Genomic DNA, 138,224 nt, shown 5'->3' on the forward strand with positions numbered 1-138,224 from the left:
CCCTCGGCTGAGGGGCAGGGGTGGGGTGCAGAGGGCAGGCGCGGGTGACGGGTGCGGGGTCGTAGACCAAGGCTGTGAGGCAGGAAAGTCATGGCTCACCCTGGGGACAGGGAGGAATTTGGCCAGAGAGGAGGGTTGTGCAGAAAACATGCTGAAGCCGCCCTGGCCTGTGTGGCTCCGTGTGTTGGGCGCCATCCCACAAGGCAAAGGGCCGCCGGTTCGACTCCCGGTCAGGGCACGTGCCCGGGCTGCGGGTTCCGCCCAGGTCAGGGTGCATGCAAGAGGCAATTGATTGATATTTCTCTCTTACATCAATGTTTCTCTCCTTCCTCCTTCCGCTCTCTCTAAAAAAATAAGTAAACAAAATCTTAAAGAAAAAAATACTGAGGCTGAAGATCAAGGCCTTGAAGACCAGGCCAAGGAGCAGGCAGTGACCTCTCAGACAGAGGCAAAGGGTGGATGTGGTCTTTGGGGCGTTGGGGCGCAGGAGGCCAGGGCAAGATGAGAGAGCCACACGGAACTGGGCCAGCCACGCTCTCCGCTCTCAGACGGCTGGGGTGCCGGCCCCTGCTTCCGGCTGCCCGCCTGTGCCACCTCCTGGCCTGCGGAAAGCACGGGTCCCCCGCTCACCCGCCGCAGGGCTGCTCCCTGCGGGCACTGGGCGGGGGGCTTCACCCCAGAGCTCTGCGCCATCCGCCCTCGGGGTGCGCTCTGCCAGGGGACCCTGGGCGGTGGCGAGGAAGGGACTGAGCACTAAGGAGCATCGAGTCTCATGGTGGGAAGTTTGTTCCCTTTTCAATTATCCGTCAATCCTGAACGAGCTGAGATCCAGTCTAATGCATTGTCTTCTTTCAAACAAGAGCAGCCCTCCGGTTCAGGGCCTCGAAGGGCAGCGGAATGTAGCAATAGTTTCAGAGTATTACTTTTTCACTGCATTCATTGCTACTGTCATCTCCTACTCAGTCCAAGGGACACTGTGTTTCAGTTCATATTAGGTTGGTGATAAGCATCTGAAATGCCCAAATCACAGTGGCTTCTATGAGAAATTATTTCTTTCACCCAAATGCCGTCCTGAGGTAAGCCTTCCAAGGGCTGCTAGAGGATCCACGATCTAGGCTCCTTCTAGCTTGTTGCTGTATCCCGCATGGTCCAATAGGCTGCCAGTGCTCTGGCTATCATGCTTGCATTCCAGTTGAAAGGAAGGAAGGAGATGCTGAAGAGCACATTGCCCTCCCTTTAAGAAAACCTCTAGGAAGTTCCAAGTGGCCCTTCGACTCACAGGCAGAACGTCTTCGAATGGCCACCCCAGGCTGCAAGGGAGGTTGGGAATCAGCTGAGCGATGGAGGCAGGGTCCCTGGAGGAAGCTTATTGCAGGAGAGTGACAGAAAGGGTCTGAGCCCGGCGGGGGGGCTGGGAGGACGACGTGCCGGGGTGAGGTGAAAGCAGGTGGGCCACCTGCCTGTCGAGAAGGACCCAGGGACAGGGACGGGACGGGTCCCCGGAAAGCTCGCCAGGCCCGGTGAGGAGGGTCCTGCCGCTTCTGTTTGCTTTGGGGCAGCAGTGGGTGGGGGGCGGCGGTGGTGCTGCCATGGGGTTTAAGAATCAGAAAGACTTGGAACACAGGTGGTGAAGTTCAGGCGGGAGAGGTCAGAGGTCACGAGGTCAGAGGCCGCTGAGAAGAACCAAGAGGGGAGCTAAGCCCAGCCCGCAGGGGACCCTGAACTGAGCATGTGGACGAAGCCCCGACCAGGGCACGGGGTGAGGGCTCACGAGCCCGGCGCTCGCGCCGTCCGGGCTGTCTGACCGCATCCTCACACCGCCGCAAACCCGCCGCCCGCCTGTCCCCGCCGGACAGCCAGTGGAAGCTGCTCCCCGTGGTCTCGGGCTCGTGGACAGAAGAGCAGACGCACACAGGGTCCACGGCCACCCGCGCTGCGCCTGGCACCCAGCACAGCGCCTGGCCCAGGAAGGGCGGTCCTGAAGGATGAGCAATGGGTGAGTGAATGAGCGAATGAATGGATGGAAGGGCCATCGTCTCCGTCGCCAACGCCCTCCAGCAAGAGCCCCGAGGCCCCGGCCACCCCTTCCTCCGCAGGCAGCTCCTGGTGGGGAGCGGTTGATTTTCCCAAAATAAAAGGGTGTGGGGACCGGAAGCGTGGCTCCGGGCCCCGCCCTGGCGACTCTGGGCAGGAAGCCAGCAGGCGGGCTCATTTCCAGCGTGGCCACGCTCCCAGCAGAGTATTTCTGGAGCACCATGACCCTTATTGTAGCGGGCGGGGTCGCGCTGCGCGGGGCAGAGACGCCTGGCCATTTGTGGGGCTGACTGCCTGCCCGGCAAGGGATGGGGCGGCCTTCCTGGGAGCCCCTGAGGGTCAGGATGCCGGCTGGCATGGGCTTCTCCCTGCACCCCAAGCTGGGCCACTTTCTGGGCCTGCCGGGCCTGTCCGAGAGCTAGAAGGTCCCGCAGGGCAGGCCGGCTCTGCAGCCTGAAAGCTTCGCCCTCCCGCCTCCTGCTGCGAGGCGCCCCCCAATCCCCAACCTCCGCTGCACCTCTCCCTCCTCACCTGTCAAAAGGGGGAAACTACCTCTTTTAACTGCAGTTCCAGATTCCCCTGAGGCTAAGATGGGAGGCGAGCCCTCAGAGCGCTTAAAAAAACTGCAACCTTTAAAGACACAACACGTTTCCCTTGTATCTCAGTCTGAAAGTTCAAATACAACTCTCAGGGATCTAGCTGTTGTTTTGTTTTCTCATTTTCCCATGCACAAGCGCCAGCGCTAGATCTCTAATAAAATGAGCCGCACATTTAGTCATGTCCTTGGCCTGCTTCACATCTGCTGCCGACCCCTTTGTCTAGAAGATAAAATCCAGGCCTCCCCTCTACCTCCAGGCGGCAAGTGCTTGCGGGGACCCACCTGGACCCGCCCCGCTCTTCTGCTTCCTGCCCCCGCAGCAAGCCCTGCGCTTCCGCGCCTCTTGGCCTCGGCGCCTGCTGTTTTCCGTGCTTGAACCGCTTGCCTTCTGGCGAACTCCTACTTATCCTATGAAACCCGACTCCAAAGGCCCTTCTCTGCACTTCTCTGAAGCGCAGTCAGGTGCCCCGATACAGCATGGGCCTTGCAGTTGGAGGCTCATTTCCTGCCCGGCAAGGGATGGGGCGGCCTTCCTGGGAGCCCCTGAGGGTCAGGATGCCGGCTGGCATGGGCTTCCCGTCCTCGCCCCACCTGGTGATCTGATACATGACTTCGGCTCCCAGGACTCCAGTTTCTTCACCTGTCGTTACCTGGAGCTCCTGAATGTCAGGTACCACAAGGTGTTCCTCCCAAGTCCCCTCCTTCCTCCCCATGCCCAAGGCAGTTACTGTCCCCTGAAAGTAACACATCAGCAACTAACTTCCTGGTGCTTCAAGTTCTGCACTTTGTCCCAGGGCAGCCCGGGGAGAGGGCGGGGCTCCCCCCTTTACTCACAGGAAACGCAGGGGTGGGGGCCCCACACCAGCGGGCCGGGCCCATTCCTCCTGTGGGACCCTGCACTGGGCGCAGCACAAGGGCCCAGCTGCGGGGACTCGGTGGGTGTCAGAGGCAGCCGAGGTCACCCTCCTCAGGAGGCTGCGAGCGCCCGCCCCCGCCTTCTCCCCAAGCCAGCGGGGGCCGGGGCTGGGAGAAAGGGAGGGGAATCACGCTCCCGTTTGTTTTACAAATTGGATGACAGAACCTCTCAGATTAACCAGAAAACAAAACAAAACCCAAAAACCCAAATCTGTCACTCACGTCATTCCCAGCCTGGGGGAGGGCCGGCCTGAAAGGCAGGGCTCAGCCCTGGGCGCCCAGCTGGGCCGCCAAAGCCACCGCGGCCTCCCAGCCTGCCCGGGACACACGCCCGCAGGCTCCCCCCGGAGCTTTGAGGTCCGCCGGCTCTCTGGGCCAGAACCCCACGGGACCACCAGGAGACTCAGGCCGTTGACCCGCTCCGGTCCGTGGCCTGGGCTCCCAGTCCAGGTCGCTCAGCCGGTCCGGAGCAGGCCAGGTCAGAGCCGGGCAGGCGTGCCCTTCCCGGCCGGCGCGGGAACAGCCAGCCTGTGCTGGCGGCGGCGGGGCGCTCCCAGGGCTCCACCCAGAACTGTCTGGGGTGGGCCTCGGGCTTCTGCGCTTTGAGCGCATTTGCAGAAGGGCCTACACTGGGGGCAGGTGCCCCTGCCCTCCGCTCCCTGGCCAGCTTGCACTCCAGCCCCGCGGGCACCCCTCTGTGCCCGCTGGACCCCCCCACTCAGTGCCATCAGAGCCGAGCGTCCCTGTGTGGGCTGCCCCCGCCCACAGCAACCCCTGGGGCCCCTTCCCAGGACGCCCTCCCCCTCCCTGAACCTCCCCGCACCCGGCCCCTCGCTCTCGCCCTGTTACGCATGCCTGGCCCCCCACGTCCTGCGGTCCGCCCCTGCCCCTCCCTCCGCCCCTGCGCGCTGTCCCACGCATCCCGCGCCCCCTCCCGCGCCCCCACCTGCCCGTTCCAGTAGCCCCGAGCCCAGCCGGCTCCTCGTCCGCTTTCCGGTTCCCACTGGCACCCCTCCGGCCCCTCTGAAGCCAGAGTGGCACCTGGAAGCTGCAAATCTGATCACCCTGCCCCGCAGCTGCACCCTGCGGGGTCTCCCCCTCGCTCGTGGGACAAAATCAAACTCACAGCAGGTTCTACCTACAAAACACCAACCAAACGCAAAGCAGAGCAAAGGTCGGAGTGGTTGACGACGCAGCAAAGCAGGTGGTTAAGGGACAGTGGACCACTCACGGGCTCCGGGAGGGCAAGTGCCTCAAGACTCTGCAGAGCTGCTCCAGGGAACCTCGCAGCCGGTCCTGCCCCCTAGTGCCCACCGGCCCGGGGAAGTGGGGTGGCCCGAGCACTGGGCAGGGTGGGCGCCTCTGCCCTGCGTGGCGAGGGCTCTAGGCAGGAATGTCTCAGGCGTGTGTCACATGAGCACGGGACAGGGAGCCCGCAGGCAGAGCGAGCTGGTGCGGTCACTCGGTGATGTGGGTCTCTGGGCTCTGCTGTCAGCTACACAAATGTCACTGTGATGGTGGGATAGCCCCAGGGACGAAAGAGGCTGATGCGTCCTCACTTGCGTGCTCACCCTCTGCTTGTGAGCGACTCGCAGAGTCCTCATGGCGTCCTGGGAGGGCGGCGTGAGGACAGTCCGTTTTGTAGATAAGCTCATTTGCCTGCCATCGCAGAGCTGCTAAGTGGCTGGGCTGGGCTTCGAACCTAGGCGGTTTGCTCCGGAGCTAGCCATGCCGCGGGGCTGCGGTTCACGGGGTCTCTAGCAGACCTGCCTTGTTCATTGTTGCCCCTGCCTCCACAGGGTCCCCCCGCCCCGCCCCCATCTCGCTGGCTACTTCAGGTTTGGTCCCCGCCTTGCCAATCCCTGCGCATGGATCTCTTCCTCCCCGCGGCCTTTGGCGGATGGTCCGGGCTGCAGACACCGTCAGTGGGGCCAGGGGACAGAGGAGTCTCCTTACATCAAAAACTTGGCCAAGGCCTGCTGGCCAGGCCTGGAGCGCGTGCCCCTCAGGGCGACCCTCGGGGCTGGCTCCTCAGGGCCTCCGCGGAGCCTCCGAAGGTCTCCGGGAACGAACACGTGGGAGCTCACACCCGGCGAGCTGCACGGAGTGTAGGCGGGCCCTGTGAAGGAGGCTGCCGCTCAGGAATAATTCAAATGACCACATTCAGTGACCTTTACCACGGACCAGCCGCTCACCAGGCCTCGCCTCAGCAACCCGGGGCGAGGGGGGCTCCTGTCAGGCGAGAAAGGGGGCCGGGGAGGTGGGGCTCCACTGTGGGGTCACCCAGCTCGAGGGAGGCGAAGCGGGCGGCCCCAGGCTGGGCCCTTTGCTAGCAACCTACTGGATGAATGTATGCGCGGGTGCCTGGGTGGGTGGATGTAGGATGGACGTGCATGGGCGGTTGGTGGGGTGGATGGATGGGCGGATGGATGGATGGCGGAGGAGCGGAGCACACAGCTCAGACCCCCCAGAGTAAAGAGGTGTGTGTTCGTGGGTTTGCGGCGCCCACCTGGCCTGGGAAAGGGCCCTCCCCTGGATCCCTGACTGGACCGCTGGGACCACAAGGTGGGAAGAGCCAATTCTGGGTCTCGGTCACCATGGGGAGCGCCGGCTCCCTGGGGCACTGGGCACTGGTCGGCGGGGGCCTGCCTGCGCCCACCCCGGTGGGAGCTCTCACAGCCCGACCACCCCAAGGCCGACAAAAGCAAAGCGCGCTGGGGAACCCGAACCCCCCGGATGATGCTTCTTGCCTGCCCCCAACACCCTGGACAACTGGGCCTGGCCCTTTACTGCTGCTTGTTTATTCATCTGCTCAGCAGATGCAGTTAAATCTTTACCTGCAGACCTGCCGGACAGCGCCCGCAGCAGCAGCGGAGAGGAAGCGGTAGGCGGCGGGGCCCCGGGACCTGGGCCTGGCCGGGCAGGACCAGGGCAGGAGGGGGCCTGAGGGTGGCAGTGGGGGTCCGGCAGAGCCGCCGCCGGACCGTGGGTGGGAGGGGAGGAAACAGCGTGGGGGGAAGGCTGGGCACCCGTCCTGGGAATCGTGCTGCTGCAGCCCAGGGTTGACCCCGAGGCCAGGGTGCCCTTGCAGACAGGTTCCTCCCACGGGAAACCCCTTTGGACTTTGATAAACATAAGGCCAGACAGAGGCTTATGCTTTTAACCCCAATAAATTACAAACCATCAATAAAATTACCAATTAGAGAGATGCCTAAAAAAGGAATGCAATTTATTCTTTTAAAAGATTTTATTTCTTATTAGAAAGAGAAGGGAGGCAGAGAGGGAGAGAGTATCAATGTGTGATTGACTCTCATGTGCCCCTAACTGGGGACCTGGCCTGCAATCCAGGCCTGTGTCCTGACTGGGAATCGAACCAGAGAATCCATGAGGCAATACCACTAGGGCAAAATGAACACAATTTAGACTAATAATGCAATTAAGTGGTTAATTTAGTGTGGGGTGATTTCTTAATTGTTGTAAAATATACATATGGGTTGGCCAAAAAGTCCATTTAATTTGTCTGTATAGTAAATGACACATTTCTAATTTTCACCAATAATGTCACTGATTTGGATATTTTATGTTGGCTTTATCCTGTGTGGGAGAACGTTGATTGTTCTCTATTAATGTCTTGATCTCCCCAACTGTGGAACATTGTCTAGCGAGAAATCTCCAGCACGAAACTGTGCAAATCACTTAGGAAAAAGATTTACTTTTAGAGTGGGAGGGAGGAAGAAACATCAATGTCTGAGAGATGATAGGTTGTCTTGCCCCCAACTGGGGACCTGGCCTGCCACTCAGGAATGCGCCCTGACCGGGAACTGAACTAGTAGCCTCTCTGGTCACAGGCCAGGGCTCAGCCCACTGAGCCGCACCAGGCAGTGTGTGTGACTTGTGCCAGTGTCTTCACTTAGACTTAAAAACCGAGGGCTTCTTTGATTAAAACAGATTTCAACGGCAAATTCTGCCTGTGTAAGTTCTGCCTCTGTATCTGCACCCAGAGGGATACCAGGCATTTTCTCGGGAGTGTATGTGGCTCCGGCATGCCCGCCTGCCCAGTTCCAGACACAAGGCACAGAGCAAGGCTGTGTTACACGCAGTCAGCATGACTCACAATAGTCATCAGGGAAATAAAAGCCTGAAACGGAAAGCTGTATGGAGAGCCCGTGGCTCTAGGAGTCTAGTGAGGGGTCTGCACAGGTAGGGACCGGAGGGCAGGTGGGAAGGGTGGGAGGGGCAGGGAAGAACAGGGCCCTGAGTTGCCGAGAGGGGGTGAGGCTTACGGGGGCGGACGGGGGAGCAGGGGCAGGGCGGTGTTAGACAGGGCGGGCAGATGCTACTGAGGTAGTTTTATCCAGAGGAGCTGCACCTTTGTATACAGGACAGTTAGCGCCAGGCAAGAGGCGGCCCAGGGCTGCACCTTGTGTGAGAAAGTAGGCAGTGGTCCCAGGGGTGGGCCGGGCGGGGGGCAGGGGTGTGTGTATGTGTGCGCACACATCCTGTAGGTTTGCGGCAGGCACAGTAGCGGTCCCCACAGTGCCACGTCCTAGCCCCCAGCACCTGTGTGCTTCAGGAAAGAGGTGGGCAGAGCCAGGGGGCTGCTTCCTTAGGTGCCCAGAGAGGAGGGCTCTGGGTGCTCGGAGGGTGTGCATGGGAGTGGCTAAGGGGGGCAGACCGGAGCGTTTGTGCAGAATGGCCGGAAGCGCCCCACGCCCCGGGCTGAGCGCGGCCACAGAGGTGCACCGTGGGTGTGGCGAGCTGGGCCTCAGCGAGGGCCAGGAGGGCCATCTGCAGGTGAGGGGCGTGGGGAGAAAATGGAACAGACGAGGGCTCCCACGAGGGGTTAGGGCCCCGCAGGCAGGGCGATGGGCAGAGCCTGCCTGCGTCTGGACGGCAGGGCGGCTGTGGCGGGGGCGGCCGTGACGCCGGGGCACCTGGGAGCAGGTGGGCAGAAGTGGAGGCAGCCGGGCCTTTGCGCCAGGAGACGCCTGACCAAATCCCTCTCCGCTGGCCTGAAGTCTGCCAAACTTCTCTCTGCAGGCTTCTCTCTTAGAGGAAAAAGGTTAAGAGCAAATGTGGTTCTTGACTCGTTTCAAGTAAACCTTTCAGCTCGCGGGCCCCTTCAGCAGGCTCCGTCCGGCCTCCCAGTGAGCTGCCGTGGCTTGTTTAAGGCACCTGAGAAGAGAGTTGCTCCAGACTTGGGGAAGCGCTTAGTATTTCTGGAAGCCGCTGCGCATGGACACGCACCGTGCGGCCCTGGGTCAGACCAGGAAGCCCGCCCGCTCTCCAGGACACGCCGGCCGACAGTCCAGGGCAGCAGAGATGCCGTGGCATGTGGGAAACACAGACCAGCAACCCCGTCCTCAAGAAACAGTCATCTTAGGTGTGCACTGCATTCCTATCTACTTCTGCTGTCTATTTGTGCTTTTTCTACAGTGTTTTCGCGAGCGTTTCCTGGTTTTACAAAGCTGGGGACACGCTGTCCCCCCAGCCCCCCGCTCAGCTGGGCCTCCCAGCCTGGCCCAGCGGCAGTCACAGGGAAGCCCCCCAACCACGGGAGGGGGCCGGCCGAACAGGCACAGGTTTCTCTCTGGCTCCCGTGTTTGGGGGACAGTTTCTTGGGCCAGCTCACCCCGCCCGACGGCTCTGACTCGGTGGCCCGCAGCAGCCTGGGCTGGTCCCCGGCCCCTCGAGGCCCCATGGCACAGGCGGAAGGCACGTTCTGACCCATCGCCTTTCCTGGATCTTGCAGTTCAAGATCCCAGCTTTGTCCAGGTGGGATTAGGTCACATGGTGGGTGATGGGCAGCTGCTCCAGAGCTTGGACGCCATCTCCCGCATGCCAGGGACAGGCACTGCACCCAGGGAGTCCTGGGGTGGCGGTGCCGGCTGATGGACCGCCAGAGCAAGCCGGCGGCAGAGCTGGGGACCGAGCCCTGGGCAGGAACCACGTGTCACCACAGCCTCTGTTGGAGCGCCTGGTGCCCCAGCTCACCTCTAGGTCTTTGCAGCACCAGCTCACGGAAGGCACCTGGTCAACACCGGGGAAGGAACCGGGCCTGGACTGTGCAGAGGCCTCAGTCCCTGGAGAAGAGCAGCGGGGTCAGGAGGAGGCAGTCGAGGCCGGCGTGTCCGAGTCCCACGCCATGAGGGACACAGTGCCACTGCTGCTCTCGTTCTGGTGCCGGAGGCTGCGGGCCTGCTGATCCTCCTCGATGAGATCTGCCACCAGGTTCAGGCGGCAGGCCCGGAGCGCCTGCACCAGGTGGGACACCGCCGCGTGCTCCGGCGCCATGTTCTTCCAGACTCTGAGCAACTCCCGCACCTGCTCCGTCAGGTTCCGGGGATACTTCACCTCGATGGCATCAATCTTGGAGTCGGACACTTTAAGCTGGCGTGCCAGTCTTCTCCAGTCCTTCCCCACGTGATCACATATGATGTCGAATGCTGCATAGAAGTCTAGGGGAAGAAAGGACAAAGTGTTTCGCCTGGGGTTTGGGGGGCCTCTCAGGAGACAGGTGACCCAAGAGCTGGCTCACAAGAGGTCCTCTTGCAAAGGCTGAAGCCACCCAGGAACAGAAGGGCTGGGTGGTAAGAGAAGGCCCAACAGTGGCCTCTAATTTTACCCTAGCCAACCCCACCCCAAAGCACTACCCAAGAGGTGTGACCTGCTGACACCTTGAGGGCTGGGGTGGGCTGCAGTGGCGCCACCTGTTTAGAACGGGGGAAACTGAGGGAGGGGCTGGGACTTGCCAGGAAGGGAACGGGGTTGCTCCTCTATCCTGAACAATGGCCCCGAAAAGGATACGTCCACATCAGATCCCTGGAACCACGAGTGTTATTTAGAAAAAGAACTTTGCAGATGTAAACAAGCTGAGGATCTCGAGAAGAGAGCACCCTGGGTCACACAGGTGGGCCCTAAACCCAGTGATGAGTGTCCTGATAGGACAGAGGTCACATGACCACGGAGGCAGAGACTGAAGGGATGCGGCCACAGCCCTGGACACCTGGAGCCCTAGAAGCTGGACGAGGCCAGAAGGACACCACCCCCAGAGCCTTTGGCAGGAATGTAGCCCCGTGACCCTCGATTTCTGACTTTGGCTCCCGACCAGTCATGAGAGAGTCCGTTTCTGTGGCTTTAGGCCACCAAGTGTGCGGTGGTTTGCATGGCAGCCCTGGAAACCTGACCTGCGCCCCAATTCTCATTTGGGAAGCTCCCCTGACGGACTGCCAGTCTTCAGTCCCTGCTACTCCGCCCTCACCTGCTGAGGCCACTGCTGAGCTCAGCGAGCTGGGAACTACAGACCCTCACAGGCTGGAACGGGGAGAGAGGCGAGCGGAAGGGCAGAAAGGGTGCTTGGACAGCTCCCGCCTACCCACGTCTCCAGCTATGGGCCACCGAGACGCTACTGGCCGGGGGGCTGTGCCCAGCCTTGAGCCCTGGCGGCCCTGGGAGGTGGTCATTTGTGTTGCTACGACTGTTTGTACAGATGGGGAAACAGCACAGAGAAGGTCAGTGGTTTTCCTGAGGTCACACAGCCAGATGATGGCGGAGCCAGGGTGCAAAACCCCGGCAGTCCCGTGCCCCAGCCTACTCTTAATCGACCATTCTGCTAATCGCCTCCTGTGAGAGCAACACAGAACCGCCCGGTATCACCCCCTATCCCTGCTCTTAACCTTCCCGTGCGCTTCCCTCCAACGCACAGTCACTGCGTAAACAAAAACCAGACACACGCGTACCTCTAAACTGGCACCGGTATCATGCAGACTCCCTTCCAGCGTGTCAGGTAAGCACTCCCCAATGGAACAGCCTTGAAAATGTAATGTCCTACGTTCCCTTTGGCTCGTGTGCTTTCAGGCAGAGCTGCGCTCTCAGCCTGCTGCCAATCAGCACCAGTTCTCATGCAGTGACACCATGGTGTCACATTTACATCCTTTTTGAGCTTGGTGACCAAATGACCAATTCCAGGCCGCAGCCTGTAGCCTGTGAGGGTTGCCCCCAAAGCACCCCCTCCTCCAGGTTCTGAGAACATGGCTAGTGACCGAGAAACCCTGCTGAACTCGGGTCGCACTTTTACTCCTGGAAGCTGCTGCAAGCCGCAGGTGCAGGCGGCAGAGGGGGTGCGTGACGGCTGTCAGTGCAGGAAGCGACCACAGGACGTCCCTGCTCAGAGGGGCGGTCTCCTGCCTAACACCGCCCACCCGGACGCCACAGTGCCCCGCTGCAACCCTAGCTGCAACCCTAGCTCCGTTAGTGATTGGTTATGCAAGTCACTAAACATCCCTTTGAGTCAGTCCTCTCGTTTCTAAAAGAGGAAAAATGACAAAAGATAGTATTTAATGAATGCGGTTATTGCGAAAACTACATTTGTACCGTGCTTAGAACAGTAACAGCAGGCCATAAACCCGCGGTATCGTCGTCGTTCACCGTTATCGTTACTTCCCGTGGCGGCGGCAAAGGGCGCCAGGTGGGCGCTCCGAGGCAGCAGGCAGGTGCCGGCAGCAGCACAGGGTCACGCCACTCTTGCCCACCCAGAGGTTAGCAACGCCTTTCTTTTCCGTGTACTTTCTAATTTACTTAGACGGAGTGGCGTGGCGGAGAAACGCCGGGTCTGTAACCTGGCCTGAGCTCACTGTTCCAGGTTTGGTTCTCCCACGGGTCATCGGTCTCCCAGGGTTGTTGAAAACAAACACGAACTCAAAGTTGGCAACAGTTCGGTGCCTGGCAGACTCCCAACCAGGACTGCTGGGCAAACTGGCTCCCCCTCCCCCGGCCCGACCCGTGTTCCCCTGCCACTCTCGTCCCCCCCGTCCCGGTCCCAGTCCCCCGTCCCCCGTCCCGCGCCCACCTTGCTCTTCAGGCCCCGCCCTGTCCACCGCGCCCGCCTGAAAGTCGTCCAGGAGCCGCAACAGGTCCTGGCGCCGCAGGGAGGAGAGCAGCTCGCGCAGGAGCTCGGGGTGCTCGCGGTCCAGCTCGTTCTGCTCGAGCAGCAAGGAGAAGAGGTCGACGCCGCTCTCCACGCGCTCCAGCTTCCTCTTGCCCAGGCGGCCCTGGCAAAGGAACTTGAGGTCGGCCAGCTCGCTGCTCGACAGGCCGGTGGACACCGAGTGCAGCAGCACCAGAAACGGGTCCATGGCGGCGGGCGACGGCGGCCAGCGGGCGGGCGCAGCGCGAACCCGGCCCTCCTCGCGCTCCACGGCCCCAGGCCGCCAGCCCAGCCCAGCTGGCTTCAACCCGTCGCCCGCTCCCAGCCCTGCGCCCCAAAGACTGCCCGGGTTCCCTCTTCACAAGCCCTTCCTGCCCACCACCGGAAGTCCACCACGAGCCTGCGCATCCGGAGCCTCGCGAGAACTCCGGGACCCACGCATGCGCTCGGAGCCTGACCGCAGCCATTTCCGCCTGGAAGGCGCGGAGCCGCCGCTAGGGGGCGCCCCAGACAGGGTACGGGCGCGGAGTTGGGACGGCCTCTGCGGCTGCGCCTTTCGGATCCTCTCTCCCTGCGGCTGGGAATGTGGAGGCCGGGAGAACGCCGGCGCGGGCTGGCTGGCTGGGCGGGACAAAGTTTTCCGGGAAGTGCGGCAGCAAGAGTGCTGATAATAAATGCATTCATTTATGAACATTTGTGACGATTCCTGTCCTTTAGTGCCCCTGGACACGTGGTCGGAAAAGATTACTCAGGTTTATTTAGGCGTTCAAGTTTAATTGATCATTGATTTTTAAAGTCGTAATTGATTTTCAAAGTGTAGCTTTGAATCCTTTTTAGCGTTGACTGAGCGCTTAGTGAGTGCCAGGCAGTAGGTACTGGGGACAAATTCGGGAAGTCCCCGCCTACCAGAGTTTGGTGTAGTCATCAGTACACCAGCTTCCGAAAGAGATACGGTGCAGGGTGCCCAGGGTGCCCGAAAATCAGCCCAGCCGGGGCCCAGAGGGGCGGGGCGGGGCGGGGGCGGGGGCAGGGGCAGGGGCTGAGGGGCTCGTTGGACAGGTGTGAGGGGGAGCCTGTGTGCTGGGCAGGGCACAGCGAGAGCAGGGCAAAGGCACAGAGGGCCGAGTTTCCAGAAGCAGCAGGGGGCCCAGTGGGTCTTCAGGTAGGGACGCTGGGGCGGGGGCGGGGGCGGGGGTGGGGGTGGGGGTGGGGGGTAGGGGGGTGGGAGGAGGGGGCCAGATTAGGAGGTGCTCTCACAGGCCAGGGTGGAGCCCCTGCGGAGGAAGAGCAAAGGCATCTGAGGTACCTTAAAATATACGTATATATTTAACTGAGAGCTAACTCATACCCTATATAACTCACCCTTTTAAAATGCATAATGCACTGGTTTTTAGTATCTTCATAGAGTTGTCCAACCTTGCCATTAACTAATTTTAGAACACTTTTGTTACCCCAAGTAGGAACCTGGTACCCATTAGCAGTCACTTCCTTCCTCCTCCTTCCCCAGCCCCTGGCAACTGCTAACTCACTTCCTGCCTCTTTGAATTCGACTGTCCTGGACATTTCACAGAACTGGAACCATACACCCTGCGGCCGCTGAGCTGGTTTCCTTCATTGAGCAGAAGGCCTCCGAGGTCCACCCGCAACGTGTCAGGTGGCAGGTGGCAGGGCTGTGTTCCCGTTCATGGGCCGACAGTCCCCCCTCGTCCGGATGCACCACATTTGCTCACGGGTCAGCAGCCGATGGACATGTCGGTTGTTCCCATGTGTTGGTCGTTAAACATAGCGCTGCTGTGCACTCTTGAGTAACACGGTGCAGGACTCGCTGCGCCTGGGGAGAGAACCCGCAGGACCTCACGCTAGTCCTGGTGAGGGAGGAGGGCGCCTGGACCGAGCGCAGCCGCGGGGACGAGGAAGGTGCAGTGTCCCTCTGCCCGGGGTGGGCACAGACGAGAGGAACGGGGGTGCTGGTGAGGTTTGAGGGATGGAGCGCGCCCGGGCTGACCTGGGGAAGGTGCGGGCGGGTGGGTTTGGGGGAGGACCTGTTCGGGATGCTGACCGGATGTGGGGAGGCACAGGATGAGGGTTTGGCGCAGAGATCTGGGTGGAGATGTGCACTGGGGAGCACCCTGCAGACAGATGGCGTGTGTGATGGATCATTTCGGGTCAACCTGACGGAGTGAAGGGCTGGCCTGAGAGCTGGTAAGACATATCTCTGGGTGTGTCTGAGAGGGTGTTTGGGGAAGAGATTGGCATTTGACCCGGTAGACTGAGCCAAGCCGACGCCCACCCCGCAGTGTGGGCGGGCATCATCCTACCTGTTGAGGGTCCCAGGAGAACAGGCTGCGGCGGCAGCAGGGCGCACGCGCTCTCTGGGCTCGGGCTGCCGTCGGCCAATGGCGGTCCTGGCTCTTGGAATTCGGACTCACTGCTCCCCCCCTAATTTCCACACCTTCAGGCGCAGACCAGAAGATACCCCTGGCTTTCCTGGGTCCCCAGCTTGCCGACGGCAGGTGGGGGACTGCCTGGCTCCCAAAGCCGCACAAGCCAATTCCTGTAACAGATCTCCCCGGTCAGGTCTCATATAGCCCATTGGCTCTGTTTTTTGGAGCTCCTGGACGAATGTAGCATTTAGTGTCACGAGGGAGGGAGAGCAGGAAGAAAACAGGACCAGGGACTGAGCCCTGGGGGGGGGGGGGCCCTCCTATGATTTGTCTGCAGAAATGTATGTTCAAGTCCTCTGCCGCCCCCGCCCCGCTCTTTTAAGGTTTTATTTATTTATTTTTAGAGAGGGGGGCAGGGAGGAGAAAGAGAGGGAGAGAAACATCGATGTGCGAGACAAACTTCCATTGGTTTGCCTCCCCCTCTGCCCTGGCTGGGGGCTGAACTGCAACCCAGGCACGGGCCCTGACCGGGAATCGAACCGCGACCTTTTGTTTGCGGGATGACACTTCGACCAGCTGAACCGCGCTGGCCAGGGCCCTCTGCCCATTTTTAACTGGGTTGCTTGTCTTTTTGTTGTTGAGTTGAAGGGGTCCTTTGTTCCGGATATGAGCCCCGTATCAGATACATGACGTGTGAAAATCTCCTCCCATTGTGTGAATGGCCATCTCATGCTGTTGGTTGTGTCCTTTGATGCACGAAAGCTTTACATTTTAAGGCAGTCCAGCATCGGTAATTTTCTTTCATTTCGCATGTGTCTTTACAAAAAGGCAGGAAAGCCACGTTGAGCAGGTTTGGTGGATGCAAACTGGTCTTATTTGGGCAGCTGATCACGGTTTATTTTCCTTTCTTTTTCTCTTTGTATTGTCCCCGTGGCCCCTCCCTCTGTTTTCCTTTTTCCGGTTGTTCCTTTTCCGTTTGTTTTGGTCTCTCTCCCTCAGGACGACTGTGGGCTTTGCTCGGGGGTAGTTTTTCTAAAGGGGAAGTCCCCCCGCTGGGGCCCGGGGGTATATGGTGGCCGGGATAATACCCCTGCCCCCGCAACCGTGTCCGCATCCACATCCCCAGTCCTGGGAAGCGGCTCGTTTCCACGGCAGAAGTGGCTTTGCAGGTGTGATGAAGATGAAGGGTTTCGAGGTGGGGGACTATCCTGGCTTATTCCCGGGTGTGGGAAGGGCTCCCCACCCTTGCCGGCTGGAAGACTGCGGGAGGGGTCTAGCCCTGCCGGCACCTTGATTCCAGGCCAGCGAGGCCTGTGTCAGGCGTCTCACCCACGGAACTAGAAGTTAACAAATGCGTGTTCTTTTAAGTCACTACATTTGTGGTAACTGGCCACGTCAGCAAACAGAAAACCAGGCTGGCCCTCAGGCCGGCCGGGGTTTTTCCGGGTGTTTTCCTCCCCACGTGCAGCTCCCGTGCACAGCCAGCAGAGGGCAGCAGCCACCCACAGGCCATAACAGGGACTGGCCTTGCGGTGGCTGGTGGTCAGCATCATGACAGCGGGTGGGGACCCCGGTTACAGTTGGGGGAAGAGGGGTGACCAGAAGGGAACACCAACGGAGGGTCCCGAGGTGCCACAACATGCTGCTTCTGAGTCCTGGCGACAGAGCGGTGTTTTTTTGTTTTTTTGGTGGAAGTTGACTGTACACTTAAGGCATGTGCAGTTTCCTGTGTGTTACTTCCATAAAAATGGGGGGAGGAGGGTGGATAGGACAAAGGGGAGAGAAAGAACGGGGTGCAGAGAGTAAATAACAGCAGAGCGGAGGAAGCCAGGCCTCAGTCCGACAGGCTGCCTTCCCCCAGGGTCATCCTGGCCGGACCCTGCCATCCGGGAGCCAGGCCGCGATGCCCACGCCGGGCCAGGCCCGGGCCTCAGGGGAAGCTCCTCTGCCCAGCGCTGCGGCGTGCGCAGGGCAGGCTGCTTGCTGTGGGGGCATCTGGGTCAGCGCCGCCCGTGCGCCCCTGACCTCCTGCCCCAACAGCCTGCCAGCTTGACTCCAGGGTCTGCTCAGCCCAAAGGCAGGACGGCTGGGCTGTCCGTCTGCTGCCTGTGGTCCGTGCGCTCATTCACCGATCTAGCCACCCGTCCACTCGTCCAGCCAGGGATCGATCGGACCCCCACCTTTCGGTGTTTGCAACGATGCTCCAACTAACCGAGCCACCTGGCCACCTGGCCGTGTGCGTAAATGACTATCTACGGAGGCTGGGTGCTGCCTCTAGAGTCTTGGCGTGTGCGCTAAGCAGCCTTGTGATGTTGGGCAAGTCAGCTCCCAGGCTCGGACCCTGTCTCCCCATCTTATCAAATGGGGTGGAGGGTCCCCCTGCGAGCCCGCAGGCTTCGGGGAGGGCCCGGGGGACGCGGGGAGAGGGCTCCTGCAGTGCTGGCCCGCTGCCCGCGGTGCCGGACGGACGAAGTGCTTTCTCCGCTGTGGGTGAGCGGCGCGCGGGGAGCTGGCGGTTTCCTGAAGTTTCCTTGGCGTGTGAGCACGAGGGGGCGCCCGAGGCTTGCCGCTGGCCCGCGAGACTCTGGAGGAGGGGCAGCCTGCGCCCCGCCCCCACCCACGCCCCCGCTGAGGCCCGTGTCCCCAGCTGAGCGGGCTGTGCTGCCCGCTGATGTCTGGTGTTCCCACCATCCCTTCTTTCACGAAATGATGTTGATTCGAGGTGGTGGTTTATTTTTTTAAAAGATTTTAATTTTTTAGAGGTGAAGGGAGGGAGAGAAGGGAGAGAAACATCAGCATGTGGTTGTCTCTGGTGTGCTCCTCAACTGGGGACCTGGCCCACCCCCCAGGCCTGTGCCCTGACCGGGAATCGAACCGGTGACCCTTTGGTTTGCAGGCTGGAGCTCGATCCACGGACCCACACCAGCCGGAGCTCTAGGTGGTGGTTTAAAAACGGGTGTCCCCACTTACCCAAGTGAAAACACTGGGAACTCTAGGTTGGCTCGCCAAAGTTTTGGGGGAAGGGTTCGCTCCATGAAATCTCAAGTACTCCTCTGTTGGGTGTGCAGGATCAAGGGTCAGGGTTGGGCTCAAGGAAGAGGCGGCTGAGAAGGTGTGACAACTCCCATCCAACACATGCGTACACACATGCATCGATGTGCAGTCATGGGCAGACACGCATGCGCGCACACAGTGTCAGGAACATGTGGAGTACTTCATGCATCACCCAAGGAAACGGATGCCTGCAGGTCCCTCCTGAATTTGCAGCTCAGCCACGGGGCTTGGGCACAGCGGGGACAGTGGGGACAGCCTCGGGAGCTTCCTAGGGCAAATGCTGGAGTGTTCAGGGAGGAAAATGTCGGGTGTCCGGATTTATCCAGGGGACCTCTAGCCATGCCCCCCGGGTTTGTGCACATTCACTTAAAAAAATAGCTTCCATAAAAGGATTTTTTTGGTAATCACCTAATTTTTAATACAATATTCACATACAAAAACCCCATTTCAAATGGCTTCCTGTACAAGAGAACACAGAAGCAGCAGGTCGCACGGTTGTGGCAGACACCAGAAGACGCCTGTGGGCTTGGAGCAGAGCTGTCTGCTCACAGGCACGCCAGCGTCACGCCAACCACGGGTTCTAGACAAACAGGGCCTGCCTCCTTCCCGCCCTGCGCTGGGCCGTCTTTCTACAGGGCGCCCGAGAAGCTTCGGAGCGGTATTTCAGGCTAGTCTAACAGCCGCCGATTTCGATCGCCCATCTCACCCACAAGACCTGTTTGCACAAGCTTTTAAAATCATAATTGTCCAACAGTGACATTCCTGGAAGTAAAAATATAGAGAAGTGTTACCAAAATAGAAGCCTTTATTAATAAAAATCTTTGGTAGTAACAGGATTTTAAATTCCTCGCAATATTTGGTTAACTAAAAAAAAAAAAAAAAAAAAAAATTCCTTCCACCTTTGAGCTACAGAAAAAAAAAACAAAAAAAAAAAAACAAAAAAAACCCACCCCTCAAATCCACCATAGGATGGAAAAAAAAAAAAGGACTCAATAAATATCCTAGAGCTGTGAATGCGCCCCTGGGGGCCCAAGGCTCCCCGAAACCCTCGTCATCCCCAGCAGTGCCCCCGAGGGACCGCTGCCTGCTGTCCTGTCAGCCTGGCTCTGCCCCACAAGGAAGCCGAACAATAGGGGGGCCAGCTCCCTGGGGTAGGGGGCCAGCGTGGCTGATGGTGGGGACCCCAAACGCGCCGCTCCCACGCCCTCTGATGGCCAAGCCAGGCCGCCTTTCTGACCAGAGGGCCTGACTGACTCCGAGCCTGCAGAGAGGAGGATGGAAGTGGGCTCACATGTCCGACCCGGAGGCAGGCGGGGGCTCTGGGAACCGCCCTCAACTGGCGCGTGCCTCGCCTGCCTCCCGGGCCCCCTCAGCGTCGCGCCGGCGCGCGCCCAGGGCCTCGGAACGCCCCCAGCGCCTGTCGGGCACCAGCCAGGTTCAGCAGGGTGGCTGCCAGACCCTCTGCTCACCTGCCTCCGCAGAGGAGACCCCCGGTTCCCCAGAGCGGCTTCTGCAGAGTGCATCCCTGGCCGCCCGTTCCCGCCCCGTCCCCAGCAATCATCCCGATTAGCCTTGAAACGATAAAAAAATTCCCTGCATAATGGTTTTGTGCAAAAACAAGGGGGGAAAAAATAGAAAAGAAAAAAAAGTTGTCCTATCAGAAGGTGGTCTTCAAGGTTTGCTGCAAACACAGGAAACACAGGAGCCACCGGGCCGGGTGGGGGCGGGCGCCGCCTGCCCGGAGAGGTGTCCGCCGGCCGGGGCGCCGGCCGCTACAGGGCGCCTGCGCGGTACTCGGGGCTGTCCAGGCTGGCTTTGGGGCTGTGGTTGTTGAACGACTCGTCCTTCTCGGGGTCCCTCTCCATCCACGTGTCCAGGAGCTGCTGCTTGCCCTGCTCCTCCCTCATGAACAGCTCCACCATGAGCACCTTCTCCTTGTGGATCTGCTGGCTGATGTCCTTGGGGATGTCCGGGATGACCCAGTCCACGAAGTCGCTCATGAACATGACCAGGTTCTGCGAGGAGAGGCGGGCGTGGCGGTGGGGCGGCGGGCCCAGGGTGTGCTGCAGGCACCGGCCCTCCCGGCCACGGGGCGCGCTGCCCCTCCCCCGCCCCCCAGGGCCCTGGAAGTACCTGGAAGACAATGACGAAGGCCAGCCGCGCTGCCAGGACAGCCCAGAAGTCCTTGGAGATGTCGTACTTGTGCTCTGACCATGGGGGCTCACGGTAATCTTTGTACCTGCAAAAGCCAGTGGGAGCTGGGGTCTCTGAGAGGACCTTGGCGTCCTGCCTGGCGTGCGAGGCTCCTGGGCACCAGGAGGGCCTCAGCCGGGCAGCCAACACCCGGGGAACGGGGAGTCTCTCTCCACGTCGGCGGTGGGGGGGGAGGGGCAGCCAGGAATCCCGTGGGCTGGGCAGGGCCCAAGGGGCCCTATGGGAAAGTGAGGACCCCTGAAGTGTCCTGCAGACGTGGGCTCTGAAAACCCCCAGTGGGTCACACAGAGCAAGCGAGGCCTCCAAGGCTGAAGTGGGGTGGGGTGGGGCTCCCTGGCCCAGCTCCCTGAATCCCAACCCAATGGCCGCTGTCCACACAACTGCAGGTGCGTCCCCCGCAGCCTGGTCTGAAAACCGCCTGTCCAGTTTCTCCCCTCTCTGTGCAGAAACTACTGGAAAAAGCCAGACGTTTTCTCAGCGTGGCCAGTGGAAGCAGTGACTGGCACCCCCCAAATTTCAGGTCTCTCTGTCCCCTCCTTCCTGCATGGAGGACCACAGAGGCCTGGGATGAGAGCCCAAAGTCCTGTCCCCACCTACGCCTGCCCAACTGCTCCCTGAATTCAAGGGGATGCTTGGGTTTAATAGGGCTGACACCTCTCCGCACTGGAAAAGCCACGTGAACCAACCCGTTCGCAGCAGGTGTGCGCTGCAGGGCCCCTCCCCCCCGGGGCTTCCTGAGAAGCTGTGGAGGTGGGGAGACCAGGAAAGGTGGCGCCCAGCTCTGTGGGCACAGCTGCCCTGGCCTGGACCCAGGACCGGCCACCGCCTTGCTCTGTGTCCCCTCGTGCCATTGCCCAGCCTCTCTGGGCCTCTGTTGGCACCTCTTCCCTAACTCACATCATGGGCACTTACTGAGCAGCTACCACATGCTGGGCCCCACCCAGGGTGGGCCCAGCAGGGGACACACAGCCCGGCCCCTCGCCCACGGAGCTTTGCGCCTGGAGTGAGCTGGATGGGAGGCCGAGCTGCCAACTGCAGAGACGGGCCTGGGCTGGGAACACAGGCCCCGGTGCCAGCTGCCAGTGACAAGCAAGTTGCACAAGCTGAGCTCGATGGGAACAGGCAGCCCGTGTTCTCCCAGCGCCAGGAGCACACGCCTCTGCTCTCCCTCCTGCTCCTGGGCTCAGGGCCTGGCGTCAGGAGGCCCCAACGTCTCCGGCTTGCCAGGCAGACTCCTATGCATCCCTCAAAGCCCACTCACGGGCCTGGAGGCCGCCGCCTGTGCTGACCTGTCACGGGCAAGCTGTTGTTCCCCTTGCCTGGCTCTCCTTGGCCGTCTGCCGGCTCCCCCGGGGAGGAGGGGTGGCTGTGGGCGCCCCCGGAGGCCAGGCCTGCTTCAGCACCGGGACAAACGGTGGCCCAGGCAGCAGCCAGCTCTCAGCTCCGCCGCCCCAGACCGCTGGGCGCTGCTCTGCTGGCCGCCAGCTCCTCCAGGAGGGGGTTGACGGTGGGGCGGGGGGTCCCCGCTGGAGCGGTGGTGCTTACACGTCTGCAGCCCGTGAACACGGCCAGAGGACAGGGGCTGGGGGGGCCCTGGCTAAAGGTGGGCTCCTGGGAGCGGGGCGGTCTGGCCCATGGTCCTCCACCTCCATGGCAGTGAAAGCAACAAGATCCTTAAAGCAACGGGGCCTTCGCCCTGTCTCCCTGGCCTCTCCCTGTGTGGCCAGCACACCCCAACCGACGCGGGGGGCGGGGAGCCGCTTCCCTAACCGAGGCCTGCGACCCAGCACCTGACCTTGCAGCCCAAGGCTCACCCTAGAACCGTCAGCACGGCCCCTTCTGAGGGGACTGCTGACTAAAGGACCCTGCACCCCCCGCCTTCTTTATCATGCTTCCTCTGAAACCCACGTTTAGTTAACTGGGGCCAAGCCGGGTGTGTTCTCGGGGCCACCGTTCCCACGACGCAAAGGTGGGGTCCTGACGAGCGGCAGGCTGGGGCTTGGCACTGGGGACACGTGCCTGCGGTGGGACCTCGGAAAGGGACCGCTGGCCCTGTCCCTGGCCCCCGGCTCCCAGGGCTGTGTCCTCCCCCAGGAGACCGGACGGAGAGCAGGAGCGGACCCTCCTGCCATCCCCTGGTCTATGTGCCCGCCTATGTGTACGTTCAACGACGGGGCCCTCCCTGACACGGCACGTGGGCCACCATGACACTGTTCTCTGGGAGCATCTGCCGTTGCCATGAAATCAGCAGCGCCTGCGGAGCCCAGCAGACTCAGTCCTGGGACTTTTGCTGATGACGGGGAAAGAGACATTTTTGCCACTGGGACTGCTGGGCAGAGAAGTGCTGGGGGCCCTTTGTGGGCCCCCCCCCCAAAAAACGGTGCCAGTATGCAGGAAGCCAAACTGGGAGGCAGCACCTGCATGGCGCCTGGATCCAGCCAGGCCTGAAGCTATCACAGGCTTCTTAGTTACAGGGACGGAGAGAGCAGCTCCTACCACCGTACCAGGGATCTTCTGCGGGGCGGGTGGGGGGAGATGGTGCTATTCGGTGACCTCCCCTGAGCGGCGGGGGCCGGAACCCGGTTCTCCCGGCAAGCCAGGGCGCATGGCTCTCCGCCCAGGGCGGCCTTACCTGCAGATGTGCACCTCGTAGCCAAGGTCCAGGGGGTCGTTGGGCGCCGTGCCCTCCTGGAAGTCGCTGACATTGAAAGAGGAGAGGGTGTGGTTGACGAAGCCGTCCATGGTGCCGTTCTTGCTGTACATGTACAGGTACACCAGGCGGGGGATGAAGTCGGACGTGAAGGAGATCACGAATGCCTGGATGGGGACGGTGGGGGACGGTGGGTGAACGCCGTGCGCCCCTCTGCCTGGGGTGGCCACGGGCCGGGCGCCCAGCGAGCGCGTGAACGGTGCGGGCGCTCCTGCCAGCGCCTGCGGCAGCCGTCCTGGCTGTGTGGCCCTGGGCCCGTCTCCCAGCCCCCTGTGCCTCCATCTTCTTGTCCCTCGGGGCTAATAATGATGCCACTGCACGGCCCTCGGGCCTGGCTTTCCCTGCTCGTGGGAGAGGGATGGGGGTGGGGGGCTTTGTCGCTGGAGTTAGGACCCAGCTCCTCCCAGCCCAGGGCCGGCCCTGGGGGCGGCCGGTGTGGGGCATTGTGTGCGCAGGGGCCTGGGGCCCCGGGTGCCGTCTCGCTCTGCCTGTTCGTGGGCAAGCCCCGGGCCTCCCTGCGCCTCGGCTGCCTCACCCGCAACAGCGCCCTGCCCCCGAACGCGGCCTGCGCACTGGCGGGCGGGCGCACTGAAGGGGCTTCGGAGGGCCTGCAACGTTCTGGATGCTCAATAAATGGGAGTGGGCACCAACCCCTGTGGCCGGGCTCGAGGGTCCCCGAGGGTCCCCGCTCCTGGGCCGAGCGTCACATCCTGTGCACCGGGGACCTAGTCCCAGGCCTTCGCTGTGACCCTGATGGCCCAGGAGCCGCCGCCCGCCTGCGTGCGAAGTGTTGGCTCCTGGGGGCCCGGCTCAGCCCATGGGCGGAGGGGGCGTCCCAGAGCATCCTCTGGGCACGCCACAGCTGCCTGGGGGAGTTGAAGCACCTGGCAGGGGCCCGCCAGGCAGAGCAGGGCCCAGGCCCTGGCAGTCGGGGGGACCTCGACAGGAGGCCACAGGGGAGACCGAGGTCCAGTCTCCCGTGACGGAGGGCTGGGACACTCCTGACCTGCAGGTCAGAGGTAGGAGAGGCGGGAGGGGTGGGGGCAGCCATGTTCCCAGCGAGCTAGGTGTGTGGGGGCGGGGGACCGGGGGAGGCAGGCTCCTCCCTTCCCCCTCTGTTTCAGCATTTCCCAAAGTGGAAATTAACTTCTTAAAAAAGAGCGGAATAATTGCCCACGAGGGATCTCTCCATGGCCCGTCTGTCCCTGTCCCTATCTCTTGTTTATTCTCAGGACTCTGGGGAGGGAGGGGGCAGAGGGGGCAAGGCGGGCGTGGTGGAGATGTTGCTCAAGGTGGTAGAAGAAGGCTGAGGGGAATGTTATTCCCACCCAGAGCGCCTCACAGCGTCTCGATACAACCAAGGGACACTTCTAAAGAGGAGACGCTCCTGCTGGCCCGCGGCCGCTCGCAGGCTGGAGGCAGGGGCCTGCCCAGCGCCCTGCAAGGGGGACCCGCCGCCCGGCCGCCGAGCCGGCGCTCCGTCGGCCCGAAGCCACTTACGTTGATGATGACGGCGAGCTTCCCGACGCCTCTGAGGATGTTGTACCAGATGCCTGGGGGGACAGAGACACAGCGTCGAAGGCCTTCCCACCCTGCTCTCCAGAGCGCGGTGGGCAGGGCAGACACCCGGCCGGCGGCAGAGCCCGAGGGCTCGTGCGCGTTCATCAGCTGCTTATAAGCAAATCGCAGCTCCTACAAGAGGTGCTTAAGAACAGCTGGTCCCTAAGTGGCCCCGAACGGCCTCTCGTGAGCCTGTTTATGTACTAATTGGCTTAGTGGACGCCTTTTTTCTAGAAAGACAAAGATTCAATTTGGAGGCAGCGCCTGCTCCAAAGAGCCCACGTGATGGCGATGGAGCCCAGGCTCAGGGCGTTTGGTGTCGAGAACTGGTCCACAGCTCTTTCCCTGCCCCTGTATTTGGGGACAGGCCAGAAGTAGTGCCAGCGTCAAAAAGCCAAGCCGGGGCCCCTGGCGGGTGAGGCCGGGCCATGTCCTGGGTGTCCCGACTTGCCAGTGCGGGGTGTAAGCCATTTCCCGGAGCACCTGAGCCCAGGTGAGCTCCTGGAGAGCCACGCGTCCCTCCACGGGCCACCCCAGCAGCTGGGCCCAGACTCTGCTTGTCAGGGCCTCGAGGCTGCGGGAGCCACTCCCGGGAAGGGCCCCACGCCCCGCCTGACCCCACCGCACCCTAACCCTAACCGAGCCCCGTAAGTCCTAGCAGGCTTGTTGCTGAACCAGATCTGGGCGGGACAGCCCGCTGTCTCAGGAAGGGCGGGAGACACCGAGGCCCGTTAACGTGTTACTGTTGCTACAAAGAACGAGGCGGGTGCGGTGTCCCTGCCCAGGGTGGAGGCTGCTTCAGGCCAGGAGAGCGGCGAGCCCCGGGGCACCGCCCAGGCCCTGTTCTGGGGGTGCACGCTGCTGGTCTGCAAAGCCTCGAGATCAGGCCCATGTGGCTCAGAAGCTTGAAACCACGGGCAGCAGCTGAGGTCGGTGTGAAAGGTGCTGGGCTCTCACTGCCCAGCCCTGGCCGGCGATGGGGCCGGACAGCAGTGCCCACTGCAGACCCGCTGCTGGCGGCCACGCCCTGCCTCGGGCAGGCAGCCCTGTGCTGTGTGAGCTCTGATGGAGCCCAAGAGGACCAGGTCTCTGAGGTGGCCCCTGGTGGGAGCGATCACGTGGCTCGTGGCTGAGAGCGCGCCCCGCACTCACGCGGCCCACCTGTGGGGCCCGGGTCGGAGACCTGCGAGCGAGGGTGCCGGGGCACAGGTGCGCAGGACACCCGCAGGAGGCAGCGCCTGAGCTCCGCGTGAGGAGGCCGGTCTGGGGTTGGGCGGGGGGGCTGGCCCAACGAGCCGAGGAAGCGATGCGAGACTCAGATGTTGGAAAAATTTTAGTTTCCGGTAGCAGCCAATAAGCTTAGTAATCAATGCATGTAAAAAGCTATTGTTTCAGGAACTGAAGGTATGACCTGCCCTGACTCCAGGAGACCACAAGCAGTTCCGCCTGTGGGCCCCAGGAGGCCCGAGAGCGGTGACGATGGCACCTGAGCCGCTGTGCTCTAGGGCGAGACACCCACTGCCCAGGACAAAGACCAAGACCACCGCCCAGGGCACGGATGAAAGGGTGCTGCAGCTTTCGTCGGATTAACTTTTCCCTGAATTCCAACCCCCTTAGCTACCTTTCTCTTCCCCTCATAGAAAGGGTGTTTAAAATGGAACTTAAGACGAGGTCTGTTAGGGTACAAACTGGCCCTTCTCAGATCACTGGCCTTCTGCGTAGAGGGCCCAGAAAGATCCCATCCCTGTCTCCGTTTATTGGGTCTGGTAGGTGGGCGGCCGCACCAACGCCGGCTTTGCTGGTTTCCGAAGGGCACAGCGGGGAACGGGGAGGGCCTGGGAGGGCAGGCGCTCAGCCTGTCCCGAGCTGCCAGGTGCTGCCGTGTCTTCCCAGGAGGGCCGATGGTCCTCTCTGACCCCTCTCCCCCACCAGGACCATGGGGTCATGCTTCAAAAACTCAGAACCGGGGCTCCGGAGCAGCCTCTCCCCCCGCCACTGGCAGGCCGCACACTCCACGGGGGACCACTGCCCCGAGGGCCTCCGGAAACTGGGGTGGGGCCGCGGGGGGTGCTCATGCGGGGAACCTCTCAGGGGAGCTGCCTCCTTCAAGGCGCCGCCACCATCCCAGGGACGCTGAGCCCCGTTTCCAAGAACACGAGGGAGAGGCCCAGCGGCCGAGCGCGGGCAGAGGCCCGTCTCCCAGGGGGGCTGCAGACAAGAGGCGGAGAGAAGGAAGCAGGCTCATCCCGCGTCAGAGGTCAGCGCTGGGCCCAAGGCAGTACCCACGCACGGACTGCAGGGCCGGGCCCCCTGCAGGGACTCGCCACACGCCTCTCTCTGTGCCCAGGCGGGGCCACTGGACCTCGGTGGCAGAGCTTCCCCCTGCCGCCCCGCCCTGCGGGTGCAGGTCGTGGGGGGCCACCGGGTCCCCTCGGGGCCCCACACGGATCACAGGAGGAATACAAAAGCCTCCTCTAGAAAAGGTTACAGAGAAGGAGCCATAAACAAACCTGTGAAAGAGGGCAGATTACACCGTCAGCCAGCTGTACAGGAACCAGGAAGTGAGCCGCCAGGCCTGGGGAGCAGCTGCCGCCGGGAGCGGGACCCCCGAGGACGTGCACGCCAGCCTGGCTCATGGCGGAAGCACGGCCACCGCAGGCCGCGGAGGCCGCGGGCCGCCCCCGGCTTGGCTCACTCCGTGGGTCGGCAAGCTCTCGGGTGTGGCCGCAGGGGACAGCGAGGGCTCTGCCAAGCGCAGGGCGCCAAAGCAAACGCAGGTTCGCCCGCCACGGGCTCGCCTGGGGCCTCCGGCCGAGAATCGGGCCTTTGTGAGGAAGGAGCGACGGGACGGCGCGCTCCTGCCGTTCCTGCCCAGGGCGCGGAGCTCCGGGTCTCCCGGGGCGATCCAGGGTGCGCCCGGCCGGCCACCAGCTGCCCCTTTCGAGGCCTCTGGTGCAGTGACCCTCTCCTCTCCAGTGTGTGGCCGGGCAGGCGGGGTCCCAGCTCGGCTCTGGCCATCCCCGGCCTCGGCCTTCCCGTCGGGAAAGGGGGACCCAGGATCTGCCCAACCTTCCTCACGAGGCTCCTTCGCGGGCCGACAGCTGAGCACCAGGAGAAGCAGCTCGATGCCAGGCCTGGCTCCGTCCCTGGAGCAGGCGCGACGTGCTCACGGGCCGCCCGCCGCCCTGTCAGCTTGGTCCCCAGAGAGGACCTGCAGACACAGCCTGTGTGTGGGTGGCCCGCAAGCGAAGACTGGCTTCTTACGTTTTAAGGGGCGAGACGAAAACACGCGAGACCTGGCTGCTCGGACACGAGGACGTGGCCTCTCGGTCCACGGAGACCAAGGCTCCCGGGGCTTCAGACATGCGCGCTGAGCTCTGACCCACGAGAGGGGGCCGGGCCGGGGGTCTGGGGCCCGGAGGGCTCAGAGGGCCGGCTCAACAGCCGTTTAAAATCATACACACGTCGTTACAGGGAAGCCCGGCAGGGAAGGAGGCTAGAGCACCCCAACACGGGTGAAGGGCGCGGTCCTTGAGTCGCGGCCCCGGCGCCACGCCCTAAGGCAGGCCGGACCCTCCCGTCTCAACCCAGGCCCTGAGCTCAGACGTGGGGCTGCGTGTGAACCAGCCGAGCTTGCCGACGCGGGCCCATGTTTGAGCTGTGGCGACGGTGCTTTCATACCGTTCAACCGAACCGACCACACTCCCGATGGAAGCTGGAGGCCACGGCCTCTCGGAGGGGGGCGGTGGAGGTCGGGGCTTGGACACCGTTGGGGGGCCAGGGCAGTCGGCCAGCAGAGGCCAAGGCGAGGACCAAGGAGCCTCCCACCCACGACGCGAGAGGGATGGGGTGGCCTGAGGGGCCTTTCCAAAGAGGCTGCCCCAACACCCAGGGCTGGGGGAGCCCCCACGTGTTATGAGACGGCATCGGGCCACGGCAGCCGCATCGGAAGGAGTCCTAACGTACCGCTGTCCCGTCCTCGTTTTGGTAAAATGACACATAACCTCTCTAACGTGTGATTCAATGTTTGTTCATCCCAAGAATTTCCCTACCATTCTGCTAACTAGGAGATACGATGATTATATTTCAGTAATTCTGTGTATCATTTCAAGATAAAATCCTAATACTTTTTTTCACCCTGAAAACTGGGTCCCTATTTAAGTGGCTTGACTTTAAGACGGGCAGGGTGCTCGTTGGTGCGGGCCGGCCCTGAGCCCTGTGCCTCGCTGCCCCCACCTCCCTTACCACCCCCGGACGGACGGGCACCCACATCTGTTTACATGCCGCCGGTGACAGGGAGCTCACCACTCCACAGGGATGTCTGCTTCCCTGTTGGCATCCCTGGCCACTGGAAAGTCCTTCCCTGTGCTGACATGCCACATGCTCTCCCCTGGGGCCCGGCCCCTCGTGCTCGGCTGAGGGACCCTTTAACGGCCTGGGGATAGAAAGCCCGGTGCCGCTCGACCTGGGCCCCTGCGGGCACGGCTCTTCCTTCATCAGCGGGCAGGGCTGTCTCCCTTCCTTTGCTTTCTTTCTGGTGAACATTCAACGGCTTCGGCGCCCTGTGTGGAAGGCTGTTGTTGAGCAGCTAATAAATAGAAGCCTCCCCACTGGTGTAGCTCTGTGCTTGGGTGGGGGGGAATGTGGAGGCTCGTGGACCTCCTGGGGCACTGGACTGTGAGGCAGATATCAGGACCCTTGCCAAATATTCTTGTGGCTGATACATCTCAGGGGTTAGGAGGTCTGGGTGGGGGCGAAGGAGCCTGGGGGTGTTGCGTCACCCCGCCCGAGCCCCCAGGCCCCCGAGTCTCCGTCCAGGAGCGGGCAGCGGGGAGCCCCGGGAACCCCGTGCCCGGCCCCTCTGCCGGCTCTGGCTCTCGCTGCCGCCGGGCCGGGTCCTCTCCGCGAACCCAGCGCGTGCTCAGGACCTGCCCCGCAGGCCACTCACCTATGTCTTTGGCTCTGACAGCCACCGGCCTGCGCAGCTCAGTGACGAACTTTTTGGCGTCCAGGCGAATCTCAATGATGTTATTCAGCAGCGCAAACAGCGGGGCCAGGGGGAAGGACGCCACGAACAAGGTGACGAAGCCAAACTGGATGACTGCGGGGAGAGGCGGCGGCGTCAGCAGGGCCCGCCCCGCCCCCGCCCCCACCCCGCCCCCCGCCACAGCCGAGCCGAGCCCCGTGGCGGCCCGACCCTGGGCCTGGCTGCCGTCCTGCCTCCGTGGGCTCCCTGCTGGGGCCTGGGTGAGGACCGCATTTGTCTGGATCTCGCTGTGACTCTTGAACAATGGGCACGAACTCGCTCATCACACCTCTTACCTTAAAATATAATACAAACTAATGTGGACCATAAACTGCAATTGAAAAATAACCGAACATCGATAATGGGAAAAAGGCCCCGTGAACACAGGCCCGGCCTCTGCCGCGGTGCCCAGGCCGGGTAGCGCCTCGCACGGGGCCGCAGGGTTCCCGTCAGCCAGAGGGTCCGGGGCTGGGGGCGCCTGCCAGGGTCTCCACGAGCCCCTGTGTCCCCTTCCGTTGGGCTTCGGGGAGCCACTGTCCCGGAGAAGGGCACCCTCGCCTCCCCCTGCTCCTCTCCGCGTCCCCATCCCAGGCAGGACGCCTCCGCGGCTCCTTCGCCTTGGATGGGCGGCCGGCCCAGGGCGGGCGGCCAGGCTGGGACAGGAAAAGGCTGCCGGGCAGGACCGAATGGAACGGCTGGTTCAGGAAGTGCCCGACAGGACCCGTGCAAGGCGCTCCGTGCCAGGCGGTAAACAAGGAAGTGACAGAATGTCACCGTGTGCCGGGTCAGCTGAGTGCGACCATTGTTAGCACAACGGGTGGGGGGCTCCGTGTGGCCTCTGGCCTGTGGGGGGCATCAGTGGACGCTGGTCCCGCCTGGAGGCTCTGGGGGTGACGGGTCCGCGGCCCAGCTCGGCACGCAGGCTCGGTAGGGGGCTGGGGTTGCGGGGGCCCAGGCTGTGGGTCCCCCACTTTTCCTGCACTGAGAGGCCACGAATGGGGGCGGCGGGGAGCTGAAGCCTCAGTGGGGCTGGGGTTGCGGGGGACACTCCCGGCTGGGCCTTTTCTTCCCGTGTGTGCGCCCCTGTGCGCGCCGCGTGCCCAGCCGGGTCGGCCTCGAGGGGAAGACGCGCGGCGGGGGTGGCAGGGTGGACGCCATCAGGCGCCGAGTGCACCCTGGGTGCACGGATGAGGCGGGGAGGCCTGGAGGCCTCAAACAGGGTCTCCCAGAGCAGATGCCCCCCAGCTGCCATGGACGGCTCATTCTAAATGCTGGCTCCCTGGCGCATCCCCGGTCTGTGCGGGGTGGGACCCGGGACTCTGCATTTTAAAACAACACTCCGCCCCCCATCCCCGGCAAACGCAGCCAAGCTCTGCTGGGCTGTGGGGAGGCGGTGGGTGGGGGAAAGGGTGACCTCGCCTGGGAGGCTTCCGTTTCATTCTGGGCTTCCCCTGACTCCCCTGGGCCCAGATGGTCCGTGGACGTCGCTCCCAGCTGCCCGGTGTGGCAGGGGGCACGGGTGGGTGGCTCCCTGGGCAGGCAAGGGGTCTGTCCCAGGGTATGATTTCATCAGATGCAGAGGGACAGGGGACTCGGCCGCCAGCCGTCACAGGCTGCGTCTCTCCTCCCCCAAGACCCCACACTGAGCCAGACAGCCCACTGGCCCCGTGTCAGCCTGGATTTTATTCCAGGAGAAACAAGAGAGAACGCCATCCAAGTTTGATGCCGCGTCCTTTTTTCAAAACCTCAGGATTCTTTTCCTTCTGAGTCTGTGCGAAGGTGCTCACCTGGGAAGCTGGGAGCGACTTCCACGGACCAGCGGGCCCACAGAGCCAGGAGAGGCTCACGATGAAGCAAAAACTCCCACCGGGGTCGCCCGGCCCCCCACCCACCGCCTCCCCACGGCCCAGCAGTACCTGGCATCACTGGCCCAGGGCTTTGTCACAAAGGCCGAATCCCAAGTCTTGCCCCACACAGACTGGGGACGGGCCAGGGAACCAGCATTTTAAATAAGCTGCCCATGGCGGCCAGCGGGCACTGCACCCTGGGACCCCCTTTCCCGTATCTGTTCACTCAGCAAACACGCACTGAGCGCCCACTGTACACCTGGGCCTGTTCTGGGTGTGGGGGGACGCTAGAAAGGAAACGGGGTGGGCCCTGGCCGGTGTGGCTCAGTGGGTTGAGTGCAGGCCTGCAAACTCAAGGGTCACAGGCTCAGTTCCCAGTCAGGGCACAGGCCTGGGCTGAGGGCCTGGTCCCCAGCAGGGGGGCGCACGAGAGGCAGCCACACACTGATGTTTCTCTCCCTCTCTTTCTCCTTCCCTTCCCCTCTCTCTAAAAATAAATAAAAATAAAATCTTAAAAAAAAAAACCACGAGGTGAGCAGACGATGTCCGAGGGCCATAGGGACACAAAGCAGGGAGGGCGGAGGGCAGCGGCTGTGCGGGGGTGGGGGGGCCTGCCCTGCAGCACTGTGGCCAGGAAGACCCCCTGCGGCGGACATTCAGAGCAGAGCCCTGGGGAAGGGAGAGGGGGGGTCGGGCAGGTGTGGGGGGAGCATTCCGGCACAGCCGGTGTGAGGGCGGTGGCCACCGGCATCTGGGTGGCGCGTGCGGGGTTGTGGGGGAGCGGGATAGAGTCAGGGCAGCTCCAGGTGGCTGCCACAGGGCCAGGCCTCTTCCTGGCTGTCCCTTGCTCCGCCCCCTGCGCGGAGGGCCCCGCCCTCACTCACTCATCTCCATGTACTCCGGGGTGAGGCCGGCGAAGGGCTCCAGCGTGAAGTCCACCTCGTACCGCTGCTTCCTCTTCACGTGCTCGTCGTGGTCGGAGGGGCTCTGGCGCTTCAGCCTCAGGGAGCGGATGAACTTCTTCATCTTCCTGAAAGAAACGCCGCGGCCCTCAGGCAGGCTGCCCCGGGGTGGGTTTTGGGGTGGGGGGCACGCCGGGCCGCCGGCTCTCTGAGCCCCCCCGACTCCCGCCCCAGCCCTGGCGCCGGCCACGGCCGCTGTGGCCGCCAGCCCCTTCGCCCTCGCCCCAGGGCGGGGGTCCGGGGGGCGTCGCTTGCCATAAGGAAACAGGCACAGGGAGGGCAGTGGCCACCTAGCATCGCAGGGAGGCCCAGCGGCGCTGGGTCGGGCTGTGCCCAACAGGCTCTGGGAGGGCGGGAGGGGAAAGTGGGCCAGGGAAAATTGCTGAAAACCTCCCTGACCCCCAGGGCTCGCTGCGTGGATGAGGGAAGGGACCGCGATCCCCAAAGGGCGCCAGGCAAGGATGCCCCTGCCCCCACCAGCCACGGGAGGCGGCAGGTGGGCGTGGAGTGCCCATCGACACTGCCTCCTCGGCCGGTCGGGAGCAGCGTCGCCGGCCTCCTCCCCCCAGTGATGGGGTGGCTACCACCCCGGCCTCCCTCTGTCCTCACCCCCTCCCTGTGTCTGGGCCCCCACCCCGGGGCAGGCCCGCATCGCCTGCCCCCAGCACCGCAGGGCCCATCCCCCCGCCCCAGGGGCCTGGCGGCTACTCACGGGACGCCGATCTCGAACAGGTTGTTCTGGATGAGCTGCTTGCCCAGCATGATGATGCTGAGCTGGATGCAGAGCTCCATCAGGCAGCCCCCGGGGGCGCACTGCGGGGGGGGACAGGTGCGTGAGCCGGGCCGGGGGTGGGGGCACGGCCACAGCCCCTGGGGAGGGCAGCTGAGCCCTCACGGGGTGGGCTGGAACGTGTCCTAACAAAGATGGGTCTGCATCCTCATCCCGGAACCTCACAGTGGGGCCTTGTTTGGAAACAGGGTCTTTGTAGATGTGACCAAGTTACGATGAGATCATCCTGGGGCAGAGTGGGCTCGGCCCCAAGGACCGGTGTCCTTACAGAATAGAAATGGGCCCCCAGAGGGGAAGGCTGGAGTGACGCGTCTGTGTGCGAAGGAGGGAGCACCCGGCGCTGCCGGGGCCACAGGAGCCGGGGCGCGGCCCGGCAGAGCCCTGCCCCGCTACCCCGAGGGAGCGCAACCCTGCCGACTCCTTGACTTTGGACGTCAGGCCTCCAGGTCCGCGAGAGAATCAGTATCTGTGGTTTTGAGGCGCCTGGTCTGTGGGATGCTGTGGCGGCGCCCCAGGAAGCCGATGCACCCAGCCGACAGGGGCGGTACCCGGCTCGGAGAGGGCCGTGTGCCACCGGCGTGGGTAGCGCTGGGGCTGGATCTCGGGGCTTCTCCTCCACCCCCAAGCCCGTGCCCTGTCTCTTGTACTGGGCTGCCTGTCCATGGACCCTGCGCGGGCACAGCAGGCCGGGGCCCATGAGGTCGGGGGCCCATGTGGTCAGACAGCCGGCCACCTCCTCAAACCTAATGCCCTTATCTTGGGGGGCTTGTGTGGCCCTAGGCTTGGGGCCAGGTGGCTATGATGGGTGAGAAGCTTACCTCGTCTGAGCAGCTAGAACTCAGGGGACACGAGGTGACGCCCTCAGTACAGATGGCCCCCTCTGAGTCCCTAGCAAATCTTTCCATGCTGCTGCCCGGAAGTTTATCTTAGAGGGCCATTATTTTGTGAGGAAGATGACAATGTCCTTCGCTTTCCTCTATTCTGCAAAGGCATGTCCCCCACGTCTTTGAACGGGCACCGAGCTCGGCAGGGCGCCATCTACGTAAAGGGCGCGTCACAATGAGACAGCGCGAGCTGGGCTTTTTGTGACACTGTGGATGAGGCCCGTGTCCTGGGAGGGGCAGAGTCTGGCACTCAGGCCGAACCTCTCAGCCGCGCCCGGCAGCCTGGCCACCTGTCTGTGCATCATGTCCACCTGGTCCTCTCTAGCTGGACTCGCAGGGTCTCTACCGGGAAGACCCGCCCCCTTCTCTTCCGACGAGCGGAATTATTCTGGGAGCTGGAAGTGCCCGCCGGTTCTCCTGAGACCAGAACCGCTGGCAGGCGCTGCAGCCCTGGCTTGGTCTGGGGGCCGGGACTCGGGGGCGGAGGGCGGCAGGCACATTGGCCAGACCCCGCTGGCTGGAGCACCGGGTAGGAGCCCGAGGTCACCGGCACAGTGTTGGGGGGAACAGAAGTGAGCATTTCAATGTTAAAGTGAAAAAAAAGGTAGCTGAGTTTGGTTTTTTCCTTATCTTAACCAAAGAGAAAACACTCACGGGCTAACAGAAAAAGGAGGTAAAAAGAGCCCGTGTCACCGTTTCAGTTCAGACTAGGAAGAGCCCCTCGCCTTTCGGGGGGAGCCGGTGGGGCCACGCCTGACACCCTGCGAGCCTGGGCCACCGCCCGGGGGGGGCATTCCCACGGGGAAGAAGGGGACGGCCGCCCAACAAGGAGTCAGTCGCCTGCCCGCGGGTGGACAGGACAGGGACCCGGTGCGGGGCCGTGGGAAGCCTTGCCTCTTCCATGCGGAAAGATCGGAAAATGTAGACGTAGTCGCCTGGGCGTCCCACGAACCTGCGACGGTGGGGAAGCAGCGGTTAGAGAGCAGAGGCTCAACGCAGGACCCCAGGGTGGGGGGCGCCGGGGGGGCCCCGAGGCTGGGGCCTCGAGTGTGTGTATAGGCTTCTCCCCGCCTGTTTCCCTGGACGAACATCAACCACGGGTTTTCTGTTGGTCGAGTGTTCACATGATTCCCAAACCCACACAGAGTAAGAAATATAAGAGAAAACCAAGGCGCTGAGTGGGTGGGGACAGAAGGAGGGAGCCCAGGAGGGGACTAAGGCCAACCCGCCGGAGGGCAGACCACGCTGCCCACCCGGGGAGGGCCGCAGAACCCCGGGGACCTGTGGCAGGCTGGGGTGGGGAGGTCCTGCGGCTGCCTCCCTGCTTCCTGCGGGATGTGTGGCCCGGGGCCCCTCCGAGGGCCTTCCGTTGTCACGGACGCTCTCAGGGGCTTGGACCCTTGGCCGGGCTCTGAGACCCTGGGGTGGGAGGGCAGGTGCGGGTCTTATATGTTACGTGATGCTGAGCAAGGAGAGCCCGTGGTCAGGGTTCTAGATCAGAGCTGCCAGCGCCGGCAGGAGGGGTGGTAGGGAGCCTTCGTGGGTGGGCCATAGGCCCCTCCCAGCCCGGGATGACTGCCGAGGGCCCAGGCAACAGGGTTCGGCCTGTCGCCCGCCTGGAACAGCAAGCTGGTCAGCAGCCGCACTCCTTAGGCCTTCTCCCACGGCCCGCACCCTCTCGAGTCATCCTGGCCTGTGTGGAAGCACCTGGTGCTCCCTGCCTGGGGTCCCCGTGCCCAGGGTCCATGTTCTTAGGGTCCCTGCTGCCTGGGGTCCTTCATGTCCAGGGTCCCTGTGCCTGGGGTCTCCAGTGTCCAGCATCCCTGCTGTCTGGGGTCCCTGCTGCCTAGCGCCCCTACAGAAACCAGGACCCCCGCAGAGCTTGGGGGCCATGAGAGCCACACCAAGGTCTCTGTCCTGGGCCAGGGAGCCCCACCTGTGGGACCCAGGGCGGGGAGCCTCCCCCAGGCGGGCGGAGTGGGGGGTGCTGTGAGATTCAGCAGCACAGCGGCCCCTACCGGCCTTTGAAGAACGCCACGTAGAAGATGGGGGTGTAGGAGTTGACGAACTTCAGCAGGAAGGCCTTGAAGATTAGCCTCTCCTCGAAGCTCTTCTCGGTCTTGGGGACCTCTGGAAGGACCAAGACACACGCTGTTGAGGCCCGGCCGGCCGCTCCACTCGGCCACCACCGGGGCGGGACCGGGGGGGCGGCGGAGTGACCCGCCGGCGGGGGGCGGCGACAGGGGCTGCCCCGCTCCAGGGCTCAGCCGGGGCCGGGGCGCTCACCGATCTTGGTGAGCCACCGGGCTATGCAGCCATACACCTCGTCCAGAAGGATGATGACCACCAGGTTGATGATGACCGCGGTGGCCGTGACCGTGACCCGGATGTTGGACCGCACGGACGGGGAGGAGTTCATGGCTAAGGCGGCGGCCGTGGAGATTCTGTAGATGATGACGCCAAGGACGATGGCGAAGGTCACCGCTATCTGCAGGGGGGACGCCGTGGCAGGCCACCTGGGTCTCACCGGGCCATCCTCTTGGCTCCCCCAGCCCAGCTCTCCACCCACCCTTCCGCTTCCAAGTGGAGATGGCCATTTGTGGTCACCCACCACCCGCCAGGGGCTCGGTGGCATTGAGGCCCTAGAGACGGACGAGGGACTGCTTTCTGTGTCACAGAAGCAGCTGAGGATCAGAGGGGCCGGGTTGCCAGGCGGGGTCGCCCAGCCCACACACGGGGGCCGGCCCGCTCCGTGCGCCGGCAGCAGGGCCCAGGGCGGGGGCTTCTCCCCCAGCCGGGGACGGGGTGGTGACCGTCTCAGGTGGGGCGCTGATCAAAGGAGGCGCGTGGGGGCAGGGGTCCGATCCTGGGTGGCAGTACCACAGGTCTGCCTGGGACAGGCGGGCGGGGTCCCTTCTCTCAGCCCCCCGGGAGTCACCACCAGCCTTCTGGCCTGTTCCCAGGAACGAGCCCCTCACCTTGCCGCACCCACCGATGGGCCGTAGCGCTCCAACCAGTCGGCCTGGGCTCCTTTCCCTTTTCCCCTCGCCCAGCCGGAAGGAGGCGGTCCTCGCCCTGCCCTGGCCTGGGAGCGAGGCCCCCAACCCCAAGGACATGCCGCAGGGTGCAGGCTGCTCCCCCTTCCCGCTGCCTCCAGGGTGTCCCGTGCCCTCGCACGTCTGCTCCCATTATGGGTGCAGAGTCCCACCCATAACGCCTGTCCCCGCTTGGGGGTCCCACGGGTTTCTGGGACAGTCCTGGAGAGGCACAGGAACGTGCCGTGTGTCCCTGCAGCTCGGAAAGGCTGCGAGTGGCTCGCCCCAAAGGGATTCTGCAGCCACCAGACACTTCCTAGGAAAGCCCTCGTTTTGAACTTCGGGCCAGTAGCTCTGCTCTGCCTGGTGACTAAAGGGTGACCACACCCTGCCCAAGAAAATGGCGGCAGCCACGCCACACCCTGATGACGGGGCGGCCCGTTCTGAGGTGTGGGCACCGTCCCCTGCCAGCTCTGGGAACGAGGGCTTTCCTCGGAAACCCTTGGCTCCTGCCAGAAGGCCCCTCCCAGGGGAGGCGCCGCCTTGGCCCCGGAGATGGCGGTGCAGCGGGGGCGGCTGCCTGCAGGGTGACTCGGCCAGGCCCCCCCTTGCCCGGCCGGAGGGCTGGCGCGCGCCCACGGCAGGCCAGCCCTCTGCAGTCCCTGCTCCTGGGTACGATTCCCCTGCAGAAGGGGGGGCCGCCAGGGCCAGGGTCTGGCTGGTGTATCCGCCCCAGCGTCTAGACACTGAGCACACAGTAGGTGCTCGGCCAAGGCTCGTTCTGTGAGACGAGCTCCTGAGCGCGGGACAAGCTCACTGGCTCATCTGCTGGGGTCACCAGCACTTCAAGGGCCGGCTTGTTCCCTGCCCACTCTCTGCTTTTGCTGGGAGGGACCATGTGCCCACGTCCCAGCTTCCCCGGAGTTAGGGTGGCCACAGGACAGGGTGTGGCCAATACGATGCAAGCAGAGGTGTGGGCAGGCCTTCTGGAGCACCTTCGGAGAGGGGCTGCCTCCGCTGGCATCGTCTCCTTCCCCTTGGACCTGCGCCTTCCTCCGGCCTGGGAAGTGGAGGTGATGCTGGAGGCAGAGCAGCCATGTTGTGACCAAGAGGAGGCATGGGGTGGGTGGGGAGAAGGTCACAGAAGCCGGGGTCCGTTGGTCCTGCGGAGCTGCCAGCCCTGCCTGCCTCCTCCCATTTCATTACATGAGGAACTAAAACTCCTGGAAAGTCCGTTTGTTCAAGGAAGTGACATGCCGCCCGGGGACTCACGTCACTTCCTTGAAGTGGTGCAGAAGGGCCCAGCCAGCACCCCCACCTCCTGCCATCCCCTCACTGGTCCTTCCGCAAGGGCGGGGCTGCTTCTCTGCCAGGCGCCCGAGTCTCCCGTTTCCCACACCGCGTCCCCTGCGACGGGAGCCCCGGGGAGCCCCGGGTAGGGACCGCGTCTGCCCGGAGGGAACACTCATGGGCGTGTGGGCCGTGGGCTCCAGGGCCCTCGAGACGAGGCTGGGCCCCCCCGGAGGCACCCGATGGCACAACAGGCGCCCACCGAGTTGGCTCCCTGGTCTTGGGTCCCCACCATGGGTTTCTTTACATGAACCGAGGTCCTCCTCTTACTGTGCGCAAGAGCATTAGGGGGAAGCTGAGTCTTTACCCCGTTTCTAATTACTCGGATTAGGGGGCCCTGCACTCACCCTGCCCTGGAAAACCTAGACGAGCCCCTGGTTCCCCATCTCCAAGTTTGAACGGAGCAGTGGACTCCGGACAGACGGCCCTGCTGGCACCTGGCCCCACCACTGGCTGCCTGGTGGCCTCGGGGGAGGCGAGGCCTTCGGGCCTGGTCCCTCCTCAGCCACAGGCGGCGGCATCGGGACAGGCGGGTCTGAGGACGCGCCGGGCGCTTCCTGTGAGGCCCGGGGGTCGCTGGGCTCCTGCCGAGCCCTGGGCCCGCAGCGGCCTGGCGCGGCCCCGGAGCCCAGCCACAGGGCTACGGCCGTGCGAGGCTCTAACGCAAAGCTGCCGGCTGGACACAGGGACAGCCATCTCTTTGGTGACCACAGGTGGCTCTGGCCTCTCGGGGCAGGATGAAAGCACAGCTGGCCAGGGGCAGAGGCCTCCCAGGCTAGACTAAACCCCATCCACATCGGACTAAAACCCCGCAGAGAGCGGGGGGGTGGTCGGTGCCGCCCGATCAGGCGCCTGGAGTCACAGCCCGCTGCCACCTGGGCCGCATCGTCCTGACTTTTGCCCTGCCTGTGCATTATTTATTAGTACTTCGTCGCTCTCTTTAAAGCCGCCTCAGTTTTGTCTTAAACGCTACCTGTGAAACCTGGGCTTGAACGACGCATCACTTAAACGCGTCATGAAAGGTGGGCACCAGGGACCCCGCGATGTCGCCTCACGGTCCCCAGGGCATGCGGAGCCCCCTGGCGAGTCCCTGGGGACCCCGGCGCCCTCCCACGCTCTGGCGCCGTCCCCCATGAACACACCTGCCGCCGCGGCGGCTGTCCCCGGGCCGGCAGCGGGCCCCCTGGCGCCCTCCCACTCGGCCTCTGGGACTTACCATGAAGATGATGGACACCAGGTTGGTGAAGTAGGCTGGGATGCGGTCCCTCCAGGTCAGCTTCACCTTGTCCGTCTACGGCAGGGGACAACGCGGCGTCAGGCGCGGGGGCCCCCACGGTGGGGAGGAATGTGTGCACGTGCGTGTGGGCATGAACTTGGACAACTGAAATACTGAGAAACACCTTAAAAAATCTGCAGGTGACGAGAGAATGCAAACGTCTAGTGTTCAAACAGCGGGACTCTCGTCACCTAGGAAATGATGTCATGTGATAATAGCAGTAACAGCGTTTTACAAACGGGGTCCCTCTGACCCTGGCTGGTGTGGCTCAGTGGACTGAGCGCCGGCCTGCGAACCAAAGGGCCACCGGTTTGATTGCCGGTCCAGGTCCCCAGTAGGGGGGTGTGAGAGGCAACCACACGTCGATCTTTCTCTCCCTCTCTCTCCCTCCCTTCCCCTCTCTAAAAAAATAAATAAAATCTTTAAACAAAAATACAAATGGGACTCCTCTGTGTTATAATAATAAGAATGCCAAACACACACGTTCCCAAATTAGATAATCAGACCCACGCCGGGAGAAGCCTGATCTGGAACTGACATCTTTGGCAGAAAGTTGCACTTCTAAGGCGAGAAGATCTCAGGTGCTTTGCCCTCCGCCACCCAGACCAGAATAGCTATTTTCTCTTTGCAGAGCGAGTTGAAACAAGCAACCAGCACAAGCTCGGGCGCGGGCTGCTGCGTGGCAGGGCGGACCGTGCCGCCACGTAGTCTGCAGCTCGCCTGGTCTGGGGGAACCTCAGGAGGATGCTTGTCCCTGACCCGGGATGTTTCAAGCATCGGGCAGGTTTTTAAGTGAGAAAATGCAAGTATTTGGTCAAAGAATGCTGCCGAGGGCACGACATGGGGGCCACTCGTCCCAGGGGCGGGCGGCATGCGTGCTAATGAGGTGACCGAGACCTGCCGGCAGGCAGCAGTGACAAGCACGGTTCACAAGCTCCCCCCGCCCCGCGACCCCACCGCCATGCAGTGACATCGCCACACGCGTCGCAGCTCGTCCGGTGCGGCAGGAAGGCAAGGAAGCATGGTCGTGATTGATAAAAAACAAACAAACAAACAACCAATACAACAGTCAGAGTTTGTTGAGAATGCAACGGACTTTGGCCGTCGCAAACAGTCAAGAGCAGCATTGCCCCGAAACAGGAAAGTACCAATTTCACCCCCGCCATGGCTGTCTTAACCCTCTGCTTCCATTTGTTTGTTGACTCTTCTGGAATATTCCGGTGCTTCTGGCGGGTGGGGGGAGGGAACAAGAGAGCACCGTGGGGTGAGGTGTGACCGCGCCCCAGGCCACCGTCACCCCCTTCCTCGGTGTGTCTGCTGCCACAGCTGACCCAGGTTCTGGGCGACTTAAGCCAGGGCTGGCCGAGGCCCCGCGGGGCTCCGTCTGGCCCGCGCGCGAGCCGGCCGCCGCTGGACTCACACGGTCCGTTTATGCACAGAGGCTGGGCGCGCTGAGCCTCTGATGCCAAGACGGAGGAAGCCACAGCCAGGGCCCTACGTCAGTACAGGGGCGGGTCGTTGTTTCCAGAGGAATGCGTGCCCCAGCTGGGGGAGGTGGAAACCTTCGCTCCAGCAAAACACCGAGAAGAGAAAGGGTGTGGCCGCCAGAGGGGGCGTGGCCGGGGCGGCACAGCCTGCAGAGACCACCCCCACCTGGTTGCTCTCACCTGGGCAAACCCCGAGGCGGAGCGGCTGGGGGCCTGAGGGGCCCTCCTGGCACAGCCACCCAGGCCGCCATTGGGGCCTCATTAAGTCCCTCGCCTTCAGTGGAAGGACATGTGCCACCAAGACCTCTTTTGCCCTTGGGAAGGAAGGCAATACCCTTCCACACTCACAGTAGCAGGTGCCACTGTGAAGCCACGGGGTGCACTGTCCTGGAGCCACATGTCTCGACACACGTGTGGGGCTGAGGACGTGAACGGAGCACACAGTGGGGCTCCAAGGGGGCATCGGTAGCCACGTCTCCTCTCGGGAGAGGAAACACGGCCCGGGAGGGGTCACGGAGCCGGTCAAGGCCACACGGTGGCGGCTCAGAGGCAGCGTGCACTGGGGTGCGTGCATCTTCTGATCTGTCACATCAAAAAGACATCCCCTGATGTGGGGTGATGACGGATTTGGGGTGACGACTCATGCTTTTGTGGCTATTTTCTTTGCACCCCTGGGTCCTGCTCGGACTCGAAGTGTATTCGGAGGCGTGCGCCCTATTTCCGCCCGCGGGAGGACTAAGCTAGAGCCTGGGAGGGGCCTTCTGGTGTGCCCACCTTACCCCCAGATGTTGGCAACTATGACGCCCAGCCACTCTGAACCAGCAAACTCTGTCCATGGGACACAGCGACGAGGTAAGGCATCGTCCTGGGCATCGCAAACCCAGGGCATCGTCCTGACCAGCGGCAGAGGCCGAGGGCAGAGGGCACCATGAACGCTGGCGCTCGGACAGGCACCCTCCGCGGCCCCACCTTCCAGCACCGAGGCGGACTCCCCCGGCCACCTTGGACACCGGCGAGGGCCCGTGGGCTCTGTACGGGTCCCTGGTCACGCACCAACACCTCCGTTAAAAGACTGACAACACCTCTAGAGGCTTGTGAGAATTCAGGCTGCTCACAGAAGACCGCCAACTGGAAGGATGGGTTTGGGGAGAAAGAGAGGCGTTTGCCCTCAAAAGCTGCTGGCCCCAAGAGTATCACACAAACGGCACCTCCCTCCCTCACTCTTCCTGTCTGCGAGTGAAACAAGGAACCGGCCGCGGGCTCAGGGACCCTGCCTGGGCACACCCCTCCTCGCCATCCTTCCACATGGGGCGCGGCGGGCGGACACGGCGAATGTCACGTGCACTGCGAAACGGCCACAGAGCTGCCTGGTTCTCGACGCTACAACATCGGCTGAAGGCAGAGGTCCCACTCAGGACGCAGCAAGAAGGCAGAGCCGCAGTAGCTTTGACAGATCACGGTCTACGGCCACATTGGGCCTCCTTCTTGGTTTTATAAATAAAGTTCTATGGGAACACGGCCGGCCCCTTTGGTGACCTGTTGCCTAGGGAAGCTCTCGAGCCACAGCCGCAGCACTGAGCAGCTGGGACAGAGGCCTGCGGGGGCTGAGTATTTCCTGTCTGAGCGCTGCCTGGAGGCCGGAGGCTGGCGTCCAGTCCGCGCGGGGGGCGAACACCCAGTGCTCTCTGAACCCCGGCCCAATCAGGGGACGAACACCCAGTGTCTCGCCGCTGGGGACGCCACCAGCAGTGGCCACCGTACCTCTTTGCTCTTGGATTCCTTCCTCATCGACTTCTGCAGAACTCGCGCTTCGTACTCGGCTCTGGGGTGGCCCTGTGAAGGAAGCCGAGTGGGCTTGTGAGTGGCGAGTCTGGGGCACTCGCCATGGGCACGGGCGGCCAACCCAGTCCACACGTTCGCCCAGGGCGCCCTTTGAGGCCAGTTCACAGCTGGGCGTTCGTACCACTTTCAGTCCAGAGCTCGCTGTACGCGGTCTGGCCAGGAGTCTCCCCCTTGTTCGGAACCCCGGCCCCACGGGAGGGCCAGAGAAGCTGGCCCTGGGAGCCGGGGGCAGGTAAGCCGGTGCCCTGAGGCCCCCTCTCTCACTGTGAACACCCAGCTGTGAACCGGCCCCAAGAATGTTCTATCAGGAGCCGTGGGGGTCGGAAGAGACGGCAGTAAGTGTCAGCAAGCGCGGGCAGACCAGAGGCGCCAGGCCTTGGGGGAGCTCAGAGCAGGTCAGCGAGAGGCGCTGGAACGGAAGAACAGGGTTAAGAGAGACCCGAGGGCGGGAGAAGCGGAGACCCCGGCCGGTGGAGGAGCTGCGGGGAGCTGGACCGCAGAGAGAGACGGGCGCAGAGTGAGAAGGTCCCTCTCCCAGGGAGACAGGCTACAGGAAGACAGAGGAGTGACAAAAAGTTCCAAACCTTCACCGCCTCCTTCAGGGAACCAGAAACGTAAAAACAAAAACAGAAAGACCGCGTTACTTGCGTTGTTTGTTAAGAAACAGGCTACACCCTCTAAAGGGACTGTCTCCTGACCCAGGATGGAGCTGCCTGACTGAGGCGGACAGGGAGCCCCTCATGGGCAGGCCTTGCTACCTCGGTGGGACTGTGTGGTCACTTTTGTAGTCCAGGGGACTTTGGAAATGCCCAGGCGATTTCTGGACTGAGACGACCAGACGGAGTGCCCCCGTCTCAGCCAGGGACACAGGCCAGGGGACTCGGGCGCCCTCTGTTCCCAGGGCCGACGCGCGGGCTCGGGCTTCGCGGGCAGGCTGTCTTTCTGCCCCAGGGGATCCGCTCCCCAAGGGGTCCCCGGTCAGGCACAGCAGGGTGGCGGGGAGACTCGCCCAGGGGCCTCACTCAGTCCCCTTGAGCCTCCTGCCCAAGGATGCCAATAGCCACCCCGAAGTCCAGCGCCCAGGGGCAGGGTGCAGAGCTCACGGGATGGGTCCTCCACGGGTGAGCAAACGGGACCGGCACCCTCCCCCCAGCTTTCCCCAGCCACGGGGACAACACGAAAAGGACGTTCTAATGCTTCTAAAAAAGACGACGCTGCTTTTGGTGGGATCGGAATTCTCACGGAACAGGAACAAGGAAAGAACCTGCCTGGGAGCCGGCTGGCCCGGACCCCGCCACATGGGATGGGCGGGCTCCATGCCTGGCTCACCCTGCAGAGCAGCGTGTCCGTGAACGGGCTGCACGGGCCTTGGTGTGGCCGTGGGTGCCACGGGACGCTGTGACCCCCGTGGAAGAGGGCTGAGCCCCGAGGCGGCTGGCTGCGTGGCCGCTCACGGGGCTCTTGCTGGTGCTGGGCCCTGCCTGCTCTGAGTGCGTTCTATCGACTGGCCCGCTGAGACGCCTCCAACTCTCCTGAGCGAGAGCTAGTCCACTGTCCACGTGAGGCACAGAGAGGTTAAGCAACTGGCCCCAGGTCACACAGCGGGGGCAGGGCCGAATCCGTACAGAACCCAGCAGAGCCCGTCCCCTCGGCCAGCGACAGCACAGCCAGCCCAGAGCCTGCACGCCGGCTCCTCCGACTGCACTGGAGTTGGCTGGAGAGTGGCCGGGAGAGCCGGTCTCAGGAGAGAGCATGTGGCATGAGGGACGCACCAGGAGTGTCAAAAACATAGTGGGAAAGATGTTCACATCGCGATGAAAATGCACGACGGCTTTCTCTTTCAAAAAAGAGGTGTGGCGTTTCATGAAACTGAGTGGCGCGCAGCACGGCCACACTGCGCCGCCCTGCCCTGTGCATGGCTGGCTGGGGGGGTGCTCTTTCTCACCCCGGGGCGAGGGTTCACTGCCGTCCTGGGGGCCCTGGGTCCCGCCCGGCCCCCTCCTGGGGTGGCTGGTTCTCCCTCTACTGGGGAAGGTGCTGCTCCTGTTCCCGGTCACGCCCAGTCCCCAGCTCTGAGGAGCGTGGCTTTGGGGCCCAGGGCAAAGGCTCCCGGCCGTTTTTGGGGACTTGGCCTTGTGGGCGGCAGTGGTTCCATCCCAGACCCGCCCGGCTTCCCCCAGATTTGATGAGGTCAGCGTGGTGAGCTGTCCCTGACCGCACTAGTGGGCGGCAAGCTCTTGAGTAGGGAGACCAGAAACACTCCGACGAGACTTCAAACAGTCGCCCTGGCAACTGCGGGTGAGTCAACCGGCGGGCATGTGAATAGAGGGAGACTGGGGGGTGGAGAGGTGGGGCGGGGAGCAGGCTGGCCTGGGCGTCAGGACCGCGGGGTTCCCGTGGGTCCCTGGGAGGTCATGGGAGGGGGCCCAGGGGAGGACGCGGGGGAGGTGCCACACACTCACCTCCTCCTCCTCGAAGCCTGTGAGGTCCCAGCGGTAGTTGAGCCGCATCTGCTTCCGCTTCCAGTGCTCCATGAAGGTGGCCGCTGCAGGCGGGGGCAAACCACCAAATCAGGGGACCCTGGGTGCCGTAAACACCCGCTCCCCTTCTGCACCGTGTGGTGAGTGAGGGTGACACTGTGCTGGACCCAGAACGTCCCACGAATCGGTCCCTTCAGTCCGCCCACTGCCCCGAGGCAGAGATGGCCAGGGTCCCATTTGACAGATAAAGAAACTGAGGCACATGGAAATCTGGTCCTTGCAAAGTTACTCATCTAGCCAGTGCAAGGCCAGGCAGGCCGGTCCCACGGCCTGTGCTCTTGTTCCGATGATCTTGGGGGCCCCTGGGTCACAAGGTGGGGCTTCTGTGGTCAGAAAGCGTGAGGGGTGGGCCAAGGCCACGCACTCAAGCTTCACGCCTGCGCAGGTGGCCTGGCTGCTGAGTGGCACTCGCTGGCGCTTCCTTCTGCTTTGCGTTCCCAACAGACTAAATGTGGTTCAAATGCCAAATGCCGTCTCCTCCAGGAAGCCTCCGGTCATCCTCCTCAGTGTCAGAAACAAACTAACTCCTTTTGGGACCTTTCCTGCGCACGGTGTCCACACTGCCCTACACCGCAATCTCTGCCCCATGTCCAGCGGCCCTTCTGGTGTGTGTGGGGGAGGTGGGACCTCGTTCCCCGGAGACCCAGGGCACAGGCCGGCGCCGGCGGGGAGAGGAGCTCGGTCCTGCGCGCTCCCTGAGGGAACAGGCGGCTGCTGTGGGCGCACCTCCCATGCGCGGAGCGGCCCCAGGCCGAGCCCTTTACCACGAAGCCTCTCCCCACAAAGGAAATCCAGTGGCGCGGGGGACGGAAGTGCGGGTGTCCGGCGTGGGGCTCGCGCGCTCGAGCGGTCATGTACCAGGCACGCTCAGACGGCCGCCGCCGAAGCGTCAGCCTCATCGCAGCCCGACAGTGACTGCAGGACGGAGGCGCTGTTCGTTCTCCCTCTTACAGAGGAGGAAGCTGAGGCTCGGGGGGATCAACGGCCTGCCGGTAAGGGCGGCGCCGCGTTGCAGAGCGCGGGGCGGCGGGGACAGACCTCCCCGTGTGTTCACCTGCCAGACACCGGAAAGCAGAGAGGACGGGCCGTGCGGGCAATCTGTCCGCGCCCCTCCAGGGCTCCTCGGGGCGTGGGCCTGGGATCCGCGGTACCGGGACCCCGGGGAGCTTGTTAAAATACTGGTCCCCGGCACCACGGACGGCGTTCGGAACAAGCCGTGCAGGGTCGCCCTTGGGACAGGGACCCATCCCTGTCCGTCCTTCCATCCTCCCCTGCCTGTCGGGTGCGCTGGCTGCTCATCCCCCCCGGCGCCTCCCCCCCACGCCCTGGGGCCCTGCCGTGGCCTGTGTGCGGCTCCGGCGTCCCTAAGTCTGATGCCACCTCGCTGGCCACCGAACCCCTTCCAGGGCCCTCCCCTGACCGCTGCCGCTGTGACCTTGGCATGACCTTGCAGGCTTCATGAGACACCCTCGGCTCGGCCTTCCAGCTGCCTCCTGTTCCAGTGGGCTCATTGGAGCCTCATGACTGGCCCCAACCCCTGGCGAGGGGCTGGGGACTTGTTTCCCACTGCCCAGGTCACCGGGAGCCGGTGGGTCACTTGCTCTGACTCCCTCAGGGAAGGGCCCACCGCTCCTCAAAATGCAACCCCCCGAGAGTAGAGGCCGGCTGCACGCTCCCAGTGGCCAAATGTCTGCCCCGCGCGCATCCCTTTTCTCGGAGCCGAGAGCAGGGACACGTCTGTCTCCTCACGAACCGCAGGCGCGGAGCCCGATCCCGCCTGTCAGCGCAAGGTGGGGTGGAGTTCAGGCGCCGAGGCCTCTGCCTTTCATTGTCTCACTGAGTCAGCAGGTTCCCTCCTTAATTGTCCCCCAAACACGTGTTGGCTCATGAACCTGCCCCTGGCCTTCTAATTCCAGCAGAAAATCACAGCATCGCTGTCCCTGCGTCCCCACCTCGCTCAGGGTGACTCCACCGGGCCACCTGCCCACTCCACTCAGACCTGGGGGAGGGTTCCCCTGCCGTTTCATGGAAGCTGGGGCCATCTTCCTCCAGCTTCAGCGGCCGGGCTCAACTCGAGCAACCTCCTTTGTTCTGTGTGGAACTGACGGGCAGTTGAAAGCTGTTATTGTGGCACAATTTCAGACAACTGATCCCGGAGAACGGCGGGGTGGGGCTCGCAGTTGCTTCACGTGACACCTTATTTGAGGCTTTGAAACGTCATAAAGTCCAGGCAGCTGGAAGGAGCTGTGGCCTCCGGGACCAGCGTGTCACCCCCTGGGGGCGGCTGGACCCCACCGCGGAGGGGGCGCGAGATGGAAACAGCGGCTGGAGGCCGTGCCCCTGGGGACACAGCCCGCTCCCCGCCCAGCAGCGACGGTGGGGACTGCTCTCTGTCCCCGTGCGAGCAGAAACGTTAGCATCCGGAGGACAGAGCGAGGAGGACGCGGTGGGTGAGGGAACAGCAGCGGGCAGACAGTCCCTGAGAGGGTAATGAACTAAAAAGCGAGCGCGGGATTGAAAGAACCGACAACCAAGATCCCTGCTAATGACGCCTGACAGCAGGTGTGACAGACCCAGGGATGGAGGGACGGTCACTGTCACTGCGCAGGGGCGGCTGGCCCCCGGCACACACACTTCTCAGCCCAGTGGGGTCTTTCCTGTCGCTTCTGTCTTCGTGTATAATAACCTCCTTTCTCCTCAAGTAAGTGCTCCACAGGAGCGGTCTGGCTTTTTTGCTATTTCCCCCGACAAAGGGGAGCGTGTCGGCTGAGCTCGCACAGGACCCTGTCGGGCGGATGGGCCCGCCCGTGGCCCCGGCGGCAGCGAGCTGGAGGCCGTGGGCCGGACCGCGGACAGCCTCGCCTTTTCCCTCCGGGGCGTGGCGGGGGAGGGGTTGCAGGGGGGAACCACGTGCTGTTCTCCCACGGATGGGACTGCTGGTAAGGGCTGGCCCGTGTCTTTGAGGGCATAAAACGGCACCGCTATGCACACAGGTGCTCGATAAAGAAGCGGGACGTGAGCGAACTGGCTGCAGGGAACGGGCTGCACCCGGTTTGGTGAATTTAATCGCATCCCGCGGGGCTGGCTGGCCGAGCAGCGGGACTGCCGGGTGCCCCCACGGTGGCTCTGGGTGAGCCCCTGCTCCCCAGGGGGCACAGAGCGGGGCCCGGAGGGTGTCTGGGTGGGCAGGTGTGACAGGCACGGCCCTGTCGTGCCTGTCGTGAATCTCTTAGCCGTGTGACCTTGGGCACATCCCTTAACCTCTCTGGGCTTCCGTGTCCACATCAGGGACACGCACGGAGCCCCCCTGCTGCGCGCTGCGTGGGCTCACGGGACGGGCTCTCAGAGCCTCAGCCAGGGCCGGCCCCCCCACGGCCGGGGGCACGCAGCCGGCCCCCAGCGCAGGCCCCGGGGAGGGGCAGGGGTAGTTGGGTCGGAGGAGGGAGCCGGTCCCGCATAAACGCGAGGTGGCCGCGTCAGGAAGAAGCCAGGCAGGCGGGAAGCTGCGTGTGGCCAGAGCCAGTGAGGGGCGCGGGCGGAGAGAGCAGGGCGCAGAGGCGGAGCACCCGGGGCTGGGGGACAAACGCTCGGCCGCGTCTCCCTCTGCCCTGGTTAGTGGGGTCAGCTTGGGAACGCTGCTTCAGTGAGTCCATCTGCCAACCAGGGTCATGAAGGTACCAGCTCTTACAGCCACGGGGGAACGAATGGGCCACCCCCCGTGGAACATGTAGAGGGGCACCCGGCATGCGGATGCCGGTGCTGTTTTATGAAGAGGAAGGGACACGGTCCACAGAGGGCCCCGAGCACAAGACGAGAGGTTCCCTCTGGGCTTTGATTTCCTAGGGTGTCAGCTGCTTTCACAGTTTCAAAAAGCAAGTGCTCGCTGAATGGACACACCAGTGAGCGCAACGTCGCGGCCAGTTCCCAGCGCGGCCCGGGGGACGCCCCAAGGTTCGCCCCAGCCTGTGAGGGGCCCTGCTACTACCTCCACTGCACGGGCGGGGAGCCTGGGGCCTGGGGAGTAGGAGCCGCTCGCCTGAGGTCCCGCAGCTGGCAGGGGACAGGGGGGCAGCGACACCTGAGGTGGGCCCAGGAACGGGCACCGGCCGGTACGCGGCCAGCCCAGCTGAGGGTCTGCGCGGGCGGCACAGGCTGGGCATCTGTCAGGGCGGCGCTGTGTCGTGCGGCTATGCCCGGCCGTGGGGGAGCCTGCCAGCTTGGGCAGGGCACCCAGGAGGCCTTAGCGGGGCTCCCTGGGCCCACGTCGGGGTCGGGGGCAGGCAGTGGAGGGAGCACTGCTCAGGGAGGTGGGGCTCAGTCCCTGGACCTGACGTTTCAACCCTTGCCTTGGCCGCTGAGTTCAGGGACCCCAGGCACCCCCGGACCTCAGGGGCCTTGGCTTCGTTTCCTATAAAACAGTCACTCAGCGCGTACAGGGACGCTGCAGGGACCTACGGAGACGCGTGCCCTGGGGTCGCCTCCAGTCAGGGGGGAATGCAGCGCCCCAGACCCTCCCTGTTCCCAACAGCCGCCTTCCCGGGCCAGCAGATCCTGGTCCCAGGAAACAGGCCTGTTTCTAAGAGCAAAGCACCCCCTGCCCTGGCGTTTGGCAGGGGCTCCCGGCTGGGCCAGAATAAGTTGTCTGCGTGTGAAACAAGGCACAGGCCCCGGGAACTGCAGATAAACGGGGGGTGATTTCCACACCCCCCTCCCTGCTCGCCCCAGCACACGCTGCCTGCGGCCCGCCCCCCCCCCCCCCGGAGGACACGAGGCCCCACCGCGCAGCGCTCGGCCCCAGGGCCGGCGGGCGGTCGCCCTGCTTACCCCAGAGGGCCATGAAGATGGAGAAGAAGACGGTGGCCGGGTTGTCAAAGAGGTGGCTGGCCCGGGCGGTGGCGCAGGCCGAGCTCATCTTCCAGTAGCTGCAGGTCTTGTCGCACAGCGGGCACATGGTGATGTTGTGTGCCTGGTCGCACATCTCCCTGCTGGAAGAGGGCCGCCGAGAGTCCCGGGCACGGACACGCAGGGTCCCCGCCGGCCCCCGGCGCCTGGTGCCTCCCGGGAGGCGTGTTGGGGCGGGGGAAGCGCTGGGCTGGCGCTGGGGGTCGGCGGGGGCCCCTCGGTCCCCACCATGGGGACACAGGTAAGCCATGCCCGCCAGCTTCAGCCCCACTGCGCCCAGGGCCAGCCTCGGAGACGCGCCCCGCGCCCTCACGCAGGGCCCTCACACAGGAGGGCCCCGCGCCCCGTTTCACGCTTGACTGCACTGCCTTAAAATCCTTTGTGGCTTTTGAACAATGGTGCGGCCCCTGCTGCCGCCAGGCCTGGGCGTGGACCTACTCAGATCTGCTGTGCGGCCAGAGAGGGGCCCGCGAGCGGTCCCCTCAGAGGTGGACCTGTGGGCTGCATTGGGTCCCCTCTGGGAGAAGCCTCCCTCTAGTACCTGGGCACTGTCAAGGCGGACACCGCGCCGGCCAGGGCCGTGACAGGCCCCGGAACCGAGGGAGATCTAGGCAAAGCGACAGGAACACCGCGCCTTCCCGAGCCCCCGCCGTGTCCTGGGCACCATGCAGGTCTCCACCTGTCCTTGTGGGGACACCGTGGGGTCAATGAGAACATGTCCAAGAGCTACGGGGGTGGGCGAGGCCCAGCTCCTGGCAGGAAACACAGGGCACTGGGACAGGGTGGTGGGCCCACCCCTGACACGGGTCCCGCTGACACTGAAAACTGCCCGTACCAAAGGCCGTGGGCAGCGCCAGCAGCAGCCTACACCCGGCCCGGAACAGCTTTGGGACACACAAGCCTCCCTCACAGGTGGGGACACAGCCCAGAGAGGGTTAGTCACTCGCTCAGGGCCACACAGCACAGTGGAACTGAGCCTGGCCTCCGTGTGCACCAAGCCCGTGCCCTGCGCAGCTATCTGCTGCTAGGAGGCCGCCGGAGGGCTCCCCACTGAGACCAGGAGGCTCCGCCCCCGGCACTCCTGAGCCAGGTCCTTGAACCCCAGACTGTTTCCCCTTCTGGAAATGGGGGGCGGGGCCAGAAAAGCCCCCCGCCCCGCCCCCGCCAGCTCTGGCCTGCCCAGCCCTCCGCCCTGGACTCGGGGACTTGGACAAGACGCGGCGCTCTCAGGGACCCAGGCAGGAGCGCTCGCTCCCCGGGAAGTGGTGGTCACCCGGGCGAAAGCTGGCTGGCAGGCGGTGGGGGTTTTTTGTTAGTAGTTTCTGACGCACGATTTCACGCACAGAATCGTGCCTGGCCCACGGCGGCCGGCTTTATGAAATGTCCGCTGACCGGCTCTTGGGGCTCCTCTTCCCAGCACACAGTGGGTATCCCCGCCCAGTCCTGTCCTTTCAGGTGCTTATTAAAAGCTATGCATGTGGACGGCGGGCAAGGCGCTGGCTCGGAGCCCCGGGGGAACTGGCGTGCGTGAGAGTGCGTGCGCATGCGCGCACAGGCACAAGGGCCAGGCGCGGGCAGGAGGTGGCGCAGCATGGCGCTAGCCAGCTCTGGGGTTGAGTCCCGGCTCCAGCACACGGGGTTTCTGTGCCCTTGGGCAGGCTGCTCCAACTCCTTGGGCCTCAGTTTCCCCACCTGCAGCAGGGGGTGCCGAGAGCAAAAAGCGCCCAGGTTACTGGGTGCCAGAGGGATTCAACAGAGCGCACGTGAAGCCCTGGCACCGTGCTAGCACCGGACGCCACGTGGCTGTTACAGGGATAGATGCACCGGAAGCTGCGGGGATTTTGAAAGGAGGCTCAGGAGCCACCCAGAGGGGCCCATCTCTTGCCCTTCCTGAGCTTCCTGTCCTCTGGGGGCCTCTCCTGGGAGGCAGAAGGAGCCAGTGTGGGGGGGCAGGACGGGGAGGGCCAGGGCCCGCATCTCTGCCAACGCCCTCCTCCCTGCCAGCGCCAACGTCAGCCAGACAAAAAGCCTTTTTCTGCCTGTTTTAAACACTCGGCCTCTCCCTTCACCACCTTCGGCCAAAATAAAGACAAGGAACGGATGGCCTGTTCTTTGGAGTGGGCGGAGGGGCGGATCAGGCGCCCAGGGGAGCGGCACCTCCCGCGGCCCTGAGGCACCAACCCGGGGGAGGCCAAGGTCAGACGGGCCTCAGGACTCCCCAGAAGTGCCATCCACCTCTGGCCGGCGGTGGGATGGGAGGCGGCACCCCTGCTGGGGAACCCCTGCCTCCCTGGGCGGAGTCTCCTGGCTCTGCCCCACCGCTGGGAGGAAGGAAGGTGAAGTCCCCAGCGGCTACCAGGGGCACCTTCTGCCAGCCATGCCCCTTGGGGCTTTGGTGTGCGATCCCCACCAAGCCTGGGCCACTGTCATCTTTGCTACAGTAGCACCTAAGCACGGGGACCTCACGTCACATTAGCAGACAGAGGGACAAGCTTTCTCCTGCCTATGCCCAAAATAACCCCGGGGAACACTAGCCAAATTCCTTCAGCGTCTGATTCCGGGTGGGTGGCATATTTTAGGCGCTCTTCATGTGCTAAAACACTGTTTACACAGAGGCTTCTGGGATGTGGCCTCTCTGGGCGGCAGGTCCCAGCAGCCCAGCGTCCTCACCAGGTGAGAGGCACTGGCTCCTCGCCGACCGGAACGGCGGACGCCCCAGCCAGGCCACAGCTCGGCCTCGGAGGTGCAGGGGAGCCGAGCCACAGGAGAGGTGACCGACCTGACATCTTGGGACTTTCCCTGAGAGACTGCAGCTCCCGGGGGGCAGGGCCAGCGGCACCCGTCCCTCTAAACACGGGCCTGCCCAGCGTTGGCAGGTCTGGGGGACACAGGTCTGGAAAGGACGGGAGGCACGTGAGGACAGCGTCCTCTGAGCCCCTGCGGCTTCACTCACGTTCTGGCTGTTGTCTGGGGAGACTCACGCCCCCGCATGAGCCCCGACGGGCTGGAGTCTGGGCCTTCGTCTCGGAGCCCTGTGCCGGCCCCACCCGGGGTGACCAGCGGGAGCGTGGGCTCCGTGTTCAGAGGCCTGGTCTGCTGCTCCTGCCGTGAGCCTGGGGGCAAGGCAGAGAGCCCTGGCCAGCCGGCTGAGTCCGAGTCCCCTGCCTGAGGCTTCAGAATGTCACCTGTCCCACTTCCTGACCTCACAAGGAGGCGGTGAATTTCCCTGTCACATGATTATTGAAAACTAAAAGGGTGAAAACTACTTCAGAGGACGAAAAGGAGCTGGGCATTTGTGTTGTCTGCTTTCAACTAGAAACCGCGTCCTCCTGCCCCGGGCTGGTGCCGGCGGGCCTGTCAGGACTCGGGCCGCGCAGCGGGCGGTGAGTGGGAACGTGGCTCGCCTGACCTTCCTGAAACTATCTCCCCGCCCCCGTCCGTGGAGCACCTGTCTTCCACGAAACCGGCCTTGGGTGCCACAAAGGTCAGGGACCGCTCTCCTAGGGTGCCCGTGTCCGAAAAGGACTCCCGCTCTGCAGATGGCAACGAAGCCCCTTGCCCCAGGCCTCCGGTCCTGGCGGCGGCGCGTGTGCGACCTGTCTGTGGGGCGGAGCGCGGGCGGCGGGTTCGGCCGAGTCCGGAAGGCCTGCAGCGGGCGAGGGGCTGTGGTGTGTCCCGGGCCTGGGCCCCCCTACCTGGGGATGTTCTCGTCGACGGTGGCGCATCCGTACAGGAAAACGATGACCCCGACCAGGGAGGCCGGGATGAGCATCTGGGTGTACACGCCCAGCCAGGCGAAGTAGAGGCCGATCTTCTCCCCAAAGTACTTCCTGCACCGTGGGGCAAAGCCGAGCAGAGACATGTGTTCGCCCTCGGTCTGTGCCTTTGGGGACACCTGCCCCGGCCTCCTCCCCTGCAAGGAACAGCTCCAAGGGGGGCCACCCGTTCTCTGGACCAAGCAGTAGAGCGGGGGCGGGGCTCTGAGCCGGCCACCAGGGCTGGGGGTGCTCTCTGCTTCTCCTGCACGCCCCGCCTCCTGGGCCCTGGCAGGGGGTTTGTAACGCCCATGCCGGTGGGCGTGGTGGACGGCCCCAGGAGGGTGCCCGCTCCCTTCCAAGCCCTGCCCAGCAGGGAACTGGAACTTTCTCCTGACAGGGGGCGCCAGGAGAGTCCCCGCTCCGCTCACTAACTGCATCTGGCACCGTGATGGGCTCAGATGAATTTTGGGGGGCTGAGTTCTGGTCTGCACATCTCCAGAGGACACACACTTGTTAATCTGGCCCCTGCTGCCTTTGGGACAGAGAAGCCCTGGGAGGCGACACATTTTGAGGCAGCTCTTTCCTGTCTCTTGACACAGAAACACGAGAACCCTGCTGGTTGCCCAGCTGAGTCCAGCCCGGCTGTGCGTTTAGGAGGAGCTGGTGAGTGGGACGGGGAGCCCACCCTCCGGGGAGTCTGAATGAAGTGCTTAAACTTTGGCCGCTGGGCCGGCCCGGAGAATGTGAGTCCTCTCCATAGGCTCTTCAGGTTCAAGCAGCTCCCCAGGCACTGGGCAGTCAGGGCAGTTGGAACACACAGGGACACTGATCCAGCTGACACCCAACCAGGGCGTGGCCTCCCACAGCCGCGGCCTGAGGAGCCAGGCCCGCCCTGTCTTACCTGACCAGGTCGATGGGCTGGTACTTATAGAAGACCCCATAGCTCGCCCACTCTTCGTACAGGAGCTGGGAGAGAGAAAGCAGTGGGCGGCTGGGAAAAGCGCGGTGCCCCCAGCTCCCGCCCCAGAGAGCGGAGCCGATGTCCCCGCTCACAGTGACACCGTTCTTTCATTCGACACTCACTCGCCGAGAGTCGGCCAAGGGCCAGGTCCCAGGCCGGGCGTGGGGTGAACTCACTCGGCAGACACGGCCCTGACCCCCAGGCTCCTGTTCTGTGGGGGACAGGCTCACGGAAAAACTGGGCCCCAGAGCAGCCGCCCTCGGCGGGCGCTGGCCTGGCACCGCTGGAGGCCAGTGCGGGGGTGGGGGCTCCCTGAGCAAGAATGAGCCTATGTTTCTAGGCGAAGGTGGGGATGGAACAGGTGCCTGGCACCTCCATGGGGTCCTCACCCTTTGCAACCTGATCTGGACTTGATCTAAACAACCTGACCCTGTCCAGCTTTTTTGCGTAGGTTTCCCAGTCGTCCCTGTCACACGCGGAGCCGTTGCGACAAAAGGACAGAACCCATCAGGCTTTGGAGCAAAGAAATACAAGTGGCAGGATTTTTAAAAAATCGCAAGGGATGCGAAGAGCTCGCCGCGTGTCTCCTGAGATGAGCTGCCTGATTGACACGCTGAGTAAAATAAATGAAGCCGACACACACCCCGCCCCCGGGGCTTTGGGCGGGACGGTAATGACAGCGGCACTAGGAAGCCTTGCACAGACACGCACGCGGTGTCCTGGGAAGACACCGTGCTGGGGCTGCGGGCTGGAGAATGAAATCCCAGGCACGCGGGTCATCCGCGCGTTTCTGACCTTCGCTCAAAGCCCAAGGTCACGCGCTGGCTGGCGGGGAGGCGGGACCCACCTGGGGCCCTTGGTGCCGCGGCCCCTTGTCCCTGCTGGGCAAGAGGCCGGCGTGGGGACGCCACGGGCACGCACCCGGGTGCCCTGGTCTCTTCCGTACGCTGCTGCTTGCTTTGTGGCCTTTTTCCTTTTCTTGATATTTAATTAAAAAAATTGGGGGGGGGGTTGTTGCCTATGTGCAATTAAAGATTTTGGGGGGTCTCCTCTGCTTAGATTTTGTGGCAGCCCCGTGAAAACACGCACCAAGCACTCTGTGTCCATAGGCTGAATGTCTGTCCCCAAATTCACGCTGAAGCCCTGGCCCCCGATATCACTGTGTTTGGAGACGGGGCCTTTTCGGGAGGTAATGAGGGTCATGGGCCGTAAAGGTGGGCTTTGATGTGATAGGGCTGGTGTCCTCCTAAGAAGAGATATCGGGGCTTCCCTCTTCCATGCACACGCACACGCACACGCACACGCCGGGAGGGGAGGCCATGTGAGGGCACAGTGAGAAGGTGGCCGTCACAAGCCAGGAAGAGAGCCCTTCCAGGACCCCGCCCTGCTGGTGCCTCCATCCTGGGCTTCCAGCCCCAGAACTCGGAGAGCAAATAAATGTCTGCTGTGTAAGCCCCCAGCTACAGAGTTCTGTGATACAGCAGCCTGCGCTGAACCCCGCCGACTCTGTGCATTTCTATGTGCAAACATGTTCTCATGTATGTCTTCAAACATTAAAAAGGTGGAAGGGGCCCTGGCTGGTGTGGCTCAGTGGATTGAGCGCCGGCCTGTGAACCAAAGGGTCGCTGGTTCAATTCCCAGTCAAGGCACGTGCCTGGGTTGCGGGCCAGGTCCCCAGGAGGTGGGCGCGAGATACAAGCACATGTCGATGTTTCTCTCCTGCTAAATAAAATCTTTAAAAAAATACACAAAAAGGTGGGAGGGGCTCACTGAGCAGGTCCAGCGCCCAGGGACCAGACATGTGCTCGGGCGAATCTCTCCGCCCCTCGGGCTCCTCCTGCAGCGCTGAGGACTAACACTCTGGAGAGCACAGGCGCTGCGTGTCCTCAGCTGTCAGCACACACGCCTCCCCACAGCGGGAGGGAAACAGCTTAGGAGAGCAAAGCGCAGTCTTAATAAGTCACACGTGAGCCTGGCTGCCAGAACCCTGCGTTTCGCCAGCTCTGGGCTTTATAGGGGTGGCCACCTTCGCTCCCAAAGTCCCTCTGGGAGTGGTATGAACAGGGTGCATTCAGCAGGACCCCAAGTTCTGGCAGGAAAATGGCAGGGCTCGCTGCTGGGGGTGAGCCACCACAGCTTCCGGAAGGGCCCGGCACGCAAGGACGCCCCGGCTGTCTGGGAAGGGACAGGGCCCAGCCGTTGGAGCTGTGCTCCCAGGGTGGGGGACGGTGGCTCTGCTGAGCCTGAAGGGGACGTCCTGGGCAGGCCTCTCCCAGCCCCTCGGGGGTGGTCCTGGGCAGACCCTAACCGTCGAGGCCTGGGTGGGTGAGTGGGGTCAGGCCAGCCCCTCCGAATCCCGGAGAGTGTCTAGGGCCTTCCTCTCCGAGACCATCGCCTCCCTGACGCTGAAGGACACTGTCCTTCCAGCTGGTCACAGAGTGACGCCAGCGGGGCTCACGCACCGGGGGGCGCTGTGACAGGCGGAGCGCGGCTCGCGCAGAGAGGGAAGAGACGCCCACAGCGCGCTCCGTGGACGGCCGGCTCAGCCAGCAGGCTGGGGGAGGTCGCACGGCCCCTCTGGAAAAGCCAGCGGCCCTGGCTGTCCTGGCAGCTTCCTCCCCAAGGCAGAAAGTCGCTGATTCATGCCACAGACAGGCGGGGAGGGGCCGGGGACAGCGGGAGGGAGGGACAGGGAGGTCCCGGCTGGGGAGGGGCAGAGAGGAGGAAGATCAGACTGGAAAGGAAGGCACGGGGGAGAAGCCAGGAGAGCCTCTCGCAGGCATGGCCATGTCACGCCGGTCACCGTGTTCCCAGACCTACTCGGGACAGCCACCACCCACTGACAGCCGTGACAAACGGGGGCACACCCGGCTTTCTACCCAAGCCACTTCTCCTCGGCGGAATTTTCTTCCTGCCAAGGATAGAACATCAATCACCCTGTTACCATTGGCACAACTCTGAGGGTGCCTCCCAGCCTCACAAGGGGGACGGGACACGCGGGTCCCCAGGAAGGCACAGGGGGGTGTGGCTGGTGGCTCCAGCCGCAGGGACCCAGAGCCTCCCGGCACCTAGCCCTCTGAGCGACCTCTGCTCCACCCGCCGGCATCGCTCCCGCTCAGACCTCCCACCGGGGCCCACATGCGGGCGCCGGCGCCGTTCTGCACGGCAGTGCGTGTGCGGGCCCCTTGCCACATCCCCCGGAATGGAGGCCCCAGGAAGGCCGGGCGTGTCTGGCCTGTGATCCCCGGCACCTGGACCAAGGCCTGGGGCAGGTGACAGAATTCCAGTAGGGAACTGCGGGACGAACGAAGGAATGAAGGGAGGGAAGGTGGGAGGGCGGGAGGGGGGTTGGGTCAGGGCCCCGTGGCTCCCAGTCCGGCCCAGGATGGAGCAGCTGCCTCCACACCTAAAGGGGGCGATGGGGCGCAGAGGGGCAGCCACGCCCCGTCCCACAGCGCGGGCCCTGCCTGCCTGTGCCCGGGGCCCCGCTCCCCTGCCTCAGCATGGCCTTGGCCCGCGTGACCCCTCTCTGTCCCATCCCTGGAGTCAGGCGCCCGGGGCTTCTGCCACGGACAGGGTGCCACAGGCTCTCTCGTTGGAAAAGCAAAAAAATCCCAAGACGGGTCGGGTAACGCGTGGAGGCATCGTGGGAGAATGAGAACCCTCAAAGGTTCTGAATTACGACACCAGCACCATCTAGGGCAGCCTCCCTCCCTCCCTCCCGCTTATCCTTTATTCCATCCATCCATCCATCCACCCATCCATCCACCCGAACCTCCGTCTGTCCGCCCGTCCATCCGTCCACCCGCCCATCCAATACCCCCTGACTACCCCCGGGGGCCAGGCCTTGCGTTCATTGCTGGGACATAAAACCTGAGCGGGGGTGGGCGAGGGTGGGCAGCACTTCAGGCAGGAAGGACCCGGGGCACGGGGCCCTGCAGCTGCGCTTGCTGGCCAGCAGGCAGCAGTGACCGGTAGCCAGCTCCTGGGGAAGGGACTGAACGGGGCGGCCTTGGCACGGGCTGCCCAGCGGCCGACAGGCTCCAGATGAGCAAGGCGGCCGGTGTGGCTGGCGCGCGGGGAGCGCGGGCGCAAGGCCAGGGCCTGCAGCATGGACTCGGGCCAGAAGGGGGTCGCCGGGCCCCAGTGGGGCAGTGAGGGGCCGCGGCTGCATGGGGCGGCCGCGGTGGCCGGGGCCCGGGCCTGTGGAGGGGTCGTGGGGGGCGGGGGCGCGTGCGGCAAGTCATGGGGTCTCAGGCGAATGCCAGATGTCCCACTAAAAATAACCAAATATGTAATTTTGTGCTAACTCCGATAGCATCTTCTGCTGGATTCCTGTGCGGGCAAGTTGTGTCAAGTAGCAGAGGTTTCAAACTGTGGATGGGGGGCTGGAGGGAGGTGGGCATGGAGCACATTCCAGCCCCTGAGACCTGGGACAAGGCCCCGATCGTGAGGTCCTTGGGGGAGCGACTCTACCCGCCACCTTGGAAGGGTCCGCTCTTGGGGGCGAGGGGCAGGGCAGAGGGCCGAGCGGGACACTGGCCCGGGGGCTGCTCCACGCAGGGAGGGGGGTCTGAGCCTGCTTGGGGAACCGAGAAGGGTGAAAGAGGCAAGGAGAAGGCTGGTGCCTGGGCGTGGGCACGCGTGCAAGGCGGCCGGACAGAACCTTCCGGAGTGTGGAGTGCGGAAGGAGAGATGGCCGTTGGGGGAAGTTTACGTGCGATGAGGGAGGCAAAGAACTTGCTGGAGAGCCTGGGGGCTGGAATCAGGAACACCCGCAGCGCGGCGCTTCCCCAGCGCAGCCCACGACCTCCAGCTCGTGACTTGCCCATTAGGAAGGGTTCCAGGCCAAGTAAGTTTGAGAAACACTGGGCTGAACACCAGGGCGCTGCTGGGGGCTGGGGCTCTCTCTGCAGGTGGTCTCAGAGGTCCCCAGGCTCATTTGCCCGGGGGCAGGGCAGGATCAGGCCAGATGCCAGTGGAGACGGTGGGAGGTGACTATCCTGGTTGCGACGCAGGGCCTGGCAGGGGCACGGCGGGGGGGCTTCCTGGGGGGGACACACCGCCTTTCACACACGCGCACAGTGACCTGCCGACACTTCCGAGAATCAGAGGCGCAAAACACATCAACCGCACGGAGCCGACGTGCTCCCTCAGACGTGGGAGCAGAAGCCCCGTGACCGCAGACGCCCCTCGTGTGGCCGCCTGAGCGCCCCGGCCCCCCCGCCCCTCCCGCGGCCCCGGGGACCCTCCAGGCCCCGCCAGAGCACCTCCTCTCCCTCCGCGGCCACTTACCTTTCTGTCGTTGAACTCCACGTTCTCACCTTCGTAGTCTCCCTGTTTGAAAAGAGAAAAGGGACATTCTCACCAAAGGGGGCTCTCGAGTGGCTCCCATTCCTAATGTTTCCAAACAAACCCCGCAAACACTGACAGTTAAGATAATCCTGGGACGAAACGTCACAGCGCGGAAGGTGGGCCGGGCCCCACTCCTTGTGACAAAGAGCGCTCTGTGCAGCCTGTGCGTCCTGCCCACTCCCCCCGCCCCCGCCCCCAGACGTGAAGCCCTGGAAGGGACCCTGGTCAGGTCCTTGGGACGGGTCTTTGGGGCGGGAGAGTCCCGTTCTGCAGGATGGTCCCAGGGCCGCGTCCCCAGTGTCCCGTCCAGGGGGCGCCCCTTTCACTCTCAAGTGTCCTGGGAGGGATGACAAATGACATGGTCCCTCTACACAGAGATGCCAGGGAGCCCAAATCTCCCATTTTACAGATGGAAGCAGTGAGGCTCGCTGACTTTCCTGAGGACAGGAGGCTGACTTTGATCCGACCTGGGGCCCGGATCCCATCTCCAAGTCCAACCGAAGGGGAGGGTCTGAGGGTCAAGAGTGCGTCCCTGTACTGGCGCTGACGCCAGAGACTGAGCAGGAGCCTCAGGAGAGGGGCCCTGTGAGCGCCCGGCGGGGCTGGCCCCGAGGATCGCCGGGCAGACAGAGCTCGGAGGCCTGTCTGCTGCCCTTTCTGCTCACCGGCGCCTTCTACGACCCCGGCCGCCCAGCCCCCAGCCCCCTCTGGGTGGGCAGGGCCCAGCCACCGGCAAGCAGCCCGGCGCCCCGGCCTTGAGGCGGGGATGCGCCGACAGCGGGAGAGACGATGTCCTCCGGAGCCCCCAAGGAGCCCCCCGCCCACGGCCAACCTCTGGCCTTTCCCTGTGGTTCTTCCCCGCAGCCGAGACAGCCCCAGGTGTCCTGCAGCGTCTCCTCCATGCAGAGGCCCATTAGCGGGTGACCCTGGGGGGGGGGGCATAGATGTCAACCAGGAAGGAAGCCCAAGCGCTGCTGAGTGGCCCGCTGAAGGGCCAAGTCCTTCGTCAGGGCGGACACGCGGGTGCTGTCCGGCGGGCGCCCGCCCCCTGCTGACACGTGTTCTCGCCGAATGGATGAATGGAGAGCGAGCGAATGCAGTAAGCCAGTTGCTGGACGGCAGTGGCGATGCTGTGGGCCATGCACGGAGGGCAGCGGGCGGTGGCGTAGGCGACGGAGCGGCGGGGGCGGGGGGGCGCGTGGATTCAGAGCTACGGCTACAGGGCATGCCGCCGAGCGCCCCGTGCCCACCGGGGGCCGCGTGCGCCCTCGCTGCCGGCAGTGCCCTCCGTCTCAGAGCACAGGGTGCACTTGGGCCTGCTCAGAGTGACGTCTGAGCATCAGCCGTCGGTACGCAAGGACGTGGGCGTCCCTCGATTGTACGGAAAATTCACGGAGGTGAGATCCTGTCTTCCCTCAAGATGCTCCAAGTCCATAATCTGTCTGGAAAGAACCCAGGCGTCTGGGCTCCACTCCTTGGCTGCCGTCCCAGCAGCTCCAGCCTCGGTTTCCCTGTCTGTAAAGTGGGGACAGTCAGCTTAAACTGCAGGCAGGCTCAACTTCTGGGCGAGAGTGGCGGTGAAGACCGAGACGAGGTGTGCACTTGGCCTCCAGGAAAGGACAAGGTGGTGGTCCCGCTTGGAGACGGAGGCCTAGCGCAGGGTCAGAGGGCTGCCTGCTGGCCCTGGCTCCCCCTAGAGGCGTGTGACCTCGGGCAAATTATTAAATCCTTCTGACTCTCCAAATTAAATAAGAGAAAGCTCCTCTAAACACAGTAGGTGCTCAGAGAAGTGGATTTCTCCCCTTTCCCTTTCAAGTCTTAAAGGGCTAGCTCAAAGCAGGCAGGGAGGCTGACACATTTGGGGGCCGGCGCTGGGCAGGGCTGCGTTCCTGGTGCCGGCGGGCGGAGCTGCCCAGCGGAGCACCTGCTGTTGGAGTGGGACCGGTGGGCGGATGGGTCAGTGAGACCACTCTAGGGCCCCAGCTTCATGGGAGGAGCCAGGAACGCTGGTGGGGCCTGTGCGGCTCTGAGCTCCGCCCTCAAAACACTCATCTGGCCACGAGGCCACTTGACTTGGTCCAGCCCGCATCAACACCCCGCTGACCGAGCACCCACGATGCGCCAGCATAGGGCTCTCATGAGATGCACATGCAGTGAGTGGTGGCCAAAACGTCGTGTCCGGTGCGGGGGACAGGGGCACAAGGGAAGTTCGGGGCAGACGCGATGCTGTGTCCGCCCTCCGCCCTGGGGAGGGGAGAGGCGTCGGCCAGGCAGGGGGGCGGGAGGAGCATGACAGGCGGAAGGAACGGCAGGCACGAGGGCACACGGTGGGGAGCCAGTCGGCCTCAAGGACGAGGGGATGGGGATGAGGTCACGCTCCGCGGTGCCAGCGCCCTTGGTTTCTCCAGTGCTGCCGAAACCCTCCGGTTCCTGTGACCCCCTCTGAACCCACACCATCCCTGGCAATGGGACAGGGCCGGCATTGCTCCCGATCCCAGGTGGGGACGCTGAGGCTCGGGCAGAACAAGGGGCTGCGTCCGCGGAGGGCCAGAGGGGAGCGCGTGGCCAGGTCTCAGGCCCGGCTTCTCCCTCTCCCCTGCCCCTTGGATCCCAGTCTTTGCAGTAAAGCACATTTGGAAAGTTCAAGAGCCTCTGTCCGGGGTTCCCACACTGCTCGGGCCCCACGGCCCATTCCCAGCGCCCTGCTGAACTCTCGTCCCTGTGTCCATAGAGACAAGACGGAATCATCTCGCTCTCTCCACCAGGCCAAGACAGCACCGGCTGCGGCCACAGGCTATATTTGTCAGGGGGGTCCCGGGGGATTTGGAGTCTCAGCTCAGGAAGCCGGCCACTTGCTCTGCAGAGATAGGCACATGCAGAGCCCTGGCGATCCTGCCAGAACCCGGCGGGGCGGGGCGGGGCGGGGAGGCGAGGCCGGGCTGGGGGCCATCTCGTGGGCCAGCTGGCCACGAGGTTCAGATAAAGCTGGGGCATTTTCTGCCACAAATGTTTCTGGTGGCATTGGTCTGTGAGAAAAGAAGGTCCATGTCACTTGTCGGCTCCCACGTGGGGGGAACAGAGCAGGCCCGCGCACAGTGACATTTCAAGAAGAGGCAAAGCAGGAAGCCGAGACCGCAGGATAATTAGGACTCCCCCGCGGGGGGTGGCCCGTGGGGATTTGGGGAGTCAAGTGACGCGGAGATAAACTGTGTGTGTCAAGGTCACTTACGTCGTGCAGGGGGTACGCAGCCGAGTAAACGCCGTTGGCCAGCAGGCTCGTGATGCCTTAAAAATAAGGGCAGAGAGAGGGTTATGGACCAGGCAGTGTCCCGCTGCTCCGTGTCCCGTCCGAGCTTCCCGCGGCTGCCTCGGTCGCCGGGGACTTTCTCAAAGCGAACCGCAACCGCACCTAGCCGCACAGCGCCCGCCACCTCGCCGGGGCTTCCTCCCCGGGTCCGACTAGATGACAAAAACATGCTCTATTGGCAGAATGAGGAAGAGACAGAGGAGACCCCCAAGAGGAAGTTACGTCGGGGAGAAAGGAGGAGCCCCCAAACCTGCAGTTCACCAACTACCCCGCCTGCTGGAGGGCAAGCCTGCAGACCAGAAGGATGGGTTGTAAGTGGTTAGAAAAGCTGAATCATGAGGAAAACACGATGGGCGAATGGATGGCGTCAGAAACACACGTACGATTGGGAATTAGATTTTAGGTTGGTTGGAAAAGCCAAGAGGAGGCCTGCGGGCCCCACGCGGGGGCAGAGGCACTTACCGTATCTACCACATTTCCGCCTTTTATTTAAAAGGGTAGGGTCCTTCTTTCTTCCCTCTCCTTGCCCTGTTTACACATCCGGCTATTAGTTACATGCAAAAGGGCCTGAAAGGGTCAAAGCTGCGTCTGGGGAGAGAGCGTGCGGTGGTCCGGCGCTCCTGGGCCGCGGGGTGAGAGCCAGGCGTTTACGTGCGGACCCCAGGCCCTGCCCCCGTGCTTTAGAGCAACAACCACGCCAGCGCCTCTTGGACTGCAGCTCTTGGAGACGGTGCGGTGAGACAGGAAGGCGGAGCTGGGCACGGGCACAGGGGTGCCGGGGGCTCTGGGCTTGCGCCACACGCATCTGGGGGACCCAGCGCCGCTGAAGGGTGTCTTGTCTGTGAAGTCACGGAGCCATCAGGCCCAAGAGGCTTTTGCGGTCTTAGGCGACCTGGCTGGCCCCCTCTCTGCTACTGTGAGACTGGTGGGCAAGGGGCCTTAGAACTGACCATGTCCTTGATTAGTGATCTGAAAGGGTCAGGGCCTCTAAGGGACACTGAGCAATCCGGACCAGGGAGAGGTGGGAGCGTGTGAGTAAACCGCGCAGGCGAGAGTTTGTCTGCGTAAGAAAGGGGCGTGGGGTCTGGTCCTGGTCGCGGGCGCCTCGCTGCTCCCAGGGCACCCCCCACGCGGAGGGGCCTGCGTCTAGCCCTCACGTCCCTGGTCCGGGCCTTCGCCCTGCACTGCGTGCGGCTACCCCCGCAAGCCCGCCCCCTGCGCAGCGAGGCCACCACCTGCTGCGTCTGGTTCGTCTGCCTGTTCCCTCCCCCAGAATTCACCGCCCTGGGGCCAGGGGGCACCCGGGGCCGGACAGGGACCGGCTCATCGTTCGCCAAATGGATGATTTGAAGGCCAGTGGGGCTGCCGGACAAGGCGCCACGTGAGATGGGGGTGCGGAGGAGGCCCCGCTCCACCTGCTCTGACCTCTGGGGCTGCTCTGCTAGAGACGCGGTGGGAGCACTCAGAGCGCCCCCCCCCCAGGGAACACCTCCGGGGGGGCGGCCCGGACCCCCTCAGAGACCGCGCGTGTCCCCTCGGGAAGGGGCCCTGAGGGAGACCGAGCTCCGAGGCGCAGCAGGGGGGCCAGACCCACACTTCCTCCCCGTCTGCGGCCCGGGCCACGCTGGGGGCGCTCGCTCCGTGGAAGGCGGGCCGGGCCGGGCCTGTGGGGAGAGTTCTCCTGGGCTCCTCTCAGCCCCTGGGGGAGGCCCTGCTCCCTCTGACTGAGGATACGGGCTTAGGAATTTCAAGGGAAGGGTGTCCCTGGGTCCGGCCATCGGTCACACCGGCCGGGGGACACGTCACCCACCTGACCCTGGCGGGTTCGTCCCCGCTGCCCTGCAACCTGGGCCTGTCCCAGACCACCCCCTGCCGAGCACTCTACTCTTTCTCCCGCTCTCCCTCCCCGCTCCCACCCCCTCGCCCCCCACCCCCAGCTCCCTCCTTGGGAAGCAAGCGCACGGACTCTGCTCGCACAAGACCCACTCGGCGGCCCCGCGCCGCCGCCTCAGACCTCAGGAGCCTGCCCAGCGTGGCCCACCACACTGCCAGCACGGTTCGCGGCAGGCGCAGCACGGCTCAGGGAGGGCAGTCGGCCACAGAGGCACCCCTGCCTCGGCTCTGAAGTGCCCCAGGTAGTAAACTCAGCTTGCAGCTGTCGGCAAGGTGGGGGGCAGCCCCCTCTATGTGCTTAATCAGTAAGGTGCCGTGTCTGTGGCTTGGGGAGTTCTGTACCCTGGCCCCCGAGGAGCCGGGCTGAGATGGGTTCTGTGGAAGGTTCCGGAATCAGGCATGCGTCAAGGGGAGCACCGTCCAGAAAGGTCTAACGGGGGCTGCGCTGCCTGGTGGGGCGCCTTCCACCCTCCACCTCTAGCATGTCCGGCAGCCTGTGGCATGGGGTGCTGCTTTGGGCCACCACTCTGCTGGAAGGAACCCTACCTACTTCCTGCAGGGCTGTGAGGGTCAAGAGAGGGCTGAGACGCCCAGTCAGCCCCAGCGTCCAGGCAGCGCAGGCTCTGGACGCCCCCAGAAACGCCCCAGGCCAGAGAGAATCAGACCTCGGCGCCGCTGTACACCTGCCCTGCGGCCCCGTCCCCGACGGCTCTCCGTTCAGAAACTGTCTCCCAGGCTTAAATCAAACCCCCCTAAAAAGACACCGAGCCGCCGCCCACCCCCGCGGAGATGATTCCGAGGCAAGATGACCGCCGGGGAACCGGCGCTGATGTCAGGCCCCAGAAATGTCCTTACCCATGCTGTACTTGGCTTTGGTACACGTTGTTCTTTTCAGAATTTCGTAGACCTAGTGGGGAGACAAGCAGGGGGTGGACAGTTACCCCCGCTGCAGCGGCACGCAGGGACGGCCGTGTGACCGCCGAGAGGGGCCGGGGCGAGCGCGGCCCGGACAGCGACCCGTGGCGACCTCCCGCCCTTCTCCAGGGACCGCAGCCAACCCTGCAGAGGATGCTGGGTCAACAGCGTCCGGGGCCGATGTTCTCAGGGATGAGTGAGCGTGTTGTGAAGGGGTCCCACGTTTTACTTCCCTTCACAGAGCACCGGCTCTGTGTCGCGCCGTCGCGCAGGGTCACGGGCTGTCCCCTGCGCCCTGTGTGACGGGTCACTGTCCCTCTGGCTGAGAGCTGCGCTGGGATTCAGAGGCGCAAGGACCCAGCCAGCAGGGCCGCTCCCAGTGTGGCCACGAATGTTCTAGAAACCCGGGGCGGGCAGGTGTCAGGATTCCATCCTATACAGTCAGGTGCAGCAGAGCGCGGGGTGCCTAGCAGAAGCTCCCCGCCCCCTGAGGGGTCCTGCTGCACCCCAGCTCCGTGCTGCGTTCACTAACAAAACATTTCGCTGGTGGCCTCAGGAGCCCTGGCTGGGAAGTCTGCCTGCCTGGGTCCGAGCCCAGCCTCCACCACTTGCTGGCCGTTGGGCAAACTACCTCACCACCCCGTGCCTCAGTTTCCCTATGTGCAAAACGGGATGAAAATCATCGACCCGACATCGTAGATGTGCGGGCAGAGCCCACCGATTGCCCTCCCAACCCTGTGCGATCCCACTCCCTCGGGCAAGGCCAACGGCCAGGTTCCCGTGGCTGCCCAGGCCCCGCAGCCCGACCTCCTCTTCCCACCCCGTCTGTCCCAGCACCGCTGGCCTCCTGGCCGTTCCTCGCGCTCCCCGAACCCCGTCCCACAGCCTTGGGGCCTCCACCCTGGCTGTGCCCTCTGCCAGGAGCACGTGTCCTGAGATATAGACCAGCGGGGCCTAAGCGAGCAGGCCGCAGAGCGCCGGCCATTCCTGCCGCTCTGCCTTCTGATTCTGCTGTCTTGTCCTGGAGTGCGTTTCACCACAGGCCCACGGTCCCCCGCCCCCCGGCCCTGGGCGCACGCCGGGGGCTCAGCGGCCCACTCAGGGGGCTCCCTCTCGGCAGGCCCTCATCTGATCGGTGGCCCCTTCCTGACCGAGCGGATTCTCCTGTAAACGCCTCCTCCCATCCGCGTGCCGTCAAGGCCCTGTTCACAGCGCCCGCCCCGACTGTGCATCCGTTTTCCATCTGCCCTCCCACAGCTGGCCACTGGCACTGATCTTGGTGGGACAGATCTGACTTCATCTTCCACCGTGCTCCGCAACCTTCTATGGCTCCCTAGTGTCCACAGCTGCAGGTCCGAGTCCCACGACCAGCACGTCGGCTCCTTCCCTGCTGTTCCCAGCTCCTACCTGCCTCCTATGACCGCATTCCAATGCTGAATGCTGTTGGCAACCAGAGACCACGGAGCCGGACTGACCGAGAGCAAAGTTTTGAATCACCAAGAGTTTCTCTGGAGGGTGGACAGGGCCGGACCCGCTGTCCTGCCCGCGGCCCAGCCCCCGACGCCAGTGTGACCTGCAGCACTGTCTCTGGCCTGGCCACCCTCCTGTCTCGGGATGTGGCACAAGCGGCAGCTACCTGGTCAAGGTCAAGCGGGGCGCCTCTCCCCGCCGGGCTGGGCTCCCTGGGCAGGGAGGAGAGGACAGAGTTCTCGCCAGGTTCGTGTCTCGTTTAGAAAGAAGCTGGGTCCTGAGCCGCACACGGCCCAGCCTGGCTGACGGACAAGACAAGTTGGCGGCCGATGGATAAACACTAAACCGATACCTCAAATAGGGCAGGGTGACCTGGTTGGATTTCAGATCTCCGTTTGCTCCTCTGGCAAAGAGTTGGGTCTCTACCCCAACCCACTTGGCTGCCACGGCCACTACTCCTGTCGGCCTGCCTCTGGGCCGTGCCGGGGCGGGGGCAGGTGGGCAGTTAGGACCGCAGATTCCCCCGAAAGGCGGGAGGGGGGCGGGGGGAGGAGGGGCGGGGGCGGGGCCAGGAGCCGGCAGCGGCAGAGACCAGACTCACAGGGGAGGGGTCTGGAGCCCCCTCCCTCTTTCCTGCTCATCCTCCTCCCTCAAACCCCCCTCCCCCCACCGCTGGCGCTGGGTGGTCCCCTGGGCCCCTGGAAGCCCTCTCGACTTTATTATTCTAATTATTTCTGTCACAGACAATTAGAGCCTCTCCTACCAGGGGAGTTTCTCTGAAATGAAATTACCATCCCCTTCCCTCGGGCCATCGCTGGCCAGCCCGAGATTCTCACGATTCTCGATTCTCACGTTCAGGAGATACTTACTATTGTGCTCCGGGTTTTGCTGTCGAAAAAGGAGTCCTTGTCAGACAGGTCAAATCTGTTGAAATACCGAGAAGAGGAGGAGAGCGGGTTCGCTGGAGTCGGCTGCCCGGGGTTCCGCGGCCCTGTGAGCCGCGCTGTCCCCAGAGCCCGGCCGGGACACGGTGAAGCCGTCCGCAGCCCAGCAGTGGCCAGACCCAGGGCATGTGAAATAGGCAGTTCCCCCAACCCCGCATCGCACCCCCACTAAATCCTCCAAGAGGCCGGGAGACCCCCAGAGGTGGCACGTGTGTTCAGGCCTCTGGGGCCGGGCGGGGGGGCCCTGCCTAGATTTGAGGACATCCTCCGTGGGCTGGTTCCGGCCTCTGGCTCAGGACGGCCGGGGGTGGGCACGGCACCGTTCCGCCGTCACACTCCCGGCACTTAGGTTCGCCTCCCTGCACCCTCCAGATGGCTTTGGTTCTGGGGTCTCGGGCCACCTGGAGATTGCCTAACGCTTCTGAGGGCAGAGAGCCATCTGTGGGACAAGTGACCCGCTCCCTAAGGAAGAGCCGGGGGCAGCCCGGGGGCCCCTCCCTGCAGAGTCTGGAGATGAGCCTGGGCGGCCCGGCAGGCGCTGTCGGGCGGGCGCGGGGCCTGGGGGTCCTGGAACGAGGGTCTCCCCCCATTGCCCCAGGGCTTGGTCCTGAAGCTGGTGGAAGAAGTGGGACCGGGGCCACTTTCTTCTCTCTTTGTTCTTATTTCTTACACCCAGGAGGACAGGGACCTGCATGGAGCGAGGCTCGTGACCGCTGCTCCGGGGCTAACACGGGTGCCAGGCCGAGGCCCCGGTCTCCACGCCTCGCGAGGGCAGCGGGGGTCCGGAAGCCCTCGTGCCCCGACGGCGCGCCGTCAAAGCCCCACTGCGTTCCCGAGCCGGGGCTCTCTGTTCCCGCCGCGGCCCCCGCTCCAGCTCTGCCCCGCGAGGCCCATGAAGGCCAGGTGGCCATGCCCCGCTGCCCCGAGGGAGCGGGGGGTGGGCGTGGCGATTCCCAGAACAGGTGCGGCACTGCCAGGCAACCCCTCTGGCTGCTGAGTCCCCTGGGGCCTCGGCCTCAGCTGGGGCTGCTTTTCAGGTCCCGCCTCAGGTGGCCACCGCACCCTCTCCCCAGGGACCTCCCGAGAGGGACAGAGCCGGGCGGGAGGGAAGGGCGCCCAGACCACCGCTTTGGGGCTGTGATCCAAGGCCCACGCCTGCCCTGCTTGTGCCCTCGTGAGTGTCCCTGAGTGTCACCGAGCAGAATGACAAGACTCTTTGCCCCCTTAATTCCTCCATTAACAGTGGCCTTATAAAGCATCTGTCGGGGCCTCTGCTGAGCTCAGGAAGGCCGAGCCCTCGTGGGAACAGGCTCCAGGGGCTGAGGCTCCCACTTCTTTGAGGTGTTTGTCCCATCCGGTGCGATGGCGGGGGGAGCGGTCGGGGTACTGCACAGCGGGGCTGTCCGGGCAGGGGCTGGGCCCACTTACAGGTGCTGCTTCTCCCTGGAGAAGGGGTAGGACAGCCTCTTCACGGTCTGTGACCTGTGCTCCGCCACCCTGGGCTGGATGGGGGCCGTGATTTTCTGGAGCACGGAGTTGATCTTTTTCAGGAGGCCCCGGGTCTCGTTCATGTGATACAGCTGCAGACAGACCAGGGGAGGAGGGACCCGCATCATCGGCTGAGCCGCGACCCAGAACTGTCCCACCCCCTGAGGTGGCCCGTCCTGAGAACGCATGCTGGGACCCGCCAGGGTGCCCCCTGCACCCCTGGGTTCCAGATAGACCCGGAAAGCCTGCGGTTTCAGGAGAGGCCCCCCAAAAGAGCCATGGCAATACATTCCAGAAAATCTCCTCCAAACTTGACTTTTGTTTCAAAAGAGGTAATCCCCAAGGATCCCCGCGGATTTGAGGTGCCAGGGTGACTTAGTCCTGGCACCCTGCCCTCCTCTGTCTCACCCGGAAAACCCCGACGCCCAGCTGAGCTTCAGGAGCGCGCCGGCGCCGGGGCCTGCAGGCGCCCGAGCCGCGCTGTTTTCGGGGATTAGCAAGAACACCCCCAGCCAGCTGGGAAACACAACTGGAACGAGTCTCAGGGACCAGCTGCGAGACGGCGCAGCTGAGACACCGGAGTGGGAAGGCGACCGGTGTCGGCATCACGCACAGCGTGTCCCGTGGCTCCCGCCTGCACCGCCTCCAGGGCCTGGGCCAGGGTCTCTGCAGAGGCAAGGGGCTGGCTGGCTTTCCCAGCAACGCAGAGCCTCTGCCGGCCCCTCCACTGGCCCCTTGGCCTGGAGACCAGCCTCAGAGCAGACGCGGCCCCACCGACCTTCTTAGTTGGCATCTTCAGTTTCAAAAACTCCGCCTCTCTGCACAGCACATTCCAGGGCGCGTGAATCTTCACGAATCCAACCCCGTGGATTTTTGTCTGGAAGAGGAGAGGAGGCCTCAGTCAGCGAGGGCAGACTCAGCGGGAGGCCATTCCCACCTCTGCACCCGAAGGGCGGCTTCCTCCCGTCCCCTCACGGGCCCCTCTCCACAGCGCTCTGAGTCCCCTCCTTGTAGGTGGCCCAAGGGAACGCGGGCGGCTAAGTCTCATGGAATGATTGAAGAAGAGCCGGGAGAGCCTGGAGGGAGGTCCCAGACCCTGCGACCTGGGGGAGTTTCAGGGGCTGAGCTGAGGGCCCCCAGAGCAGCGGCCACAGAGGACACCCTTGGGCAGCACAGAGCCGAGGCCCCCGCCCCCAGCGTGGGCGCGGCGCCCTCGCGTCCCGGAGCAGGGATGAGGGGGTGGTGGGGATGACGGCCCCTCTGGGCATCTTCCCTCTGCGGGCCAGGCCACACCTCTGCCAATGCCCGGCCTGGCCGGTCCTCACGGGAGTGAGCAGCCTGGTGCGGGGCCTGGTTCAGGCTGCTCTCTGCCTAAACTGCTGTGAACGTGGTCAAGTCCCTTCTCCCTGGTGCGGCGTGTCCGAGTGCCAGGGATGGATAGGGGCTGCCCGGCCAGGGGCTGCGAAAGGCCCCACTGAGGCCCCGTTCACAGACGGGAACACTGAGGCGTGGAGAGACCGAGTCACGGCCGGGGCCCCTCAAAACCCGAGGATGAGAACGGCCCGGTGATCCACCGTCCCACTTCCGGGAACGCACGCAAAGGAGGCGGGTCCGGAACCTGGGGACACATCCATGCTCCCACGTCTGCTGCAGCGCTGCTCACGGCAGCCGAGAGGTGGAAACACCCTCTGTGCCCAGCGACAGACCAGTGGGCAAAGAAAACCTGGTCCATGCACACAGCGGAGCACTACGTATAGGAAGGACACCCGACCCCTGGTGACAGCGTGGATGGACCTGGAGGGCATTGGGCTTCCCTGAGACGAGCCAGGTAGAGAAAGACAAAGCCTGTGCGACCTCACTTAAACGGGAAATCTTAAAAAAACAAACACAAAAACAGCCAGTCTCATGGGGACAGGGAGCGGGACAGCGGTGGGCAGGAGTCGGGGAGGGAATGAGGAAGCGCCCAGACTTTCAGTTACCAGAGGATTACGTTGTGGGCATCTACGTGCAGCACGGTGACTGGAATCACCAGCGCAGCGTCGCTCGCTTGAACGTTGTCGAAAGTAGCTCTTACCTGTTCCCACACACGCACGCGCGTGCACCCAGGCGGCACGTGCACCCGTGCATGCACACTCCGTGACTGTGGGGGGGGGGGGGGGTGATGAACATGCTAATTATCTGGATCTTGGAAATTATCCCATGATGTGTATGTACATCAAACCGTCACATTGCGCACTTTGAATATACACAACTCTGTTTCTAAATTGTTCCCCATGGAGTTGGTGGGCGGGGCCTAGCATCTGGCAGGCAGCCGATGGGGGCGCCCGTGTTCCCAGCAGGCCATGCGGCCGCACATCCACACTCAGTCCCAGTACGATGCCCCTAACGACTCCATTTTTCCCTTTTTCTCTGTCCCCCCTTGACCTTCATGTTCAGTGTGAACACAGCAATGACACGCTTCCCCATCAAAGGCGCACGCAACAGACACGGACCTCCCAGTCGCCCAAGACAACCAGGGTGCCCCGCGGCACGATGTCATCACAGCAAAAAGCAGAGAACCACGAGGTTTCCTTGGGCCCGAGAGGGGTCCACAGAACCCAGCGGCCTGCTCAGGGGGACCCCAGGCGCGGGGAGCCCAGGCCGCCCCAGGCCGAGGTCCCTCTGCCTCTCTTCCCCGCAGTGCCGAGGCTTGAGGGGACCACGTGGGAGTCATGGCAAAAGGAGACCAGGCAACGGAATGGGGGTGTGGCTGGTATGGGCCACGCTCTAGACCCACGGTGCCGGGCTGAGTCAGGGCCCACGTCGCGCCCGCAGCCTGAGGGTGGGCCCAACACATGGGTTCATGGCGGGTTTTAGGCAACAAGCAATGGAGCCAAAGGCACTTGGGGATTGGATTTAAGAAAAAAAAAAGTTAAGTGGTCCCCAAACAGCCACTCAGAGCAGGCCTGGGTGGAGCCGAAGCCCGGGACAGTGGCGTTCCCAGGGCCCAGGAGCACCCGGGGCTTGGGCAGCCCCACCTGGGGCCGGGCCTGCGAGAGGGGGCCCTTCTGACGCCAAGCTCCACGGGGCCTCCTCCCCATCTGGAGAGTAGGGCAGACGCACAGGCGCTGGGCGAACCCCAGCGGCTCCCGCCTCTACTGAAGCTGACACTGAGCCCCACACATGCCCCGCATGCGCCCCTCCCGCCCAGGGCAGGAAACCGGCCCCTCCCAGGCCCCGGCCTCGGTGTGTCTGCACAGGCCTCCCCTGCACAGCCCCAGCGCGGGGCCAAGTCCTGCTCGGGGTCCTGCTGTCGACCGGGTGGATTTCTGAAAGCCCATGACGATGACGATGATGCTGACGATGCTGCTGCTGAGGGGCCTGAGACCACGGAACGCTACGCGCCAGCAGCCCCTGCTTTTCTGCACTTGTGCTTATTAACTCATTTCATCCTCACGCAAGCCTGCCAGGCTGGCCCTGCCCCGGCCCCCACTTTGGAGCTGAGGGAGCGGAGGCACACAGGTGCACAGCTCACGGCTCCTATGACCCCGTCCTGGGGCCTTGTCAAAAATGACCAGGGGTGGGTGGCCGAACAGCACAGCGCTGCCCTCTCCCAGCTCCGGGGCCTGGAGTCCGGGATCCAGGCGTCCCAGCAGCCCGCTGCCCGTGGAGGCTCCGGGGAGGGCCCTTCCTGCCTAGTCCAGTTCCGGGGGCTCCGGGCTGGCAGCTGCCGCCCCCACCTCCGCCTGCCTTCACATGGCCTCCTCTTCTCGGTGCATCTCTATTTCAAACTTCTCCCCTGTCTCTTCTAAGGACACCTGTCATTGGATTTGGGGCCCACCCTAAATCCAGGACGATCCCGTCCAGAGATCCTTAAAGACTCACTTCTGCAAAGACCCTGCATCCAAATAAAGTCCCATTTGCAGGTTCCAGAGGACATGGCGACACTCGTCACGGAGCTGCAGCTCGAGACCCCACCGGGCTGTGTGCAGGCGCCCTCTAGCTCAGCCGTCGGGGAAGCATCAAAGCAGCAGAGGCCAGGCGGCTGGGGCCGGGGGCTGCCTCAGGGATGCGGCTGGGGTCGGGGCTCAGAGGTGTGTCAGCCGGGGCCGCCTTCAAGGAGCCTGGAGCCTTGACACACAGCCCAGGGCTGCGGACTCAGGACAGGTGGGCTCTGGGCGGGGCCACAGGACTTAGAGACCTTGGGGCAGGTGGCCTGCCTGGGAGCCCTGCCTGGCCCGTGTGGTCCCCAGCGGGTGACTCCACCTCTCTGAGCCCCGTAGCCTCACCTGCACACCATGGCAATACAGGACTCGCTTCACAGCTGGGGGAGGCCCGGGTGCCCTGCCCTGCGGCTGGAGGGAGAGGTCAGACCACGAGCGCACAGAGACCTGGGCCCTGGAGGCTCGCGGGCGCTCCCAAGCAGGCCAGCGGCCGCGGCAGCCCACGTGCGCCCCGCCCGGCTCCCCCCGCGGCCGACCGGGGTTATTTCTGTGCACTGCCCGCCCGCACGCAGAGACCCAAAATACACCCTCTGAGCCCAAGGAGGCTTCTCCCGATGGTGGCCTGGCCGGGCGCTGCGGCGGCCTCCCTGGGAAAACACGCTCCTCTGTTTACGTGAGCAACGGAGCCTCTCCCAGGGAAACATCTGGCCGACTCGGGAGAGGGGTCATGGGACCGGCTCGGCAAGCGCACACACGGACGCTCAGAGACACCGTGCCCGGCCGCGGTGCGCCTGCCCCCGCGGGGGGGAACCTGCGAGGCGCGGGGCCGCTTTCCCGGCAGCCGGAGGCCCCAGCTCAGTGAGGTTGGTCACAACGCGGGCCCCTCGTGCTGGGGAAGTGGGAGGCCACTGATCGGCCAGGGCCGGAGCTGTGATGGCATGGGGGCTCCGTGAGGGGACGGGGTCAGGGCCACCAACCCGACGGGGTGGGAGGCTGGGCCGAGGTCTCCCGGCACAAACCACGCACATTCAAAGCTCCATGCCGAGCCCCCCGCCGCGCATGACTGGCCTGGCCAGGACTGGCTCCCGCATTTTCCTTTCAGAGGGCAGAACTGGTCCACGGCCCCTTGGTGGCGATCGAGGATGCCCATTGGTCCCCTCTACATCCCCTGGGCCTTCTAAGTCATGGGGGGGACCACGTGCTCCACCACCCGTCTGGGGCCACCTCCTGCGGCAGAAGCGCAGGCTTAGAAACTTCTGGAAGGTTCATATCGATAAGGGCCGAACGTGGCCGTTGCTGGGGGCCCTTGGCCCTCCAGGGGACCCAGCAGCACCGCCCCTCACCCCCTACCCCCACCGGGCTGCCTCACGCCCCGAGGGTACCTTATGCTGTAGGAGCAAAGTCCTGGACTCAGGGCACGAGGAGCCCCCAGGGTTCTGGTGCCTGTCAGGGGTCTCCCCCGACGGCGCCCCTGGGTGTACCTGCCTGGGTTAGGGTCGGGTGGGGGCCTGGGGGAGCGTGCGGGGCACACAAGGCCCTGCCCGAGGCAGGAGCTGGGGCAGCCCCGGGGGCCTGGCCCGGAGTCCTGACCACCAAGGGGCACGCCCTCTCCCCGTCCTCAGCCTCCTCAGCTCCCGCGAAGATGCGGCCACCTCCCCCGGGGGTCGTGAGGCCCGGGAGGAGGGCGCAGGCCTCTTCTGGACCCAGCACTTGGAGCCTCCAGGCCGCCCTCCGGGGAGGTTCAAGTTCCCTACAACAAACATGTTTTCGAGGCCCGGGTCGCTCAGTGCCACGACCCACCGGCCCCTTACGGCCAGGCAGGTTTTCGCTGACACTGGCATCTGGACACGCACGCCGTCCTCTCCCGGGCCTCCTGGCAGGTGTCCTGTGCCCACTTTGATATAGGAGACAAGCACAGGGAAGGCTGGAGCGCCCTCCACCCCAGGGCTGGCCCGGAAACGCCCAGGCCACGCTCCCCCCCAGGTGGCTCCCGGGAGGGACCGGAGACGCCCTCAGCCAGGGGCCGGAGTCTGCGTGGAGAGGCCGCCTGCGGACCGTGTCTACGCTGCCTAGACAGAGCAGCTCCCCACCACACCAGGCACTGGTACAGCCTCGCCTGCCACATCGTCATGGCGCCTCCCGACTTGTCGCGAGAGAAACCGGGACTCAGCAACTGCCATCTGTATGGGAGGCCAGAGTGTGTGCGGGGACCAGCCAGGATGGCTTTACCCCCAGTCCTCGGCCCAGGGCCTGGCGCCCAAGGCCTGGCTGGTTCAAGGAGCAAACGAGACACCGATCAGCAGACAGTGCCCACTCACGGCCCTGCTCTGGGTCTGCTCTCCAGGGCGGACGACGAAAAGCGCTGGGCCAGATTCAATACGTACATAGCAAGTGCCATGGCCTTCATGTTGCCGAATGGCTGAGAAGCCAGCAGAGCTGCCAGGGACAACCAGTGACACAGCCATGGGGGGAGGGGGAGGGGAGTTTCAGCCCCAGACCCATGCAAGGTGGGGAGTCTAACCAGAGACCCCATGGAGCTGGGCCCTTTGAGATGACACTTTCAAGGGATCCAGGGGACTGTAAGGACAGTGGTCTTGGCGAGAGCAGGCAGAATGGACAGCAGAGGAGGGGTGACAACCACCCGGTAAGCCCTGGCCCCCAAAGGCCACGGCCCCCGTAGATCCAGGGACCTTGGTTCAAGGTGGTTCTGTCTGTAAGGCCCTTAGAAGGGTGATGACCACATGCTCCAAGTCTTTCCGATCACGGGCACCTTCCCCCCAGGGTCTGGGGACCCTCGCAGGTTACATGAGGATGGTGACCAGCGGACAGGAGAGCCAGGCCCACTGGCCCAGGCGACGGCCAGGGAGGAGCCCAGACGAGGGTCCCGCGGCCTTGGGTTCTGAAAGGACTGGGTGGACGACAAATCATTAAGTTCCTGCAAAGAACGGAAACGGCTGCAACACACACAGCCAACTTGCAAATGAACCTAACAGAACTTCCAGAAATAAAGTATCATCTCGGGAATGATGAACCCAACAGGCGTGTCTGAAAATACTCATCCCCTCCCAGGGAAGGAAGACACGTGGGGCAGAGCAGGGGACGTGGTTGCCTGTCTCCCCAGAGAAGAAACGCCAACCTCTCCCTGATCCACGGTCGCGGCGCCTGCCCCTTTCTGCCGTGTAAACGGTCCCGCCATGGCCGACGACCGGCTAGGTGAGCAGCTGGCTGGCAGGCTCCTGGTGAGCCAGAAAGCGCCAAATGCTGGCACACCAGGGCCTAAGACACACAAGGACGTGAGAACTGCAGCCGGAGCGGCCCAGATTTCATCGCCGCCCACTGGGGACCTGGGCGGAGTTGTGTGGCCCTCTCTGAGGATCTTTGAAGACTGGGCTTTAAAAAGAATGTCTGGAATACACTTTAAGAGCAGTGTGTTTCCCCAAACCAAGACAGGCCCAAAGGAAGTCAGGCAGGTGTGCAAAAGCCTCAGCAGGAGACTCTAAAGACATAAAACCTTTGATGCCAAAGAAATGAATGTGTAATGGTGGAATTAGGAATGGAGAAATGAGAGCTCCGGGCCTGGGCTAGCCGTCCCTAGCACCTCACCATAGGGGAGGCCCGCCAGGCAGGCGCTGAGCCTGGGAATGAGAAGGACGAGCAGGCAGCTGGAGGCTGCACGGCTCAGGGCAAAGAACACAAGGTTAGCAGCTGGGACCCAGGTTCGAGAGCCGATCCTGCCCCGTCAGGCCCTGTGTGCTCGGTCTCCTCGCATCATTTCCATCTTTCAGGGGGCCAGTTCCCGGACCACCCACTCACGGCGGGGTTAGGGAGCTCCCACAGGCCGGGGTGGGGCCTGCTTCCAAAATGACAAGTCCCCTGAAAACATCTGTCGTTTGTTTGTTCTTATGAATGGAAATGTTGGGATTAGACCTCAGTTTCCTCAAAGTCGAGGACCCCCCTACCCCCAATGTGGGGGCTGTGAGGAGAGCCCGCCCCACCCCCTCCAGCGCCGAGGGCCCAGCTCGTCACCACAGCGAGCCAAGCCCCAGAACCGTCTGGGACACCTGCCCATTTGCTCAAGGCCTCAGCTGGAAACTGTGAGAAACAATCCTCCCTGCCCCTGTCCCCTGCCCTGCCATCTCACGGTGTCCCACCTGCAGGGAGGCCCTTCCCCCCAGATCTGCCTTCTGATTCCCAACAGGGGGAAGAGGGGCTGGAGCGTGAAGACGCCTGTGACCACGAGCACAGAGCCCGGGGTCGGGGGTGCTCACTCCCCCGCCCCCCCAGGAGGGACGTGCCCTCGCCTCCGCCTCACAGAGGGGCAAACTGTGGTCGGGGAGGGGACGCCCCTGCCTGTGGCCGTTCAGCCAGAAAGCGGCTGGGGGGAACGGTCTGAACCCGCGTGGGGGACCCCGAGCCCATGTCTTCACTGGCCCATGATGCACCCCGCACCCAACGCTTCGTCTGGAAGCTGCCCCCAGCCTCCCGGTCGGCTCCTTGCGCGTTTCTCAACAGGAACATCCACAGTAATGAAGATGAAACACAGATGTTGCCAACGGACCACACTGGCTCCGCGGGAGGCCCCCAGGCAGCCAGCCGGGCGCCCGACTGCACCCCGGCCGGCGGCGTGAAAGCGGACAGACTTCCTAGGGCTGCAGTGTCCACGGCCTCCACGGTCCTGCCAAAGCCGGGGTCAGGTTCACCCTCGGGGCAGCGCGGGCCTGCGCTGCCCCCGGCACACACACGGCCGTGCGATGTCGGTGTGTGGCCTTCTCAGCAACGACCCGCGGACATAAACAATGTGCGGCGGGCTTTGAGGCTGGATGCGAAAAATGCTGATGAGCTCCAGTTGTGAGGACACAGGCTGGCCACACACAGCTCCTGTCCGTTTCGCGGGGACTCCTGGACGCGGAGCCCACCGCTGTGGGGGGAGGGGCGCCAGGTTGGGGGGGCTTCCCTTTAGAAGGGATGGGTGTCTAAGAAACGTGCCAGCAGCTGGATATTTAGGGCCAACATGGTGCATAAACCCTGTGTACAGGACAGATAAAGGTAGGCCCGCAGGCCGCGACCACGGGTACCCCACCCTCCCTGCCTCCACTACCCCCACCCAGGCACTGTGCGCTTGGAGGACCCCAGACACCTGGAAGATAGAGACCTTGGGTGACCCTCTGGCACCTTGATCAGAGGACAGCCCTGAGAGAAGATTCCATACATCGGGGGTCTCAGAGGGGTCCCACATAGAGATCTCCCAGGACAGCACCCATGATGGGGAATGACAGGAAGAAAGAGTCACTGAGGCAGACACTGAAGTGTCACGGCCTCGGCCCAGGGACGCCTGGAACCCCAAAGGCTGGAAGAGGGAGGAAGGAGCCTCCTCCAGAGCCCGGGGAGGGGACGGGGGGCCTGCTGACACCCTGGCCACGGGCTCCCGGCCTCCAGAGCTGGGAGAGAATGCATCTGTGTTGCTTCGCACCCCCGCCCCCCCGCTTGTGGTCATTTGTCACTGCGCCCCAGGCTGCGAACACGGTGGGTCGCTGAGAACCGACCGCTGCTGTGCCTGGAGCCAGGCCGGTCTTCCCCGTCAGCAGGGAGGTCTTCGCCACTCCACACCTCCTGACTCAGGGAAAAGGCTAGCACGGGGTGGGGGCGGTGGGCTCTGTGGGGGGCTCACAGCCCGCCCTGCTCTGGAACAGCGCGGCAGAGCACACCCCTGGCGCTTCCGGGAGCAAAGGCGGCCCGTCTGTGCCGCTGGTGACCCCCCCAGCTGCCAGGAACACTGGCCTCAGAGGCTGGGCCGGCAGCCGCCTCCGGAGGGGCTGCCATGGGAGCCAGGGGGCCTCCCTTGTTTGTCCCACTTCTCTCCCTTCTGCTCCCCTTTTCCCTGTCTGCCCCGTCCCCCGGGCTTTAGAGGAGGGGCTCCCAATGTTAGTCCCCAAAAGACATTTAGCAACGTTGGGACACTCTGGGTTGCATGAGGTGGGATGCTACCAGCCAGAGGGAAGCCAGAGGTGCCGCTAACCGTTGGATGTTGTCGATAGTGTGGAAGGTGGGAAACCTGCTTCAAAGCCCCACGGTCCCTCACCTTTGGGTGTCCCTGAATGTCTGAGGACCTCGTGGATTCCATGGATGTTTCTTCCCAGGAAAGCAAACATAATTTTGCTTCAAATTGGGTAAGATTGCACAAGTGGGCTTTCTTGGGCTATCTGATTTCCCAAACTGCAAAGCCTCTCAGTCTTTGTAACTGGAAAGCACTGGGTCGGACTCATTAACAAGGGCGTCTCTTCCCCTAAAATAAACACAGAGCGGGGGCTCTCTGCTAATCGGGCTGGCAGGGGCCCGCGCGCACCTCGGGCGCTGCCGGAGCTCCCGCCGTTGGCCTTTGCATGGGCTCTGGTCCCCCTGACTCGGGCACAGCGGGTGAGAGCCGCAGAGGAAGGCTTTCCTCAGCACGCGGGGCCTGCTCATCTCGGATGAGAGCGAGCTCTGGCTTCCGGGGCCCTTGTAAGACGGGGTTCACAGCGGAGCGACTCTGCCGTCTGTGGTCCACACTCTCCTTCAGCCGCTCTGAAAATTCAAACGGTCTCGTCTACACCACCATAGCGTTTTCATTGAAAAATGGCCAGTCAGTGGCTGAAAAAGCCTCTTTTAGCCCCAGAGCCACATCATCAATGACCTTCTGGGGTCTCTGCTGAGACACTAGATCGTTTCTCATGATGGCAACCAATGTCTTTATGTTTGCTTTTTACTGCTAAGTCCCGATGGAGAATACAAAGCTTTTAAAAAGATTTGGCTCTGTCCTCTTCTCCTTCATGGGCCTTGCTGTTTCCACTGCCCTAGGAACCATACTATCTGATAGAATGTCACTATCGGTCAACGAGAATCTGCCACATTCCAGACTCCGAGTTAAGCACTTTGCACTTGGCTCTCAGTAACTCAGTGATGTAAACACTATGTTTATCTTCCTTTGACACTCAGTGACACTGAGACCTAAGCAGTTTGACACGCTTCGCAAAGGGCAGGAACCGGCCAGGCCCAGCGTGGATCCCAGACCTCGCGGGTCCTTTCAAGCGTGAGATTCCATCGCTGCAGTGACAGCAAGAGTAAATCCCTCAGTTAACAGTCAAGACACACATCGCACTGAGCCCGAGATCGCGTCTCTGCAGGCCCCGCTCCCGCGAGAGGCCTCTCCTGCCCTGCCCGAGCCCAAAGTGTGTTGCTCCAGTCAGAAAGTGACGTGCTGAAGTCAGCCCTGCATAGTAGCAGCATTGTTTCCTCAAAGGGCCGCAGGGCCGGCCAGGCGGAACACTGTAAAAGTCAGCAAAAATGGCTGCTCCCTCTCGAGTGGCTCCAGCACACACAGGCCTAAGACAAAGTGAGCTCCAGAACGCGGAAGGGCCAGTGCACACCCATCTGCAGCAGCTGCCCAGAGTCAGGGACAGAGGTGCTCTGCAGCCTTGGTAGGACCAAATCTTTGATTCCCTATCGTCAAATCACTTGAAGGCCCCTCACACGTCCTTGCAGCTCCGACATCCCTGCGATGGAAGTCACCCACACCTGGCGGGCAGCCCTGCCTCTGAAGGTGAACAAGACCCAGAGTGATGCTCCATGCTGATCACATGGTCCCTGGACTGGCCAGGGTAAAACAACACCCCTGTGCATTTTCATGGCTTTCTGGGGACATCCTATGGACTTGTCACGAAACAGACAACACACTCCGGGGTCCCTAATTGACCCCCACAGGCATACTTATCACCGGACCCAAAGCATTCATTACTGATCATGGTTCTCATCAATAGCAGATTGATAACAGCTTTTACCTTGAACACTCCTGGGTGACAGCTAGCTTCCTAAGTTAACCTGTTGGCGACTTGCTCTGTTCTTACTGTGTTGCACAGACCTTGGCTCCCTCTTGGTTAACCCTCACCGGACAGCTCTGTGGACTCATAGGCCTGACCCCTGTGTTCATGGAAGGCAGGCCCCTTGCACAGAGAGAGGAAGGGGCTACAGGGGCGCACCAGCAATCCAAGGACTGCTAAAGCTGCCGGGGCAGCCCAGCCTGCCAGGTGAGTGCACCTTTTGCTCTGCCCTTAGACAAGTTCTTAGGCTTTGCTGGGGAGCAGGGCTCCGGACTCACAGGATTTCCGAGTAGCAGGTCCCCAAGAATCAGGCCAAACTCCTGAGTCTGTAAGAAGGGCCAACGTTGGCCACCAGGAAGAGTGCCATCCTCCATCCCTTGACTGGGGTACATCTTCCCAGGGAAGGAACTGGCCAGAGCAGGAAAGACCTGCACCGCAAAGGTCATCGCTAGAAGGTCAGCCCTGCCCCAGAGCAGACGTGGCCTGGCGGAGGGTGGTTTGGGGCGCCCTGAAGCCATCCATCAGCAATTCCTACCCAACCTTAACAAGTCTGGCATCCTCATCCACCTTTCCATAGAACAGACTTAAAGCTCAGAGGACAGGTCCCGCGCCGCCTTCCGAAAACAGAACTGCACGGCCCCGCCCCGCCCCGCCCCGCCCCGCCCTAACACTTCCACCTATGCCACGCCCATCGACGCCCCACCCGGCAGCCACCACGCCCTCCCTGACTCACCCCGCCCACCTCTGCCCCACCCACTTTACGCCCCGCCCGCCCGGCGCGCCCAGTCGACGCCCCGCCCGGCAGCCATCACGCCCACCTCACGCCACGCCCACTCCGACTCACTGCGTCCACCTATACCACGCCCACCAGACGCCCCGCCCACCCGACGCGCCAATAAGAAGCGGGATAGTTACATCCTCGTCGCGCTCCAGCTCCAGACCCGCCTCCAGGAGGTTGCCCTCGTACTCTTCCCGGCGGAAGCGCTTGTCGTCCTCGTGGAAGTCCTGCTGGGTGTCCAGCCCGCCCGCGCCCTCCGTGCTCTCATGCCCGGGCAGGGGCTGGTTCTGCCTGCCGCCGCGGGCGGCCAGCGCGGCGTCCTGGGACTGGGCCCTCCTGGCCGGAGTCCTGCTGCCCGAGGGCCTCTTGTGATGGTACACGAGCACATAGTCCACCTTGCGTTTGCCGTCCCGAAAGTACAGGCCATACTTGCACTTGGCGTCAGGGTCCACGGACAGCGAGTTCAGCAGCTGTAGGGGAAATAGAGGAAAACCTGCTTACCATCAAGTTCTTGGTGATGGGCCCTTGGAGGGAGCATGTTTCAAACCGAACCGTCATCCACTCGATCCCTCGGTCCTTCAACAAACCCCGAATGCGGGCAGGGGCCGAGCCAGCCTTGACTGCAGCCCCCAGGCCCTGCCTTCATGCCGCTGACCCTCGAGAAAGGGACATTCACTGCTCAGGACACACGAAGCAGGCCACCTGATCTCGGAACGCCTACTGATTCCAGGAGCCAGAGCGGACTGGCCCAGAGGGACCAGGTGGTTCGTCGAAGGCAACCGGGGTTTACCCCAAGAAGCGCTCTTCACTCGGGGTTGCAGGCAGAGCAGAGGCCCAGCCAGGTGAGGGCTTCCAAGGTGACAGACCAGCCTTGAATCCCATCTGCACAACCCAGGACTCTCCATCCCTCCATAGTAACTGGGACTTGAGGTGACACTTTTTTTCAGCATGGAGTGAGGAAGGGGGTGTGAGGGACAGCGGCCAAGCACCAGGCCAGGCCCTGCCGTCAGCCAGACCCGGCTCTAAGTCTGGGCTTGGACTCTCTCCACCTACGGGGCCTGGGGGAGCGCCTCTCCCTGCTCTGGGCCTCAGTATTCATCTCTGTAAAGTGGGAGGATAGTAGACGCTGCCGTGGCAGCCAGGAGGATTTTCTGAGTTGAAGAATGCCTGCGCTGGGCAGAATCTCCAGCTAAGTCCCTGGGCGGGCACCTGGAGGCCATCCCGTCACCCTGCCCTTGATCCCAGTGCCATCGGCAGAGGCTCATTCTCTTCGATATCTCAGGAATGTCAGAGAAGTGCAGAGTCACAGTGAGCTGGCGGCTAAAGGTGGATTCTCTTCTCCCGGCGGAGTGGACAGAACAGCCAGACCCGAAACAACAGCCTGCCCAGGGAAGCCACCAGCCGGCGCGTGGAATGAACCCCTGCCAGGCAGGGCAAGAATGCGGGACGCTGTCAGCCCGCGGTGGACACGCGATCTCGGGGGCGGGCAGGGCGCGAGGGCAGACAGCCTGCTGCCAGCATCCTGGGCACTCCGTACTCTCCGCGTCCGTACGAGGCCCTCGTCCCCATTTTCCAAACAGGGAGCTGCATCTTCAGAGCTGAGCCAGGTGCCGCGTACAGCCCCCACCGGCTCGGCTGCTCATCCTCTGTCCTGCCGGCGCCACTTCCCCAGCTTCCTGTCCCCTCGCCGCCCCCACACCCGCCGGCCTGCTCTGGTCAGGTCAGGCTTGGTGATTCTACCTGGCTTCCTGGGCACAGGATGAATGCCCCGTCCTCCCTGATCTGGGGGTCCCTGACCATTCCAGCCCGTGCAGGTCGCGCGGGCCGGGGCTGCCTTGGCGCCTTCCATTCAGGAGCTCTTCACTCGCGGGGGCCTCTAGCCGGGTGGCAGGATGCCTGCGGCCGGGCCAGGAACTGCCCCCAACACACCTCCAGCCAGAGCCTGCGACGCACACGGTGCGCTCGGCGCCTGCTGTCAGCCCCTGCATGCCCGGGGCTGACCTGCGTAATTGCTCATCCTGAACAAACCAGCCCTTAGAGAAGGGGAAAGAAATTCAGAGGGGCCGTGAAGCCGGAGGGCGGGGACATAACCCTAGGACGCTGCCCCGAACTCGCCACCAACATGAGACAGGAAGGCTCGGTGCACTGAGGCCTGAGGGAGGACCCACAAGGCCCGGCAGTCTGGGGAGCAGAGAGACATCTGCAAACCCTTCCTCCCGCCTGGGCCACGGCAGCACTGAGGCCCGTCGAGTGGGCGCTGAGTTCAAAGGCCAGCCCTGCCGGGACCGCTGCCCCGTCCCAGGCACAGGGTCTCCCCTCTTCGTCCTCTGGATCCTTCTGTGTAAAGTGAGGGCCGGGGGAACAGCAAGACCTCTCTCCTCTGATTCGACTTCCCTCACAATGTCGTTGCAAGGGCGGAACGTTATTAATGTGTGGGGGGCGTTTACAGCACGTCCTCCTGGATGGCCGACCTGCGCAGGAGTCTGTTCTAATTGGGAAGTGAGACGGCAGAAGGAAAGAGCTGGTGGCGGAGCAGGGGAAAACCATCTCATGGCCGAAGTGGACCGTCAGCGGAGGGTGGTGGGAGTGCCGAATCTAGATTCTAAAAAGTTATCCGAGGGGGCTGGATGCGCTGGCGGGACGTGCAGGAGGCAGCACCCAGCGCTGGGGTGGGAGGCCCGGTCCTGTCCCCAGACCTGGCCCTTGTCTGTGCTCCCGGGGAGGTTTTTTTATTTTATTTTTTTTGGTCCTAACTTGATAAAATGGGGGCTCTCCTACCTGCATGAGGGCGACGGGTTAGCAACCTTCAAACAGAAAGCATGGGCTCTTTTCCTGCTGCACGAGACCTGGCTGGGACGCCCCGAGCGTCTGGAGAGCGATTCTGAGCTGGGCCGAGAAGGAGCTGGGGGGGTGGCCTCACGGTGACAACTGCAGGGGCTGCCGCGGTGGCCATGTGACCCCACGGGGCCCTCCTGCGGAGCAGTGGAGCGGGAGCTTTTGTCGTGTTGGACAGCGCAGAAAGGCAGGTTTCCTTTGCAGTGCCAGGGTGTGCGTTCACCTGGGTGCACAACCTCCCATTTCAGAGGCCGGGGAGAGCTCCAGAATGTTCTCCCTTCCCATCCATAAGAAAGAGGCAGGTGAGTGCGCAGGGAGCCGCGGCTGTGCGGGTGACTGAGGAATGGGTGCGTGTGCGCGTGAATGAATGACAAAGGCGTGGGGTTTGCATGCTGTTCCTGGCGGGGGTCCCAGGTAAAAGATACGGAGCGGGCACGCGGCCAGGCCAGCAGCTTAAACAGGACACTCTCCAGCGCTAGGCCTCAGTGTTCTCACCGGTGAGACAGGGACAGGACATCTCAACAGAGGTCACAGGGTTCTCGTGGGGACAGAGTGTGATTGATGGGAGGTTTGAAAGTATCTTGAAGGCTGACCCCCCTCCAGACTATTTGGGGGGAAGCGCTCCAGAAGGAGCTTCCCCAAGGAAGATGGAAAAATGGCGGAAGAGAAGTGGCTCCCTGAGGCTCTGTGGGAAGATGTCAGGGGACAAAGGTCCTGCACAGCAGGGGTACCCTGTCCCAAGCACCACACACATCGAGGGGGCCCGCCACATCTGGGCCACACCTGCCTCTTCGAACTCCCCCCGCGCCCCAGGGAACTGGAGCCCTGTGTCCCCACCTGGGACCAGGTGCTGTCATTTATTTGGCCTCTGACCTGGAAGCTGGCGCTCTAGGAGCTGCATTCACATATTTGCATGAAATAGCTGAAGTCTCAACGAATCTACATTCACATTTGTGTGTGTGTGTGTGTGTGTGATAATGGGGAAAATGCAACCAGTGACCTGCCATATTTCTTTGGATTTTGAATTTCCGATCCAAGGGGAACACCACTCTGAACTTCATTTTATTCCTAAAAATTTTCAAATTCCGCCCCCCCCCCGCCCCCAAGTTGTAAAACCACTAGCACTATCTATCAATTTCTGATGATCGGGCAACTTCTGTAATCTGTGCACAGATCACCTCCCATTGCAGGGAAGCTGGGAAGCGCTCTTATCTTGCAGGCAGGCAGGTTCCAGCATCAGGTGCCTCTGTGGGGTGTCTGGGCTTGTCGGCCTCAGCCGGGGCCGCCGATGGCTGTCACTGTGCAGCAAGAAAGTGGGAACGTGCAAAGGTGGACAGGAAGGTCGCTTCATGAGACCCACTGCACCCAGCTTGGCCTCCAGCCTTTGAGTCATTTCTCACCCCTCATTATACAGAAACAAGAAAGCAACTTTCACCCTTGAATCTGGGAGTGAGAGAGAGGTGAGGCGCCGAGTCACGGGCGGAACGGTGGCCTGCCTGGGACGGGCTTATTCTAATGGCCCATTTAAGTTACGTCGTCGACACCACACGTATGGGCTGCATGTCTGGGAACAGGATAGGAGCTTTCTGCAAAGCAGCCCACGCCCTCCGGCCTCTGTGTGCACAAGGCCACCACCACCGGCTGACTCAAGATAATGACTGAGCAACAATTACTGGCTTCCGCTGTGCCAGGGATGCCCTGGGAGGCGCCCGCTGCACTGCCTGCCTGGCACACACGGGCCCCTGGCTCCTAGCTGGGCTCCTAGCTGCTGCTCCCAGCCCGTCTGCGGCCACCTGTCCTGCCGTCGGGGCCCGAGTCACAGCCCTCGAGCCCGCGCCACCTGAAACCTGCCCGCAGTAAGAGGTGTGTGGAGGATAAGCGGCCAGAGTCTGACTTGCACTGGCCTGCGTGTTGCCAGACCGGGAAAACTGTGGGAGAAGGGCCCAGCGGCCTCTCTGCCGACTTTGTGACCCTGCCCCCCGCTGGGGTTTGGGGGAGACCATTTCTGGATGTGGATGAGCAAGGGGGAGCCTCTGAACTAAGACTCCAGACCTGGGGCCCATTGGGTTAAGGGTTCCATTTCTTATTTCAAGTTGAATCCAGTCCACCTCTGGAAAGTCCATCTCTGTCCGTTCCCCAAATGCCACCGCCCTCTCATGCCTCCTACCTGGTGTCCTGCACCCCCACCTCTGGGCTGTCTGTCCATTGGTCTGGCGCTTTGTCTGACCGTCCCTCCCGCCCCCCGCCCGCAGGGCAGGTACAACAGGCTGCTTCTCCAGAAGGCCTGACCCTTCAAGGAGGCCGCCTGCTTTCTGCTCTCCTTCCCAACCCCCCCCCCGCCCTCCCCCGCTGCTGGGGGGCTGGGGGCAGCTCCTCAGGCGCCTCTTGGTGCCCGTCCCCTGTCAGGAGTAGCCGCATCCACCCCGCGGGGCCGTTGTGAGAGCTAAGTGAGCTGATAGGCAGCGATGGGCCCAGCGCTATGGACGTGTCCCTTGCTACTGTCCTCAGTGATGTTCCCTCACTGCTCGCTGAGCCCCAGATGGGCGCAGCGCCCCTGTCTCAGTCCCGGGGCGGTGGGGGGGGGCACAGGGTGCCCAGGGTGCAGCCTGGCCTGGCACACGGCAGGCACACGGTGTCTGCTGAAGCGACGACCCCAAAGCTCTCAGGGCCAATGGCGGACCCCTCCCTCTCCACCAACAGCTCCCGGTGCCTCCACGCGAGCCCAGCTGCACGGGAGCCTCTGACTGACCTGACCGCACGGGGCCCCAGCTGGGGCCCCAGCTCTGAACCTCGGGGCTGCAGGGCCTTCCAGTCTCTGCCCTGCGGGGATCCTGCCTGGCAGACACCTCCCTAGATACCAGCGTCCAGCCCTGAGGCTGCAAGCAGGCCAGGGCGATCCCTTGGGCAGGGCGAAGCAGGTGGCGTCGCAGGGGCGGGGTGGGGGGGGCCTTGGCCCTGGGGGAGGGGGAGCCTGTGCTCTGAAGAGTGCGCAGCCGCAGGGCTCTCCCGGCTGAGGGCATCCATCTCAGACTTTCCCTCTTTGGGCAAACTTTGTTCTCATGTTAAGCCAGACCCCTCAAGGGCAAATGCTGCCCTCCAGGAACCCCTGTGACTGCTGAGCTGGGACCTGACAGAATGGTAGGGGCGGCGGGGACCCCAAAGAGGTCCCCAACCACATGGCCAGCTCAGTGCTGGCCCCTGCATCTGGGCTACCACCCCGATCAGCCAGGATGCTGGGTGGAGACAGGGACGGGCAGGGAAAGAAGTCTCAACCGAGCAGGGCCCGCCTGCTGCCCTGGGCGCTGGGAGTTCCCGTTCCAGCCGCGGGCCCTGGGAACTCCGCGCGTCCCGGGCAGGTGAGGGAGACGCCAGCGGGTCGAAGGCCAGAGGGGCGCGGCTGTCGCCAGAGGGTGGCAGCGCGCGGGTGCCTGGAGGCTGTCACCCTGCTCCAGCGAGGCGGCTGCCCCCACCCCCACCCTGGCTGCCCCAGCCGGCACCAACAGGAAGGGAATGTCCCCTCCAGGGCCCCAGCCAGGCTCTCAGGCTTGGGCTCCGGGACCGGGGCACAGCGACTGCGGGCTGAGACGCGGAGCCACGGGGGCGGGCGAGGCGCGCCGCGTTGGGCGGGTGGGCGCCGCCTCCCGGACCCCCAGACCGCGGAGCGTGTGCGCGCCGGCGGCCGTGCCCCACGTGCGCGGTGGGCGCCCCGCACGCGCCCGAGCCCCGCGAGGAACGCGCTGCCTCCCTCCCGGGCTGCCTCCCCGGGCGCGGCGCAGGTGCGCGGCCCTCCCGCCTGCTCGCGGCCGCCCGCACTCACCGTGCCCTCGGAAGGCAGGTAGCCGATGTCCTCGATGGCGCAGATGTTGATGATGTGGACGCTGCGGTCCTCGGCCGGGAGCGTCGAGTACTTCTCGCTGACCCTCATCGCGGCTGCCTGGGCGCCGGGACCGCCGGGCGGCGCGCCCTCCCCATCCACGGCCCCGGCGGCCTCTGCAAGCGGACACGGCAGCGTTCGCGGCGGGCGCGCTCGCTCGCTCGCTCGCTCGCTCACTGGCAGGGGGCCGGGCCTCCTGCTCCGCCCGCCGCCCTCGGCCGCCCGCCGGCCCGCGCCCCGTGCGCCCACCCCGCCCAGCCCAGGGCCGGCCGCCCGCCCTGCCCTCCTTCCCTTAAGAAAGATCGAAGTGCTCTGCGCCCGCTCAGGGCAGGGGCGGCGGCCACGGGTCAGATTTTCCGTAGAAATTTAAACACAGGAAGAAAGCATTGCGTTCCTGCGGGCCCCCTCCAAGTTTTATTTTTACCCGGGGGAAGCGCCCCTCGGGTTTTTTTTTGAGGGTGGCCGAGGTTTCAAACTTGGGAGGAAACTCCCAGCAGCCCCCACCTTAAAGGAAAGTCTCCGCACCAGCGAGCGTTGCACTGGTGTGTCGGGTTGCCTTGCAGGGGAGCAAAGGTCTGAGAGCGGAGCCAGGAATGCGCTGCCTGCCCCTTCCCCCTCCGCCCGCTGTCAGGCTCGGCTGTCACTCAGCCTCACCTCCTCCGGGGAGCCTCCCCAGCTTTCTGCAGACCCGCCCTCCTCGGCTGGCCCCCGCCTCTGGGTCGGCCCCCCACCCCGGGCGCCCCGCCCCTCTGGAACCTCCTTAATGCTGCCGCAGCCCCCACTGATTGAACGGTAAATAGTCTGTGACTAGGGACCAGCAGAATCCCGTGTGTACCGCTCACCTCACTTAACCCCCACAGCCTGGCCCTCAGGTCCCAGAAGGAGCAGGGGGCTGGAAGGCCGGCGAAGCGGGTGGGGTTGATGCCCCCTGGCCGCCTGCTCCTTGCATGACTCTCTACTGCCTCCTGGAGGGAGGATCGGTGACTTGGATCACCCTCCTCCCAGGACCAGCAGGAGCCTGGCACACAGTAGGTGCTCTCAGGACACATTTTTAGCCCTCTGTCGCTGAGGGAGGAGGACGGGGGTTGCCGCGGGCAGTCACACCCACGTTCAGCCTCCGGGAGCCGCCCTGGCAACCCTACCCACTGGGGATGAAGTCTCCCTCTGCTCTGCTTCCCTGCATCCTGTTACTCAAGTTGTGCGCCAGTGCCACCTCCTCCAGGAAGCTGTCCTGGATTGCCCCGCACCCAAGAACAGGCCCCTTTCCGTAGCTGCCTGTCCCTCAGCTACAGCACTTCCTTTCTTTACGCTGCCTCGTCTTACAGAGGGTTCATACCGTCGGCCCGTAATGACTGTGTGAGGAATGGCCACTGACGGATATTCAGGGGCTACAGAGCGGTTTTAAAGCTGCCTTCCGAGGTCATGACGTCACCGGCATGCCAAGGGTGGGTTCTAGAATCAGACAGGGTGGGGAGGGGGGTGGGATGGCGTCTGGCTCCAGCGCCGGCACTTTCCAGCCCTGCGACATTTGGCGAGGTCTCCGGCCCCACGGACCCTCTGTCTCCTGCACACCTCAAGCGTGCGTGAAGCTGTCCTCAGCACCAGGCCCGGGGACAGGCTGGGCCGTGGCGGCTGCTGGCACGACTGCCGTCATCTTGTCCTTGTGGCGGCCCCCCCTCCCCACCTCCCCCACTCACGCAGGCTCAAGTTTGTTTCTTGAACTGGGGGAGGGGCAGGAAGGTTACCCTGTCCTTGGGCCGGCCTTGCCGATGGGTGCGGAGTGGCCCTGAAGGACCCTTTGTCTGCGCCTTGGACAGGGATAACAGGTTTGGAGACGCGCGCTGGGCTGGCCAAGTCCCCGCCGGAAGCGGCCGTGCCGGCCTCTGCCTTGCCAGGGAGCCCGCACCCCTCAAAGTCCACGTTGTTGAGAGCTGGGGAGTCACGCAGGATGATGTGACCTCATTCTGGCGTCCTTGTTGGTAAACAGCCCCGCCTGTGTTGTCTCCCTAAATTTATTTTCAGGAACGAAGGGTCTCGCAGAAGTCTGCACAGTGTAATTTGTGAAAAAGAGTGAATATGCAATTCCTCAATGCTGGGGACATCGGCTTTTCCAAAAGTTTGGGAAGTGACACTTGACTTTTGACCAGGAGCAGGCGCTGACCCCTTTTGAGGGGGTACAAGGTGGGGCGCAGCTGCCTCCTTCCCCCTGGGGTAGCGCCACTGCGGCGCTGCCCAGGAAGCTCTGTGTCCTCGGGACCCGCGGTTTTTGCCTTAGCCAGATGCTCCAGCCGCCTGCCTCCCCGCAGAGCATCCCTTCTTGGTCCCATGGCAGTGGATTTCCTTGCTCGGCCCCCTCCCTGCGTCCTGCTTCCTCTCGGGCCCCCGCCCGTCTTCCCAGGTGGACAATGTGGAAGCGCTTCAGCCTGTGGCGGGGAGACGCGGCCACGCAGAGCGGGCGAATGGCCCACCTTCCCAGGCCGCTTGTGGCCTGGGCTGGGGGTTCTTGGGTGTCGGGATGTCAGGGACCAGCAAAAAGGAAAAACAACAATCCATGCAAATCAGGGAGGAGCGGCGGGGTCCTTCCACGCTGAGATACCTTCAAGCTCAAGGACTCACCAGGGCGGAGATTTCGGCCGCCTCACAGGGCCACCTGGTTGGGCTTCTGTCTCTGCTCTGAGTCGATAATTGCTTACAGAAAGGCCCCTCTAGATAGACTGTTGGGTTAATTTTGCACGTTCAGTTTTTCGACTCAGTGACTCTCATCATTTAAAAACCCAAAGGGACGGATTTCAGCAGCAGGATTAACTTCCAGCTCATGAATTAGTAAAAACCCTTCTTGTTAGTCTAAGCCTTGAGCTTGATTATGGGGAGTTCCAGGCTTGACAGCTCACCCCGCTCTGTCCCCATGTTGCCCTTTCGTGCCACAGTGATGTCACCCACCATCACGCACTTACATCCTTGCTGACATTTTAATACCAGTAGTCCAGGCGCAAAGTGACAGGGACGCAGGAGATGGCTCAGCGAGCGTCGGGGGCGTTAGAGGCTCACGAGGGCACCGGTTCCAGCCCTGTTTTGTTTTTGGCATCAGCTTCACCTCCCCGGCTGCCCACAAGAAAGGACACCTTGCTCCCTTCTCTGCCTAGCGACACACGTCTGCGCCTGCGCGCGCACCTGGCCGCGTGCAACTCACTGACAAGGCAACCCTACCAGGCTCTGCAAAATGCAGCCGAACCAGGCCTTCTGCTTCCCCTGTGCGGCAGTGGTGGCCGGGCCAGGTAGCCCCTCCCTCTGCCACTGCGACAACCAAAATTGTTTCCAGACGCCATCACAATGGCTCCAGTCTGCAGTCTCAGGGACGACCTGGGGGGCTGATCTTAGCACCCCACATTTCTCAGATGAGAACGTGGAGGCCTCGAGAGGCTAGGTGCTTGGGTGACATCATCACAGCCCAAAGGGCCTGGTGCGCTGGGGACTTCAGCACACACTCTCGCGCACGGACGAAGAGAGCTATGAGGCGGCAGATTTGGTTTGTTCACACAGAATACACAGGTTCCCCCCAAGGCTGCCCCCGGTTGGCGGAGGGGCTGGTGCCGGGCAACTGGGGCTGCTCTGTTCCCTGGTTCGAGCCACCCCTGCCCAGGGCGGCTTTCTCCCCAGGCCAGAGCTTGGACTCGAGGTGCTAAATACATGCCGTTGACTCAGGGACAGGACAGCCGGCGGGGGAAGGAGCATGGAAGAAGTGAGCCACTTGTGACTCAGGGCCATTGTGAGCGCCAGTGGCCACCAGCCACCCGCCCGCTCCCGTGCTGGCCCTGCGCCCCTTTCGAGTCTCCGGCGGCGGGCAACACCAAACAGGTAGATGACCTAATACGCTAAAAGGGGCTCGGGTGTAATTATCCCGGGGAAGACGTGCCTGGGGGACTTGTAATGAGAGCTGGTGGGCGGGAGACGGACCACTGTCATTTCCTTCCCTCGATGACGTCAGGCCCGAGCAGAGGCCTGTGAGCCGCATGGGGGGGGCGGGGGCCCGCGGGCATGGAAACCGCCGGCCCAGCGTCCTGGCAGGCAGCCAAGGCGTGAAGCCCAGTCTGGGGGACTGCTTTCCTCCGCAGGAGCCATGGCTGCTGTCTCCAGGCCCGGGTTTCGGAGGCCCGCCTTCTGAGAATTCCTGAGGGCTCCAAAAACACGGCCGGGGTAGGCCGGAGCCCGCCAGCGCCAGCCCGGTGCGCCGCCTCCTCCCAGAAGCCTCTCTGGCATTACTCATGGCGGCCGCGCCCGCTTCTGGCTCCGGCCGGCAGGGGGCCCGTTTCTGCCCCGCTGCCCTCACGCCCCCTGCGTTACTTCTGCGCTCTTCGCCCCTTCCTGTCCTGGATGCTGCAGAGTCCCACTTGTGTTTATGCGTTGAACACAGGGTCTTCTCCCGACACTACTCACAGTCCCGCGTCCTCAGGGTGATCCCCGCTGGCGGTAGGTGGCTTCACACTGAGACCCCGCCACTCGCCACCCCAGGCCGGGGGTCCCCTCTGAGGAGGTGGAGGGAAACGCCCAGACTGAACCTCAAGCAGCCCCCTCCTCCCCAGCCAGGCGGCATTCACCCCGGCAGATGGACGCCCACCAACGCACGGGGTGGGGGAAGGAAGGGGACAGCCTCCGGGCAGCAGGACGGGCTGAGCGGGGGCTGGACCAGCCTGCCTGGGACCCGGCGGACAGTCCGCGTCGGAAGGCCTCACCTGCTGGTTTGACTCTTCTTCCCAGGGCTTGGAAGAACGAAAGGACTTCAGAGCGCCCGGCTCTGAGGGGCAAGCAGCAAGGCCTTGCCCAAGGCCCACGAGCACAGGGGCTGTGAAGGTTTGTAGGAGAAGGAGCCTGCTCCCTGAGCTGAACCCAGCCGCTGGAGGCCAGGCCTCTCCCCGGCCAGCACCCTCCGCCCCGCCACGTCCACAGAGCCTCTGATGGAAAACGATCAGGGCCCCCGGCTGAAGGCCGCTTGGGACCCCGGGCTCCGCACTGGGGTGGAACTGGGGGCCCTGCTTCATGGCTGAGGCCCTTCTCACCACATAGCCCGGCGGCCCCGCATCCTCTGCACACGTGTGTGTTGGGCGCGTGGGTGCCCCGCTCCTGGGCCAGGGACCATGCATAGCCCTTCGTTTCCCTAGAGATCCCCTCTCCAGGGAGGCTGGACCCTGATGTCATAGGCACTGGCTGCACTGACGTCACAGGCCCTGTCACAGGCACTGGTGGGACAATGCGGCCTCACCCAGGCTCTCGGAAGATCAAGCAAAGCCAGAGCCCCTGGACAGTGGACGAGATGTCTTTATGGGAAGACGCCAGCACCTTCCCGAGGGCCCCTGGGGCCGGAATGAGCGACCTTCCGGCTTCTCGTGCGGCACCACTGGCTTGTCCTGGGAACCCTGGCGTGCGTTTGGTTGCGTCTCCGTGGGTGTATGACCGGTGCCAGCTTCGGTCTTGCGTCGGGGCCTCTGCTAGGCCTGGGCTCTCTGTCCTGTGCTGAGCTGCCAGCCAGCAGGCCTCTCTTGGGGGTGCACTGCACCCTGCATTCCCAGGGCCCACCCACTGGGCGCCCAGCCAAAGCCACGGCCAGGCATTTGCGGGACCCGTGAGTGCACGTGCGAACCAGGGGTCTCACCAGCAGGTCCGCGGATCCCCCCGACCGAGCGCGTGGGTCAGGACCGTGAACCTCCGCCCACTGCCACCCCTCCGTCCTCACCCTCCTGAGGGACTGTCCCACGTGCTCACAGCGGGGCTCTCGGACCCGTGTGCAGCACCGCCCGGCAGGACGCGGTGTGAGCCACTCCGGGGGTCTGAGGTGTTCTATTCAGCCGCCATGCTACAGAGTAAAAATAGTCAGGCGAAAGTAACGGAATATTCCATGTAGCCTCATAGATGAAAATACTATCTTTCCAGCATGTAATCAAGATGAACGCTATTACCGAGTCATTTGAGGTTCCTTCTTCCCTGGTGAGCATGTGAAGTCTGGAGTGGACCCCGTGCAACAGCACGGCCCAGCACAGACAGGGTCAGGGCCGTGTGTGGGTGGGGCGGCAGCCGCACAGCCGCGCCACAGGCCTGGGTCTCCTCTGGGGACAACCCGCTGCGCGGCTCTTACTTTCTGCGGCATGTGGTTCTGTGTTGTCCAAGACTTGAACATAGATTCGTTTTACCGTTGGGAGAAGAGTGAATATTTTTAAAAACACTGACATACCAGGTGCCCTGCTGCCTGACATCGGATCCTTTCACGGTTTCAGGAAAATTGGCCCATTGGTTGAAGTTTTATTTAGAGAAAACCACCTTAGCCAAAGGCCCGACTGGCGACGCGTTGGTCAAGTATTTGGATAGAACAGTCTTCACTTACACAGGCTGGTCGCGCAGGCCTTCGGGGCAGGAGGGGAGCCGGCGCTTGATGTGCAGACCAAAGGAAGTGCACGGCCCCCTGAGGGGGACCGCCAAGGGCCCCCGTGCTGTGTTGGCGGCCCACGGCCGTGGCTGCCTGACCGCGTGCCCACGGACCTCCGCGCGCAGGGGTCGGCGGTCTGACACACGCGCCAAGGGCACGGGGTGGGGCATCGGACCAAGCCATCTCCCCGAGGACTCCTGGACCCTGGGGTCAGGCCGATGCGCGAGCAGGTGGGTCCCCGAGAAGGCGCCATCTCAGGCTGCCCGCTCCCGGCTCCCCTGAGCGTGCCGGGTTGGCTGGCGTGGGGTCCGTTCGTCCACCCGTCTACGATTTAGTCACTCATTCCTTAACTTGTGCGTTTACTCAGTCACTCACAGGCGGGCTCACCGCCCTGCCCTTCGTTCGTTCGCCCGCCCGCTTCCCCATGCGCTTGTCCCCACCGCTCGGTCACGCACACGTTCACGCGCTCCTTCTCCTGCTGCCTCTACCCGTCCTCAAACCCCGGCCCGGCTGGCTTTCCTCCACAGACTCTCTCGGCTTCCGCCTACTGCGTGAGCACTTTGCTCTGTTGCCTGTGGCCTCCAATATCAGCTGCAGGCTATTTGTCTCTTAATCTGATGGCTTCAGGTTTTCGTGCCCACAAACACCACCCGAAGTGAGCCGCAGGGACCTGGGAAAAAGGGACAGCACCGGGCCAGGAATTCGACAGGTTTGGGCCCTCACGCCTTTTCCCTTTAAACAGTAAAACATTTGGAGGCGGGAGCGAGAAATTGCAGTCTTTGCAGGATGTGCTAACAACCGACAGGGAATCAATCACCTCGCCCTTCCCACCCCTTTGCTTGTGCAGACGCGAGCCCAAGGCTTCTCCTGTACGCACACGCACACGCACGCAAATGCACACACACGTTAAAGATGGACCCGAAGTGTGGCCTTGTCCCTCACATGTATGTAATCAATCGGTGATCCCGAAATCCACCCCAGGGCTCGCCCTGGTGACTGCAGCTCGTCCCTGCAAGACCGTGGTCACACAGGTGTGCGAGGGCCACAGGCCACCTGCCCTGGCGCCCCGCCTCGCCCTGGCTTTCTGCCTCTGCCTCCAGCTGGTCGCTTCCCAGAGCTGCTGCTGGTGCGGGAACCAGCAGGTCTGAAATCAGATTTTCTGGAACACCTAACGTCTCCTTCCTCCCCCTCCCCCGACCTTCACCTGCCCCTAAGCAGCAAGAGGATGGGGGAAGGACTGCTCTCTTTTCACTCCACGAGGTGACCCTCAGCACGAGCACCTTGAGATGCGGCCACCCGCGGGCTGCCCCTTCCTGCCTCCTTGAGACCCCCGCCCCCCGCCCCTCGGCAGAACTGGGGCAGCGCTTTCCAGCTGCCTCGCCTTTGTCGGGAGGACGCCAGTGGCCCAGTTCCTTCCAAAAGGGAAACGAGGGAGAAAGAATCTCTGATCGTGCACAGTGCGTGCAGGGGGGACGTTCTCTATCCGGGGGGAGACGGGCCGGCCAGCCCGGCCTCTGTAAGCGTGCCTTGGAGAGGACACGGACACGTGGCCATCAGCCCTCGGAGCTGGCCGGGTCCCCGCCGCACTGGCGGCGACATGTGGGGCCAGCTTTCCGGGGAGGAGGCGGGTGGCAGCCTTCCCTTCCTGCTGCTCCAGGTCACAGCCCACAGCCTGTTTACCTTGGGGACCAAACAAAGGGGACTGTTTTCTCTCCAATGACCATGGGGACCGCTGGGGTCCCCTCCCCACGGAGAGGCCTTTGCTGATGGCCTCACAGGAGTTCACTTTTCTCCTCTGTGTCCCCTGATCAAATAGCACCTTTCCGGAGAACTCTCCCGGCCCTCCGGCCTGGCCCCTCCTTCCCTTCACGGCATTTGCTACCTGACCTTTATTTCTCTCTGCCCTGGGAAAGCAGGGACCTTTGTCACACGCCCCGCTGTGTTCTCAGCGCCCAGCAGAGCTGGCATGCCACAGGCTGCAAAAGCACTTGCCAGAAGCACAAATGAACAAAAAATGTGTACTTTGCCAGTGTCCACGGGTTCCAGCACCAGGCAGAGCAAGGACGCTTTCAAGTCGTTGGAGCCTCCAAAACATTCTGGGGGCCGCAGGTCCAGCGGCCACAACGCCCCATGGCGGCCTCCTCTGACGGCGAGCCCTGGCTCCGCATATTCACTGAGCTCCCACTCTGCGCAGCCCCGGAGCGGGGAGCCGGGGACCCCCCCAGGGGGGAGGCAGAGCTGCGCGCCCAGAGGTACAGCCGCCTGGCAGAGTCCCAACAGCGGTGGGCTACAGAGTATGGAGGGCACGAGAGAGAAAGGTCATGGAAGGTTCTGGAAGGTTCTCCAGAGGGAGCGGCTTCATAGCTGAGGCCTGAAGGGTCACCAGGAACCAGGAAGACCCGGGGAGGGACGGCTGCTCCCTGAAGGAAGGGCCCGGGGGGGCGGCGCTCGGGGGGCCGCTGGTGTGTCCGTCTTGCAGGGGCCCCTTCGGTGCTGCCCCCGGTGACGCAGCTGACACAGGCGGTGGCTCTGGAGCAGGGCAGAGGGTGTTGGAAGTGCCCGGAGTGACCGCCGCGGGCCATGCCCGCTGTTGCCCGGACGCCCGCAGCAGCTGGGCTCCCACGGGGTCACATGACCTCTCCAGGCTTCGGGGCCCCCGGGCACGTTGTTCGGAAGGGTGGGCAGGAGCTTCCCCTCTGAACTGGCAGCGCTCAGGGCCCCGGGCTGAACGCATCTTTGTGAGGCGGGCGCCTCCTTCGGCCCTGTGCCCGGGGGTGGGGCTGCGGGGACCTTTGACCCTCCGGGCAGTGGACGGCCACAGTGGCCTGCCCCCGCTCACCGAGGGGAGGGAGAGCACCCTGCCCGTGGCTCTGACACGCCGCCGTAGCACGTGCTCGCTGGGAGGGTGTGGTGGGCGGCGGGGCGTTCCAGCAGCCTCGAAGTCTCTCTCTATCAGGACAGAACTTTCCAGAGGCTCCTGTGACAGCACCAGGCATCAGCCCCCTCCCCTCGGTCCCCGTGTGCCCACAACGTGTCCTTGGACACATCATGGAGGATCTGGGCCCCCATTTCCACAGCGGTCCCATCATAGGCCATTGGGGTGCACGGGTCCCGCACGTAGTACAAACTCGGTGCTGGGAGGTCACCCGGGAGGTCACCACTGTGATGATAGGAGAGGCTTAGCGAGTGGCCATCTGTTGGCCGTAGCTGTTTCTTGTGACGGTTATCGCAGACGCGGGGTTGGCAGGGGGCTGAGCACAGCCGTCTGGGCCCCCGGCGACTTACCCGCCGGCCGCTCGGCCGCTCACTCGTTCACGCAGTGGACGTTCGTTCCCTCACTGGCTGAACCCCACTGGCACCAGGCGCAGGGCAGGTGCCGAGGCGCCAGGGGGCTTGGCTTCCAGCGGGGGTGGGGGTGGCAGACAAAGGACAAACAGGTAAACGGGAACATCAGACGGTGGTGACTGCAGCGGGGGAGGTGAGGCAGGAGGCAGGCTACCGAGTGTGGTGGGGCTGGGGCCCAGGATGTGCCTTTTAGCCAAGGGCCCCGAGACCTGGCAGGCTGACCCCCAGAGACCCCAGCCCCTGGGCCAGAGAGCGCCTGCGGGGGCTACTCTGCTTGTCTCAAAGGGAAGCTGCTCTACAAACCGGCCTCCTCCTGGGCCTCCAGCTCATCAGCATGCAATCGGGGGTCCTGGTGGCAGCGGGAAGGACCCCCGACAGTTCGCACCCTACCCTCCAGGAGCCATGAGGGCGCCGGCCCCGCCCGAGAACCCGCCCCTCCGTACCCCCCCACCCAACGGCCTGCGTGCTGGAGAAGGACGTCAGCGTGCTGCGCCCCCGCCGAGAAATACGACCGCAGCCCCACTCCCAATGTGTGAAGGCGGCTTCCCAGGTGAAGAAGAAAGAGGAATCCACAAAGGGAAGAGAGAATAAAAAAAGGAAGAAACAAGAGAACGAGGGAGATAAAGTCAGAGCAAGATTCACAGGAAGAGAAAAGACCTGGGTCCCTGAGAAAAGACGGAGGAGAAGCCCTCCAGGGCCGGTTCAGGACCCTCGATGTCCTGTCTTGATACTGGTGGTGGCCTGATTGTGATTTATCGGAAAATGACCGAAAGCGGGGGAGGAAAAGACTCGATAGGACTGGGTCGTATTTCCCCAGGACAAACGGGGCTCTGAAGGCTGCAGTGGACGGGGCATGAGATGCCCGCTCCCCGGGGACTCGCACGGTGCTCTCCAGTGAACGGCACTTTCCTTATCACGGTAAGGGGACACCAAGAAAACAGCGGGGGAGATGCCTGGGGACGGCTGGGTTTCCCCGCCAAGGGCAGCGCTGGCCTGGGGAGGCTTCCATTAACATAAACTTAGCCTTATCTTTAAGAAAGGCAGCACTCACTCTGCTAAAATGCCCGCTTTCGCTGCAAGGCTGCTGGCCGGCAGACCACGGCGGAGCCGGGCTCTGCTGATGGACCCGGGGCCCCAGGGGCTGGGCTCCGCTTTCCTAGGGAATGCCTCCGGCGTCCCCTCCCCCGCCTTCCTGTGCCCAACGTGCAGTACCAGGCACGCGCTGTGGCCTCCGACCGTGTCCTACCCCATGGAAGTGCAGCGTTGCAGCCAATGCTTATCAAATGAACGTCCAGACAGTGGCTGCTTCCCATGGGAGCCTTAAAAAATACCACTGCGGGGACACACGGTCAGAGATGTTCACCACCCCTGGGGGCTCCGGGGCAGCCAGGTTTGGGACCTGCCTCGTTCAGGCACACAGGAGCACAGCCATGCACACAGGTGGCCCTGGTGCCGCAGGCCGGGAGCCCCTCCTCGGGACGGGCGGGCGGTCGGCGGGAGCCTCCGGGAGGGGACGCTGCACAAGGCTGCGGAGAGAAGGTATCGTCTGGATCCTCCGCCAGCCTTGCTCCCCCTGACCTTCCAGAACACACCACACGTGGGCCCCCTATTCTCAACCGTCCCGCTTTTGCGTGGCGGGACAAGGTCTTTCGGGCTTTCTGGAAGGCGGGCCGTGGGGAAGGTCCCCGGAGCACACACTTTTCTTCTGCATCCGTTTGCACACGTCTGTCAGCTGTGTGCCACCTCCACACGCCGGAGGCTCCTGCCCTGGCTCGGCCCCTCTGTCTGGGGCCCGCTGCATTTCCTCTGCTGTAAAGGAAGTTGCGACTCTGTTCTTTCCGTGCCCTTGGCCGTACCCATGAGGCTGACACGCAGCCTGCGAAGTTCACGGCAGAGGCGTCATCGGCGTCCCCTGTAGCAGATGAAGCTGAGGCCCCGGCAGCGCGGCGGTCTGCAAGGGCCCCGCGGTCAGAAGCAACTAGGCCCCCGGAGCAAGCCCTCCCTTGGGGACGGCCTGGCGGCCCAGCCCTCGCAGCCACCCCCGGGGGCAGGGCGGTCTGCAGGGCGCCGTTGTCAAGCCCCATCGTGGGCGCTCTGCTTCCGGTCACAGTAGCGACCGTGTTGGGTGCTCTTTCTGTCCAGAACAACGGAAGAGGCAGAATGAAAACGAAAACAGGAAAACCGGAGTGTGGGAAGGGCTTGGAGGGCGGCCGTGGTGGACAGAACTCGAGGCCTGAGGTCCCAGGGAGGAGGGAGCCCCAGAAGCTTGAGCTCCGCATCCTGCTCCGTTGATTTTGGCAGCCTCCTGCTACCCGGGAGGCAAGAGTTGGAGTTGAGGGCCCACCAAGGAGGTGGGGATCCTGGTAAGTCCTCCAGCTCTTCCCTGAGAACCCTAAAGCTACATTCCAGAAAGAGACCAGCCTTCCCCAAGCCCTGAAGTCGAGCCTCAAATCATCTCCAAACCGGAGCGGGGCACGCTGCCCCGCCCCTAGTCTGCCTGCCAAAGGAAACGAAGGCCTCTCTGGGGGAGCGGGCGCCCTCCGGAACCCCCACTCCATTTTTGACGCACGATGCCGGCGAGTCTGTGCAAGTTTCCCACGAGAGCTGGGAGGCAGGGTCTGACGATGACCAAACCAAGCAAATCAAACGAGAATAGAATCAGAGCGGCAGCAGATTGGGGTAGCGGAGGCGGCCGAACAGGTGCACTCGGTCATTGAAGAACATAAATGAAAAGGTGGAGAATTTCACCAGAGAACCAGAACCTACAAATAATGTTGAACGGCAATTTTAAAGTCAAATAGAAGAATTTGGAAGACGGGTAGAAGAGCAGATTGGTGTGGAAGAGCTGAGTCCACTGGAAAATAGTGTGGTAGGAAATACTCAATTTAAAGGACAAAGAGGGGGAAAAAAGTAGATAAAAATGGGAAAGACCAACAGAGACAAGCGTGGGTGAACGTGCCTCCCATGTGTGCTGTGGGAGTTCCGGAAAAGGGGAGAGGGGGGCAGAAGCAATGTTTGAAACGGGTTTGATCACGAACCTCCGCCCGTCTGTGGAGGATACCAGGCCATGGCTAATACGGGATGGAAGGAGCTCTGCAGCTCAAGTGCACACGTGCAAAGAAAACCACAGGCCCTGGCCGGTTTGGTTCTGTTCGTTGGAGCCCTGGCCTGTAAGCAAAAGGTTGCGGGCTTGTTCCCCAGTCTGGGCTCGGGCATGTGCGAGTCCCCACCCAGACGCGTACAACCGACCCCTGGTCCGGGAGCATCGTGGAGGCCACCAATGAGCGCTCCGCTCTCGCATCATGTTTCTCTCTCTCCCCTCCTCTCTCTCTAAAAGCCATGAAAAAAATGTCTTGGGGTGAGGATAAAAAAATGAATAAATGAATGAATAAGAAAACCATGTGTAGGCACATCACCGTGAAGCTGGTACAAATGAAAGACAAGAGAGAAGAACCTTAAAAGCAGCCAAATGGGGGGAAAAGATACCGTTTTCAAAAGAGCAATAATCATGCTCACACTTCGGGCAGGAAGGAGGGCAGCCAAGTTTAGACTGTTGGAGAAATTAATGGCTGGCTTGGGGTTCTACACTTACGGAAAGTATCTTCCAAAATGGAAAGAGTGACTATGTGCGCAAATCCAAATGACTACTGATTGTTTAGAATGGCAATCGTCACACCTTGTGGGGGTTAAAATATGAATAGGAATAATACACACAGAAGGTAGGAAGGGTCAATGAAGCAAGAGACACTTAAGGGCTTGGCATTGTCCCAAAAAGCACTATTTTAAGACATAGTCTAAAAAGCCAGGGATGCATTTGAAGAGAAAAATAAAGGAATGTATAACTAATCAGACAACAGAAGAGAAATTGGAATAAAAAATTAGATTAATGAAAGAAGTTAAAAGAGTTAAAAAACAATTGATACAAATAGAAACCAAGAGTAAGATGGGGGTGTAAACCCAGCTATATAACAATAATTATATTAAATATAAATGGGCTAAACACTCCAATTAAATGACAAAGATATCAGACTAGATTTTTCAAAAAGTTGAACTTTATGTTATTCACAGAAGATACACTTTAATATAAAGACTGTGTATGGGGACAAGGTGGAGGGCAGAAGGAATATACGGCAGGCAAACACAATCAAAGGAAAGCTGGTGTGGCTATGCTAATATCAAATAAGGTGGATTCCAAAGTATGACATTTTCCAGAGATAAAATGGGATGTTTTATAACGGCACATCAATTCCACAGAAAGATAGAACAATTCTAAATTATATTTACCTCAAAAAGCATAAAACAAAGATGGACAGAACTAAAATAAATATCATAACTGTGTATTGCATCTGTTGAAATTTAACAGAACTTTTTGGTAAATAGTAGAATTGCAGGCAAAAGGAACCAGTTTAAATCACAGACTTCAGATCTCAAGTATACGTACACCATTCACCACGATGGCCGGTGTGGGGCCACGAAGCCACTGTGGACGCGCCTCGAAGGACTGAACTCTGCCCTCTGACGGTGGAGGACACAGAGAAAGACCAGTAGCAAAAAAAAACCCTATAAAAATTCCCCCAAATTTGGAAATTAAGTGTAACTCCTCTAAATGATCACAGGTCTAAGAAGAAATCACTATGAAAATTCGAAGATCTTTCAAACTGGATGTGACAAAGATGCGGTACCTCGCGTCCTGGGACATCCTCGCAGATAAGCCTGTGCTTGAAGGGAATTGTGGGCACTCAGATGCACTTAGCAACAAGAAGAAAGGCTGAAAGTCAGGGATCTCGGTGCTCATGTCAGGAAGCAAGGAAGAAACAACAGCCGTTCAAACCCAAAGTAGAAGGAAGGAAATTATTTTTTTAAAAAATGGGTGTCCGTGACTTGGAGGACAACTGTGTCATGGAGATATTAGCGACACTAAAAGCTAGTTCTTTGAAAAGACTCACAGCATCGATACACCTCTGTGGGGCCTGAGGTCTGCCCAGCAAGAGCGGCCCAAACTCCCCGGGGTTCAGACTGAGGTTATGAATCAAGCTAACCGGCCAAGGTGAAACACTTTCTATCCCCTACCTTGAGAAATACACAACCATACAACCGGGAAGGGAAGGTTCAAACGCAGAGGTCGCAGGCTCCTTGGGGATCTATCTGGGCCCGAAGCCACGGCGAAGGGGAGGTGGCGCCTGCCCCCAGCTCTGGCCGCCCCGGCACCGCCTGGCACCACGCGGGGCCTGTGCACCCCGCTCTGACCACAGCCCCACAGTGGCGCCCGCAGCCGCGCACGGGGCCTTCCCGTGCGCCCAAGCCCCGCCCCCGAGGGGCGGCCAGGAGGGCCGTGAGGGCCCGGGGCGTGGGCTGGGCTTTTGGGCAGGGCGTTGGGAGCTCGAGCATCTGAGCGCAGGCCCGGAAGCTAACGGTGTGGCGCATGCAAGGACAGGGCGATGGGCAAATGCCCCAAAGCAGAGAGACCCGCGACGGCCCTTCACGCATCCTGATATTTGATTTACCGCAAAGTCACCCCTGGGCGAAAGGATCGTCTTTGGAATCAATAACTGAGCGGACCCCCACGGGGAGCAAGGTGAACTCTGACCTCCTCCCTCACACCATACACAAAGCCAGTTCCAGGTGTGGCACCTAAAACAGCAGAGCTTCTGGACGATACCACAGGAGATTGCCTTCAGCAGCTCTTAAACAGGACACAGAAAACACTAACCACTGAAGACGCCGCGTGGACTCTGTTACCGTGTGGTGTCCAGCCTCCTGGGGCTTCTGGGCCACACACCGGAGGGGGAAGAGCAGTCTTGGGCCACACATTAAATGCACAGACACTAACGAAAACTGATGAGCAAAAAAAAAAAGCTGTGAGTATGTGTACGATTCTCCATTGGGCCGCGTTCAGAGCCATCCTGGGCCGCGTGCGGCCCGCGGGCCCCGGGCGGGACACCCTGCTCCTTGAGCGTGGATCACAAGACACCGCTGAGTAAACGCCGCGGCGTGTCACGGAGCGGAGAGGACACTCCCGGCACTATGCCTCCAAGGACTTGTATCCAAAGAACATACATAAAAAAGTTTAGAGAAATAAAGAAAGACAGAAGCCAATTTTAAAAGGTGCTTGTACAAGCAGCCCAAAGAGGCTCTCCCGGTGGCCCATGAGCGTGTGCCATGCTGATGGCCGTGCTCGGGGAGCAGAGAACCGTGCCGGAGCGAGGCCGCGGCATGCTCCCCAGCTCGGCTCCGCGCAGCAAAGCAGAACGGAAATCCTGACCTCACAGCGCCACGTGTCGGGAGGGTGTGGGGGCCCCGGACGTCTCCCACGCTGCTCGGCTAGGACTGTGACTTTGGGAAATGTGGCAGCGATGGCTGATCTGGGGGAGGTGGGCGCAAGGAGGAACCCCCGGGGTGGCGAGGCTCACAGAAGGCGCTGGAAGGAGGTGGCGTGGGCCTGGGCTGGGGCCGACGAGGGACCCGAGGAAGGGGGCTCCGCGTGAGGGCCAAGCAGGGCCTGCGGCCCTGACTTCGGAGCAAGGGGGCCCTGCAGCCGCACTGGGAGCTGTCCCCGCTCTGGGGACGAGCCGGGCCTTCCCCTCCCCGGGCCTGGGCTTTCCAGCACGCCTGTGTCAACAGCCCTGCGATTCAGACCCCACCTGTCGCAGGTACAGAGAGAGCCGTGTTATCACAGCTGCCACAGACCCGAGGAGCAGGCGAGGTCTGTCATTATGTTGCGTGCACCCCAAGCAGGTGACGGCTGGTTTCTACACTCAGGGACCGGGAGCCAGGGGAAAACCTCTGGGTCGCGTTCAGGTGGTTTTCCCAGCATGCAGCCCGCCCCCTGCAGGGACGGGGCGCCTCCTGGAGCGGCCCAGGCGCCGCGCTGCTGCTTACAACGCGGGGCGCGGGCCTCTGCCGGACACCAGGCGGACATGCTGCCCGTCCATTCACTCGCCCACTCTCTCCCTGCGACAGCCGTCCGGCCCGTCGCCTTCTAGCATTTGTCTAATGAGGCAAACACAAGACTGATCTTCATAAATCCACCCCCAGGGCCCATAACCGTCCTGGGAACACAGTACGCGTTCAAAGCACCGCCCGCTCAGTGAAGGACCAAGTACCAGGCGCTGAGAACCGGCCATAGGAGAGGCATTGCGCCTATGCCCACTGCTGGGTCTTTGAGCAAATCTCTAGGCCAGGGCTCGTATCCCCTTCTTGACAGATGCGGAAACCGAGGCACAGAGAGGCAGAGTACCTGGCCAAGGTCACTGTAAACAGCCGAGTCAGGACTGGAAATGGCCGAGCTGGAGCACCAGACCAGAGGCCCTGGGATGCCCGCGGTCCCTGCCGGGGGACGCGGGAGGCAGGGGCAGGCTCAGGCAGAGGGGCCGAGGCCCCCGGTCCCATTGCAGGCCGGGCGGCGGCGGCTCACTGTGCGGAGCCGGGCTTTCGGCACCTTGGATCTCTACCCCCCCGCCCCGCCGAGTCACCGCCCGCTCCCAGCCTAAGCCGCCTGAAATCAATCAGAAGTGACTGCTGTGAGAAACAGTTGTGGTTCAGAAAGAAAACACATCCTGCTGTTCCGGGAAGCGTGTGGCCGGGGTGCACAAGGCACACAGTCCAGCCTGGAGGGACAAGGCAGAGCCCTGCCATTCAAGAAGAACCTGTTTCCGCTGGCAGACCCGGGGCCAGAATCCTGCCCGTTCACTTTCTGGCGTGGCAGCGAGGCCCGAGGTACACATTTCCTGATGAGCAGAAGCCAACTGCCAGGTTAGAGGTCTAGCGCGCACCGAACAACACCTAGTGGCTGGAAAGGTAACTGTGCCCGTCTGTGCCCACCCCAGGGGGGTGAGGTAGGGGACGGAGGGAAGGAGACGGAGGGAGAGGGAGAGCGAGGGAATGAAAGCCAAGGACGAAGTTTACCTCAAATCTTGGATTTCCTGACGTTCAATCTTACCTCTGATCAATAAACCACGCCCCATCATTGCCCCACCTCAAAAACTTGATTAAACATGAGCAGAGATGGCTTCTATAGCCGTTTTTGAAGCAAGGCAAGGGGGGAAAGAAAAGAATATAAACTCATCTCTAAAACAATATTCTGCGTGAACCTTCAACTTTCTTCAACCTTAAAAGAAGCTAAAACATCTGATAAACTGATACAGTTTAGAGAAACTAGATAGATCATTAAATAGAAAAATGTTTACTATGCTTCAAAAATTCAAATCCACCAAGTTCATCCATTGGGTAAATGTTTAGCTGAAAGTTCAGGGGCAAAGTTAAACAGTTGAAATAAAATGGAATTAAGCCTTAATATTTTGTTTTACTTTGAGTACAGATGGAAGACAAAAATAATATCTCATAAAACGGAAAGTTTCTATTTTCACCAAAATATTTGGGAAAGTGATTTTTATTTTTAATTTGGATACTTTGATTCGATGTAACTTTTTCAAGGGAGCTTTAGGTGGGACCCTGAGCAGGGCTCTATCTGGCAACTGGCTTTCCTTATTTAAAACATTTATTTCACCAAGATACATTTTGTTTCAAAAAGTGTCAGACCGGCCAGAAACTGCCTGGAAAAGCAGGCACTTCCAGATCCCGAGGACCCTGGGAGGGTTCCAGGCCTCCTTCCTCCCGCGGCGGGGCAAGGAGGCGGGTCCTGGGCCCCCCTGCACCCAGGGCTCCTCCGCTCCCCGGCCAGGGCCTCGCAGCTCTATTTCTTTCCTGGGTCTTTTTTTCACAAGGATGATCTTACACGTAATCATCAGAATTACTTTAGTTTTAATTTTTTTTTGGTCTTTAAAATATATATATATATTTTATTGATGATGCTATTTCAGTTGTCCCATTTCCCCCCCTTGATTCCCTCTGCCCTGCACCCCTTCTCAGCACCCGCCCCCCCGCTTAGCTCATGTCCATGGGTCGTACATGTGAGGTCTTTGCCTTCTCCGTTTCCTGCACTGTTCTTAACCTCGCCCGCCTATTTTGTACCTACTATTTATGCTGCTTATTCCCTGTACCTTCCCCCCATTCAACCCCCTCCTCCTCCCCTCTGATCCCCATTTCTGTGACTCTGTTCCTGTTCTGCTTGTTTGCTTAGTTTGTTTTTTGTTTTTTAGGTTCAGTTGTTGATAGTTGTGAGTTTGTTGTCATTTTACTCTTCATAGTTTTTGATCTTCTTTTCCTTAGCTAAGTCCCTTTAACATTTCATAGAATAAAGGCTTGGTGGTGATGAACTCCTTTAACTCGACCTTCTCTGGGAAGCACTTTATCTGCCCTTCCATTCTAAATGAGAGCTTTGCTGGACAGAATGATCTTGGATGTAGGTCCTTGTCTTTCATGACTTTGAATACTTCTTGCCAGCCCCTTCTTGCCTGCAAGGTTTCTTTGGAGAAATCAGCTGATAGCCTTATGGGAATTCCTTTGTAGATAACTCTCTCCTTTTCTCTTGCTGCTTTTAAGAGTCTCTCCTTATCTTTAATCTTGGGTAATGTAATTATGATGTGCCTTGGTGTGTGCTTCCTTGGGTCCGACTTCTTTGGGACTCTCTGGGCTTTCCTGGATCTCCTGGAAGTCTATTTCCTTCGCCAGACTGGGAAAGTTATCTTTCATTATTTTTTCAAATAAGTTTTCAATTTCTTGCTCTTCCTCTTCTCCTTCTGGCACCGTTATGATTCGGATGTTGTGATGTTTAAAGTTGCCCTGGAGATTCCTAAGACTCTCCTCACTCTTTTGAATTCTTGTTTCTTCATTCTGTTCTTGTTGAATGTTTATCTCTTCCTTCTGCTCCACATTGTCGATTTGATTCCCGGCTCCTTCCCTTCACTGGTGGTTTCCTGTATGTTTTTTTTTTATCTCACTTCGTGTAGCTTTCACTTTTTCCTCCATTTTGCGACCACACTCAGCCATTCCTGTGAGCGTCCTGATCACCAGTGTTCTGAACTGTGCATCTCACAGGTAGGCTATCTCCTCGTCGCTTAGTTCTGTTTTTGGAGCTTTGATCTCTTCTTTCATTTGGGCCCATTTCTCTGTCTAGGCGCACCTGTGACGTTGAACGGGCAGAGCCTTAGGTTTTCGCCAGGGCGGGGCGACCCAGGTCGCTGCGTTGTGACGCTGTAGGTGCCGGGGCGGGGGGGCGGTCTGAGAGGGAACGATGCCACTTGCTCAACTCTCACCCGGCTTTCATTCCCTTCCCTCGTTACTCACAAGGAGATTGGACCCTCCTGGTGCTGACCCCCGGGTGCACGGGCTTGTGTACGTTCTAGGACCCAGTGGGTGTCTCCAACGGACTCTCCTGTGGGACCGGCAGCTTCTCCCACCACCACGTGCCCCACAGGATTTTACAGCCAGAGGTTTGAGGCTTTCTTTTCCCGTGCTGGAGCCCTGGGTTGCGTGGTCTGTCTTGCTCCCCAATTGTTCCTCCTGGTTTATCTGCACACGGAGGTGGGACCGCCTGGTCCACCGGCCGCCGCCTCTCCCGCCTGGGCCTCCAGCCGCTGCCTCTCCACCCTGGCTGCCCATCTCTGCCCCCCCCCCATGGGTCTGGGTGAATGCTTCTTCTTTAACTCCTTGGTTGTCGGACTTCCATACAGTTCGATGTTCTGGCAGTTCTGGTTGTTTTGTGTTTTTAAATTGGTTGTTGTCCTTCTTTTCGTTGTGCGAGGAGGCAAAGTGTAGCTACCTGTGCCTCCATCTTGGCTGGAAGCCTATCAGATTTATTTTAAAATAAATGCCATTGAGAATGTTGAGTGACAAGAAAACGTCATTAGAACTCAAAGTTGCAGACAATTTTGTCTTTTGTTTTTGTTTTCAGTTGAGGAGAAAGTCTTCAGAGACCCAGAAAGTAAACAGAAGCGACTCCTAATAGAGTCTTTCTTTGGTCTTTTTTCCCTCTCTCCCAACAGCAGAGAAAGTTCTGGACTCCCTTTCTCTGTCTTCTTCATGCTCCACCACATCTTGGCTTCGCACACGTTAGCTTTCTGATGATTCAAAGATTCTTATACCTTTGATGTGTTTCAATCTGTTGTGGCCAGTATTCTGATTTTTCTAGAATTATTTTTTTTAAGGATCGTTTTAGCTTTATAGAGGAACTGAGGAGACAGGACAGAGTTCCCACATCCCTGGAGCCCAACTTCCCATTACTAACATCTTCCATCTGTTACAATTACTGAACCGGTGTTGATATCTTATTATTAAAGTTTGTACTTATTCAGACTTTCTTAGTTTTTACTTAATGCCCTTTTTCTGTCCCCGGATCCCTCCAGGACACCATATAGTACCATTTTTCCTTTGGATGTTCCGGTGGCCTCCTCTCTGCCCGGGGGCCCTGTGACTCCCTGACCCGCCGAGCAGGCTGTGAGCGCCTCTTTGCCGCGTGGCCCCACCAGAGCTGAACACAGAGGCCCCGAGCCGCCCGCATGGTTCCAGAGCTCGCGGGGATGTCAGCTTTCGTTTGCATGCTGACACCTGAATAAGTACAATGAAAACCTGTCACCTGCTCTACAGGGGGCCCCAGAGGGCAAAGCCACCCGGCCCCGCCTTCTTCTCCCAGGTACCCATGGCCGCTTTCTTGCGCACCTGTTTTCCTGCGCCTCCTGTGTGGCCACGTTCGCTTGTATTGTGGCCAGACCCACGCAGACAGAGAGTGTCTGTGATCCGGAGACCGAACTCCCTGTCCCTGCCCCGCACCTGGGTTCCAAAGGGAGCCATCTAAGGTGATGGCGCCTATTCCAGACAGGGAAGGACGGGAGGGCCAGTCTGCGGGGGAGCGAAGGCCTCGTGCCTTGCGCTGCGCCTGTGCGGACGCCCCGCTGCCGGCGCCAGCGGTCTGCGGCTGCGCTGCTTCGCTCCCCGGGAGGGAGAGCCATCTGGGAACACTTTTCACGGCGTGGGAGTGGGAGGCCAGGTCCTTGGAAAGCAAAGCTCTGCCCTTCGAATCCCTCTCACTTGACGTGGGGAAAACCTGCGTGTCCGCGGTGGTCACCCTCACACCCAGGACATCGGAAGCTCTGTCCGGTGATGAGCTGGCTGAACGTTCACCCCAGTGGCCCGGCCCGGACGTCTGATTTTTTTAGTGTCCCCGTCATGGAGTTTCAGGGCCACATGGAAGACGATGTGAACCACCTTCTGCTCTCAAATAGCCTATTCTTCAGCTTTGTTTCTTTCTACATGAAGACAGCTCCTTAACACCCAGCCCGTTCCAGAAATTCTGCTTCCAGGGCGCGTTTGGGCGGAACCTCCACTTACTGAAAAGGGAGGGTCAGGCTCCGAGGTGCTGGATTTATTTCTTTAATCCTTGCCTTAGAACACTTTTTAAAATTGCTTTTAGAGAGACAGGGAGGGAGAGAGAGAGACAGGGAGAGTCGGTGGCCTCCAGGACCGGAGACTGAACCCACAACCTAGGCATGCGCCCAGACCGGGCATCAGAACCTGACCTTTCAGTTATAGGGTGACGCTCCAACCAACTGAGCCACGCCGGCCCGGGCCGGGTTTTTTCCCTTTGTTGTTTTTTGTTTGTTTGTTTAGTTTTTGTTTCATAATCATAACCTTGACTGTGAAATCCAGCCAGACCTGGAAGGGGAAGGAAAACGTGGAAGCCGGTGACCTGCGGCGAGAGCAGGAAGGCTGGAGAAGGGTCCAAGCAGGCAGGGTGAGGTGCGCTCTCCCAGGCTACGGGAGGAGTGGCCTGCGGGTTCAGAAAAACACAGGTCAAATGCATGAGGCGCGTCCACAGCCAGCCATGGTCATCTTCTTGCTGCTTGCCACTCCGGGACCCACGGCGCTCCACGGCGGTCACGACGTCCACGCCGTCCTTCCCCGGCCGAAGACCGCACGCTCGCCGTCCAGCCACGCAGTCTCAGCCGTGCAGGTGAGAAGCGGAACCGTCTGCGTTGGATCCAGCATCGGCCGTGGACGAGATGCCAGGACCCGTGTGTTTCAGGATGAAACGCTCATCATCAAATGTCTCTCCGCAGAGGGACCGGCCGCCGGCACCCTTGAGGCAGATGAGGTGAGCACACCGGCACGTCCATCCCGGGGTATTAAATCCGAGAAAGCAGGAAGCTTCATAACCGCATCCTTCCTCCCCAGCACTCGGGGCGTGGACGTTTCCCGCTGTCTTTGGAACTTGGCCTGCAAACAGCTCGAAGGAGATGCCACCCAAGGCTCGCCCGCGGCAGCGACATCGGAGGACACGGTGGGGTCGACCGGCTGGGCGCGGGAAGACCCGAGGCGGCAGCAGTGTCTGCAAGCCCTGTGCCTTTTTTGTAATTTTGAAAAAAGTTAATATTGAATGACTTCAAACACAGAGGTTGCAGGGGGGTCCGGAGCAGCTGTCCACCTTGGCCGCGGACTCCCCGCCCTGTACCCGCGGCTTTCCTGTCCCCTCTGTCTTCTCGTGCACCCGCCTCAGTTTCTCTCTCATTTCTGCCTACGTGGAGCCACAGTTTCTTTCTTTCCTGCGCCAGCTGGAGACGAGACCCTGGTGTCTGCGTTTCCTAGGGGTGGAGGCATCCTCATGTGCTGCCACGGCACAGTGACCGAACCAGGACATTGGCACCGACACGATACCACCGCATTGCCCGCGGCCTTCGGACGAGTCCGGCTGCCCCAGCACTGCCTTCAGCCGATGCCCCGTGGCCCGGACTCAACCTGCGACCACGCGTTGGACTCAGAGCGAACAGCCGCCCGGCGTTCCTCGGTCATCCTTGATCATAACGGCTTTCAAGAATGCCGGCCGGTCGCTATTTCTTCCTTTGCAATCCGTAAGGAATGTGTAAGGAGACACCTTATGATGGGCAAATTCTGCTTCTCATCAAAGGATCATTATCAACGGTAGCATTGGCTGCTTCTATCTTTACCATTTGGTATTTGCTTGTGAGAAAACTCTCTCCCCCTGCCCCCAATAACCTTGCAGCTCCCTGTTTTATTCAATGGATTGTCATTGTTACTGTCTTATTGATTTTAATGCTCCAACCGTTTTAGACTTGGCCGGTGAGGCCCTCCGAGCTGGGCCACGTTTTCCTGCTCCTTTTTGATGGGATGCCGGACAGCGTGCTTCCCTGTCGTTGGGCGCGGGACTTCGTTGTTTATCCCCTGAATGAGTGTCGGGTTCAGTTCTGGCGTGCAGCTCCGTTGCTTAGAATCGGTTGCGTCCTTCCAGCGTCTGACGGTGCGGGTCTGGGCAGCCTTGAATCCAGCTGACACCCCTCGGGGGACCCTGCTGGGATGCCCCGCGGATTATGGGGCCCCGACTCCAGCTGGGGGGACACCAGCTACTCGAAGCCACGTGTGAGTCCCCGGAGGTGTCTGATCCACCGCTCCCTGGTCGTTTCCTCTCCAGCCTGGGCCAAAGACTCGAGGGCCCTCTGCAGGTCTCTGCGTCTCTCTGTGCCTCTGCCTGTCTGCCTGTCCCCTGCAGCCTCGACTCCGCTATGTTTATGCGCCCTGGCCTCCTTCGACTCTGAGCTTTGCATCCTTAGCTCGGTGGGGCCGCTGGGCTGTTGGGTCCCCTCCCCGCGCCCCACGCCCTGCGCCGCAACTTGGAAACGGCCCCTGGGAAGGAAGGCGGGGGACTTAGCAGGGGTTCCCTTTGTTTGCTTCCCTTTGACCAGGAACCAGGTCCTGAGCGGCCCATGGTCCAGCATTTATTTGAAAGGCGCTGCTTCCCACGTTACGTGTGGCTGTCTAGGCGTGTTCATCAGGGCGGGGGCTGACCGGCCCACCGCGGTCAGAACCACCTGTCCTCTCCTGAGTCTGGTCTAGGCTGTCATCGCCCTGGAGCACATGTCCCTGTTCCAGCCCCCCTGAGACCAGACAGCTCCCTCCGACAGGTCAGGTCCCTGTGAGCGGGGAATGGCCTTTGGATGCTGAGACCTAGGGACCTGGATGGGCCCCGCGCTCTGGTTTGTTGGCACATTTTTAATAATAGTGAGCGAAGGCCTATGCAGGGGACACAACCAGGGGCCTCAGGAAGCCCCGCGTTCCTTTTCCTTGGAATGAAAACACTGCAGGGCAAGAGGGCTCCCGCAGCCTTCTCTGCGGGTTGCGGGGTGGAGCCGGGACGGGCCCCCACGGCTCTGCTTTGCCTCCTGCCGAGTGCCGGGTCCATCCCAGGGGCGGAGGGCTCGCGGCCGGGACCCCGGCATGGCCTGCCCGAGGCGCTCACACAAGTAACTGCCGCTGCCGCTGCTGCCTTCGTTACCTGAGCTCTGTCCTTTCGTGACGGCCCATGTGGCCATTTCACCACAGTTCCAGCCTCTGCGTGAGCCTCGGCCGTGTTAACAGTTGCTGCAACACATTGAGTCCCTTGGACGCGAGACCGAACAGCTGGGTGTGTGCGAACAGAGCTTTCAGATCTCGGTGTCGCAGGTGCAAACGCACAGACCTGGGCGCTGGGGCTCCGTGAACAGAGTGAGCGCGGCCGCGAGCAGCACACCCGGCCTGGTGCAGAGGGGTCAGGCTGACATCGAGCGTCGACCGGCTCGCCCTCCTCTTTGCAGCCGCAGTGCGGCGCTCATAAAGTCCACGTTCTGTACAAATGGAAACGTGAACGTGAATGACGCTGGGGACTGAAGGGGCGTCTGGGGTGGGCGTGCCTCCCCCGACTGCCGCAGCGGCACGGGGTCAAGCCCACCCACCTGAGCGCTGTCCTCGGAGCCTGAGCCCCTGCCCACGGCCCCACCCAGCTCCTCGGACGCCCCGCTGACAGAGCCCCGGCCGCTGTGAGGTGTGGCACTTTCCTCCCCGGTGCGCTTGACCATTTGCCGACGGCTCCTTTACAATGTTTGCCCACTCTTCTGGGTCCTGCTTTGGGGGGCCACGTGGGCACGGACGGCTGCTGGTTCACAGCGTGTCCTTCAGACGGTTTCCTCTTCTCTTTCACGGCAGCGCGGTTGCTGCTCCTGCGCAGTCTCCGTGGAACGTGGCTCTGAGTGCCCCCGTGTTCTGCCTTTGGAGCGTGCTCCTGCAGTCGAAGTCCTTTAACCAGACTCTGAGCGGTCACAACAACGACCCCTCCTCCGCAGCAAGAGACGCACCTGCTGCTTTCTCATGAGTTGGCACCTGAGGCTCCGCCATGGAATGAGCTCTGTGACTCAGGCAAGTTTCTCAACTGCCCTTAGCTGCCTAGGTTTCCTCCTCTGCCAGTGGACGTAACCGTGGTCATCCAGGGTCGATGCGGGAGCGTCCCCGCCGAGCCCAGCCCCGGTGGGCCCTCGGCGGACATTCGCGGGTGTCGCGCGCTGCCTGGGGGCTCTCGGATGATGTGCTCTGGTGTGTTCGTTCCTTTGAGCCTCCAAACAACCTACTCAGAAGCTGACATAGCCCTGACCAGTGCGGCTCAGCGGGTTGGGTGTCGTTCCACAAGCTGAAAGGTCGCTGGTTTGAATCCCATCAGGGTGCGTGCCAGTTGGGGGCGTGTGAGAGGCAGCGATGGAGGTTTCACATTTGGATGTTTCTCTCCTTCTCTTTCTCCCTCCTTTCCCCTTTCTCTAAAGATTAATAAGTAAAATCTTTTTTCAAAAAGAAGTTACAGCAGGCTCTGAACGGCGGGGCCGCTTCCCCAGGCTCCTACGGCTCGTGCGCGGTACAGGCAGGGCTCACCGTGCTGGTCGGACCCCAAACGACTCGCTCTTCCCACTGGCCCACCGGGTCCCCCAGTGCAGCTCCTCCGCCCCTGGTGACTTCCAGGACACGGTGTCCCCGGGGCTGGGCCTCCTGCCCCTCCCGCTGCGCAGCCTTCCTGGGGATCACGGCTCCCCCAGGGCCCTGACCGTCGCGGCATGTCAGTTACCCGGGGTCTGAACGCTTCCCAGCCCTCCCGCGTCCCCAGGGCAGACTGACGACAGCCATCGTCCGGGCCCGGCAGGACCGTGGGACTGAGGGTGGCGGACGAGGAAGGGAAGGAGCCTTCCGCGTCACCCATCTGCTCACTCACCTGGCCACCGACCAGAGCGCCAGCAAGCGCCAACCACGGCCCTAGAAATGTACCCAGACATGGCTCGCGGCCGCTGAGAGAGAAGCAGGTCAAAGCCAAGGGCAGCCCCAGGTCAGAGCTGGTGCCGGGGAGGTGGGCACAGTCCTCTGGCCTTTCTGTCTCTGTCCCCACCAGGAGGTATCACCGGCTGTGCCTCATGAATGGGGGTGGGGGGCAGGGGTGGTGGGCTGGATGGTGGCCCCCCAGAGATGGCACCTCCCAACCCCTGGAACTTGTGACGAGGACCTAATTTGGAACAAGGGTCTTTGAGGATATAATTCAGTTAAGGATCTTAAGATGATATCATCTGGGATTACTGAGGTGGGCCCTGAATCTAATGACAGGTATCCTTATAGGAGACACAGGGAAGACACCGAAGAAGAGAAGGCAATGTGACCCCGGGGACAGAGGCTGGAGCGACGTGGCTGCAGCCAGGAGCTCAGAGCCCCAGACGCAGGGCGGGGCGGGAAGGACCCCTCTGCAGCCTCCGCGGGGAGCGCCGCCCTGGGACACCTTCGTTTGGGGCTTCCAGCCCCCAGAACCACGAGAGAATAACTTCCGATTGTTCTAAGCCCCTCTGTTTGTGGTCATGGTTACGGCCACCCCAGGACGCAGAGACAGCAGGGCCACAATACATGAAGGGTCCCAGGTGGCAGCAGGGCTTGCCCCCTTGGCCTCCCCTCACCCGGGGGGTTCTCAGCGCCCGGGTGTTCCCCGAGCTTCCGTCAGCCGTCCACCGGGGGCGAAATCTCCAGGTGGACGCAAGCCTCATGCAGACCTGCCCCTAGACACCTGCTCCCACCCCGTTGCCAGGCAGTTCTACAGGGACACAGCCCTTGGCTGGCTGGAAGGAGGACCCCGTTCCCCCGTCCCTGCTGTCCCTCTGTGCGCAGCTCACCCGGAACTCACAGGGACAGAGAAGAGGCTCAGACAAGGGGCTCCGGGGCTCTGGGCCCCCGCACATCAGTGTCTCCGAGCACCGGAGCCCCTGCCCCCGTCCGGGCCTGACGATGGGCCGCTGGGAGCCAAGAGGAAGGGGTGGCCACCAGACACGGCTGCCCCGCCCCTTCCTGGTCTGGGATGAGCCGAGGACAATACATTTGTCACTTCAGCAAATATTGACTGAGCAGCCGAGGCTCTCCTGGGCTGGCCCCACCCACAGCTGGAGCTTCCCCGGCTGCACACCCCTGCCCGCCCCATGAAAGCTGACCCCGGGAGACGCAAGCGCCACGGTAGTTTAAACTGCCGCGGGGGCCCAAACGCTAGCCTTCCCATGCACAGCTTGGGAAGAAGGGTCCCGCGTTCTCTCGGTGTGGCCCCTTTGTCCTCAGACGCAGCCCCTGTCCCGTGCTGAGACCACCCCGCTGGTGGCTGTCATGACTGAATAAATGCCTGGGGAGGGTGCAGAAATCGATGCGTAATTGCTCTCTTTTCCTTCCACGATGAATAATTTATGTCAGGTTGGTCACTGCATTGATCAGGAGAGAAGGGACCCGACTCTCCCTCCCTCCCCACTCCAGGGCCCCGCTGACTTTGAGGTCTGGGCCCATGGGCCCCCACTGACCCCAAACTCTGGATGCCCTAGGCAACCGGGGCCGGTGGGGACTTCTCTGACCTCTGAGCTCCCGCAACACCATGCCGGCCCTCCCAGGTGGCATGCGACGCTTTCTACCTTGAGTTTATCAAGGGTTGGCTGCTTGTCTTATTTTCCAGACCGGGCGTTGGCCACCAATTTTCTGCAGAAGACCAGCCGGTCAGTATTTTAGGCAGCAGGTCCCCGGACAGGGAGGAGGGGAAGACTGAGTCGGCGGCCCACTCTGAGCAGAGAGCTGGCACCTGGCACAGGCCACCTGCGCCCCTCGCTGCCCCGGGCCCAGCACCCTACAGCCCCGTGGGAAGGGTGCTGAGCTGGCGCACTGGGGAGATAAGGAGGTGACATTAAAGGGGCCGGCTCGTAGGTGGACGTGCCCGGGGGGAGTCTGGGAGGCAGCGGTCTACGCCGCGCCGCAGTCGGCGCCTGGGGACTTCCACTCATTCCTCCTGTAATGGTTCGGTTTCTCCTTCTCCCTTTCCCCTCCCTCCCCCATTTTCGTTTCCTACCATGAACCTGCACCCTCTTTTCTAATCCGCAAAGACAAAAGTGGCCGACCTTCCTGCTGCTGATCCAGCGCTGCCCCGTCCGGGGGCGTTGTTTCTGCGTTCGGGTCGTCAGCGGCCCAGCCCTTCCGCAGCCCCCGCTGCTCTGCGGGGCACCCCTCCCCTCCCCCCGCCATTCTCCCCTGATGCCTGAACCACGCGACTCCAGGACCCTCACCTCAGCCCCGCAGTTCCGTCCTTCACACGTGGTCCACCGTGGGGACGGTCCTGGTCATCCAGGCCCTCCCCTGCCGCCTCCCTCGCGGGCAGCCCGCCCGCCCGCCGCCATGTCTGCCTTGGGGCCCAGGAGGCCTAGAAGAGCACCCACGGGTGCTCGGCCCCAGGGACGCAGGGCGGAGCACGCGCACAAGCCCCTGGCAGACGGCGGGTGAGGGGTGAGCGGGGCTGGGTGAGCGGACGGGGTGCTGCTCGGATTCCCTGGGAGTCTAAGGGGCTGCGACAGGCAGAAAGGAAGTCCCCAGGCCCCACGGAGCCTGGCTGGGCGGCGGGGCCGTGCGTCTGAAGCATCCAGGCTGCGATGCCAGGGGACCGTGACGCCCCGGAGCCGGCCGGGCACCCCGGCCGGGGCTCGGCGCCCTGTGGCTGCTTGACCGACACCTGTGATGCCGGCCGCAGCCACCCAGGGCAGCAGAAGGCCTCTGGAGAGTCTCCAGCTCATCTGCTCCCCGCCGCTGTGTTCCTCCTCCCTCCCTCCGCCAGTCTCAGTGTCCTGGGACCCTGCCCCCGGGCTTTTGAGAAGTCGCCTCAGAGGGGCCTCTCTCCTCACACCTCTTTCTTCTGCCCCCCTGGGTCCCTTCCAGCAGGAGCAGTGGCTGTGGCCAGATACTGCCCCTAAAAGTGTCCGTGCCCTAATCCCTGGTACCTGGGAATATGTCTCCTTGCGTGGCAGAGGCCCTTTGCAGGTGTGAGGAACTTAAGGGGGTATTCCTGGGTTATCTGGGCCTTACATGCCACCACGCGTGTCCTTGTAAGAGGGAGGCAGAGGGACAGTGACTGCAGACAGAGGCAGGGGCGGGGGGACATGGCCACCGGCCCAGGAACACCGGGGGCCTCCAGGGCCCTGGGACACCCGGATTCCGAACCCGCCTCCAGGGCTGTGAGAGGATCGGCGCCTGTTGTCCTCGCCCTCAGTCTGTGGTCGCTTGTTCTGGCGGCCACAGGGACCCAGCACCCGGTCCCGGCAGAGGCCTGCGCCGTCGCCGAGACCTTGGCAGCTTTGACTCTGCGGGCGGCGTCACAAACCACCGCTGTGGTTACAACTGTTCTCTGGGACGAGGTCTCCGCAGAGGACGCTGGGACATAGGGCGCGGGGCCCTGAGCCGCGGAGGGGCTGCGGGTGGCCCCCGGGGGCCCCTCTCCTCCTCCCTTCCCCTGGAGGCTGGCCCTCCTCGGCCTCGCTCAGGGCCTCGTCCCCTTGAGCCAGGGCTCTGCGTGCAGGAGGGGGCACCTTTTAGATTTGAAGGAGGGGGGAGCACCCCACCCCTCAAGTGCTCCCCACGCTGACCCCTGCCACCCGCTTTCCACACATCAGGCTCTGTGGCCGGCACCCGCGGGGCTGCCGGGGAACGGTGCTCCTGCCCCCTAGCAGCTGAGAGCTGGAGGCCCCGGCCCTGCTGTGCGCTTGCTCCCCGGGCTGGGGGGCGAAACGCGATACCCCAGGACCAAGCTGTGTCTTGGAATGCTGTCCCCGCACCGAGGGAAGATTTTCGTCATGACTAAATTCTAGACTCTATCGTATTTTGTGGATTTTCAAAACAAGCCCAGCTGAGGCAAAGGCGTGGGAGGGGGCGCTCCGATGGCTTCCCGCCACCCCGGGGCACGGATCCTCCCCACAGACGTGGGCGACGTGCGCACACACACTCACGCACGCGGACTCGCCACGCCCTGCCCGCCCCTAAGCTTGGCTCTGCATTCTGGGAGCCGGAGAGGGGAGGCGGCTGGGAGGGGGGTGTGGACCTAGCAGGCTCCCACGACACAGACGCTAAACCTATGAGTTTTCAGCATTTTCGGGGCTTCAACGTGGCAGACCTGTCTAAAGACACTTCATCTTCATACCCAACAGACTTTAAAACACATCAGTCCCTTTGGCAAAGAGGAGTTTGTTGAATCCGACACATCCCTTCTGAGAAGTTAGTAGTATCTTCCTTTTCAATGAAATGGCCTATTTTTTTTTTTAAGAAGAAAAATGCTTGCTATCTCTAAAAAAGGAAAAAAAAAAACTATGAATATATTTAATTATTTTAAATACAAATGAAAACCTAGAGGCTCAAAACCCGGAGGACTTAAAATAACACAAGTGCCAAAACGACGTTGTCCAGAGGCGGGATTTTCACGGTGTGCTTACGGCGCATTCGGACAAAGCACAGCGCTGGGCGCTGACCGGTGTCGATGGGCGCGGCTCCCCGCGGGTGGGGAGGGACAGCTCCCCGGGCACCGTGTCCCCCAGCCCTCACAGGCAGGGACTCAGCAGCGCGGCCTGCTGGTCCGCACCCTTGTTTTGAGGTTACAGAAATGACAGCTGCTACTGCTCCAACCGCAAACCGTGGGCCCACTGTGTGCGGGGCCCGCTTCCACACGCCCAGGGAAGAGGGCCCCGCCGCCCCGCAGCTTCCGAGTTTGCGGGGGAGACAGCCCATCAGCGGCCCCCTCGGTGGCCGTGTGGGCGTAACGAGCCCTGTGGAGCAAAGCGAAGCAGGGGAAGCCCGGGGCAAGCGCCGATGGGGGCGCCACTCAGGGCGCCGCCGTCACACCGAGAGGTGTCGAGGGACACCTTGCTGAAGAGGGGACATCTCAGCAGAGACCTGAATGAGGGGAGGGCATGAGTCACGTGGATGGCTCGAAAAAACGTGTCCCAGACAGAGGGAACAGCGAGGGCAAAGGTCCCGAGGTAGGGACACGCCGGTGTGTCTGAGGGACCGCTTGAAGGGGAGCCACTCTTTCCCTGCGGGGTGGACCCAGCCCGCGGCGCGAGACCCTGCTGCTCAGCACCCGCCCCCTGCCCCCTTCTGCTGCCACTTAGGTTCCATGAAGAACTGCCACTGTCCCCCCTTGACCCACGTGGTGGAAGGACAGTGGGTTCTCCTCGGGCTTCAGGGCAGCCACGGGGTCCGCCTCGGGCCAGGCACAGCTCGGCATCCCCCAGGCAAGGGTGACTCCCTGAGGGACGGTCACAGGCCCGTGGTCAGCACAGCCAGAGCTGCCCTTGGAACTCCTGCCGCAGGGCCCAGGAGCAAGTGCTCTGTCCGCTGGGGCGGCTGCACAGGGTGGGTGCCGGGGGCGTGCAAGGGCGGACCTGCCCAAAGGACAGCAGACCCAAGAGACGAGCAGGACGGGACTTGGGAGACAGAGAGCGCCGGGACCCAGCCCCGCCTGACACCCCAAACACCCCTGATGAGCACGGACAGGTCACCCTGGGCCACCTGCCTTCCCTTGCGCTGTCCCCACATGGTGAGCTCCCCAGTTCGAAGCACGAACGTCAACTGCGGGCCCGTTTCCTTCCTCGTCTCCCTCTCAGGACGGCCTGGGAGAGACACTCACCCCCGTGTGGGTCTGGAACGTCGCGTTCTCTGTGGCTTCACGAACGGAAGCTTTGTTATTGTCAGCCACCTAGTGACGGCTTAAACATCTGGCATTTCTGAAAATAAACCGAGATCTTCCCAGGTGGGTCGTCTCGTTGCCTGGGTGCGAGGCTGCAACTCCAAACCCAGGACGGAACCAAGCTGACCCCCATGCGCCCTGACATCGGCAGTCACGAGGTCACCGCGGAACCTGGCCAGCCTCATCCGTGGAGGAGAGCCAAGGGACCCTTGCCCCCTCACAGGGCCCTGAGGTCCCCTACGTTTGAAAAAAGCCAAACCCGACCCCTTCCTTGAGGGCTGTCAGCGCGTAGGCAGCAGTGGGAAGACGTGCTTCGGGGAAACGGGACCCAGGCTCCGCCCCCCCCCCCCCCCGCGGCCCGTCCCCCACACTCCCGGCGCACAGAGGGCCGCTGGACCACGGAGCCTGGGACCCCCCCGCCCCTCAACTCCCGTGTCGCGTGAGTTTCCTGGGGCTGTTGTAACAAATCCCAGAAACTCGGTGGCTTGAAATAACACACATTTATTGTCTTACGGCCCCAGAAGCCAAAAGTCCGAAATGGGCCACAACCCTGGCACAGGCAGGGCCCGGTTCCTTCTGGAAGCTCCACGGGAGAGAGCCTTCTCTGGCCTTCTCCAGCTTCTAGAGGCGCCTGCAGCCCTTGGCCGGCGGCCCCTCCCTCCGTCTGGACAGCCAGCCACGCTTCGTGGTGACCCCGGCTCCAGCTCTCCCCTTGGACCCTGGCCCTTCTGCCACATTAAGGGCCCCGTGGTTCCACTGGACCCACCGACTCATCCTGGCTGCTCTCCCATGTCCAGGTCAGCCGGTCAGCTGCCTTCACTTTACCTGCAGCCTTACCCCCCTTGACATGGGGCGTAAGAGAGTCCCAGGCCCCAGGGTTAGCACGTGGGCATCTCTGGGGGCCTCATTCTGCCTGTCACACCTGCCAAGTGTGACTACCTCCAAACAAACGTTGGGGAAAAGAATTGAGTAGAGGCTGGGTAGGGCCAATTCACTCATCCATTCATCCATTCAACAAATATTGAGGAACTACTATGTGCCAGACCCACAGGGTTCTGGGGGCTATAGCAGCGGAGAGGCTAGGCCAGGTCCCTGGCCGCATGGGGTGTTTTAGTGAAAATAAAGAGGTGAAATGGCCCCAATCTGAATTCAGCTCCGAGGGCAAGCTGCTGTCTGGCTCCCCGCCCCCCCGCCCCCCGCAGAGGCCACCGCGGACCAGCGGAACCGTGTTTCTCTTTGGGAGCTCCGCCTCAAAGCAAACCGACAGAGGACCCGGAGGGGCGAGAGGAGGGAGGGGACAGATCTGGGGGAAAGCCACGTTTTCGCAGGTTGGGTGGGTAAGAACCTGGAGCAGCACACCTGTTCTTGGTTTTGTCTTCTTGCATTTTCTGACGTTCCGGGCTTGGGGCTTGGGGGGGGGGGGTGGGAACAAGCCCTCGGGAGAGGGCAGCTCGGATTGAAAGTACTCCGAGCGCTCCTTCGGCTTCAGTTCACACGCTCCTGACTTGGGACGCCAACGAGGTGGAAGCGGAGGGGCCGGGGAGATGGCGGGCCGGGCTCAGGGTCAGGATTTTACGGGCTCTCGCTCCTTCCTGGGCAAGAGCCCGGCTCCCAGGCCGCGCCCTGCCATTGGCCGGTGTTAATCCCTCTCAGCGCTGGGAGTTCTCAGGCGATTAACATGGGAAAAACCGAGGGGCGGGCGGGCGGAGGAAATGGATGCATTAAAAATAATGAGGCTGCTTTAAACGGACACAGGTTCCGGGGAGAATGTGAACCAAGCCACGGGTTTATTTTAAAATATACTTTCTTTTCCATCCTGTCTCTGTTTAATCTCTTCTGAGAGAGCTTTAAAAAAAAAAAAAAGCCAAATCCCTTTTTATTTTAAAAACTGGAATTTACACATAGCTTAAAAAAGAAAAACAGGGGACAAAATATAGCTCCACACAGCTCAAAATAGCACCCTGTCATGACCGGAAGTCCCTGAGCACAGGGGCCAAATGAACATGCGTTGGATCAGCGAGCAAACTGATACCTGAAATTTACAACGAAGCCTGGAGCCTTGACCCGCCGCAGGGTCAGCACATGCCAAAGTTCCATCATTTTTCTTCATCTTTCCCCGGATCGATATATTTTTTATTTTCTAAGTAATTTTTTGGCAACACGCAAGGATACGCGCTAACTTTGGAATCAGGAAGATCGAGGTTTGACTCCTGCTCCCTGCCAGCCGCCGAGGGAGCTTGGGCGAGTCTTTTAACTTCTCTGCCACGTAACCACCATTTCCCCGGGCGCGTCCTTGCACCCACAGACAGCACGGCTGTAAAGGAAGTGCTGAGCGTGGTGGCCGTGCGGCAGCTGTTACCATTAGCAATAATTGTGCTACGGCAGTATTAATAACCCGGCCTATTTCCTGACGGAGATCGCTTTCGGCTCCTTAGAATCGTCAAGCCTTCTAGTGCGCAGAGAATAATTTGTTTCTGGGCCCCGTCCCGATTTAGGCTAACAGCCCCGCTCGGCTGCAACCTGCTCAGCAGGGCACCAGCCTCGGTTTGATGGCCGGTACCCGGGCCTGGAGGCTGGGAGAGATGCAAGGAGACCCCTCGGGGGGCTTGGCTCAGTTTTCTGGGGTTGGGAGAGCGGGGGCCAGAGTCGGACTTGAGCTTCAAAAGCATCTCTGGCAGGAGGCTGGCTGCAGAGTCCTGGGCCGTGCGCTGGGGCTGTGGGGAGTGGGGGCCGCCCCCCATGACAACGTGGGGGCGGACAGGGCAAGGCGGGCAGACAGGGCCCTAGGACCAGAAGGGGGTCTTGGGAAGGAGCAGCCCGGAGTGAAGAGGCCCTGAGTGTCACTACCGGCTGCAGGTGCTTGGGGCGGCGGGGGAGGGCGGGGGGGCATTCAAGTGGGATGTTTTCATTACAGCGGGGGCTTCAACCCTCAGAAGCGTCCTCAGGAGAGCCCGCTTCGAACATCTACCCCAGCCGGCCGGGAGGTACAAGCCGCCCGAACGGTGCCTCCTGGCCCTCCAGGCTCCCTCCCCTCGCCCCTGCCCTCGAGGGCCCCGGGGGGCTGGAGACCCAGGGGAGAGGCAGGAGACGCCCAGCGGGGACCGGAGGGCAGGGGCGGCGCGCCCCTCCCAGGCGAGGCCTCAGGGGCAGCTGCCGGGCTGGTGCAGGGACAACAGGGCGCTACCACGTGAACTCTCACCCGGGACCGGACGTGTTCATTCTCCTTGTGAGAACTCACGCTTTTGTGACTGCACATGACCGGGAGAGCTTTTGTGATGACGGTGACTGGGGAGTTGAGGGTCCTGCCCTAGAGTTACCCAGGGGCGGGGAAGAGCCAGCTCCAGACAGTGGTGGGCGGGTCAGCTGGTTCTTGGAAACAAACAAATCAGGCCTGATTTATAGTGTTTGCTGGTTACGTGGTGCACACATTCCCACCGCAGCCGAATTCAGGCTGCCAGCGTGACGTCACTGATGCAGAGCTGAGCTGGTGTGAGCTGGGAGCGGATGCGAATTAGAGCAAACTAGCGTGAGCCGGTGTGAGCTGGTGTGAACCGGTGCGAACTAGCGTGAGCCGGTGAGAACTGGTGCGAGCTGGTGAGAGCTGGCTTCAGCACACCCCAACAGCCACGGGGAAGGGGTGGGGCCTTTCTCACTGTCCCTCTGGATTCCTGCTCTTTTCATTTCCTTCACAACACTCCCACCCCACAAGTTTTGTGTATGCTTGTATGTGCGGGGGGGTTTTCTTTCTCTCCCCTGTACCCCAAAGAGCTTGATGTCAGGCACACTGTTGTGCTCATTGATTGACCCCGCTTGCGTAAGCTGCATGGGCCTAGCTCTGACCAGGCTGTCCGTATTTGTTGAATGAATGCCTCAATGAATGAATGGGTCACCTCCTCCAAGAAGCCCTCCCAGGTCTGTGATGGGCCTTCCTGCCCCACGCTGGCACAAGGCCATGGATGCGGCAGCACTTGATGTAACAGTGTCGTGCAATTCTGCGGGCTCAGGGCGTGTCCGTCCCGATGCAAGGCCGCACTGCCTGACTTTCTGCCACATCCCCGCGCGCGGGCTCTCTGCCCTGCTTTCAGCGGACCCTCGCCACAGATCCCTGACCCGGCGACCATGTGCATAATTGACCCGTGGTCTCTCACTGGTCTAAACACAGGCACGGGCTTCCGTGGGAGCCCAGGGAGGCCCCTGAGGCTCGCGACCACCCGGGCCGGCGACCCCACGGGCAGGCTCTGCTGCGGTAATGGACGCGCCCAGCTGCCAGGGTTGCGGGCGGCACTTTATTTCTTGCTTGCGCTACCGATGCCGCACGCAGCTCTGCTCGTGGGGTCACGCAGAGTCCGGAAGCAGCGGGCAGCCACCAGCCCAACCATTGCCGGCCACTGCGCCAGAGAGACAAGAACACGGTGGAGTCGGGAAACAGCCAAGGAATGCTCCAGCCCCGAAGGGACCCGAAGTCACTTCCACTCGCCACTGGGGAGCCGGACTGGTCCTGGCCGCCGCCCAGGACGGCCCAGAAAGCACCCCGCCCTCTGTGCCCAGGAAGGAGGGAGGCCTGGGGTGCTCGGTGAACAGCGTGGAGACCACCCTCCCTGTCTGAGACCCCACGGCCCAGGGACAAGGCACCCGGGGGCAGGGCCAAGGCCGGCAGCCCCGAGGCGGCCTGTAAGGAGGCTCGGTGAACCGCGGGCCCCGCTGGGCTGCTCATGGGTGTGTCCTGTTCAGGCACGCGGGGCCCGGGACTTGATTCTCTGCGGTTGCCTCTTGAAATCCATCCTAACGTTTGGACAGAACCCTGTACCTGCACTTTGGAACAGGCCCCGCAAATTACACAGCTGGTCCTGACGCAGTGGTATCGCTGTAGGGTCTGGGGTTCCAGGAAGGGGGTGCCGGAATGCCCGGGGGCGCCGGGCCGTGGGCCGCGTCCTCGGCAGGCGGGAGGGGCTGGCACGGACAGCCCCTGCCCAGGAGCCGCCTGCACACGGTTTTTCACAGAATCGGCCTCATTAAAAATAGGAAACGTGCCCAGGCCTTAAAAAGAGCCCGGTTTGGCTCCCAAAGGGTTTGCTTTCATGAGTCATTGTGCAGGCATTGTGCCGCTTGGCCGGATCGGGGAGAGAGACGGCGAAAACCGCCCCACTCAGGTTTACGAGAAAACACATCTGGGCGCGGGGCCTCTGTCCAGCCGCATCGGGACCCACGCACACCTTGGACCGTGCGGAGCTCATCTGTCGGACAAGCACGGGTTCAGCCCTGCCGCGTGCCCGGAGTCTGTCCGGGGAAACAGGCGGTGAAGGAAAGGGCACCGATCCTTCCCTGCCACAGGTGGCATTGTCGTGGTGAGAAGGCCCAGGAGCGGGAAAACGGGAATGAAGCGAGACACATGGGGTGACAGGCAGGGACAAGGCAGGGCAGGGTGCCCGGGGGCAGAGGGCCGCCGTCCGGGACGGGCGCCCGGGAGAGGTCTGACTGCTGATAGAACGCGGCGCGCCCCCGCCCCCTTCGACGCGTCCGCAGGCCCGACAGCCCGGGCTGGGCAGCTGTGGAAGACAACCGAGCTGGCCCCCCCCCGACCCTGACGATGTCCTACTTTGGCTCCGTGCAACGTCCTGTCCTCAGCGCCCTGGGCCCGCCACTGTCCTTAGAGGGAGATCCAAGAACCGACGTGAGACAGAGAGGCTCAGACACCTCACCTGCTCGGCGCCTCCAAATCCGGGGGGAAGGCACACACTCTGTCAGGAACTGACACACGCAGAGGTGATGTCCACCCTTTGGGGGCCACGTCCTGGCGCCCCCCTGGATGATAGCCCCCTGGAGGGCAGGGAGAACACTTCGGTCCCCTGCATCATCGAGAACGAGCCGGGCACCTGGCAGGCCCTCAGCCAATCAGCATCCAGTTACCAGGACGTTAACTGACACGTTTGTAACCAGCTTTTCGCCTGCGCTTGAGGATTTGAAGTCTCTAAGGAAACAGCCACAAGGATAAAAACCCAACAATGGCTCCAAGACTGAGTGAAAAGACAGGCAAGGTGGGCGGTGGCCCCCAAACTTCGTAAAGAACCGGGGCGGCCAGGCCCGGCATGAAGTAAGGCACGCAGAGCTCCGAGCACGAGGCTCGCACACGGTCACGGGGCCAAGTGTCCGGGCCCCTCGGCTGCCGCCCCCTCCGCCCCCGGGTCCCAGAACGGCCCCTACTCTGGGCCCCCAGCCTGGCTGCCCATGCTCCGCACGGTCGGCAAAGCGACCTTGTGGAAAGGAAAGAGCAGGCGAGGATGTGGCGTGTCCAGAATTCCCCCAGGGGCTGATCCGGGGGTCACGTGGAACTGCGGTTTCGGAGAATAAGGACGGGGCTGGGCCCCCTGGCGCTCTGCCTGTGCACCCATGAGACCCGGGCGGGGGCCAACGGTGGTGTTTGTGGATGTTCGCCCACAGACCTGCACAAGCTCGGCCTCTGAGGGGCACAGTCCCCGGTCTCCACACCGCGCGCCCGGCGTCGGGAGGGCGGGTCAGAGGTGCGGAGTGCGCAAGCGCAGGAGGGAAGAGCGGCAGGGCGAGCTCCCGGGCCGCGGGAGTGACAGCAGGCGACCAAGTGCGCGTGCCGTCCGATTCCACTCGTGTACAGTTCAGCACAGGCACGGCATACAGTTCTGGGGGCAGGGTGACCGGCAGAGGTCACGAAGCGGATCGGGGGTCACATCCTTTTTTATTTCTTCTGGGTGCCACTTGCACAGATGTGTTTATCCATCAAGTCGTATCATTGCGGACTGAGTCATGTCTTCCCCAAACTCCCACGTTGGAGCCCTCACCCTCACGTGGCTGCACTTGGGGGCGGAGCCTTTACAGAAGCGATAAAGGTGAAACGCGCATGCAAGGGCGGGGCCCGATTCCGACAGGGAGGGACCCGGGGGGCCCTCTCTGCACGTACACGGAGAAGAGGCCGTGTGGGGACGCAGCGCAAAGGTGGCCGTCCGCAAGCCAGGAAGAGGTTCCTCCCCAGCAGCCGGCCCTGCTGCGCCTGCTCTTGAACTTCCGGCCTCCAGAACTATGAGAAGATACATTTCTGCTGTGTGAGCCCCGGCTCTACGCTACTTTGTCACGGCCGCCCGAGCTAACAGTGTGCGCTGGGGCGTAGGCGCTCTCTCCATGACGGAGGTCCCACCTAAACTTGACTTTAGAGGCCAAACCGGGTCACAGTTCTTCCCTGTGTGCGATTCCTCCCTGACTCCCCATCCGCTCGTAAGGTCGAACCCAAATTCACAATGTGGTCTCGAAGACCCAGCGCGACCCAGCCGCTGCTGGCCTTCCCGGCCCCGGGCTGCTGTCGCAGCCGCTCTGACCCGCCTCGGTCGTTTGAACACGCCAGGCCCTCACCCGCCTCAGGGCCTCCGCCCGTGCTGGTCCCGCTGCCTAACACGCCGTGCCCGCCCCTGCGCCCGGCAAACTCCCACCCGTCCGTCCGGTGCAGCTCGGACTCGGCTTTCCCTTTCCAGGGTTTCCTGGCCCCCGGCCAGGTCAGACCCCCGCAGTGCAACCGTGTGGCTCTCGCAGCGCCGGCCCTCTCCGGCTGCAAGCCCGTCGCAGCCGGAAGTCAAGGACACGTTGCTGCTGTTGTCTGTCTTCCCCAGGGACTGTGAACTTCCCGAGGGCAGGATCTTGTCCTGTTCTCCTGTGAGGTCGCAGCGCCCGTCGTGAGTGAAAGGGTGGGTGGGTGGACGGATAGATGGACAAGCAGATGAAGAGATGGACAAGCGGGTGGATGGATGAATGGATGGAAGGATGGGTAGAGGGACGGATGGATGGACAGATGAGCAAGTGGATGAATAGATGGACAAGCGGGTGGATGGATGGATGAACAAATGGAAGGGTGGACAAATGGGTAATTGGATAAATGGATGGCTACATGGATAAATAGATGGACAAATGGATGGATGAATGGATGGATGGGTAAATGGATGACTAGAGGGATGGATGGATAGATGGGTGGAGGGATGGATGACGGAGGGATGGATGGGTGGATGGATGGAAGGAAGGATGATGGATGTGTGGATGGATGATGGGCGGATGATGGATGGATAAAGGCATGGATGAACGAACAGATAAACTTATGAACGAACAGTTGGATGGGTGGACATCGATCCCCGGCAAAAAGGCCTCCAACAGGCCACGCCTCTGGCTGCAGCTGTGTGAGCAGAGCCCTCCCCGACCCTGCAGGGCGCGTGCGCACTGCGAGAATGAGTCAGCACTCTACGCTCTGCTGACCTGTGAGAAGGATCTAAGAATACATCCCGGAGGCTTTCACCGATGAGGCAAATGGTGGCCTTCTTTAAATATTCATGTGCCTAAAGTGCTAAAGTTTGGAAACACCTGACAAATACTCCTTGTTGTGGTGCATTGCCTTAGAATGCCGACTCAAGGCCACGCGGCTCTATGGGAAGGGGAAAGAATAATTTTCTGAAAATGGGTGGAGGACCTCATTTCCCCAGCTCCAGCAGGGACGGTGAGAAAAATTCTGATTCTCGCACCCTGGGGTGGGGGCAGCGGCACAAGCCAGCGTGGCGGCTGCTGTGGCTGTCAGAGCCCAAGGGGCGCCTCTCTGAGGACTGCAAGGAGAGACAGGAGGAGGCGGGGGGGCGGGGGCAGGTCCCAAACCTGCCATCAGCTTGCGAGGCACGGAGGGCCCCCTCCACTGCTGTTCTCCAGCCAGGCTCTTCGTCTTTCAGTCCCTCTATCCTGCTCCCTCCCCTCCAGGCCTTTGCACGTACTGATCCCTCTGCTTGGAATGCCCTTCCTGCACCTTGCAGCCCAGCTAACTCTTATTTACCCTGTGCGTTGTGAGCAGAAAGGTCACCGCCTCCAGGAGGCCCTCCTGAGCTTCTCCTGACACACCACGTCAGCCCCTCCTTCCACTGTTCTCTGGCACCCGGCTCTTCCCCTGCACACTTGCTCTGCACTCAGAGAGCGCCTGCTGTGCACAGGACGGCACACAGTAGGACAGCAGTGAGCTTACGTTTTTGTGGAGGAAATAATGACCTCCACTATGAATGCGGAATGGGGTGCTGGGAAGAGCCTCGAGCCACCGTCACCCTGGCCGGAGAACCAGAGAGAACGGGGGTCGTCACATCTGGCGGGGGGTCGGGAAGGTGTCTGAGGCTGTGCAGCGCGGCGGGAGCTGTGCAGACCCCGGGGTGGGTGAGCGTGTCCCAGGCAGGCAGGAGGACCACCGGGACCGGGGCTCGGGATGGAGGGGCGAGGAGGGCCCCCCATCCTGCTTCTGTCATTGCGCGGCTGGCTGGCCGGCTGGCTGGCTGTCTCCCCCTGGCAGGGCAGCCCGCTCCAGCCCCTGCAGACCGCGTGCGCTGCGCTGGGTTGACAGCCTGTCACCTGCATATGGAAGCCCCCTCCCCCCACACCGGCCTTTGCCAAGGGCTCCTCCAATTCCCTTTCCTGTCCCCGCCCTGCCACTTAGACGGTCCCCCGGCGGAGCGGGGAGGAAGCCGCTCGCTGTGGTCGACGCTGTCAGCAGCAGCTGCAGGAGGGCGCGGGCGATGCCTGCGGACACCCCGAACGCACGTCCCCCCGACCGCGGGCCCCGAGAGGCAGCCCTGGGCTGGTGGGCACGGAGACCCCACGGAGCGGTGAGCAGCAGGGCGCCCTGGCTGCAGGGCAGAGGTGATGGCTCTCCGTGTGGCTGAGCTGTGTGCCCCCAGGAGCCCTGTGTTGAAGTCCCAGCCCCCAGCTGTATCTGGAGGTAAAACCTTTACAGAGGTGATTGCGGTAAAATGAGGTCACCAGAGTGGGTCCTCGTCCCATGCCCCTGGGGTCCCTGTAAGAGGAGATCGGTTCACAGACACGCACAGAGGGATGGCTGTGGGGGGACACAGGACACAAGGCGGGGACGGCCGTCTGCAGCCCAGGAGAGAGGCCTCGGGGGGACTGGCCCTGTGGCACCTGGGGCTCGGACTCGGCCTCCAGGACGGGGACCATGAGGGTCTGCGGTTGAAGCTGCCGCCTGCGGGACTTGGTTAGAGCCGTCCCAGCAAAGCCGTTCATTTCCCTTTAAGGGAGAAGCAGGCGTGAGATGCAGTGCGAGCAGAGGGCTGGGACAGCTAAGGAATCGCCCCCGGCCTGAACCTGCGGGTCCCGCGTCTCCTTCGGGAACCCTGCGAGTGGGACAGGGCTTTCTGCGCTCTGGGGACAGCACTGTCACAAAAGCATGGCTTTGTGGAGCCCGCTTCCCCGCACGTCAACACCAGCCCCCCGGAGGGGACTCCCTGACCCCAGCTCGCACGTCAGGAGCCGAGCGTGGGGACCGAGCGACTGCCGGTCACACAAGGGAAGCAGAGCTGGCCCCTGCCGTCCCCACCTCAGGCTCTGCCACTTCCCCAGACGTGGCCTCCTGGAGCTGCCCTGTCATCTGCGAAGATTTTCTCACGACTCTGCTGGCGGAGCTGCTGCCTGCCCCTGAGAAACAGCCGCGGCCCCCAGGCCGCGCCCCGGCTGCGGGAGATCAGGCGATGACGTCCCTGCCCCCAGGCCTCCGGCAGACACAGACCCCTCCCGACCAGTCGGCCTTCGCTGCTCATTGCTCAGGCTCAGTGGCACCGGGAAGCCGCTCCACAGTGCCTTTTGTCCTTTGGTCCCCAATTGGCTTAAGTTCTGCTGGGAACTAAGAGAAGGAAATAATAAAACCTGCCAGGGTGACATCATTGTCTCCAGACATCCGGGGCACGTGTGGGAAATGTCTGCGGCGTCTGGCTCCAAGGGGGCCGCTGCGGGCCCGGCCCATGGCACACCGCCTGCAGAGTGTGACTGTGACCCGCCCGAGACTGCGGCTGGGCCAGGCTTGCCCCTCGATTCCTGGGTGTCCCCGCACTGAGCTGTGCGGGATGTGGGATGCTGAGTGCTACATCCGTGTGGGCTTCCTGGAGGTGGTGTCTCTGCTCCTGGGGAAGGCAAGGCTGGGGGACACTCCACCATGGACAGTGACCGGGACAGCACTCAGGATGGCGCTTGGGATTGGCACAGTCTCCTTTTGTAAGGTCTCCGTGGCCATGAATGGCCACCGAGTCCGAAGGGAACCTGCTTTGCCCAAAGTTGGAGGAAAAGTGGAAGTGGGTTAAGGCACCTACTGCCAAAGATGTAGGCAAACACCGCAGCTTCTAAAAAGAGCCAGCGGCTCCTAAACAGCGTGGCGGTGGCAGAGTTCGGTGCACGGGCCCGTGGGGCAGAGCAGAGGGCCCGGACAGCCTCGGTGTGTGGTCGGACAGCTTCAGCAAGGGGGCTGAGACTGTTGAGCGGGAAAAGGACAGTCCTGCTGGCCAGGGGCTGGGACACCCGGACCCCCACAGGCAAATGGCTGGACCTGGGCCCAGACTCGCCCCCACCTCCCCATGAAAATTCACTCCAAGTGGGTCCGAGGCCAACACACAAGACTCGAAACTATAAAATGCCACCGAGAAAACACTAGGGAAAAGCTTCATGACATGGGACTTAGAGACAACTTCCTGAATATGACACCAAAACGCAGGCAACAAAAGCAAACATGTCCCAGTGGGACAACGTCAAACTTAATGGCCTCTGCGTCAGAGGGAACATCAGCAGCGAGAAGGGCGACCTACGCAGAGAGAAAGCACTTGCAAACTATTTATGTGACAAGGGGTTGACGTGCAGATTATATGTTAAAAACTCCTACAACTCAAAAGAGAAACTCAAAAAAATTGGATTAAATAGTGGGCAAAGGACTTGAACAGACATTTTTCCAAAGAAGATATTCAAACGGCCAATGAGCAGATGGAAGATGCCCAACATCACTAATCGTCAGGGAAATGCCAATCGAAACCGCACGAGAGGCCACCTCACACGCACTGCAACGGCTACAATGAAAACTCAGAAAATCACGGGTGTCAGGGAGGCCGTGGGGCCACGGGAACCGTGTGCGCCGCCGGTGGGGACGCAGCAGGGAGGCCGCTCGGAAATTAAAAACGGAACCACCGTATGACCCAGCGGTCCCACGTGTGGGTATAGGTCCCCAAACTGACAGCAGAACCCTGACGAGATGTCTGCACACCCAAGTTCATTGCGTTACTGTTCGCAGTAGCCGAGACGTGGAAGCCACCTGAGCGCCCCTCCGCGCGTGAATGGATGAAGAACACCCGGTCCACCCACCCAATGCGCTATCACTCAGCCATAAGGCCGTGGGACACTCTGACCCCTGACACAATGTGGATGGGCCTTGAGGACACTGGGCTGAGTGGATGAGCCAGGCACAGAGGGACAGATCCCACATGATCCCACTCACAGGAGGATCTGAAGTGGACGAACCGTTGAAACAAGGAGGGGAAGGGCAGTGCTGGGTGGGGGCGGGGAGAGAGTGGCTGTTCTGTGGGGACGGAGGGCCAGTTCTGCCAGAGGCAAACTCTCCCGAGACCCCTGCACAATGGCGCTCATGCGGTCCACAGGATCACGTCACACTGCTCACGGTCAAGACGGTAAGTGTGATGTTGTGTGCTTTTTACCACAATAAAGAGCGAGCTCAAGGCTCTTTGGAGGACGAGTTTGTCAGAAAGGGTGGTGCACAGGGGTGGGGACAGGAAGCAGAGCGGGTGGGGAGCGAGGCACACCCCGGGTCGTATTCCGAGGTGGCCTACGGACACGGGCAGAGCCCCACCCAGGCCGTGCGCAGCCTTTGCAGGCCCGCCTAACGGAGCCAGGGTCAGACGAGGTTCGGGTTAATCCGGGGAAGAGCGAGACAGGCGAGAAGGGGCCGCAGGCGTGAGGCGTGAGGACGGGGGGAGAGAGCGAGCTCAACGCCTGGGGCCCGTGCTTGGCTTGGAGAACGTTGCGGTGTCAGCTCGGACGCAAACCCCAGAGCACCTGTACGTGTTAGGCTAGGTGCACAGGTGGCAAGTGAGCATGCAGGTAGAGACGGCATGTCTCAGGGGACAGGTGGGCACCGTTAGGGACCAGGGCTTGTTTCCAAGGATATGCAGTCTCAAAAGCATCTTTCGGTTCTTAATTAGTGGCAGGGGCAGCCCAGAGCTACTGCGAATGTCCCCACCTAAGCTTGTTGGAAGTTGGCATGTGGCCTTCAGCGGCCGAGGTGTCGGCGCAACGGGTGGGCTTGGGCACCTGGCACGGGGAGGAGTCTGCTCTGGGGCGGCCCCAGATGCTCGGAGGCCAGGAACTCGGAGCAGCCAGAGACACGGGGGCGTCTGTGCTCCGTGACTCTGCACCGGCACAAACCGGTTTACAGACTGAGAAGTGGAAACGGATTCATCACTTGGTCTACAACTGTTTCCCATTTTTAAAAAAATGGATTGCTTTCAGTTAAAAGAGAAACAGTTCTTCACTGGTAGCCCCTTCAGGTGACTATCTTTAAAAATGATCAAAGCGCCAGGCAGGCTGGAGGCGGGCTCTGAGCGAGGCCCCGAGCACCGTGTGGCGCTCAGGCGGAGACGCGGCTCGTCCCTTCCCCGTTACTCACGGGAACTTTCCATTTTGAATTCTTTGGAGCTGGTAGGCGCCTCTGATTGGTCCGCTCACTTGTGAATCGTGCACAGGAAATAAAACGGGGCGGGGGGGGGGGGGAGCCATGGCTTTATTTATAGAAACCTCATTTTTGCTATTTATCAAAAAATAAACACAACCCACCTCACACTAAAAATACGCATCTGAAGATCAACAGTGAGGCCGGCCATGTTTGGCTGGCTGCGTCGAGAAGCGGAGGTTTCAAACCGTAGGACGTTCTCAGACGTTCCTGACATAACCACGGACGGTTTGCCAAGGAGCATTTGTTGCCGTTAACATTTTAAGCACCATGTCCCCTCCTTGCTGATCCCGAAACTGGCCGAGAAAAGCCTCCGGCTCTGAGACGTCCGTGCAAGCTGTGTGACCTGGGCCAACGTACTCAACCTCTCAGAACGGCCGCCGCTTTGTAGAAGGAGGACACTGAGAAGCACCCTCGGGACGCGGTGTGGGGGAACAGGGTAATAAACCCACAACAAAGTCCTGGACGCAGACGAGATGCTCCGTGACTGGTAGCAACACTCATAAGACACTGAGGCGGGAATGCCTGTCACCAGCTCCAACCGCCCCCCCCTCCGTGGGGGGCTGGTCACAGACGTGCCTTTCGGGTCAGCCTCTCGTGGAACCCCGCACGGTCAGCCTCGCCCAGCAGCTGAGTCTCAAAGAAGCTGGGGCCGTCCTACTACTCTGTGGCGGCTTTTAAAGACAGAGCAGTGGCGCCCTGGCTGGAGCAGCTCAGGGGGCTGGGTGTGGCCTGGGAAAGTGAAAGGTCACCGGTTTGATCCCCAGTCAGGGCAGCTGCCTGGGGTGGGGACCACGTCCCCGGTTATGGTGGGCGCGAGAGACAACCAACTGATACTTCTCTCTCACATCACTATTTCTACCCCCCATCCCTTCCCCTCTCTCTAAAAATAAATAAAACATTAAAAAAATGAGTGAGGGAGGGGCCCGCAGTTACGAGCCCTGAGAACAGAGGATGCCGCACAATGTCCCGACGTGTCTCAGGCCCTGCTGCCCGCTGCGAGGGGGCCGGCAGCACGGCCTCGCGTGTGGTCCCCCCGTGTGGATGCGCACCCCGAGCCTGCTGCCTCCTGGCCGTGCGACCACGGCAGTGAATGGGGAAGGAACAGCGCCCCACCCCCGTCAGGTTCCGTGACCGACACGCGATGAGATGGCCTGCGCAGAGGGCACGCATGCGCGTCTGGGCGTGGTCAGACGCCGTGACCCTCAGCCGCCCTGCGTGTCGATGGGGACGGCACTTTAGAATCTGTGTTTCTCTTTCTCCACGTCAATGTCTGTTTTACTCGCCACCGGGAACTCCACACCTGGTGCCAATCAGACGCTCAACACCCAAGTATCTGGCCGGCAAGGCCAGGACGCGCCCTGCCCTTACGGAGCCGGAGCCAGCGAGGGGGGGGGGTCACACCGCGTGAGGCGTCGCCCCCCGGAGCCCCCGGGCAGTGGGGGATGCTGCAGGGGGGCCCTGATGAGCCCCGGGGATGGGAAGGGACTAGGAGGAGCAGGGGGAGAACGGCTCCTTGTAGGATTTCCGGGGGGGGGGGGGCGGTCCTCACCCCCCTCCGTGAGCGCTTAGGCTGTTCCCAGCCTTTTACTGTTCTATGTGAAGCATTCATTGTCTACCTGCTACACAATCAATTCTTAGGATGTTTCTAGAATTGGTGGGATGGGATAATGCTTAGACATCTGTTTTATTCACTTCATCATCCATCCATCATCCGTCCATCCAAACTTCCATCCACTCACCCATTCATCCACCCATCTACCCATCCATTCACCCATCATCCATCCTGCATCCATCCATCCATCCATTCATTCGCTCACCCGCCCATCCATTCATCCGTCCATCAACCATCCAACTATTCATCCATCATCCATCCTGTATCCATCCATCCATCTATCCACCAACTACTTACTAAGCCCTTACCACATACTAAGCTCTGGGAAAAGGGCACAAGGGCCCAGCTGACCACTGTCCTCTCGTCACATAGCAAGTTCCCTGATCCCTGGAGAAAGCCATGGAAAGAGGGCTTTTCACACAAGAGCACCTGGCACATAGTAGGTTCACAATAAGTCTGTGGGGAACAAAGGGTCACCCACCACCAAGCTGCCCTGAGAAGCGGGGACCATTTCAGAGCCGAGTTGTCAGGGAAGGAGCTTGTTTCCCAGGCTCAGCCGCCGGGATACCGACCACCGTGGCCACCTTGGCGGGCACACGGGACAACTCGGGTGCTGCCATTTTCCCTTCTCTGATTACTAGGAAAGCTGTCGTTTCTAGATATTTAGCCTTTTTAGGGGTGAGTTACCTAGTACGGTCTTGTGCCAATTGTCCTATTGGTGTGTTCGTCTATTTTTTAAAAAATTTTATCTGCAAATATTTCTTTTTTAGAGTGACAAAAATCAGTACTCAGTGAATACTCCCAGCTTATTTTTCTTTACATGTGTGTATAGTCATTTTTTCTCAATCTGTAAAAGTTAAAAATGGTTTCCTTTATGGTTTTGGGGTTTTTATCACGCA

General features: G+C 62.1%; 2 protein-coding genes across 4 annotated transcripts; both read right to left on the reverse strand.

The window, feature by feature from the left end:
- Positions 1–6,809: 6,809 nt before the first annotated feature.
- FADD (Fas associated via death domain) lies at positions 6,810–12,850 on the reverse strand. Its single transcript, XM_054570763.1, has 2 exons — positions 12,396–12,850; positions 6,810–10,005 (listed from the first exon to the last, which is right to left on the reverse strand). The coding sequence occupies exons 1-2, from the start codon at positions 12,679–12,681 to the stop codon at positions 9,650–9,652; spliced, it is 642 nt and encodes a 213-aa protein (XP_054426738.1). The 5' UTR covers positions 12,682–12,850; the 3' UTR covers positions 6,810–9,649.
- A 6,623-nt stretch (positions 12,851–19,473) lies between these two features.
- Positions 19,474–89,783, reverse strand: ANO1 (anoctamin 1). Of its 3 annotated transcripts, XM_054570505.1 has the most exons (26): positions 89,634–89,783; positions 83,119–83,451; positions 71,206–71,304; positions 70,368–70,519; positions 68,865–68,919; positions 66,466–66,517; positions 64,180–64,245; positions 63,640–63,695; positions 60,351–60,392; positions 54,996–55,060; positions 54,032–54,166; positions 50,259–50,419; positions 45,357–45,439; positions 42,814–42,885; positions 40,714–40,791; positions 39,506–39,580; positions 36,191–36,392; positions 35,923–36,034; positions 34,799–34,856; positions 32,943–33,043; positions 32,153–32,298; positions 29,344–29,496; positions 24,336–24,388; positions 22,758–22,942; positions 20,045–20,150; positions 19,474–19,926 (listed from the first exon to the last, which is right to left on the reverse strand). In XM_054570505.1, exons 1-26 carry the CDS (start codon positions 89,739–89,741, stop codon positions 19,684–19,686), a joined length of 2,991 nt encoding a protein of 996 aa, XP_054426480.1. In that variant the 5' UTR covers positions 89,742–89,783; the 3' UTR covers positions 19,474–19,683. The 3 variants fall into 3 exon arrangements, with proteins under 3 accessions (XP_054426480.1, XP_054426481.1, XP_054426483.1); XM_054570506.1 differs by lacking the exon at positions 64,180–64,245 and having other exon boundaries at positions 89,634–89,759; XM_054570508.1 differs by lacking the exons at positions 40,714–40,791; positions 64,180–64,245 and having other exon boundaries at positions 89,634–89,759.
- Positions 89,784–138,224: the final 48,441 nt, after the last annotated feature.

This window comes from Pteronotus mesoamericanus, unplaced genomic scaffold (genome assembly GCF_021234165.1).
Source record: "Pteronotus mesoamericanus isolate MK-2021 breed Mesoamerican mustached bat unplaced genomic scaffold, CSHL_Meso_final contig_214, whole genome shotgun sequence".
Taxonomy (NCBI): Eukaryota; Metazoa; Chordata; class Mammalia; order Chiroptera; family Mormoopidae; genus Pteronotus; species Pteronotus mesoamericanus.

What these genes read in the sequence shown, in the direction of transcription:
- FADD (XM_054570763.1), bottom strand. Translation starts at nt 12,681, where the DNA reads ATGGACCCGTTTCTGGTGCTGCTGCACTCGGTGTCCACCGGCCTGTCG. An exon ending in GGCGGGGCCTGAAGAGCAAG is followed by an intron (nt 10,006 to 12,395) that starts GTGGGCGCGGGA and finishes TTCTTCCCCTAG; the next exon opens with ACTTCTATGCAGCATTCGAC.
- ANO1 (XM_054570505.1), bottom strand. Translation starts at nt 89,741, where the DNA reads ATGAGGGTCAGCGAGAAGTACTCGACGCTCCCGGCCGAGGACCGCAGC. An exon ending in CATCTTCATGGCCCTCTGGG is followed by an intron (nt 45,440 to 50,258) that starts GTAAGCAGGGCG and finishes CCCCGCCTGCAG; the next exon opens with CGGCCACCTTCATGGAGCAC. An exon ending in TGGTGTCCATCATCTTCATG is followed by an intron (nt 36,393 to 39,505) that starts GTAAGTCCCAGA and finishes TCCCCCCTGCAG; the next exon opens with ATAGCGGTGACCTTCGCCAT.